At 40.4% G+C, this 144179-nt stretch overlaps 1 protein-coding gene across 1 annotated transcript; it reads right to left on the bottom strand.

The window, feature by feature from the left end:
- Nucleotides 1-23217: 23217 nt before the first annotated feature.
- On the bottom strand, nt 23218-143885 carry LOC102794561 (ephrin type-B receptor 1-like). Its single transcript, XM_006804012.3, has 20 exons — nt 143653-143885; nt 105024-105088; nt 104166-104456; nt 102952-103170; nt 102664-102844; nt 91348-91503; nt 81002-81264; nt 75533-75608; nt 73998-74122; nt 59503-59668; nt 58998-59103; nt 54819-54880; nt 54515-54712; nt 46060-46307; nt 41357-41424; nt 40569-40716; nt 37121-37270; nt 29590-29786; nt 29322-29480; nt 23218-26100 (listed from the first exon to the last, which is right to left on the bottom strand). Exons 1-20 carry the CDS (start codon nt 143744-143746, stop codon nt 25989-25991), a joined length of 3084 nt encoding a protein of 1027 aa, XP_006804075.2. The 5' UTR covers nt 143747-143885; the 3' UTR covers nt 23218-25988.
- Nucleotides 143886-144179: the final 294 nt, after the last annotated feature.

Below are 144179 nucleotides of genomic sequence, written 5' to 3'. Positions count from 1 at the left end.
ACGTGGTGATTAAACTCCATTGTGATGCCGTCAGTTTAAGGGGGTAGTAATGCCATGAGCCACAGGAACGTTCCCAAGTGGAGTGTAGCTGGGAAAATGATTGTCAGACTAAGAGATGCTGAGGCAAAATGTGATTGGTTTAACTGGGGAGAAGAGGGAAACTCCAATGAGCTTCAAAAATCTCAACTGCAGATATCATTTCAGACACATTATGTGCTGATTTGGCAGAAAAGAAGCGTTTCTCATCCCTCCATCGTTTCCTGGTCGCAATTAAAAATGCAATTTGGCTATTTTTGACTGCACAAAAGGGAATCGCTGTGTAATTGTGAATTAATTCTAAAACACTGTAGTGTTGTGATTCACTTAGTTTGTGTTTTCACGTATAAAGGCAAATTATTATTTATTTGTAATTCCTAGTTTTATATCACTTGGAAATATATCTTTTATATTTGTTTAATTTTGGTACGCTGTATACTGTGTATATTGTTTTATTGACAATAAATGAATCTTGAATCTAAAAGGTGACTTTTCTTGTATTCACATAACACCTGGAAGTTTTGATAAAGATTTTGTTCAGCAAAAATAACTTATTTTCAGAAGAGATAATGACTTTACACGAGAACAAAAAAAAAAAACAGGAAAGTTGGAGTGATTGAGACAAACACTGCATTTTGCACAAAGTGATGAATCACATTCATTTGATGGCAGCTGATGGAGATACAAAGTATATCTGCCTCACGCTATACTCAGACTCAAGTGGCTTACACCACAAGAATCACAACCGTTAAGGAGACAAAATCAGTGTGTTTGGTTTTAGTTTTTTTTTTTAACTGGTTTTTGCAGCAAGTCATACCTCTGAATGTGCTTAGCAGCGTTGGTTATGATTCTGCAGCAGCTAAATATTTTGGAGTTTTGTCATGTTGAAAAGTAAAAACGAAAAAAAATGTGCAGAAGACTGCTGAGGGGGTGGGTGGGGGTGAACAACAGGGGACTGCACTGCAACAATCAGTGTGTCTCTAGTCAAACCCTTGGCTTGGCTGGTTAGTATGGAGATTGGGTGCCCGGGGTTAAATGAGGAGATGTCTTTCCTTTCGAGAGAAAAACCAGGAGTCTGCTCTGACTTCCAACCATGTGAAATATTAACAAGGCTGGGGACTGTGCAGCGGCTGCACAGCCCTGGCCTGTGCATAACGTCGAGACACAGAGACAGCATAAGAAGAGATTTTTTTTTCTAAAGAGGAAGAAGATAAAAACAAAAGAAAGAGAAGGCAGCTGATATTTTGTGAAACTCCAAAGGCTGTTATTAGAGTGGGGAGAAGGGGAAAAAAAGGCTCAAAGACAGGGATTCTCTGAATACTTGTTTGATGACTCTCACACATGGCTGAACAGAGCCTTCTAACAGTCTCCTGTGCTGACTGAAGTGTTAAGCACGCAATCAATCAGTAATTAAAAACAGATTATAATTTCAAGTAACCTTCTGCGCCCAGCCGCATGAGTCAGTCTGAGCTCAGCACTTAAATTAACTCTAATATGATGCAACAATCCTGCAACTGAGGAACGCGAAGAGAAAGAGAAAAAGAATCAGAATGCCTCGTTAAAGCGTGCATTTTTTTTCCACCCCTATTTTTAATAACATCCTTAAACCCTGTGCTAGTTGTGTTAGTCTAAGCTTTCACTAAACCAGAGGCAGACGGTGACTCATTGATAGCGCAAAGGCTGCCCCTCGAGAAGTTACAATGCTGCTCATGTCAGCAAAATTGTGAGCTTTTTTTCTGTCCCTGCAAGCAGAAAGCAGAATTCAGATTTACACTACAACATAATTACTTGCTTGAGAGAGGGAGAGAGCGCAAGGGAGTGAAAGAAAAGACGGAGATAAAGGCAGTGGGAGAGAAAGGGAACACGAAACAATAACATGATTTCAAGTTCAACTTTGCCGCGTGTGTCAATGCAGTTTGTTTAAATCGGTGCCTCTTTTTTGTTGTTGTTGTGGTTTCCTGCTGGCCGAGCTGCAACAAAAGCATCGAACCACTTAAATATCTAATTTAGCCCGAGAAGGAAGCCCAGACACCTTCGGGGAGCAGCCTTTGACTTGAGAGCATAAGTATTCTCTGGTACATGAGGAGACGAGGGGGGAGTGGGTGGGTGGTGGGGGGCAAATGAGGCTGGCTGATTGCTATTCTGAAACGTGGCGTTGTGCAGGGAGGAAGACAAGGCCAGCGCCGAGAGAAAATCTATACACTGACAAAAGGGGAAAGAAGTGAAGGGTGTGTGTGTGTGTGAGGGGAAGAAAGTACAAAGAGAGACATGGGTCACAATTACTGCAGAGATTCATTTTCTGCACCCCCCCAACTCGTCACACACTCACAGATATTGTCACCGAGCCATCCCATCTTTTCAAAGATGATTTAAAAAGAGATTACAAGAGAGGACCAGATTTCTCTACAGTCGCCCCGTTGCTATGGTGATACAAAATTGAGTCACTCCCTCCCTCTCCCTCACTCTCCTTCTTATGGTCAAATCATCAAATCAGCACATAGGTGCAGTCCTGAGCACAGTGGCAGGCTAAACGTGCGTCTGCTTGCATTACTTGTGTTGTGGTGACTTAAATGCACTTAAAGAGTCAGATTTATGGGACTCATTCTTCTTCTGGGCAGGTCTCTGTTAACAGATGGTTTAGTTTAAGGATGAAGAAGTAGCTTAAGGTTGGGAATCCAACAAGTAGTGGTAATTGTTTAAGGGTAGTCAGAAAATTAAAGTTATGTAATTTGATGTCCTGAGACGTGATGGGGACAAGTGTGTGTGAGAGAGAGACAGAGAGAGAGACACTTCTGTTACCTTGGTGTCACCACACTGCCTCCCTCTTGCTGTTGTTGTTGCTTTCATGCAGGGACAGGGAGAGAGCCTGAATGAGTCAGACTGGTATCTCATGTTAGGGGCTTTCTCATTGCCATCTGAGAAGACCAGTGTTTCCACAATTCCTTGTTTTTTTTAAAGGACACTAACACATTTAAATAAATACATACAAATAGAGTTTGTGTTTCAGTTTCACCAACCAACTTTGGAGGGATGGCACTTCATGTGAACCAATCCATGGGCTGCAATGGAAATGCTGAATCTTTTCAGAAATAAACACAAAGCCAAACTACCTGAAAATTGACTGAAAACTCTCTGAGTTCTAATTTTACACAGCAAATCCAGCATGTCCAAATTAACACTGTCAGATTTGATTTCAACACTATTAAAGTGTCTATGTGGGTCCACACCAGAGAGTGTTAATTTAACTCTTTTTGGAGAGTTGGTATGTTAACTCTGATTTAGTGTTAAACACCAAATCGATCTGGTGTTGATAATTTAACACTTACTAATGCTAACTAGGTGTTAAGAGTTTATATATTAACTCTCAAAGAGTATTTTAGCTTAACTACATAAGAGTTATCCTCGAATTAATTCTAAAAAGTGGAAATTTTACTGTTCTGAACTTCTAGGAATTCCTTTGAAAATAAACATTTACTAAAAAAAATGCAATGGTTTTTGAAAAACATTTATTCTGAACTGTGCACCACAATTTCAAAACATTTTCTGAAAGATGTAACAGTGTACATGTTCTCACTTTCATTAGAATTTTGTTTATGAAAAGGTCTGACATAGGTGAGCTGGTAAATGCAAATAACAGCATTCTCATCACTTATTTCAATAAATACAATATACAATATGCATGTCCTTCATTCATCACTTTGTGGAACTTCAACGCACTTCTGCTCTCCCCCATATTCCATCTTCACAAGCATATCCTATGTGGAGATTGAATAAAAATTAGTTGACACTAATTAATTGCACAAATAATCCGGTAATCAATTGCAGCACAGTGAAAAAAAGGAATCATTTTTGAGCCATTACTTGTGTAAAGTATTTTCCCAAAAGACAAGGACACAGGCAACAGGTAATACTGAACTAAATTTAAAACCTCAACCTTTTTCATTTTTACCTAAACCGTGTGCACAAAACTCTGGAGGGATCTAAACGCTAACGTAGAACCCAGTCAGGACATCTGCTACTGCTGTTTGCTAGTTGTTGTTTTTTTTTTATGGGAGATCGTTTTCAGGCTTCAAGTAGCACCATTATGCCAACATTTCACATTCTAGACATTATTTTAGGTGTATTTGACCAATGGTTTGACTGAAAATTCACATGCAAGCTTTTTTTCAAGGCTGTGGTATTTGCCCGCAAACAATACCTTTCAGCTAGCTAAAACAGAATATTATGCTATCACCGAGCAACATGGCTAATGCCTTTCACACAGCTTTGTCTCAACTCCAAAGAGCCACAGAAGTAAAAGCTAATAATAATAATTGAAACAATCTTTGAAAAAATGACTTACCAAGCATGGCAAACAACTCAAATATGTAGAGCAAAATGTTCTGAAACGGCTTCACTTCAGCTTTGATTGGAGCCTATGGTGCTGGGGGCGGAGTCTGTGAATTTACTCTATTAGTGTCATAGCCCCTCTAGGAGTTCAGAGTTAAGAGGTCAAGAGTTAATGTTTCCATTTTAACACCTCCAGATTTGACATAGAAACACTCATTTTTAACACTCTGTTTTAACTACTATCATTTTACACCTCAGAATTACATTAAAAGAATGTGACTCTACTTAGAGTAAAATTAACTCTACTTTTGCAAGAAGACTACTAACACCAAAACATTTAACACTTTTGAATTTGCTGTGTACATATGGCAAAGAGAAACCCTAACAATCAAATGAATCCCTATGAGCAGGCACTTGGTGATAATGGGAAGGAAAAACTGCCTTTTAACAGGAAGAAACCTCTGGTAGGACCAGGCTCAGGCAGGGGCAGCTAATTGCTACAACTGAGTCAAGAAAAAGTATTCTGGTAACAACGATAAATATTTTGCTATATGATTCTATTGAGTTGCAGAACTAAACTCATCCTTTGGTTTTAATTCATCTTTGCTAGTCAAGGGAGTCAGACCTCAGTCACACAGGCCTAGAGAGTGGTTCTTAACATCTGCCAACAGCCTGTCCCTAGGGAAAAACAGGTATTCTTCGACCAGGGTAAAATCAGGTACAAAGAGTGCGCTGCATCAAAAAATTTTGAAAGCACCCAGCATACCTCCACTCTTGCCATTAAGTTTGCTTTTACTTTGGGTGCCTCATTGGAGGAAGCAGGAGAAGAGAGTCAGTTTGCTTGGCTTCTTTGGCCTTGGAGAGAAGCAGATCTGAGACTGAGACCGCTCTCTTGAAGGTCTGTAATGATCTTTTAATGGCTTCTGTTGCAGATGATTGTTCTGTAATTATTTTTGCTTGATCTCAGTGCAGACCACTGACCATAAAAGCCTACTTATTAGACTTAAGGTTTTGGCTGGTGTATGTGGCTCTGCCCAAGACTGGTTTTCTTCTTACATACCTGACAGGACTTTGTCAGTTTGAATGAACAAGTTTTAACATTACCTCCCTGACCTGCAGGCTTCGATAACATTAATGTCGATAACATTCTTGCTGCTTTTTGTCCAATGCTAAGCCCAACATTTGAAATCTTGGTGTGATTCGCTTCGACCCGCATGTAAAATCTGTGTCTTGTTCCTGTTTCTTTCATTCGAGGAACATTTCTGAATTGTGACAAACGGTCTCCTCACCTGAACAGGAAAAAATTGTTCATGCATTTGTCATCACGTTTAGATTATTGTAAAGCACTGTTTACCACGTTGGACTAATTGTCTCCGTTCACAGACTCAAAACTTGTGAGCTGTTCCCCATACAGACTGAAGACTAAAGGGGCCTTTCACTGTGTGGAACCAGGGCGTTGAAACAGCCTACCACTACAAATACTTTTCTGCGTAAACAGGCTTTCTGTTGAGAATTATTTTTAATTTGATTATTATTTACTTTTTTAAAACTACCTGTTTATTTTACTGTGCCTTATTTATTTATTTAGGCACTTAATGTTCATGTCGATTTTAGTTTTTTGTACAGCACTTTGTGACTGGTTGTCTGTGAAAAGCTCTTATAAATAAAATTTGCTTACATACTTATCAGAGGTTTTAAAGTGTATTATTTTTTATCAGTAATTTGAAGAATACATCGTATTGAAGCACAAACGGTGCACGGACACTGCACGCCCCCCTTTAGCCACACTCCTGTTAAACAGTAAATCAGTTTTAAAATAAATGAAAGGGAAAAACATTGTGGATCAACTAGTTTACAGCTTAACCTTTACTTTTATCAAACAGGAATAACTACATTACAGCATTCCCACCAAAAAATAGTTTAAAAATAAACTTTCTTTTTAACCAAGAGCTGCATGCGGAGATCAGTGCCACTTTCATGCCTGCATGCAACTTTAGAGCTAAAGTTAGGATACGCATAAAGACTAAAATAACAAGAAACAGCTAACACAGCTAAAGGAAACCATGATTTTCACATTTCTGTTTGTGCATGCTGACTACTGACCTTTAAAAGCAACTTGTAAACAAAGTCTTTTACCTTTGGAAAAAAACAGGGTAACTATTTCTAAAGCTGTGTGCACAGAAGGTGTAGCAGCTCCAGTGTGTTTGTACACTGGAAGTATTCAGACACAGTATCGATCTGTGTGTCAGCCTCACATCTGGAGGCACATGCTGCAATATACAAAAATAAAAAACAGCTCAATCTTCAGGGTTTATTGTTTAGCATTCATGTGCCTTTATAATAATAATAATAATAATAATAATAATAATATTTATTTCATTAAATGTACCTTCTGTGTCACGTCAGACATTTCTATCCCGAGGTGTTTTTTTCCTTTAAGTAAAATAACCGATTGATAAACTGGCAGCCTGTCCAGGGTGTAGCCTGGCCCTCACCCTAGTTAGGTGAGGCTCCAGCTGAATTGTGGCTGGCGTGCTGGATGGATGTAGCTGCACCACGGGCCCCAGTCAGGACTAAACTGGAAATTTTAGTTATATAACTTCCCCATTTTTATTCTGACATATGAGTCAGAAAATATGAAGAAGTTGAGACATGTCTGACATGCAGGGAAGTGTGGATGATATTTTAAATTTAAACCCACCAGCATAGCAGAAAATCAGCCACCTGTACAGGAGTCAGGAGTTGCATTTTTCAAATAAATAAATAAATATCTGTTATAATTAGCCTCTTTTGCATCATCTTTTCTGAACTGGTGTGGAAGTTTTTTTCATTTTCATTCAAGCTGCATTTAGGCTCCAACCACCTCCATCCCCACATTCTAATTTTAAAATCTGCAAATAAACAGATGGAAACTTCTGATGAACTCAGGGGATTATTCTGAGTAAGTGGAACACACCCATGAATAGAATCAGAATGAAACGCTGGAATGTCCCTTTAATAATTTTATGTCTGATAACATACCCGTAACCTGAGATGCTTTTTTTTTAAAAGAAAAATAACCCTGTCCAGGCGATACCCCAGCCCTCATCATCGCTGGGATAGCCTGCAGCTGAAACATAACTCTGACAAGTGGAAGGGGATGGATAGATGGATGGATGGATGAATTACGGCTTTTCAGTGCTTTCATTACTGTAGACAACATTAAAATAAGTGCAAAGGAAAGTTGCGGCGTGTAAGTAACCAATACTGACTGTATGTGGGGAGAGATCTACTTTATATTTAGGTGATGAAACCATTAACATCCTTAAAGGGCAATAAAGACGAACTAAATAAAAATAATAATACAATATTAATTAATTATTTTATTTAATTATTTAAAAAAATAAGATACAAATACTTAAAGGGTTGAATACTGACTTCAGGCTGTTTCAGGCACTAGAAGACGTGATATACTTTGAATGGAAAGCAGAAGTAAATAAACTATTTGCAATTGATTTATTGCTGATCAGATATAAGCTTGCTGACATTTTAAACTTGAGTGGGCTACGTTGTTGTAACTGTACAATATTGATGCACAGAATGGTTTTAAGCAGGGTGTATTTTGTTCTTGCTCATACTTAAAAATAAAATTCCAGCAAAAGTCCCACACCGTAAAAAACAAGATTAGACTGAACTACTTCCTGCAAACACCGAGGGCGTCCTCGGAAAGCAACGCAATCACTGATCCCTGCAGAAGAATCCTCAGCTAAATTTAGCCTTCACAGGATTCAGGGCAGAAAAACAATGGGATGTAGGAAGCAGAGGTGGAAGAGGAAGGTATAAACGGAGAATAAGGTGGGAGGAAGAGGAGTTGGAGAGAGAAAGAGGAAGAAAAGCCAGGAGGAAGTGAGAAGAGGTGGCATTTTTGACCTGTGAACTGCGGGAAAATGCAAAAATGTACTTTCTGTGAGCATACATATTCACATTTGTCGATCTCAAGCTTTTTATATTACAAAGACACACACTCATGTATAGCTTAAATTGCAGATGTTCGTATTGTGGATAAAAAGTTTAAATGTTAGATAAGGTTTTAATTTTAGACATACCTCCGAACAATAACTTAGATAAAGCTGCTAGGCAATTTGTATGGATCCAACACAAAGCTGTTTATCTTACCTTTGAATCCACTCCAGGGATGACTTATGGAGGGGATATTAGGTTCAGATGAAGTTGAAAGAGTTGAGCATCAAAGTTGCATTTGACCCAAATACCTCAAATTAGAATGCTCAGAGAAAAGTGCTGCAAAAACGTGCTCATCTCAACCAGATTGGAAAACAAGGTAAATCTGTTCAAAATGCAAGACGGTGCTTCCCAAACTCATCAAGGTGCTGATCTTAATAAAAAGAAAAGTCTACAGCAAGCAAATTTCTCTGAACACTTTTTAAGTTAATGGTTCGGTTACGCTCTTGAATATTAATTCTTTATCACAAGACTGAGTTTGTTCACCGTGAACGACTGACTTTTTCTGAATTTCAGAGATGTTATGGTTTCTGTTTTGGACTATAACAACATCACATACCTGCACAGGTTATATGTTAATTATTATCAGCCTTCACCCTCACATATCTCTTCTGTAAAGTTCAGTGAGTTGAACTGAAGCTCTTCCTGTGCAGCTGTGACGTGGGGTCAGGAGTGTTTCAAGTCACATGTCACTGCAGCGGTTCAGAGATCAAAGTGTCGGTGTCATCAATCTCGGCGTCTTAGCCGAGGTGTCTGCTCCCCGCTGGGATCGAGCAGAAATTTACAGCCCTGTTGTTGTTACTGTGGAATTTCCGTCACTTTTTTCCATTTCTTTTTTCTTTTTGCTGTGCCTTCTCCTCTGTGAGGTTCACTCTGGAGCTCGCGTGCATAACTTTGAATGGGCTGCCGCTGCTAAAGCTAAACTGGCTGTGCAGGGCTTGCCCACAATGAGATCTAAAAGGCTGCCAGCTGGTTTGAGTTCAATGGAAGCTGAAGGGGTGAAGCTTCCTTTTACAAACAAGTTCCAGTGTGTAGAAAATCATGAATTGCCCTTATGGGGTGCTCATTATGTAGCTGTTTTTCTAGCAACAGTGCCAGTACAGAGGCTTCATCTGCCAATCATTTGGCACTGGCACTATTCTCTTCTATTTTCTTATGTATTTAGCAGGTTCTGTGCTTTACACTGGCACCACATCATTAGGAAATAGGTTTCAGATGGCCAAAAACACTGCAGTCTGGTTGATCTTCTATATGCTGCACCATCCTGCCTTCATCAGAAATTAAAGTGGTTAGCATAATGGAGTGCAATAATTAAAGGTCAAAATCTTCACGTCACACATGAACGTCTCATGGTCCATTTGCCATCTTGTTCATCAATCTTTAAAAAGAGTTCATCTGCACTTTAAAGTCACCGATCTATAGCATCAGCCTGATACACATGGTCCTGACTCTGTCTGTGTGTGACTTTAAGGGATTTTGTGTTTATTGGTGGATATAAAAGAAAATATTCTCATTTCCCTTCACTGGCATGCAAAACACAATTTCATGCATATATTTTTAAGAATTTGTCTCCAGGACTGAGCACCTCCACCAGAGTGCCAAAACCACTGCTGAGTATTTTCTTGAACATATCGTTACCAAGCCTGAGAAAGAAAAATATGATTCTGGAGTAAGTTGCATGAAGTGGTAGAGACCGTCCCCAGTGGGTGGTGATTGGAGCTTTAATAGACATGTAGGTAAAGGAACATGAGGAGGTGTTGGATAGGTGTGGTGTCAGGGAGAGAAATGCAGGAGATGAAAAGGCTGGAAATGGCTGTGATGAACACATATGTCAAGAAAAGGGAAGAACATAGGTTGATGTTTAAGAGTGAAGGAAAGTACACACATGGGGACTACTTCTTATGCAGAAGTTGCAATCTGAAAGAGACTGGAGACTGCAAGGTGGTGTCAGGAGATAATGTAGCTAATCAGCATTGGATGGAAGTGTTTAGGATCACCTTGGAAAGCGAGAAGAGGAAGCGAGTGACAGCAGAGACAAGGAAGCTGAGCTGAGCTGCCTCACAAAGAGATTTGCGACACAAGGATCGGCGTAAGAGTGAAAGACCTTCTATGATGTTTGTTTTGGTAGCATTGACAAAAAGACGTGCAGGTGGCAGAGTTGAAACTTTCATTAGAAATGAGCACATCAGAGGGACAGCTCAGGTGGAGTGGTTTGGAGACAAAGTTAGAGAGGCAAGGCTGAGATGGTTTGGTAATGTGCAGAGGAGGGACAGTGGATATACTGGACGACTGCCAGGCAGGATAAAAAGGAGACCACAGAGAAGATTCATGTAGTAGTGAAGGAGGACATGCAGAGGGTTGGTGTGACAGTAGAGGATGCCAGAAATATGGTGAAATGGAGCTAAAGCTGCTGTGGTGACTTCTAAAGGGAGCAGCCAAGAGAGGAAGAAGAAGATTATTACTGTGCTTGACTGGCCAGCCAACTTGTCCGACCTGAACTTCTGAGAGAATTAATAGGCTATTGTCAAGAGGAAGATAAGAAACAACCGACTCAAAACACAGACGAGCTGAAGGCCGCTATCAAAGAAACTGGACTTCAATAACACTTCAGCAGTGCCACAATCTTGTGGCTTCAGCCTCCTGCTGATATGATGTAGTCATTTCTGGTAAAGATCCCACAGCCAAGTATAAATGAACATGCCTTTCAGAAGTTGGACATCTCTCTACGGTAAATCTTTGATCTGAGTCTTTTGAGATCCTGGATTTCTAATTTTCATAAGATATAAGCCATAATCATCAAAACCAAAAACTACAAATATATGCTGCAGTAGCTAAATGACTAATGAAGAGCAGGTGTTCATGCGAAAGCAAGGCTACTCACTAGGGCAACTAGCGGGCTCCCGGGGAGAGGGTTTATTCTCCCAGTTTGTGATGTTACTACACAACAAAACATTTTACTACTTTCTTTTGAGCAGCTGGCTTTGCTCGGGTTTTTGACATTTCTTTGCTGGTAAATGCAGAACTCGGAAAGCTCCGAGCCCGAGAGGGGGCTTAGTTCAGATCTGTGAAAATCTCTCTGGTGCTGTGTCATATTTATTTTAGAAGCCTAGTAGATAGAGATAGCTGCTGCTGCTGTCTGCTGTTCAATAATAGATAACTGCTCATTCCTTTAAAGAAAAAAAAAAAAGAAAAGCTCACTAGTCATTGTTTCCTGCTGAGAGTTCGGCAAGAGGAAGATATACGAGAATGAAAGCAAGGCCGAGATGGACAGAAGAAGAAAGGATCACGCCGTCGCGCCTCTGAAGTCAAAGTCCGGAGAACAAAATGCCTCACACCAGTGGGCCACTGTCAGAAAGGAGTCAATTAGTTATCCTTTGGTGGGGGTGGGGGAAGACAAATTTATGTTGGTGAGGTTGTGTGAAGATGACTCACTGGGCCTGACACACACACACTCCCTCCTATAGAAGCGCTTTCATCGCTTCATCTCTCTCATGTCCTCCCTCTTCCATCCCCTCTCTCTATCTCTTAACCTCTTTCTGTCACTCACTCTTTCTGCCGGTGATGAAGTCATGCCACCACGCCCGGCTCTCCCCCTGTGCTCCCCACGCTCGCACGCCTGTTACTACCAAAAGCCATTAACCCTTGGAACCAAGGAGCTGAGGCGGCACGCGGCATCATTCATAAGAAATGAGCTCAGTTTAACACTCGTGGCCAGAGGTGACTTGCTGCTTTCCCTTCGATGGCATGAAAAACAGGGCAGCGGCGGTGGCCAAGCATTAACTTTCCTGCACAATTCACTTTTTTTTCCTTTGAGATTCTCGGTCAGTGGGATTCTGCAATTGAAAGGATGTTAAATCCTTGATAGCAAAGTTCATCTTGTGCAGCTGTTAAACACACTATAGACATCTAGGCTTGGCTGGTTCTCACTTGAGGTTGCGCTGATTGATCAGTCTTGTAGGCGCTGCCACAAGTTCCATGACAACCTGTGGAGAGCTTGTTTTAAAGAGTATGCATTTAATTTTTAAAAAATCTCTATTCATCTAAAGGGTATAAAAAGAGTAAAGAAAACAACATTTTTTGCTTGATTTAATGAATAAAAAGTGAGCTAGTGACAAAGATACTTGGGCAGGTTATCATATTATAGAACTAAAGACAATAGAGACGCACCAGGTGGAAGCTGTGGCTGAATATAGTACTCAAGAAATAGGAATGTAATATCTAAAAGGTCTGTGCTCATCTGAGCTTCACAGCTAACTGAATTAAACGTACAGTCGAGGCACGCAGTGTGCTCACCACTTTTGTGTGTTTAGTATGTGGGTTGGATTGAATGTGGATAGAAAAAACATACTATGAGTTGTGAAGGAATAACGAGATACATTTAAGTTAAGCACCAAAGACAAATGATCAGGCATGACATTCCCATAATAAATCAGATAAAATACTGCAAATAGTTATTTCTGCATTTGTGCAGTTGAAATGAATTGAAATGAATTGCAATGACACGGTTTTAAAGATTTGGCCTAAATAATTTTGGAGTGAATGAGCCTTAACATGATGACACCGTGTCACCTGTGAAACCCCTGTTTTTTAAAAAGGGAACATTATCAGTGATGTGCTATTTTGCAAAACTTGCCGTGAGAGAAAACTTGACGTGCTGAAACAATATTGCCTGCATCTACCAGCCATCTGCGGCTCCATATTATCCTTATTGTCTGTTCATAATAGAACCCCACAAAGCATTGGTGCCTCTTTTTGTCAGAACCGAAGATGCTTTTTTTTTCTTCTTTCCTTCGAGGGGAAAACTGTCACTGGACACGTCTCCGTTTGCATTTGCAGTGAGATCTGCAGCAATCGATCCATAAACTGTGAGCAGCTAATGTGCAGCTTCTTGGCCGTGCAGTAAGGCTAATTAAAACATGGAGTGTAAGTTAAGATCAATAACAGGCTGTCGAGCTTTATTTTGGAGGCTGGATGGTGTGAAGCTTGGGATTTCTTCATCTCTGATGCAACACGTCTTGAAGTTGATATTCATTTTTGGTTTAAAACTGGCTCGTATATTTATTTGAAGTTCCAGGATGCAGACACAGGTTTGCTGTGTTCTTAAAAAGATGTAAATTGCTCATTTGGCCATAAATTAATGCATAATGAGTGTGAGTGTAGTTTTTTTTTAAAGGCTCACTGATGTTTGTTTATTTTGATTATGGTTAGAGCCACACCCAGGGGCAGGGATAGGCTCAATGTCTTGTGCACCTAATTAAAAATTCCATCCATCCGCTGTCTTGACAACTTGTCCAAATGAGGGTCTCGAAAGAATGAAGATGCACCCTTTGGTCAGTTCACCAGTCTATCACAGTTCCATCCAAAAGTTAAGAAAAATCATTTTAAGCCTAGTTTTTGTTCAGCAACTTGAAAAAGTGTCACAAAAAGAAGAAAACTGATGTTGTGTCACTCAGAGTGGTTTCAGCTCAGAGCAAGTACAGTACATATATACTATATTACCAAAAGTGTTACTTTACACAGTAATTATTTTTATGTCTCTGATTTGGTACAGATCTCCATCCTATCCTGGTGCCTCAGATCCTCTTCTTTCTGTTCCTTCATTTTGTCTTCTTACCATGGGGGGCAGGGCTTTTAGTCGCTCCGCCCCTCGACTTTGGAATTCCCTACCCGCTGACCTCAGAAACATCACTTCATTCACCCTTTTTAAGTCCACCCTGAAAACCCACCTTTTCAAGATAGCATATTCTATATAACTTCTCCATGCTCTTAAACCTTCTTTTATTATTGGGTTTATTTCCTGTTTTTATGCTTGTCTTATTTGCTCTGTACAATGTCCTTTTAAATAAAATGTATTAATATTATTATTATTATCTGACTGCTATAAGGGTATTAATTAGAGCAATGTTTGTAGCCAATATTTTGACAGACAAAAAGCTGGACGACTTTGGTTCTGGGGCAGGGACCATTCATTTTCCCAAAGAGTCCCACGAGAAACTGAGGTTGTTGTGGAGGACAAGACAAGGAACCTCAGTCGAAGTAAATTCTGTTCAGTGTTGATTTTTATCTCTTTAGAAGCTTATTGGTGCTAACTCACCAAAACAATCCCAGTTTTTCATGTGGCTCTTTGGGAAAATGAACTGCCCACCATGGATCTGGAGACTAGGAGCAAATCTGCCTCAGAGTTACTATGCTAACTACTATGTTAACTATAGTGTTGGGAAGGTTATTTTAATCTGTATTCCACTACAGATTACAGATTACATGCCCCAAAATGTATTTTGTAATGTATTCTGTTACATTACTCAATGAGAGTAACATATTCGGAATACTTTGGATTACTTAATATATTATCAAGCTTTTTGCAACTACATGAATGTACTATTGCTATTTATACTCTATAAATATGCACTATATATATGCACTTGGCAACATTGGGAGGGAAAAACTCCTTCCTTTGTAGGAATCATAGTTTCCAGGTTGTCTAAGTGATTAAAATGACAAAGTGATCTTGAAGACCTTGGTGGGTTTAACCTAAATGTATTATCATTATTGTTAACATGACCACACTCTACACTGCTACAAACGCGAGCAATCGTGTTTACAGACAGAAAGATATGCACAAAGATGATACCAAGGGGAGGTTTGCAGAGTCCTGTATGTGTTGGTACAGTCCAGCTGCTGTGATGGGATTTACGTTATCCCTTAACTGTAGAGGCCGTTTTACAGAGCATACCGATACATAGAAGCTGATTAGCTGTAGGGAAATTTGACTTTAATATTTAGGCGGGGGTTATATGTATGGAGTTGTTTTAATTATACTTTACTTGCAGGCCACCTTTTATTGTAATCAAATTTCATTCTCTGTCACTTAGCTACGGTTAAAAGGGTTTATGTCAATTACGCTCCTGGTGTGTATTCACGGCACTCATTAGCAATTTGCCATAGCACCTGTGCTGTTAATGTGTTTCGTATGAATTGACGGGGCTCTCACTGCTCTGAATAATAGACTGCAGCAGACTCTGTCAGGTAATAGGTTTCTTTTACATGTGACTCTAGCTTTAAATGTCTTTCAATTTACCCCACATTGTGGGTTTTGAGATTTTTGTGAATTTTTTTGTCAGCTCAGCCCGTTTAAATACCTCCAGTGCTCTGAGGGAAAGTGCTCTGCATCATTCAGACTCACAGGTTATAAACTTCCCCGTGAATCAACAAAGAGTCAAAGTCAAAAACATGAATCACTCACATTTTTAAAGTAAAATAAAATAAAATTCACTTAGTCTGCTGGTATAAAAAGAAAAACTCATTATAGACTTTTATTATCTTTTTTTTATTATGTCTTGTCTTCTGTAATCTCCTGAGAAATGCATCTTACACTACAACAGGTACAATTTAGGCCTAATGTTGCCTCCAGCAGTAAACATTTAACCAAGAATATCAAGCACTTTGATTACCATTACTGCAGCCTGAGTAGACTTAATTTAAACATTATGCAACTGTTCAACTGTTATCTTCTTATATTGAGTATGGACTTCCACAAAGTCCTCTGAACTATGTATAAAACTATGAAAAACAGTGAACTCAACCATATCCTTAAAAAAATCTCCTCATTAAAACTAAATATACAGCAAACTGGTGAAGTGGCGATGAAGGTGACAACATATGTAAATGACTATGTTATATTGTTATCCCACTATTAAAGTGTGAGAAGGTTACACTGCTTAAAAAAGTCCTTCCAGCACAAACTGTTTATACAGAGCAGAAGCTGTATAATACATTTATGTATGGATCACCCCCCCCCACACACACACACACACACACACTGGACGCCCCCAATACACTCAGTTCAGATAAATGGCATCAAGAGTTTTAATAAAAGTGGGAGAAATTCATTGATAATCAGGATGTTTAAACGTAAATGTTGTTAGCATAGCATAGCTCACCTGGCCAAACTTCATAAAAGCTTCTGCTAGCTCTTCTAAAACAATGCAACACTATCCGGTCGTTAAGTCTGACGTCACTAGCCGTGTCTGGGCCTAAACTCCGCTGCTGGTCCATATATCAAACGATCACTATGGCATTACTGAGAGTTGAAAAACTGTCTAAAGTCTTTCATCTTTAATAAAATGATCAGCGTTCTGCTCTACCAGGTGTAACAATTGAGTTTAACATCCAGGCATCCATGAAAAGGGAATTTATGACAGTTAGAAGTTAGCAGGAAGTTAGCTCGCTAGCTTCTATCTAAATACAAAATAGCATGTCCTGACTGCGGGGTTTTAGAAACTAATTAAAACGTACAGCTCTGTTATCACTTCCAACATAAATGAAGACAGAAAACTAAACAGTGGTGACGTTTGTAGGGTTACTGAAGTTTGGCTAGCTGGTATATAATGATGTGCTACGTGACCGTTAGCGACACAGCTATGTTAGCATAATATAAACAAGCTAACTTTTTTTCCTCTCCATAAAAGTTAACGTGAGTGTTCTCGGTGGTCAGGAACAAATGTAATCGCATGGCAGGATGCTGTAAAAGGACCAAACGTCAGCCAGGAGAACAACTGAGGTAATCCATCCACAATACGAGGTTACTGATTTATATACTGCATGGGCTGGGCGGTAGTTACATCCTAAGGTTTTAAAAACTGAGCTTAAATAAATGATTAGCGGTAATAAAAGCCGAGGGAGGTCAACAGTGATCACTGACTGTTTTAGGAGCTTTTTGAGATTAAATAGAAGAAAATATAAAACATTAAACATGTTAACAACACAAAAGCCATATTAAATGCAGACTACTTTAGGCCCGGAAGTAGGATTCGTCACGTCATCACTTAACAACCGGATACAGTGTCTGTGAGCTGTAAATGTAGCCATACATGTAATAACAAATTTCAATCTGTTCTCTGTTTGGATTCAGAAAACAAATTATTTCTATTATTATTATTATGAGGTGCTCGAGATGGGTTTGTAAGCTAACAGAGCCTAAGTTGTGGGCTTTATGTCATGGTAGGCTAACCTACTGATAATCCATATACAGTATAAAATATAGTTGAAGTCACAGCGAAAGACACACTGTGGAAAACAGTCAGAGATGAATAATAACTAAAGATTTATACTTTCATTGTAATGTCAACAAGTACACATACATTCACTGGCTAACGGCTAGTCGATCACAAATGGTTAACTAATGACTATACCCGGGATAATACCCTTTTTAAATCTACACATCATTTACAAAATGCATTTTATTTTGTATTCAACATGAAAAGAAACTAGTGACTGAACCTATAAAATCATTAGAAACTATATACCGAGGTCCCACTTTTACACCCACACCCACCCTGGTCATTAAAAAGCATATAATCAGAGCATTTCCACATCCATCTTTTGTAATATGTGCCGATGCAATGGATACGTATGCTTCCTTACATGATGTGCTCATCAAAATCTCTGCATGGCAGATCGAAAATATCCTTTTAAGTCCCACAAAGAACTGTATATTAACCCAGCCTGTGACGAACTGTCCAGCTTGTGTTCCACCTCTCACCCTGCGTCACCTGTGATATGCTCCAGCAACCCGAGTCCCAACCTGATAAACTTTAAATTTCCTCTTCATCACAAAACAGAACTGACTTCCTGAAGTCATGGGTTTGAATTGTCTTCTTTATTGACAAACAGTGCATTGTAAATGTAAGAGTCAGAAAGTTTACAGCTACAAACTCACGCACAAAATACAAACATTTTACTGTACACTGAACAGCACTCACACGCACACACACATCCACACGCACATTATATTACACCCACACACGCACACAAACACACAAAGATGCACAGGCTTGCGCATATTCACATTATTTTACAGTATTATAATACATGACAGTGGGATGCTCTGACTATATGAGCAGTAACACCTAGAACGTTATTGTTGGTAAACAGAGAAAGGCAGATGCAGCTGATTATTGAGCTGCTTTTTCTTTTTTCAAGAGAAATAGTACATTACATACATACTAAAAGGTATGGCAAGCAGTTCGAAGGAAAATAAATTACCATGAGAAAAACAACAAAGTGGAAATTTCTGCAGAGGGAGTGTGCACAGCCAGCCTGCGGTTTAAAGAAACACTTTGTGTAAAATGAGATTACAAAGCTCAACGCAAATATTTATACATTCGGGCAGAAGACATATATTGTCACAGTTTGGGGAAATATGCTCATCAGAATTCTTTGTATTTATTTATTTTTTTCCATTTTTCTTTGTTTTTTTTTTGCAAAAGACATTCCCCGCACAAGTTCTTCATTATTTTCTCCTGTATTTGTGAAGTTACACAAATATTTTTGTAATTGAAATACTTGTGCCTTTTGTTGTAGCTTCATCCCCGTCATTTCATAACTGCGCCAAATGATGTGGCATCCTTTTGGTGCCTAAGCCAGACAACTTGAAAGTCACAAAAAGAACTCAGTAAAGAAAGGGTCACACATGGGAGTCGAACCCTCGACTCCTGGATGAAAGTCTTGTGGATTGCAGACTTCATCAATCATTTAAATAAGAACGTCTCTTCCCGGAGAGCTTGAAATGCAACTGAAAAGAACTTGCAGTTGTAAGGGAATATATTTTTCCGAGTGAAAGCAAACTCAAATGTGTTTTCAGCTAAGCGCTAACGTTAGCGATTTAATAACGACCCCAAATTATGAGGCTAACTTGCTCATCAGGTATGATAGATGTTCACGGTTTAGCTTAGGTAGCACGCAGCAACGAAGTACAGCTGAGGCTGATGTGAATTACTGCTGTTTCTCACTTATTTGGTTATGAACCAAAGTATCGGACACATTAATCTAATGATGATGCTTTAAATGTAGCAATATCACCACACAAATTACAACTCATCCCGAGGGGAACGTGAACCAAATTTCATTGTGATCCACCCAATTTACGTAAATAGCAGTTTCTGGTAACCCACAGTTTTGAATATGTCACAGGGGGGCAAGAGGGAAAAATCAGAGGACCACCAAAGTCAGCAGACTTTATCTGTTTGGGCCTATTAATTTCTGCTGAGCATCCCAGAAAACCCCTTTCTGCCCTTGCAGTGTGCACAGCCACAGCGAGGTCAGCCTGATGAATCGCTGTGAACGACTGGGCGCGAGGAGCAAAGCAGGTGGAAAAGAGGAAAAGCCCATTACTTCCACAGCTTCGGCATAAATAGTTTGCTGAAAGCCCACAACAAAACAGTGCGGGGGTCTTTTATGTAAAGAATAGGCGCCAATATATCCTTAAGAGATGCAAGTTCAAAACTGCTGGAGAGAGGAGTGCTTCTAACGCAGAACGATTGCTTGCCTTCAAACTCTGAGTGAAAAAGAGACGGTGGAAATGCGGACTGGAAGCAGAGCGAGCAGTTCAGAGAGGCTGTGGGCATTAGGAGAAGGAGGACAGCTGGGTAGAGCAGAGAGGGAGAGAGAGAGACAAAAAGAGAACGAGTAATCTCTCCACACCCAGCCTCATTTTTATTCAAACACAAGTCGAGCTTTGCCTTTGCTCCTCCACCCCTCTTCTCTCTTCTTCTGCTAATCCTTCCCCTTCCCTTCTTTCCCCTTCTATTACCTATTCCCTTTTACTTTTTCCTCCCCTCTCTTCATAACTCTCACGCGCTCATCTGGTGCCTCACCTACAGTATCTATTACACCAGAGAAAAAGCAGAGGAGAAAGAAAAGCAGTCCAGTCTGACCAGCTTTCAAAAGAAAAAAGAAAATCTGCAATTAAAAGATAAATCCACCCTAAAGCACTTAGAGAAGACTCACCCTGCATTTCTGGGCCTACTTTGTTGTTTAGGTGTCTACTTTTCTCATTTTTGTGCGTAAGTGGCTAAATATAGTGTGACGGCTACAGTGGAGTCTGAAAGGCAATTTTATCTTAAAGATCTTGCGGTAAATGTCGGGTTTTGATGAGAGTTCTGCAGAATAACTGAATGAGGGCTTTTGTCACGTGTGCCTTACAGCAGCACTTACAGCGAGCAGAGCACAATGCATTGCAGCTGCATCAGACGTGGAGTTTTCGCAAACGAGATGGGCTGTGGTCACGGATACGTTCACGTGCTCCAAAAAACGATCAGGTGCCGCTTTATGTGCAGGCGTGCAAATGTCAACACGACACAAAAGCCATGTGAAAAATGTATAAATGACAAGTGGCATATCACGTTAAAACAAAAGCAGTTCCAGGTCTGTGTTTTCGTACTTGGTATGCAAAAAAACTGAAGAAGAAGAAAAGAATCAAAAAGAGAGTGGGGGTCTGTATTTTCACCAGAGACTTCCTGTCTCTCTGCACACACAAACACAAACACATATGGGCATGCACAGTGGTTTACCATCATCTCAGGTGCCAGTAGCATGAAAAGAAGCGCTGCTGTGCAAGAGCGAAGACAGGGAGTAGTGCTAAGCAGTGTTAACATTGCCTCTGTGCACTCGAGCCAACTGATATGATGAACACTTATTAGACTACTGTGATAATAAATTATTAGGCATTGAAAAGTAGTCTGAATACGAGGCTGCAGCATGACTGCAGCAGCCAGCATCAGCAAACTCTGCATGCAGAAGGAAAACTAGTCACAAGATAACAGGATAACAAGCACTGAGTTTGCTGACTGACTCTGATACAAGTCTTACAGCAGTCCTAAAGTTTCCAATTGGTGTCTTTGGCAATCTTCTGCACATAGGAAGCATCTCAGGCAGTAAGGAAAGGAAAGGAAATTGAAAACTGGACTGCGTTTGTAAAAAAAAATGGGGAAAATAATGGGCGAATGTTGCATACACCACTTATACACTGCTCCAAAAATTAAAGGAACGCTTTAAAACACAGCAGATGTCAATAGGAGAAATATCATGCTGCATATCTAGACTGATACGGACTGGGTAATGTGTTAGAAATGAAAGGATGCCACATTATTTCATGGGAATGAAAATGATCAACCTGCAGAGGGCTGGATTGAAGAATACAACTGACATGAAATTATGATGTTGAAAGCTGGTCTGCTTTGCAAAACTGTCATTTTGCTGACCCAAAATGGTACTCAGCAGTTTGTTTGGCCCCGTCTGCTTTGTATGCTTGCCTGAAATTGTTGCCGCATGCTGCTAATGAGAAGACGGATGCTGTACTGAAGAGACCTCCTCCCAGACCTGGACCAGGGCATAGCTGAGCTCCTGGACAGTCTGAAGTGTAACCTTGTAGCATCAGCTGAACTGAAAAATTATGTCCCAGAATTTGTCTGTTGGATTTAGGTCAGGTTGTCATGCCGGCAGCAGTGACACTGACCCCAGCCAAATGCAAAACTAGTAAAAAAAAATCCAGAGGGACAAAATATCAGTCCACCTGTAAAACTATTCCTGTTTTGGGGGTTGTCTCACCGGTGCCCCTCTAGTCCACCTGTTAGTCTGAAGTAGCTGAAACTGATTAAGAACCCCGTCTACTACTTAACTGGCCAGATTAATAGCCCAGAAGTTTAATGGTCTTGATGCTACACTCTGATTAAAAAGTAGTCCTTCAATTTTTTTGAGCAGTGTACGGCAGTGACAATGTAGCCACACAAAAAAGCATACCCAACTTGATGATCTATTTAGCTCCAAATGGGACTATAATTTAGTAAATGAACATAGCATTATATTAAAGAAGACAGTTAAAGGTACTTTGGCACTGCCTCCAGTTTTTATACCCAGTGCCTACCTCTATGTTGTATACACAGTCTGTGGTTTGTAGTAATGACCAGCAAAGTCACACATACAGCTATGGCGAGCATAGAGGGGAAAACAAGTCACCATCTGCTCTGCTTCAAACAAGCCATCACACAGGACTCAACAGAGTTCAAAACACTGTTTAAGGTTATTCTTCCATTTTTAACACTGGCTAGATTCTCAGCACATAAAATGCTGAGTGGGAGAAGTGTGTGACCCAATGTGCAAGCGTATGACTTGCCAGTGAAGCGTGGTTGGTCCTGGTACGAATCAAACTCGGAGCACAAGATGAGTTCATTTAGTTTCTGCCAGCAGTGTCCCCGGATAGGGCACCTTTAACTGGTTCACACTGACAAGAAATGATCCCATCCGCAGAGCGACGGACGCCAACCAGACTGGGTCTTCTAAATGTCAGCGCTAATTAAACTTCACACGAACACGTATAAAATATCTCCCTCGTCCTGTCTTACACTTATTTTCTGCCGTGCTTTCAGAGCTACTTTGCCACCATCCACGATTAGTTTTCATTTTTAGCAAGCTGTCACTATGCTTCTTCGCTTCTTTGTGCGGGCATGCCGATTTTCTTTTTTTGTTGACTATACTCTCTCTTGTTGCTTTTCCAGCAGGCGCACACTCTTCAGACTAGAATTAGTTTCTAATGTGGAACTGGGACACAGTGAGTGTCTTAGGCAAACTTTTCATCTTCAAACTTTTAAAAAGTTGACAGTGAGTGGGAGATATTTTTTTTCATCATTTTATTTTACCATCACATTTCATTGTCTTTGTTTAGTTTAGCTCGGCTCACTTTTGTGTGTGTGTGTGTGTGTGTGTGTGTGTAAAAATAGCAAAAAATGTCAATGATGGACTGTTTCTTTCGAAATAAAAACTTTTCTATAGGAGAGAAAATGAGAAAAATCTAAAACTTAACACAGTTTAGCCTCAAGCTAGAATTACACATACATTACAGACAGCATAGCTACATATCTGGCTCCTGACTTGTTTACATGCTCTCCTTTCTTTTTTATTATTATGATTTGTTTTTAGGCAACAGATTCAGGGTGGATTAGCTTTTAACTCAGAAACCCGCTTTCACAAACTCCATCATTAATACTCAAATCATCCTCCTGACGTTTCTCCCGGCACCCACTTGTGCTTGAACCAAGACACGCAACGGTATAAACACAAGACGTGTCATAGATCACTTATGCCTTCATTGGGGTTTTGTTTTGTTTTATCACAAACACTGACACAGCAACATGTGAAATGGTTCCCAAAACTAACATTTACACTTGCTGAGAAGAAAGAAAAACATGAATCGGAAGAGCAGACACACTCGACTACAGATGTTACATAACGCAGCAAGATGCCTGTCTGTGTTGATAGTTTTCATTTCCTCTGCATGAATTTTGTTTCTTTTTCGTCTATTCTTTTCTTAGGTGGCATTCAATATGAGCTTTTAGGGCGCACTAGTTGTCTCGCTCTTTATTAAACCCCGGAGCCAGGGCTGAAACCGTTTTCTTTCTTTTTTTTTCCACAGGCATCTATTCACAACGAATTATGCCTCTGAACTACTGACACGCTCCCAGTTGATCTCAATACTTCCTGATAAAATGCTCAATAAGCTGCTGTTGCCAGGCAACAAATGCAATTGCGGGCCGCGCCGTTGGAGTGGAGTTTCGGGGAAACAAGTGCAAACTGAAATGTTTGGAGGTTTTGTTTTGTTTTTTTTTTCTTCTTGGGTTTAAAAAAAAGAAATGAAAAGCCACAGACCCCTTCAATGTCACAGTGTTCATAAATAAAAAGACTTTGGGGCATCCCAGCAGTGGCGAGCGGTGGTGCGAGACAAACACAAACACAGCATTTTTTTATTTATTTTTTTTTGTAGGAGCCATGCAGCAGTGAAAGCGTGTTAAAAGCAAACAACTGTCACTTCTGTCATCATGAGCCCGAGCTCACAGCGGATGACAAATAAAATCATAACATCCAATCAGAGGTGCTGATGGGTAATCCGTGCACGCGTGTGACCAGAGGGGCTTTTTTTGGCGGGGTGGTGGTGGTTGGAGGCAGAGCGAGCCTGCTGTTGTTTCACAGCTGGTAATCCGCTCAGCGCTGAGATAAAAGAGATCTCCCAGTGCTTCTCCACCAGTGTGCCCTGTAGTGAGATCAGGCCTTCTTTATATCATATTTTGTTAGGACGAGCTTCAGTATTTAGAAAAAAAGTCACCAGTTTTGCCTCTTCACTGAAAACGTGGTATTTCACTTTATCTCTTCTTGTTTGATCTCTTTATCTCTTCTCTGACACTGAAAAGGTTGCCGTCTGCAGATGAGGAACACGGATAGGTCATTTCCTGTCATTTCATCTGCAAACTGACGCGGCGGTATTAATCGGAGATGTCAATCGGGAAATGAGACTGTCAAAACGGGCTCTGACGGCAACGTGTCCGACGAATAAGAAAAATGAATGAAAACAGAGTCCTGCATGGCTGCCTGCTGCTGAGCGATGAATGCCACCTGGACGGCGGCCATGACAAAGTTTAGACGGGGAGATCTGTTTCCACGCGTGGACAGAACATGAGCGTTGGATTTCTGATTGGTTTTGTGCTTGGCTGGCAGGCGGCTTTAGGATTTGCAGCCAAATCACAAGAACACTGGATACCTTTGGTGTCTTTTAAAGATTCTCTGGACACCGCAGCGCTTTCACAACAGGTGCAATCTCGATAGCTGGTAATGACACAGTACCCACAGTCTTAAGCTGCTTTATTCTTCTGCGCCACCAAGCATGCATGCGCTTTGATTCCTGGCTCAGAAAAGAGAGACATACCACTATGGTTTGAATATTTCTAATTGGCTTTACTCAGTGGGCATTTGTGCTGATTGTGAAACATCATCCATTATGAGTTCTCTGTGAATTAAGTACTTTAAGTAGGCCAGGCCCTGGTAGCACTTTCACTGAAAGAGTTTATCTTTTCATGGCTGCATGGAAAGTACAAAAAAAAAGAAGGAGAAGAAAAAAACCAGAACACTGAAACCTATTTTCTTTCTTTTTTTGTCTGCAGTCCACAGCACTTCAGAGTTTGCTCCAGTGATGATTCAGGCGGGGAAGAGAATCGTTGAGAAGTCACAAATACTCCAGCGACACTGAACTGTCTGTTGCTGTTAGCGAACGCAAACGCTAATGAGCAAATAGGAAAGAAATATCCCGTATCACAAATATGTACAAACTCTTCAATATGAAGATAGCTTTTTTTTATTAAAAAATGTCCCCTTTAAACGGTTGGCTCTTGTCAGGATTCAGATGGTAGCAATTTTTCAGGAACACGCTGAAGTAGTCTCTGGATTTAACAAGCCTGCTCGCGCGTCTCGTCTCTTAAAACCCTTTTTGTCAGTCTTTTGGTCCGGTTTGTGCCCCTTCATATAAACGTCTGCTCAGCCACTTTCTTCTTCAAAGCAGAGTGTTTTGTATCCTCATGTAAAAAAAACAAAAACAAAACAAACTTCCTTTAATTCAAGATGGTTTAAATGGTCTGTAGATTTCAGTGATAGCATTCACAGTTACGCTGGCATGTGGAAAAAGGGGGGTAATGATTTTAGAGCCTCATGCTCTGTAAGTTTTCCTTTTTTCCCACTTATTTTTGTTTTTATTCTTTGTGAGAATAATGCATCTACACTGAATTTCTCCCAGGAGCCATTTTCGTTTTGGAAGCTAAATGGCGTGAGAGAAGTCCGTCCTGTCACTGGGGGACGGATCTGTCCATGCAGACACACAAATGGCTAACAATGATTTTTTTGAAAGCGCGTGAAGTGATTGAGATCTTCAAAAGCAGCAAACTTAATTGTATGAGCTTAAAAACAGAAGTATAGGACAGCCTGCTCGCTCACAGACTGCACCCAGGTCGAGTATTTCCCCCGTGTGGCTACACGGATTCGGTGGGAGACTGATCATCGGCTTGGTGCCTCATCAGCTGCACGCTGGTCAGGATCTTCTTCTGGTGTCCGGCTAGAGACACTCCGATCCTCTGCAGATCTCTGGGAAGACAGAAAGACGGATATGAGGTTTTGTCTTCATAACAACAATCAAATATAAATTAATCACTCCATGTAGTACACCATGTAGAAAATCAGTGTTGTGTGTGAATGTGTGTGTGAATGGGTGGATGACTGGATGTGTAAAGCGCTTTGGGGTCCTTAGGGACTAGTAAAGCACTATACAAATACAGGCCATTTACCATTTTACCATCCTAGGCCCTCTGCTACACCTGACCCACCTCCCGCTTCCTGTGTTTACTGTCACTACCCAAAAAAGGCACAAAAAATCAATTTTTATATGGTTATCATTGGAACTGCTGTCTGTAGGATTGTAAACCAGGAAATCAACACTACAGTAAACATGAGCAGCGCTTTAACTGGCGAAGAAAAGGTGCCAGTGCTCACAACAGCTTGAACAGGTAGTAGAGTCTGTTTGTAACTGCTACAGATTAGTAGCTTGTGTTTAACTAACAGGGAAGATACAGGAGAGGCCATCACTGAGTTATAAAGTGGGTGTGACTAAGGTGTAAGGTGCACCCATCCTTGTTGGCACTATTGTCATAGCAACAACAACCCCTCACTGACAAGCTTCAATAAACTGCTAGCATCAACTAAGCTAGCTCTAGCTCAGTTAATGCTAATGGCTCACCCACAACTATCAACTTCTGCTACACTTTGATATTGAAATGGACCTCGCTCTCTCGGGATTTGGAAAGCGGTTTGAATGGCTGGAGGATCTGAATAAATGTGACTGGACTGGAAAAACATTTTTTTTTTCAGGATTTCAGCATGAACACCACAAATAATAGCAAAGCAATGAATTCACAATTCAGTTCTGTAACGCATGACGTCACCCCATTGAAAGTGAATGACAGGCCAGAGTGTTGAAGCCTAAACCTCAATACACAAATCCTGCCTCAGTGCAGTGCCGAGTTGTTTAGATGAGCAGCTCTTATATTTTTGCTAAAAGTGGTTGTCAGTCAAGAGTTGTTGCTGCCTGCTCCAGTCTGTGCGTGGGTGCAGGGGCACACATACACAAACACGGGCATGTTTGTGGGTTATCTTTGAAAGGACATTTATTGACATTAATGCATTCTCATGTCTCTTGCTTCTAAGTTTAACTACCGCAACTGAGTGGCACACTATTATCCGAACTGTAACCTAAACCGGCTTTAACCTTAAAACTAAAACCTTTAACCTAAAAAAAATGAACAAACTTTGAAGAGGTGCTGATCCGAGCCAAACTGGTTTTCACAAAGATGAGTGGACAAGTCCAAACTATATTTTTGACTAAGTTCTTATGTAAGGATGGCTTTGGTTTTCTGTAACAAATAACAGATTGTGGGTTGCATAAAGCTGCAACCCACAATCTGCCCGTTCTGTGCAGCCACAGTTTGAACTGGCACAATCACACACAACATTCAGTGAGTGCATCCTTAGAGCTGTCCTCCTTTCGGTACAGTAGCTTTGTGATTGCTTTCATGTTTGGCGATATTGGTAAGTGTTAGCTGTTAAGAAAAAAAACAGCCCTGGTTTAGACACACTCTGAATGTTTACTGCATTAGCATATACTGTGTAATAACTTCCTTTCTTAATTCGGTAAATAGGTACACCATCCATTGCAGAAAGATTTATGTAGACTGAAAATTTGAGGCATCTTGAAGCCCTTCCAGTTACTGTTCGCCTAAGCCTCATCAGAAATGGTCTCAGTGGAAAGGTGGCTGTCAAGACGCTGTGCCTTAGGGACTGAAACAGGGAAAAAAGGCTAAATCATACAAAACTACACAAGAACTGGATTGAAAATCAGTGACAACAGGTCAACTACAACAGTGAGTGTCTAAAACCATCTGCAGAGCAAAGTGTCCTAATTTGGGGGTTTGGGGATCCTGTCTAAACTGATGGAAATCAGATTTTTGGTCCACCATGCAATACCATCTGGAAAGTGCCTGACTGGCAACAGCTTCATTTTTCAGCATGACAGTGATCCCAAACACACTGCCAATGCAGTAAAATCATACTTGGACAGACAAAAATACACAATGGAACACCATCAGTCATGGATTGACCTCCACAGAGCCCAGATGAAGCAGCGTGGGATTATCGTGACAGAAAACAGAACAAAAGGCAGCACAAATGCAAAGAAGAGCTGTGAATGACCTTTGAGAAGCCTGGAGAACTATTGCTGAAGACTACTTAAAGAAAGCACAAAAAGCTTACCTAAGAAAGTTGAGGCTGTTTTGAAGAATAAACGTGGTCATTCCAAATACTGATGTTTATGAAGAAAGTCAATATTTATAACTATGTATTGGGCTTATATTCTATAATTTCTACTCATGTTTCAAAAACTACTGCTGCAGCTACTCTCCATTTTACCAGCAAAATATAAAGAAATGATGGGTGGTCAAAGACATTTGCACTGTACTGTACATTACTACATATTAGCTATGTAATAGCAAGATAGCATGGGCAGAAATTTGAAATCAGTACTATTTTAGAGACTGAATACCTAATTAAAAACTCCTAAAAAGTGACTTCAGGTAGGTATTCCCTCCATTTTTCTCATATTAGTGATTCATTTTGCATGAAAAGTATTTTAAAGTTCACTCAGTATTCCAACTCTGGCTTTATTACACCGTAACTGTGTTAAAATACACTTAATTAATCCCGTTGGTGAAATTTACCCTCTGCTTTTGACCTATTTTAGGAGTGGTAGACAGCCACAGTGTAACCAATGGGGACCAGCTCCAGGTAAGGGCGGCAACCACGGGTGGACTATTCACAGATAGAAAATTAAGGACAGGCCCAGCAGCTGTCTAAATGAATTAAAGAGACACCTCACACACATATATGCAATCTTTGCAGGGTAATTCAGACAGGATAAAAGTGATCAACCCATTTCTTCTAATGACAAAACTCATGACATTCATTGATTAAACCCTGCTAAACTGTGCAAATTTCTTTCATGGACGCATTGCTTTTTATTTGTCTGTGATATAATGGCAATTGGAGCATTTTATACCATGAGGCACAGAAAAAATAAGGATGGCAGTAAGCAAGCCAGATACAGAGAGACAGACAAGTGTTCACACAGTCAGCCAACCAGCTGCCCCACCAGTCTTCCAACAAAAAAGATGCCGACTTGGCAGGATTAGCTAAGTGTGAGACTCAGGCAAAGAGAAGCAGACAGACAAAAATAGAGGCAATTTAATGGCTAAACCTACTCAGCTGTGATTTGCGTGACGAGCGGCAAAGAGGTGAAGCCCGAGCCCAGAAAGGAGTCTCTGTACTGGGTCATCTTCAGTGCAGCCAGCCAGTCTTCTACTGAGCTCACCCTGCTTAGGTCTGGAGCTCCACGGTCTAACAAGGGATGATGGGGAGGACTGCAGAGAGTAGATACAAGAGAACGTGGAGTTTAAAACAGAGGGAAACAGAGGGATAAGATAGGGAGAGTGTGTTTGTGTATGTAAATGAGTTTGTATCTCTGCTCACCCAGGGACCATGTTGTTGGTGCCGGCTTTGAGAGATGCAGGGTTGCGTATCATTTTGTCCAACATGCTGACAATATCAGGGAACTTTGGCCGGGCGTTTCTGTCTTTCTGCCAGCAGTCCAGCATCAGTTGGTGCAGCACTACTGGACAGTCCATGGGAGCTGGAAGTCTGAAGTCCTGCTCTATGGCATTTATCACCTAGGGCACAGCAGAAATGTCACACAGGAAAAAGAGAAGAGCCAAATGACCACAAAAGGTTATAGAAGAAAACTGCAGCATGATGTATATTTAAGGCTCACTGGGGAAAGCTTATATAATCAGTATCTTTATAATAAAGCTTTGGCAAGGTTTAATGAGAAAGATGTAGCTTATTAAATCCGTGCTATTCCTGGTCTTCTATTTTCCCCCTTCTAATTTGTACTTCCTTTGGACCTACTATTGTACAGCTTTCCTTCTCTCCATCATTAACTTATGGTACTTTTGTGTTCAGGAAGTTTTCAAAACCAATCACATCACAAGGGTCACGCTCCAAAGAGTCCAGCTCTATCTCCTACCTGTTTGGGTTCTGACTAGTCCAACTGCCAAATTTTATTTTATAAACAATGTACATTCAATTCAATTTTATTCACATAGCGCCAAATCACAACAACAGTCACCTCAGTGTGATTTATATTGTAAGGTAAAGATCCTACACTAATATAGAGAAACCCACAACAATCAGATGACACCCCATGAGCAAGCAATTGATGAGAGTGGGAAGGAAAAAGGAAGAAATCTCCAGCAGAACCAGGCTCAGGGGGTGACAGGAGGAAGATGGGACAAAAGACATACAGTGCAAAAGAAACAGAGTGAAGAAGAAACACTCAGTGCCCCCAATACCAAACCAGGCTAACTGATCCAGCCCTGACTATAGGCTTTATCAAAAAGGAAAGTTTTAATCCTTATATTAAAAGTAGAGACGGTGTCTGTCTCCCGAATCCAAACTGGGAGCTGCCTTCACAGAAGCCTGAAAGCTGAAGGCTCTGCCTCCCCTTCTACTTTTAAAAAAGTAGAATGGGAGGCGGAAGCCAGCACCCTTAGAGCAAAGTTCTCTATTGGGGTGATATGGTAGCAGTCATCTCTAAATGATCTATAGACTTTTAAACTTGAAGAAATTAATTAGATAATGATATAATCATAGATAATGATATAGCTCTATAGACCATTTGGGCATCTTAATTTGCTACTTTAGTTTTATAATTGCAATTTATAACAGTCACTGGCAATACAGACAGTAAAAAACATACATGTAGTTTCTTGGTCAACAAAAAGAAATCAACATGGAAGTAGCATAAACCTGCATTCTATCTAAAGGCCACCAGATGGCGATAGTTGTGGTTGGAAAAACTCTTCCGGTCCTCCAGAAATTTGGAAAAAGGGCTTTTTGCCTTGACCTCTGTTAAAGTTTTTCCCACAGAATTTATGGTCTCAGCCACTTTTGGGATTTGGGTCATACTGAAAATATTGTATCCGTGTTTTTAATGTCGGTTATACTATATTTCAAATGGGATTATCTATGGTATGAAACCTGAATGTTCATTGGCTAATGACTTGTCAGTCACAAGCCAGTTTCACAGTCAGACCAGACACTCTTTGTCACCAACCAAGATGCTAATGTTGCATCTAATCATTGGTGCTTGATGAAACATAAAAGACGGAATTCAGACACCAATGAGTGACGTCACGTTAGCTACGTCCATGATGATCGCCATGGCTAATATCAGCCGATATGGTGATATTTGACTGACATATCAGCACATATCTAGTATCTACAGCACCCAGTTGTAGGCCAAGGGATTTAACAATATATAAAAGAGTTAGCCAATTAGCCCAAATCAAAGCCTAAAGTCTTGATATATAGTATTGCACTGTATTTAGTCGCTTTTGATATACATTTGACAAAAGTAGGTTTTCATAAATATGAAGGTTTGTGATGTGCAACATATTAAAGGGCTAAAAAGATCATCCCCTTGAGTGAATCTCTCTTGCTGCTATTTGTCACTTGCTTCAGGCAGACCGCCATACGGCAAAGAGTGGAACGTCTTCTGTGTTATGGCTCCTTTGTGATTTCAGTCGATAAAAACAGGCATATTTTTATAGAACAATCTTACCTCGTTCAGCTTTATTTAAAACCACATAAAAATGAAAACTCGGATTAGTTAAGAGGATCCAATTTCCATTTAAGAACTTCATCCTGACACAGCGTGCAGTCGCACAGTATATCCAGATATTCATCTCTAAGCAGCAGTAACTTCTGCTGCAGTCTCAGATGTCAAGGCAGGTAGTTTTACACAGAGGAGCTTTTGATTTCATCACGCCAGTGCAGGTACTGAGAATGATAAAGCTCTTTTAAAGTTTTGATTTTTTTTCTCCCTGTGAAAACTTTTAGGCAGGAATTTTGTAAAGCAAAGAGGTTGTGCTAGAAGTGTCAGGATACCTTTGAGTGCAGAATGTAATTATCCAGAACATCATGGAATTTAAAACTACCTGCCTCGCCACTCTAAAAATAATCAAAGAAAGGAAATATCACGTTTAGTAACCATTATCTGAAATTATTCTGCCCCCTGTGTCAGATTTGTGAAATTATTATTTTTTATTTCTCCCCAGCTGTAATTACAATCGTTGTAATGTTTAAAACTCCCATTGTGGTGTGCCCCGAAGGTTTAAAAAGTGCCTTCTATCATCTTTTATACATGTTCTGTCTAGCAGATTTTTTCTTGTTTCAGACATCCAATTACTATCATCTTTCTTGTCATCTTTCACACTCTTTAGACACATACAATCAGTCTCTTTTTCTGCCTTATAAATTAAAGGTGGATTAATATATACTCAAGAGCCATAAAAAGAGAATAAATGGCAGAACTGTACTGATGACACATCTGAGGTAAAACTTGATTTGGCTTAGTTATGAAGACTTGTCAGAGCTTTTCTGTTTATTTCTAACAAAGGAAAATGCAGAAATTGAATTGAAACGTAAGTATCAATACAACAATACTGAGGAAACTCGATGTTATTCTCGTGCTTTATGAAAACTACATTTCTTTACATTAGCTGCCGAATGTAAAGGAAAATAGACAAATCCAAGTTAGACAACACTGGAGGATTTCTTCAAACGTATTGGGTCCTAGAAACTGCAGCTGCACACTGCTGTATAGGTGAAACACAACATTTTCAGAACCCACAACATTCTGACCTGCATCCATACAACTGCTGACAACTCTCTGCAATAGGTAATATTCTGCCATCATGTCTGTGGCTAATGCACTCTTTCCTGCAAACCTGGCAGGAAAGTTGCTAGGTTTGCAAGGTCATCTACTGGACCTGTTATATATCTTGTCCACAGAATTTTCTAATATCTACATGTCAACATGCACTGCTGGTGGATACTAGCTGAGTTTGCCGAAGTGATCAGACGCTTCATTATATACTCCCCCATGTCTGCTAAGCTGTCTTCTTGTCTTTGATGGGCAAGGCTGAAACAACAGAACACAGCCCGTGAAAGCATGAAAGAAGAGAATCCCTTTGCTGTTCTCTAGTCTCAGAAATAGGCAAAGGTCATGCACAAGGATCCACTTCAGATTCTGTCCGTAGCCAAAGGCAATCAACAACTGCTGCACACAAATTTCCTTAAGGGCTAGTCGAACGCTGACGGCTCTTAGAAGAATATCTGACCCTGAAATGCTGAAAGATTTTTGTGTCTGCCTTGTCCTGACTGCGAGGAGCTATCTCATGAAGCTGTGTGCTTAGAGCATCTTTTTCTTTGGTCACAGTGACCAAAGAAACGTCCCAACATTTTGGAGTTGCCTGTGCAATTGTGTCAGAAAGGAGGAGTTCGGTTTTTCCATGAGCTTGGTCTAAAATTTGCCCTTGCTGGTCACCTTTCATGTGATTCCACATTCTTGGTCTGGCCTCAATCTTCAAGCTCAATGCCAGGTAGGTATCAAAGACGATGCATGTTCCCTTGGCTACAGAGGAATATTCTTCTATCGTGGGAAGATAGAAGAATATACACACTTAAGAGCTACCTGGTTGCAGACTTTATACCAATGAGGAACCGTCAGTGATGGTTACTACCTATGGCTGGTTGTCAGAGAATGCAAAAATCACCCAAGAAAGGCAGTACTGGGATTTGTGACAGCTGTGCTTCTTCTGCCATCACTCAGTGCTCCAGGGAGTGGGTGGTTCTTCTGACATAAGAACCACGCACTCCGAGATGGGTTGAACAGCCTGGAGATGAGCTGTTTAGAAGTTGTTGTTCCATTTAGTTGAGGTAACTTCTGTCAGCGTCAGGGTTTGTTTCAACAGTCAATCCAAGACAGCAGATTTTTTTATTAAACAAACTACTTTTACTACTAAACTATCTCTATACCTCTATACCTCTGCCATCTCGACCACCACATCCCCACCCAGTGTACTGGCAACAGATTATTCAGAAAAAATGGTTGTCCAAATTCAAAAACTAAGACCCTTTGTCTACAAATTACTGCCTCAACAGTTATTTCAGCTCACTGTTTATTGGTTCACAATCCCTGGTGTGTACCCACCCTTCACCATCAATTGACCTCCACATCCACCGGCACACCTGCTCGTGTTTTTCTGCCCTGTAACCACAGTACTGCCAGATTTTCTGTTTTGCATTCCTGCCAGAGTGGTCCAGCTTTTTGTCATGTTATCCTGCCTACCTACATTTATGTATGACCTCTGCCTGTATCTGGACTTACTCCTGCCAGCTTTCGCCCCCTCGGACTCCTCTGCCTCTCCTTGCTTTGATCATTGACCTACTAAACTTTGTTTTCGCTCCACCTTTTGTCTGGCTGTGATTTGCACGTCTGCGTCCAAACTTCTAAACTTCTACCTCTACAGTAGTGCGAGAATGAAATAATACTTTAGTGTGTGTGTGTGTGTTTTTCTTCTTTTTGTCACAATTCCCTGTAAATGTAAAGTAACAAGTCTGTCTCAGTGTAGTTGGAAGTCTAGCTCGCGGTAAGCTGAGGTAATGCGGTGCTTCTCCTACTGTAAATGCAGCACGGGGGATTAGTCTGTTCGCTGAGTGAACTCTACTTGACCCCGGCACACTTCTCGGGCTTTGTGCTGCATAAATTCACTTTAAGCACCACTGTCAATCAAAATAGCAGCGAATGTAGTGAAACATCACAGGTCTCTTTCATGATTAATTCATGTTGAACACAGCACCTGCAGTGGCTCCGCTGACAATTTCCCCGCTTCGTGTTCTTTGAAATTGCATGTGTGTGTGTGTGTGTGTGTGTGTGTGCATGCCTTTACACATGTATGATTGCATGTGTGTGTGTGGATTAGCAGGGTGTGTGTCATATGTGTGAGTTTAGGGTGTGAGATTCATGCATAGTTAATGCCCCGGCAGACCTTCGTTAGTGGTAACACACACTTTCATCATTATACGCAGTCTCTGCCATTATAAATCTGTCTCTGTCATTATACTGACTGTGTCATTACTGCTGCATAGGCTGCTTCTGTTGCTTGCGAGCAAGCATGGGGGAGAAGACTGGGGGAGCTGCAAGGGAGGAGGGGAGAAAAATGTGAATGTGTGAAAGAAGGGGAAAGAGGTGTTTAAGGTGATATAGAAGCTACATGGGGAAAATGGTGCTCCACAGAGATAAATAAAGAAATGAATTAGTTTTATGATTTAAATAAAGACTTATGTCTCAGTCTTATAGTTAGGATGGGGATCTTGCCACTGATTAACTTCTCGGCAGTTCATCCTACAAAGAAAACTTTATATATAAAGTTAACAAGGTCTAAAGCCAAGTAAATGCTGCTGGAGCGGGGCTGTGGGTTTCTTGAAATAGAGTTAAGAAGGTGCTGATTGAAGATATTTACCTGGGGTAATAAACACACTAGAAGCTGCTTGGCAGATTTTCTGCTGCAATAAAATGTATTTTAAAGTTTTGACTCGAGCGAAACTGGAAGCTTGTAAAATCCCCAGCCTCCTTTGTGTCAAAGTCATTAGATATATCATTTGAGAGAGCTAGAATTTGGATTTAAAGCTTCAGTGATTTGAAGTGGGTTTTAGTGCTGTAACTATAATCTGCGCATCATGTTTCTTCTCAGAACAGAAACTTAAAAATAAAAATGTCAGCAGTCCAGTGTTGTGGAACCTTCATTTTCATGGACTGCACTGCATCCCCTTTAGGGTTTTACAGTTAAAACTCATGCTGCACAATAATGTTTAATATTTAGTATTTACTGTTACATTCCCATAGATCATCGTGATGCTGTTTATTATGTTGCTCTTTTTTTTCTTCTTCTGCTTGTTCTCTCTTTTTTCTTTCTCAACAGGTGATCCAGGCGATTGATATTTGTATTTTTTGTCTGCTTATTTTGTTGTTTTTTGTTGTTTTTGCCCTTTATCCCCGTCCCTCTTCCCCGCTGTTTTTCTTTCCCTTTCTTTCTCCCCTTTCTTTTCCCCAGTCAAGTCTGTCCCGTATTTAACAAGTGAAAATAAAATAAAATAAACAATAAAAGGTGAATCAAATAGACCATTGCGGCAAGGCAGGGATGGTCCATTTGGTAAAGTAAATCCGTTGGGCATCTTTCTTTGCCTTTAGACAATAATTCTGATGGCAAAAGAGCCAAACGGGACAGGCAAGAAAAAAAATAAATACAAATTGTAAAAAAATTAATTGAATTGTCACCCTAAAGAAAGTACAAGTGTTTCTGGCACCACTTTATAATAACTATTAAATATATAACAGGACTCCTTTACAGTTTAAAAAAACAACAATAAAATGAGGTGAAATGATATTTCCTAATTGGCTAACTGGTCTGTTATCTGAATGGTTACTGTAAAGTTATAAATGGTTAACGAATACTGAATCCAGAGTCATTATTCTGACAGCTGTGATGACGGTAAAACAGATTTTAAAACATCCTGCATCACTTATGGTTGTCATTGCAGTTTGCTTTATGCACAACTACTCACAAGCTCCACTGTTATGTTATGGTGTGAATATAACTGTTATCTCAGCTATTAACTAAAGTTCAACTACAGTAAATGTGAACTGACTACGGCAGGATGAATGTGATCTCAGAACACTTAATAAACATCAGTGTGATATGACGAGACACAAGGAGAGCGCAAGGTAAAGAAATGCCGCGGCAAATTGCTCACACTGTGAAGGTAATTGGAATAAAGCTGTCACTACCATGAAATATTCCCAGAAGAAAATCCCAGGAAAGAAAAAAAAAAATCCTTTGCCTTTTGGTTTGATTTTCATGGAACAAACATTTCTGTGACACTTAAATTGATGTCCTCATTTTCCATGTGTGTTTCCTAGACATGCAGACGCCCTGCTGTGACGGAGGAAACAAACAAGCACTTCCCCCGAACACCACACACACACGTGCTGGAACAGACGTACACGGTATTTTACAGCCGCAGACATCAGTGAGAACTCAAACTAAGAGTCTCTTTCTCTCTCTTTCGCCCTCTCTCAGGCAAGCAGGTGGTGACTTACATCTTGGTTGCTCATGTCCCAGTAAGGTCTCTCCCCATATGACATCACCTCCCAGGTGACGATCCCGTAACTCCAGACATCTGAAGCTGACGTGAATTTCCTGTAGGCGATCGCCTCTGGTGCCGTCCACCTCACAGGGATTTTACCTCCCTGAGAGAAAAAAAAAAAGGGGAAAAAGAAAAGAAGTAAATAAATAACTAAGGGCAGTAGGGAAGGAAAAAAGGATTTGTAGCTTTATACCTGATAGTTCTGCTTACGTATTCGTCACATAGTTCTTAGCTGAAGTCTCTTATCAGACACGGTGGTGAAAACTGTGCATTATGCACACGTGTGTTAAAAAAAAAAAAGAAAAATGGCAAATTTTGAGGTGAAATTTAAGGGCAGGCAACATGAAATTTCCTACTTTTTTTTTTGTTCTCGAGTGTGGAAGTGTAGACAAAGCAGATGCTTGATAGCATCCACCTGCTTCACGTAGACAAATCCACATCTGCCTGCTGTTGTCTTTTCTAATGAAGACAAAGTAGTGCGTAAACAAAAACGTCTTCCTTCTGACTGCTGAGTGAAATCCAGGATAAAAGGATGCATTGCCATATGCTGGTTTGGCTGGTGTATCAAATTTAATATATTAAAGGAAATGCTTAAGACAAACATTTCTTTTTAATAGACTCATTTTTAAGTCAGGCAAGCGACATGAGTTTAAGGCAGTGTGTATTTAATCCATCAGGCAAAAACTTTTCTTTAACCCGACCCTGGTCCTAGATCTCTGTATTTACTTTAGTCTTTAATTCTGGTTAGTTTTGTGCTCTGGGTTTTGTTTGCATTTTGAATATTGGTTTGGATTTATTTATTTGCGTGTTTCAGTTTAATCTAGTTTTCTTGTTGTTTCTTGTCAAATCTCAAATCTTCCTCTCTGTGTTATCCTAGTAAGGAGGTACCACCGTGTTTCACGACAGATAGATGCGAGCAAACACAATTGAGCACACTGAGTCACGTTGTTTTTGTTTAAGGAGATTCAAAAATATTCCCAGGCTGTACCCTTCCCTTGGAAAGGCTAAAACAGAATTTGTATTTGGAAAAATAATGTGAATAGTTTTTGATGTATCAAAATGAATCGTTCCCTGATTAACAAGACCTGGGAAAGCAATGAAATAAAAACAAAACGTACATATTTTTGATTCACAGGAGCTAAAGTTAAAGTCAGTGACATCACTGATGAAGATTTAAAACTAATTTAGACTTCTGTGGCGAATCTTGGTCCAGTCAACGATGCAACCAACAACAACCTACAACCAAAGTGCTAGTGTTCATGTCCCATGGCCCACTCTTGACTTGTGAGTCAGGTTGTGAGTTTGAGGCTCTGATTATTAGTTTTCTCACTAATAAACTCAAAAACTGCAGAGAAAACGTAGCTGAATGCACAGGATGAATCAACGGTACTGAACAGGCCAATCACAATAGTCCTTACATTTACGTGCAAGTACATTACACGTCTGTGGAGGGTTTTCACAAAAGCATAAATCTGTTTTTAGACCTCAGAGGGTTAAATTATGAATTATATTTGTTTCCCAATAGGATAGCCTGAATCTTTATTCTTCCCATGGAGTACAGTACTCTGATTTTTCATTGCGAGTTCAAAATATCGCTTAAATTTATGATCTCTTAAGCTTATAATTGAATTTTTATCGGCCTCAGGGTTAACATGCTGTGTGAACAATATGAACAGCCAGGTCTATGCCTATAGGTCTATAGGATAATGGCCAATGCAGGACTGGCGGGATATTAAAAAAAAAAAGACTCACTGAACGTTTTTGTGTGCAAAGGCATCTAAACTGTAAAAGGAACATCGTGAGTGGCTCAACACAGTTTTTATTAGCGAGCAAGCTTGTGAGTACAGTCACAACCACAGGGACGAGTGAGAAGCGGCAGAAACAAATAACACAAATTGTTACCTTCAAGCAGTGTGTGACAACATGTTTAATGTAATCAGTCAAGCACATTTTAATTTAAAGTATTAACATTCAGCTCAAAGCACAGATGAGCTGAGGTACAGCAGCGGGCCCGTGAAGTCCGGCTTAGATTGATGAAAAATCGGTGTGACAATGCACCGGCGATCTGACAAGCTGAGTCTTTCTAAAATGTCGAACTCACCACCCGCAGGACAAACTTCAATCCGGCCTTTATCAGTTTAGTCTTAATTAAGATTCCAGACTGGCTGCACCACACAGATAAGTGTGTAGAAACAACACATATCACAGTCAAATTGTTAAAAGTATGTATATATAAAAATACATTTCAATCATTTTAAATAAAAGCCTCTATAAGGTAGATGAGTAATGACAAAGAAAGTTCTGACTGTCAAATATAATTGGTCGACAGTACTTGGACTACAAATGGACTACAAATTGAAACCACTATGGTTTGGATAGTCTTATCCCTTTCCTACATATTCTATATACATTCACTTGCCACTTTGTTAGGTACACCTCTTCAACGGCTCATCAACACAACCTAATGCCTAATCAGCCAATTACACAGCAGCAGTGCAATGCATTAAGGCATTAGAAGACATGGTCAAGTAAACCTGCATTTAAAGGTGATTTAGGTGACTCTGAACGTGGTAGGCTACAATTCACAAAGGCTTGCCAAAATTGGACAACGCACAAGATTAGAAAAATGGCAACTGGTCTGATGAATCCTAAATTCTGCTGCAACATTCGGATAGTACGGTCAGAATTTGGCGCTAACAACATGATCTGTGCCACGAAGAATGACTGCAGTTGTGAAGGGAAAAGAGGTACTAGGTAGGTGTACCTAATAATGTGTATATTGAGCATATAAATATAATGAAATCTATTTAAAGGGAAGAAATGTTGGGTAGTTCTTAATGACAGAACTGAAAACTTTATTTTAAATGGTAATGGACTGGTTCTTATATAGCACTTTTCTACTCATCTGAGCACTCAAAGCGCTTTACACAACTTGTGCATTCACCCATTCAGACAAGCACATCTTTCTAAGTGCTTTATAGCTAACATTCACACTCCGATGGATGCATCAGAGAGCAATTTGGTGTTAGTATCTTGCCCAAGGATATTTGGCATGCAGACTAGGGGAAGCCAGGAATCGAACCACCAACCTTCCAATCAGTAGATGACCTGCTCTACCACCTGAGCTACAATCATCCCGTAATTTTAAAATGATTGACCTACTTGTAAAATAGTTAAAATTTGCATTTGCACCAATCCAGAGACTTTTCATTTTCTGTGTGTTAAACTGTGGCAGACCAAAGTTCTTAAGTGGTGCATCTTTTTATCTTTTAATAAATGTGAGTAACAGGCCAGAATCCTGGTAAAGAAAAGCTACCACTTCAACAAACATTTTGCCCACCTTTGGTCTGCAGAATGAAGGAATGCAGAAGGAAGCGTTAGTGTGTTTTTAGCTTACGTACCAGCGAGCTGGTGTAGGTGGGGTCGGAGGTGTCCTCCTCCAGATAACGTGATAAGCCGAAGTCAGACACCTTACACACGAGGTTGCTGTTAACCAAGATATTTCGAGCTGCCAGGTCCCGGTGAACATAACTCATCTCCGCCAGGTACCTGTAACATCAACAGGAGTTATTGTATGAATTTGTGTTATCTGTAGCCAGCTACCTAGGCTACTATAAAAAGGTAATGGGATTTAGAGTTATGTGTACGTGTGTGTGTGTGTGTGTGTGTGTGTGTGTGTGTGTGTGTGTTTGCCTGTGAGTGCATGTTATCACTGCCAGCTACCTCGATAAAACAGGAATAGGATTTAATGTATGTGTATACAGTAACATGTTTTTGTGCTATCACAGCCTGCATTTAACACAGATAGGCTCTAGTGTGCGTGAGTTTGTGTGTGTGTCTGCCAAGCTGAAAATTTGCAGTTTTACCAGTGGATTCAAATGCAGCGTATAGCGGAGGTTGCATGTGTTTATGTGCGTGCTCATATCAATGTATGTGTCCATGCAAGGAGTCGTCAGGATGTGGAGACAGTGCATCTCAAGCTGCTGATGCACATGTCCAGACAGCATCGAATATCACCACATGAAATCTCAACATCTGAAAGAACTGATATCACCAGAACGAAATCTAAATCCTCATACCCATGTCTGAAAGATTAGAAAAAGTTTCTTCTCCATCTTTATAGTAAAATGGATTTCTGTAGTGGGATATGTGTGTGTGTGTGTGCGCGTCTGGGTGTGAGTGTCAGTACCTCATTCCAGATGCGATGCCCCTCAGCATACCAACCAGCTGGATCACTGGGAACTGCCCATCATTTTGCTGTGAAACCATGAACCGACAGGATTATTCTTATTTTCCATTATCAGACTTTTTCACTTTAGTGCTTTAGAAAGAATCTTGCAGGTAAGAAGATTTATTACCACTTCACTGAAAATGTCATAAAAGAAAAACATTTTTTACCCCCCCCCCCCCCCTTCCCTATTTGGTGATGATGGTGTGTACATGTGGTACGTTGTGTTAAAGTTGCATAAAAAGAATTTGATCAAGATGATGCAAGTAAGAAGATTCCATTTTCTGCTTTCACTTCTTTGCTCATACTGTGTTCGTGTTGGCAGAGGCTGGCACAGGCTTAAAATACAGCATGTGAAACCCAACTATTGCTTCTTACTTCTGACTGCTTTAATAACTTTGCATACACCGACACACTAAAATCTTCAAGCACACGTCCTGCTGCGTGTTGGCCAGAAGGTTACAGAAACAGGTTTATGACCGGAAGGCTGAAATCTAGGTGGAAGAGTGAAAATGAATCCCTTTGACCTTTCCTCCTTACAACCACTGTGGTGCCCTTAGGAAAAGCCTTTAACCCCCTAGAGCCCAGCAAGTCAGACTGTGGTTAAAATTTGCAGCTTCCAGGTGTGTAAATGTGATATACTCAAAGGACGACTATCCTTCAATAAATAACGGTAATTAAAAAAAACTGAAAAGGGACCAAGAAATTGCAAACTGTGTCAACGCTAATATAACAAATGCTTTTACTACTAAGCTATTTTTCACACGTGAACTCTGAGCAGTGATCTGCAGTTGACCTTCCGCACATGCGGCACACAGCCGTAGAGAGTTCCCTTCAAACGCTTTTTTAAGCTTCAGATGCCCCGTTCGGTTTAGATAGTTGTGCGTCCTGGAAAGGGTGTGCAAGAGGCAGGAAACAAGATAACCACTCCACATTATTACCTGCACTCTTCTCTTGAACATCACATAGACTTTGTACAAAGGATCTGCAGGGTTCAAGACTGTTTACTGTGACCATGTGGGATATTTGCTTTTTTCCCCACACGGAGCTTACAGTCGGGTGACGAACAGAAAAGTTCAGGGCAGCAGTGCGTGTGTGAAAAACACCCTGAAAAGAGTTAATTGAAACGCTGTGATAAAAGTGTTACAGCAGGCATTTTGGACCAATACAAAGTAGACAGCTGGAAATTCTACAAAGCCTTTTTGCCGTCAGATGTAGCTGGATGTCAGCTAGTTTAAAATAAGTTTAAGCAAACAAGGTGCATGACCACCTTTATTGTTTATCACAGCCTGAAATGCAGTTTATGCTGACGTTCAATAAGGAAAAGCTTTTCACATTCATCTGTCTGCATTCCTGGGTGTTCAGGCTGCTAGTCTATTCTTTACATCACTTCGGCTTTTCCACGCTTTCAAACTTAATTCTGTCATCATCGCTCTGAGCATTTTCTTTTTGCACGTCTTCTGCTAGCCAATCAGCCTTTAACTCAATGCTTCTCTGCCATAGTGCCTTTCAGACTCTCATTCATGTGACAAGTCTCCTCAGAAGCTCAAAATCTCCATCTGCTTCCTCTCTGCCACCACCTGTATGTAAATTCCAGGAGGTCCTGTGCTATTAGCAACATTGGGCCCTGCTCTATTTTGTAGCTTCAGCTGAGATCTAATAGCCAAATACTCAAACTCTATAAAAACCTTCTTGTAATTTCTTCAAGTCATCTTCAGAAATACTTCTCCAGGCTTCTTTTAGGACATTCAAAGCTCCTCTTTGGATGTTGGCTGCATTTTGTTCTAATCTCTGTAAAGATGATCCCACACTACTTCAATAATGTTGAGGTCCGGGCTCTCGGGAGGCTAATCCATGACTGATAGTGTTTATTGTGTGTTTTTCTATCCAGTTATGCTTTTACTGCATTGACAATGTGTTTGAGGTCATTGTCATAGTCAAAAACGAAGCTGTTGCCAATCAGACAGTGTATAAATAGTATGGTATGGTGGCTGCCTTTCACTGACTGAAGTGCAGCCCCAAATCGTGTCAAAGTCACAGATGGCTGTAGACACTCACTGCTGTACCTCATTCCTGACCTCCTTGGTACATACTGATGAGGATCTCAATTCATTCTCAGTTCAGGTTTACTTACATAGCACCAAATGACAACAGTTGCCACAAAGCATTTCATACTGTAAGATAATGACCCCAAAGGATTTGAACTAAACCTTCAAATTTGGATTCATCATCATCCGTAAGACCTGTTGTCACTGATTTTCAGTCCAATTCCGGTGTAATTTAGCAGAACCTTTTCTCCCCGTTTCCCATCCTTAACAATGGCTTCTTGACAGCCACCCTTCCACCGAGACTATTTCTGATGAGGCTTCATTAAACAGCAGATGGATCAGCAGATGCATCTCTCAGGTCCTGTATCAGGTCTTTGCTGGATTTTTTCCTTATCATTTCTTGGCATTCTTCCAACATGTTCTCATCCCAAAATGTAACATATTGTGTGTGTGACAAATCCTCGGCATGTTACGCTCTCGGCCACCCAGCCCCTCTGCGTGTTACACGTTCGGAAATGTCAGGAAACATGACAACCGCTTGGGAATGAATCTACACATGTACCTTTATTTTACTTTCTCATCACTAATTGCTTTAGAAAACACTATCTGATACAATTAAGACTTTAGTTAAGGTTAGAGATAAGGTTATGGTTAGAGTTAGGATTAAGGTTGGGTTTGGGCTGGAATACACGGCTGGAGCGTGTGTTACCGCCAGGAGTGTCATTCTATTGAATTCCACCCACAATCCGGTGCATATCAAAGGGACACAGGAGAGTACCTTTTGCGTTTCTATGGGATGCCTCGGGACGTAACAAATCGTCAGGAATGAGAACGGTCTGCATTCTTCGCAGACTCAAATAAAGAAATTGGAACAAATGATGTGTTTTTGTGACAAGCTGATAATAATAAATTGCCCATAGACATAATTTAAAGTTGGTTATTTGCCCAGCTGCATGTCATGTGTGGACAAAACAGTGCTTTATTCCTTGAGGTAGATTCATTTTTATTCCTAATGATTGTTAATTCAGAGTTACAACAAACATTCATGTGAAAATGGGCAGGTGGAAGGACTGGATTGAAAATGAATGAAAAAGCAGCCAATGTCCAAAGAAGAAAAACTTTGGAAGACCTTCAGAAAGTCTGGAAAGCCGTTGCTCAAGACCGCTTGGAAACATTTAAAGAAAGTCAGTCTCCTTGGAATAAAAAAATATGAAGAAATGAAGGGTCGCTCCAGACTTTTGCATAGTACTGAATAAGAAAAAGAAGTACAAAAAAAAGAAAGAGAGAAGGAAAGAACGAAAGCAAGTTGACCAAGACTATACAAAGGTGGCTTGGAAAGTTAAGAACGTTCCTGTTTAGAGCTGCTGGAGGCTTTGTTGGATTTTTTGATAAAACTCAAAATATTTGCCTTTTTGCTACCTCACCTCTGGGCCAGGCTGTCTCTGTTTCTTATAAACATCACTGACATCCCCCACTGACATCTCTGCAGTCGAAGGTGTGTGTGTGTGTCTTTTAATTCACTTTGCGCATCAAACCTCACCTTTGATGCTCCTCTAGCCTAATCCTCTGCAGGCAAAGACCTTCTTCTAGGCACACTCACACACACACACGGCATTGATCTTTTGGGTCTTGTGCCTCCAAGATGGTCACGCTAGGACAGCAACACCAGTAAGATCGATCATTGTGTTTGTGAATGTGTGTGTCTGTGTGTGTGCATGAGTCATCGGGTGATTTCTGAGTCAAAAGGGGTCATGCTGTGAGAACCAAACATCAAAGAGTTTCTCTTTCTGTTTTTAGAAGCGCCTCAAAAGGAGGGCAGGATCAAAGAGACGGACAGACTGACAGACAGCCAGGCTGGCAGGATGAGGCGGAAAGAGCACAGGAAGGAAGAGAGGAGAAAGGGAAGCGCAGGAGGCTATTTCTGTCTTTGTGTCTATTTCTTCAAAAACTTACAGTCCTCGTCTCTCCAACTGTTGCTCTGTTTGGTTATTTAGTTTGAACCGAAGGTGAAGGTGCCTATACTCAGTTACCGGTTTATTAGGTATGCCTAATAAATGAACAGATCCAGATCTGGTAGAGGTATTAAATATCCCAAAAGCATGTGATATAACACTGTACCATGTCAATGTGTGATGCTCAATCGTAATTTTTATCATTTGTATTTCAGAGTGTAAATCGTGTGTTTCTTCCTGTCAGGCTGAAGGTGATGTTATCTTCATTTTTCTTAAGCCTCATGTTGCGTTCTAGATGATAAATGGTTGGGAACTGAACCTGACCAACCACACCATTAGCACCTTGAGCTGCTGAGCAGTGCTGTCCAGACAAGTGATGGTTGTTCTTAGAGTTGCTAGGCAAAAACTTGCTGTAAATGTGGAAAGCCTTTTTTCCCTCTGTTTACGTTGGAGAAAAGTGTAGTAAGCCTTAATTATTAAACTTTAGTAAGCTTGGCTATGTTGGGGTTGACGCAGTTTATATTAATGGTTAAATACATCGACCCTCTCTGGACAGTAGCTGTGCGGTCGCACTCCTTATTCCTTGGGAATTTCCCCTCATAGGAACCTTAAGCAAACATTTAGATAACCCGATCCTGAAAGTGGTCTAAAGTGTAGCAGTTACCCTGAGAAATGAGTCCAGTGCTCCATTCTCCATGAACTCTGTGATTATCATCGTAGGCCTGCTCTTGGTGACCACGCCCTCCAGTCTGATGATATTTGGTTGGTCAAACTGGCCCATGATTGAGGCCTCTGACAGGAAGTCCCTCCTCTGCCTCTCAGAGTAGCCCACCTTCAGGGTCTTGATGGCCACAGGGATTTCTTTTTTCCCCACAGGTTTCAGGCGACCTTTGTATACCTCACCGAACTCGCCTGAAAATATAAAAGGAGTCAAATTAAAGCAAATTCCGTTTTTTTCCCCAACAGGACAAAAAATGTGCACTAAAGTATTCCTTAACTTTGAACTCTTAAATAAACAATTTACCAATAAAATGGTATACTAAATGATTGCATTTTAATCCCATTAATAGTGTAAAACGGGACTCAAATAAAAAAAAAAAGAGGCTCGAGTTCATACTGAGCACATTCTTCTTTTCAATTGGATGACTTAGAGAGCCGTGTGTGTGACGGAGTGCAAGTTAAACATTCAAACACTAAAAGTCTAAAAGCTGCCATCTGCACCCTCGCTGTCATACTGATGGCCACTGAGCAGCTTCACCGGATTAGATTGAGGTCAAGGGGTTTTGCTCAAGGGCACTTTTTATTTTTTATTTTATTTATTTTTCAGAATGAAAGAACAACAAAAATTGGATCCCCTCAATAACGGCTCAAGGGTGAGGAAAGGTTGTGTAGCAGAGGTGGCAAACAAGATAAAAGGGACAGTGCCACTGTTGTTGCTTGGATACTTGGTTTTGCACATATTCCTCAAATATAATCTCTCAGTTAAATAAAGTCGGCCCGGGTTAAAGTGCTGGATGGAAATAGTGCGCTGCTAGGTTTGCCTTTTCATTAGAGTCTAAAAGAAATGTAAAAAAAAGGGTCAAAATGAGCAGAGACATTTTGACCCCATCATCAGTCACGTGTCGTAATTCAACTATAAACTATAACAACGTTAACAATGCGCCTTTTTTCTTTTTTTTGTTTTACATTTCCTTATTGTGACTTTTGAAACAACCAGGTTTCACAAGTCACATGATTATTCTTTCTGCTAATCCCATCAGCATTTTTAGTTTTTGCATTGCTTTATTGAAGATATACTGCGTAGCACCTCCATAACAGAGCGGACCGATGGCCGAAACACTACGATTTTCCTTCCTCTGTATACTCACTACAGCAGAAATAAATACAATACACAATATGGACAATACAGCATGCAAAATACCACAATTTATGTGCTAATGCAGTTGAAGTGCATGCTACTATCTACCTTCTTATAGAGTCCCACCCTCAGTAAGTGACCTGCCCAAAGGCTGTGCTTCCAAAGTGTTTGGAACAAAGGAAAATAATTCATGTTCTTTTTTTAACATAACATCAGTTCACAACAAGTCACCAAGGTGGAATAAGAAAATACAAGCAAATGCAACTTCTCCAAATAATAACAAAATACGCGAAGGAGATTCATTTTACCTTTAATAAAACTTTTAATAACAGAGTGTTTACTTCATGCTTTTTGTGCATGAGTATGTGCTGCACATTAACATTATAACAATATATCTGATTTTTTTTTTTTACTGTAAAATGAGATCCTTTTAGTCCGTTATGTCATTTCCTGTTTTATTTTGATGACCTCTTGTCTCTTGTGCTTTGTATTCATATCTACTTCCCCCGTCTTGTCATTTGTAATTAGTTTCAGGTGATTTCTGCCTGCTGGCTGTTCCCTCGTTATCGTCTGTGTGTACATGTTAGCTGTGTCCCAAAAGAGGCCGCATTTGAAGGCCGATTACGTCACAGCCAGGCGACGAAGGCTGTCCCAATTCGTCGACTCCTTCAAATGCGGCCAACAAATGCGTCCTTCATTTCCCCAAATTTGAAGGATGGGTCGGGTGTGTCCTTCGTGGCCTACCATATCCCAGAATTCATAGCGCGGCCCAGCCAAATTTCAGCTGCCAACAATGGCGGCCGCTTCTAAGTTTTAAAATGACTCTTATTAATCTTTCTGGGCCACAAAATAAACTTTTAACATATTTTCAGGCGAGAAAGTAGCCGTGTAAATTACAAATATCTGCTTGGTTTATCAAGACATCGCATATTTGCAAAAGTGTGCCGACGTTTTCGGAGACATCTGTTACCCACCAGCTCGATAGCAAGCCGGGGGGTTCAATAGTCACTCCAGCCGGCGAGAGCAGCGGACTCCCGGCTTCATCGTTTTCAGACCCCCGCTCTTTCGCTACTCAGGTTAAACATGATATATATAAGTCACTCAGATAACTTAAAAATGTAATTGTTTGCCTTTTTTAGGTGTTTTATTTGTTCTGGAGTAAATCGGTTTGGCTGAGAAGTTATTAGATTATTAGATTAAATAAAACTTTATTAATCCATCGGGTGGGTTCCTCCGGGATTTTCACACAGCTGAATAAACGTTAAACAGAAAACTGATTAAACAGAAGTGTGAGACGGTCGAGAATTTACGCCAGTGTCCTGTTATATTTTAGATAGAAAGGAGCAGACGGCCAAGTTTATTAAACTCAAATCTGCAAACGCAAATCTGAAGGCTAGACCGTCCCATTTCACAGCCTCGCACTTCCAGCCTTCTCGGTCTTTGAAGGACCCGGCCCACGTAGACCGCGAAGGCCGGGTCCTCCAAAGGATGCAGCCGACGTTTTGGGACACAGCTATAGTCTCAGTCTTGCCCTTTGTTGTGTTCTCCCTCATGCTCTATTCCTCGTATAGTTTTGTTTTGTTTTTAATTTTAGTTTTTCGATTAAAATTAAACTACCATAAAAATTAGAGACTGTTTATTTCTTTGGAAGCGAGTAAACTTACAAATTCAGTAGGAGATCAAGCGTAACCTATAGATTTGAGGTTCAATAGTTCACGTGTCTCTCATTATGGTTTTCTTTGTGTTTTGCTGTGAAGGTTGTAACTTCAATGAACTCATTCCTTGCACAAAAAATTCCCTTTCTGTGACACAGATGTCTTTTGTCAAAATAAATGCAGCTTTATGCTGATTGGGGACATGAAAATTGAATGTCACTTCAAAATAAAAGTCCTCATCCCAGAGATAAAAATCGGCGCGTGAATAATGGATGAGTAATGGGAATTGGATGCCAGGCTGTGCCGTCCTGTCTCACTGTGATCTCTGCTCCACATCTTACTGCTCATTAAAAACTATCTACTGTCACCACCGTAAACCAGCCGACGCACAGACGGAGAGGGAGAGAAAAAATGAACGGGAAGGGGATGACAGAGAGAGGGCTGTTATGAAAAGCGCGAGGGGTGGTTATGAGCAGGCAATGATAATAAGGACGAGGCAGGGATGGAAGGATGGGGTTTTTTCTCCAAGAGAGGCCATGTCAGATGACATGTCACCGCTCTTTGGAAAACAGACGAGGTCAAAGAGATGATGGGAAAATCAAAGGAAAGATTTAGGCTGTATTATAAACATTCTTGAGTCTACATTATATCTAAGTATGCTGCTTAGTAAAGAACTGTCAGATGAGATATGGTTGCTACTTCCTTTTATAAATTTAAGTGTTTCATGATTTGTCTTCAGTCAAATAAAGTGCTTTTTGTGAAGGACAATTCCTACAGTGTCAGTGATAGTAATACAAAAGGAGGAAAGGAGAGGGTGTTATCGCAGAGGGAGAGGATGAGGGAGTAAGGTGAGATATTTTTATTATCTCCTCGGGGTGCTTTCTTCTTTTATCTTCGCTGCTCAATCTGTTGTTCTGCTTCCTCCCCGCCCCCCAGCCCACCCCCCTTTCGGTTCTTTGTTTAGCATTTCGCTATACACAAACAAAGTGAAACTCCAGAGGGGGCTGAATCACAGAGGGAGCTCGACATAGGAGGAAGTATCAAAGAAATACACAGATTAAAAACAAAAGGCAAACAGCTATGGATAAACGTTCACTATCACTTAGAAAGGTAGAGATCCGTCTGTTTAAGGGTTCAAGGTCCCCATCTCATATTACTCGGGCTCATATTTTCTCCTCCATCCTTGCAGTTTTCAGCCCTCCTCTGTCACCTCTGGCTTAGGTGAGAAACCCTTTTGCTGAGGGAAATAAACCGAGAAACGGGGGAGGGATTACCAAAAGCCTCTCAGAGTACCTCAACGGACCAAAGCCCACAGCAGTTCTAATTCACAACCTTTAACACCGTGAGCTCAATCGCTTTGAGTGTGATTGGTTTTGGTCAAAAGAAGAATAAGTAATGAGTTATCAAAGTGTAAGATCTGAAGAATAACGTTTTACTCCTGTTTCTTGTTGACCATAAATTATGACCAATAAGAAACAGACTTAGGTCTATAAGAAATTTTGCATTTTTGCCTCCATATACCACTACTGTTGAATCCAAAAAATATAGAAAGATTAAAGTGCAGACATTTAGCTTTAATTCCAGGACTTCAACAAATGTGTTGCATTGATTAACACACCCTCAGTGTCAAAGGTTAAAAAGTAATTGGGCAATTGATAAGTGTGTCAGTTGTCATGGCCAACAAACTAGAAGAAGCTGACGGTGGCTACAGTTAAGGTTTAGCAGAACATCTCAAGGGAGATGAAAAAAATGTCTCTCGATTAATTTTCAATAAAATGCTTAACATCACATATTGGCTGTAAAGATATAAATTTGTGGATGAAATGCACACAGTCAATGTTTAGATTTATAGAACCTGATCAACTCTCGGTGGTCACTTTCTAGGATATGGGAATGCTACAAATTAAATGTACCTTTTATACTTTTTAACAAAATGTATTCACAGAATCAAATTGCATTATCGCAGGATAGCTATTCAACTTACCAAAGTGCCGAAAGAAAACTGAACTACTCAGTAAAATTCTTCTTCAGTAAAAGTCTTGGTTACTTGCTGGCTACACAGTTTTTGCCCATCACTTGTGACGGCAACTGGCTGAAATGAACTGTTCCATTTAAAGAGGTTGGTTACATAGTAACAACATTAACAATGACAGGGGCATCACAGCTAAAATTCATGGTGGAGGTGATCCTTTCTTTTCCATCTCACACTTGACCAGCAAAGAGACAGCGCCATGGTCCAGACAGGGAACCCAGGTCAGATAAAAAAATAACGCTTTATTTGAGTTGACAGCAGCTACGCTTGCAGTTCCAGTGGGTAAAAAGCCAAAAAGAGCTGAAATGTGAGAGTAACAGCAACCATCTGCCTCTGGCAGTTATTTTTTTTTTATATATTATTAAACAGTAATAAGTTTCACGAAATTTGACCAGAAAGATTTTATGCAATCTTGCTCTAAAACAAAGGACAAACAGGAGCAGTCATATACCCATTCACACCTTGACTAATGTGAAAAATAATTCATATCAGCTTAATATATATTCAAATCTGAATCCACTTTGCCAAAATAACCATCTTCAAGAAAGCACCATACTGAACTATCACCTTACTTGCAATATTGAAGAATCCATATTCGCTTCCCTCCCATTAACCAAATGATAGTTTAAAGTGAACCTCCAACCTTTGTGGGCCTAATGCTGTGATATAAGATCTAAAACAATAATGCAAATATGATCAACATATAAATCTTTGAAAAAACTAAATCAATGAGCATTAATATTACCTTTCAAAATCTACTTGTAGCAAACAACAGTCCTGAACATCTGGTAGAGAATACATACAGGCTTAATTCTATTATTCCTGTGAGGCAGAGGTATGGCTTCAGTGCTTCGGCTTTATTTGTCGCTCAGTAATACTGTTCAAACACGAGTAACCAAATTTCAGAAAACCTGGCAGAGCATGAGTGAAGAAAGATCCTATTAAATTTAGCTGCAGCTCCAGATCGCTTTCTTTAAAACTGTCACACAGACACTGGTCGTGTCTGAGAGTGTGAGTCCCCTTTTCTGACGTCCTGATAACAAACAATAAATATATGCAAATTTTTTCTGGGGGGGATAGAACCATAGTAAACATAAATACATAGCTCTAATATCGTTATATAATCAGTTCTTATTGGCTATGTATGTGCAAAGGTCTTGGGCTACAATTCATTTCTTTATATTTTGATTCTAAGCTGTCATATTTGATTTTTTAATGTAGTCTTGAGCACTAATTTTCTCAGCTTTCTGTGGATTTGTCTTTGGACACTGGATGTTTTTTTTTTGGCTCATTTTCAGTCTAGTCCTGAACATTTTTGGAGGAAATCTTTTTTTCTTTGACCTATCCAGCATAAGTAACTCAAGGATGAACCAGTAACAGACAACTTAGCAAAGCATTTTAAGTTGTATCTTTAGGCACTTTGTAGTAGCAAACTGTCATGGAAACACATATGTTACCATTTTAGGTGACTCCATGGAAAACATGAAAGAGAAAACAGTTTGTTCTGGCACCAACAAAGTGATTCCCAAAGAGCAAAGACCTGAAAACTAATGTCTCAACACGGTGTGCCAAGTTTGCAGAAGGGACAAAAGAAGAAGAAGGAGTTAGGTCCATAAATATTTGTACAGAGGCAATTAACTTTAAATGAAACAACTGCAGCTGAAGTGAAGACTTTCAGCTTTAATTTAATGGGTTGAACAAAAAGATTGCATATAAATGTAAGGCTCTTAACACAATCGCTTCATTTCAAATGCAGGTCAAAAGCAACTGAACTAATTAAATAACTGAAAATAAATTGTTAGTTTCTAATACTTGTTTTAAAAGCCTTTGCTGGTAATAACAGCCTGAAGTCTTGACCCCATGGACATCAGTAGATGCTGCGTTTTCTTCTTTTTAATACTCTGCCAGGCCTTTACTGCACCAGCTTTCAGTGCTTTAGCAGGCTGGTCCAATCTAGCCTTTCTATTCTTGAGGCTTATGAGTGGCTCGCACCTTGCAGTGAATCCTCTGTATTTACTTTCATGCAGTCTTCTTATTATGGTAGACTTGGATATCGATACGCCTATTTCCTGGAGAGTGTTGTTCACTTGGTTGGCTGTTGTGAAGGGGTTTCCTCTTCACCATGGAAATGATTAGAAAAATCCTGTAATTATCCCACAAGGGGAAATTTGGTGGATGATTCTGCAATCATCCACCACTGTTATCTTCCAGGTCACTCACTCCTAATATTGTAGCACTTTCTCAGATGGTTTTTTTCTGGATGGCTTGTTTCACCTGCATGGTGCGCTCCTTTCATGTTGTCTGTTTATAGCAAAATCTTCCAAATCAAACCTCAAATCAACTTCAGGCCTTTTATCTGCTTAAGGGATAATGACATAACGAAGGAATTGCCCACACCTACCTGAAATAGCTTTTGACTCAACTGTCCAACTACCTTTTGTGCCTTTAAAAAGAGAGTGGCACATATTTAGGACCTGAAACTCCCAAACCCTTCATCCAATCTGAATGTGGATGCCCTGAAAGATGCATCAGGCCCCCAATTAATTCATCCACTGTTTCCCAAAGCCACGTCAAAAATGGTAAAGAAGCCATTCTTGAAAGCTGTATGTCATTATTATGAAGTGGATGAGAATAGAGGTACAACAATGAGTGTGTACAGCCACCATATAAAACACAATGGAGGCTTAGTCATGGTTTTGGAGTTGCATTTCACTCAGCGGTGTAAGGAAGAAAAAAAGAAAGTTTAGTCTGTGCTGAAGAATGAAGTTGGTCATACAAAATATTGACTTTCAAGCTTGTTTGAATTGTACAAACTGTGTTCACACTTCAATAAAACTGCCGCATTTATTTTCCAGTGAAATGAGGGGTGGCTTAAGACCTTTGCACGATACTGAAGCCCAACGACTGATAACTGAAGTGGATGATAACTCACACTCAGCTTTATACTTTAAAGGTGTTCCTTGTTTTTCTTTCCTTCCTCTTTTACTTTCTCCTTTTCTCATCCAATAGCCAACCCCCCCCCCCAGCAGCCCTGGGACTCTCAGCGTTCTCTGTTTGCCAAACATCATAGAGCATTTTTACAGTGAGAGTGCAGATAGCCAAAGAGAATGCATGAAGACCGTTTTAATTTATTCCTGTGAAAGTTTTCAACATGAATAAAACATCTCTCCTGACTTCAAAGGAAAAATAAAGCAAAATAATAAACTGGCATTGTGTGATTCCAGATCTTCCTCATTCACACTAAACCCTGGCACAGTTGAGGAATTTGATTAATTTGCTGTAGAGGATCTGCTCCTTCACATGGCGGTTGGTTTCATTAAATAAACCAAGGTTTGCTTTTCTAGCTTGTGTTTTGAGGCACTTTGTAGAGGATAGCAGTGCTGTGATTGTGGTTATTTTTTCATCTCAACCTTCAACTGATTTTGCTTGAATTGAATGAATGCAGTGGTTATTCAACACATCTGAAAATAAATACAGACTTTCCCTTGCTGAGATTTTCTTTCAGCAGCTTATAGAAACAACATGACGAAAGCGAAAGGGTCACCAAACACATGAAGGCACTTAAAATATCTACCTGATCCGATGACTTCCTCTATTTTGACACAGGAGGGATCGATTTCCTTGGCAAACTCCCGCACAGCCTCATTGGGGTCCTCGTAGGTGAAAGGGTCAATGTAGATCTTGACCCCTGGTGAACTGTGACCCTCAGACAGGCTGGGAAAGGTCACAGTGGGTGTGGGTCCACTGAACATGTCTGGCCTCAGAGTCACCTCTGAGGAGAAAGTCAGAAAGCTCGAATACACACACTGTTTTAACACATCATATTTTATGTATCGCGATAAAGAAATAAAGAGTGCAGTGTTAGGAGGGGGTCGTACCTCCTCCTGTGTTGTACTGCTGCAGCTTGTCACCATATACGCTCTCCTTCAGCTGCCTTCTCCTGCAGACAGAAACACGGACACAGAGATTTACGGGGAAGAAAAAGTGGCGAGTAGGTAAAAAAAAAATAACACAACTCAAAGATAGAAATGTTGCAGAAAGATCATGCTAATTGGTTGTCCTCTCGCTGTTTCTCTTTTGAGGTGAAATAAATTGTTTTCCAGAAGTGTGCTTAAGAGAGTCTGTCAGGAAATCATTAGTATTGGGTGACTTGCTCGTGCTCTTTGTCATCAGCTCTTGTTTCCCGCTTCTCTCCGAGGCTGAAACTAAAGGAATGCACGCGGTAATATTTTAATATGTGGACTGATCTCCACAGCAGACACCTAATACTGAGCGCAGGAGAGACAGCTTGCCGCTCGCTATTTCTGGGAGTTCATGGGGTCACTGAGACTTTGGACATTTCTCATTTCACAGCTAGTTTAAAACTCTTGTCGTATTAAATATTATAATTTAATACTTTTTTTTGCATCACTTGTGCGTGATTTTTTGGTCTACAACTTTATTTCTACTAGGAGTCATTTCAAATCTTTTTTTAAAAAAATATAAGTGAAGTACATTTAGAAATGCTCCCTTCGCGTACACAATCAATGTTATTTCATAAGAATCTTTTGTTCGTGGTCTTGCACTCTAATTTTGATATTTCTACTTCACATAGCCCACCTCTCCCTTAATGTCAGCTAGGACAGGCTCCAGTTCATCTGTGACCCCGTAACAGGATAAGAAAACAAATATTTTATAGTCCAATGCATCCAAAATCTCAAGTTAGATTAACTTGTAGGTCTCCTTGCTGTCAGTGGCTGTGGCCATGAATGACCATTATTCGGAAAATGCCACACTCGGTTTTTGTAGTACCATACGCAGATAAAAAAGTATTGGAAATAGCTAACAATAATAGCAATAGCAGCAGCAAGTGTAGTTTGAGCTTGAATCAGTTGATCAGCGAAAGGTTAAAGACTACAGTGTACAGAGAGGATTTGACTTAAATGCACACACGCGACTGCAAGCAGACATACTGGTAAACATACCGATTCTACATTTAAGGTGAGAGAGTTGCAGCTGTCAGTGGTGGAAACTACACTATATTGGCAAAAGTCAAAACGCAGCCATCCAAATCATTGAATTCAGGTGTTGCAATCACTTCCATGACCACAGGTGTATAAAATGAAGCAGCTAGGCATGCAGACTGCTTCCACAAACATTTGTAAAAGAATGGGTCGCTCTCAAGAGCTCGGTAAATTCCAGAATGTTACTGTGATAGTGGAACAAGTCCAGCTGTGAAATTTTCTCACTACTAAATATTCCACAATCAACTGTTAGTGATATTATAACAAAGATGAAATGATTGGGAACAACAGCAACTTGGCCATGTAGTGGTAGGCTATGTAAAATCACAGAGCTGAGGTGCATCGTGCGCAGAGGTCACCAACTTTCTACAAAGTCAATCTCTACAGACCTCCAAAATTCATGTGGCCTTCAGGAACAGTGAACAATGGTCGAACAACAGCTTTATGTCACCAAGTGCCATGCAAAGTGATGAATAAAGTGGTATAAAGCACGCCACAGACTACAGCAGTGCAGAAGTGTTGTCTGGAGCAACGAATCACACTTCTCCATCTGGATGACTGTGGGTTTGGTGGTTGCCAGGAGAACGGTACTTGTTGGGGCTGTCCCTCATAGTTTCCAGTGAGAGGAACTTGTAATTCTTTCATTTCATGCTCCCAACTGTATGGGAACAGTTTGGGGACCTTTCCTGATCTAACATAAATGTGCATCAGTGCACAAAGTAAGGTCCATAAACGCATGGATGAGTGCGTTTGGTGTGGGAGAACTTGACTGGCTTGCACAGAGTCCTGACCTCAACCTGACCGTACACTTCTGGGACCAATTAGAGCACAAATGCACTTCTGGAAGAATGGTCAAAAATTCCCATAAACACTCCTAAACCTTGTGGAAAGCCTTCCCAGAAGAGTTGAAGCTGTTATAGCTGCAAACCCTATGGATTAAGAATGGGATGTCACTCAAGTTCATATAAGTGTGAAGGCAGACGAGCAAATACTTTTGGCAATATAGTGTATATATAGTAAGGTACCATTTAATGTAACTTCAACTGTACTTTGTTTTAAAAGTATTATTTTACTTCCTAAGACATTTATTTAACAGCTCCAGAAAATAGTTTAAGATGAACATTTTACACAGTTGATAATGTTTTAAAATAGAGCACATTATTAAAGCCGACACCAGTGGTTCCTAACCTTCAAGCTCGCTGAATTACAAAAAGCAGAATGTAATCAGTCAAACGTTTTGTTTTTTAACAGCTGCAACAAATAGGGATTTTTTTGGTTCCAAATTTCTCACATGGTTTAATATCAATCGAAATTCAAATAATATGACACCAAAAAAACCCCATCAAAGATGAAAAACAAACAACAGATTAGTCTATCACATCTTTTTCTTCTTCTTCTCTACCACCAATCATGTCCTCAACCCCTTTATTACCCCTATATATAAAGTAATTCAGCTGCTCATGCACTGATGCCTGTAATTTAATAATACGACACCTAGAAGTGCCAAAGCGGTACTTTTGCAACATTGCTTTAACTTCATTTTAGTGGTCAAGCAGGAGGTGGTGGACTGCCAGAGTTCCTCTCGTCTCCAACTGGAAAAATGATGAAATGCTGCCTCCTGGTTGGGGTTTAGAAGCTAGTATCAAATATGATGGCCTCTTATTCCCAAGTAACAGGAAGTGCAGTGTGACTTGAACCAACAGATTGGCAGAAGATCAGCAGTGATGTTGGTGCTGTACCAGACTGTCATGGTAATGAGATTACCACTCCACCAACAGTCCAACTTTCATAAGACTGCAACAAATAGTGCAAATAGTGATCATGAGATCTAGTAATGACCAAACGACTAAGACCAATGAAATCAGTTTCCTCTGTAGAGGGAATGGGCTCAGCTTTGGAGATAAGGAGAACAGCTCAGACATCCAAAGGGATCTCCTGCGCCTCCCGGTCTCAAGGGAGCCTTCCATTGGAGGTCGTTGGGTATATCCAAACATGAGGTGATCCTAGAATAGACTCAGGGCTCACTCGAGAGATTGGGAGCAACTGGGAACACTTCAGATCCTCCAGGATCAACTGGAAAGTGTTGCTGGGGAAAAGACCCTACTTGGCTTAGTGCCATTGTGACCTGACTGTGTATAAGTGGAAGATGACGAATAGAAGGATGGATGGTGTTTTGTATGGACTGACGGATGGACATTTTAGTACAATTATTCATGCAGAACTTTCACTTGTCATTTATTTTTTGTCACATCAACAACATATAAAAATGTTCATCAGTTAAAGGAGGTACATCAGCTGTGGCTACGCTCCACACAACACACTCCCAGAGGCTTCCATTATCTGGTTTACGCTTAAGTAGCGATAGCTTGCACGGTGAGCTAGGTGCTGCTCATATGGTTGATAAACTTCCATTTTTTTCTTTTTTTCACCATTTTAGCTGAAATAGAAGAATGCATGTGCAGCAGCTCTTTTATTCATTTAAAGGAGTTTTGTTAAAATACATTTATTTGATTGATATTTGTGGGTGTCAGATTTGTTTTACTGGATAATTATATTTGAAACAGATGGCAAATGTCAGGAAAGAGAGCAGGGGATTAGTAAAATGGGTGAGGGATTCTGTTGCTAGGGGCATTTTTATTCATGTGGTATGCTCCATGGCCAATCGGCCCTGAACATTTATCCTGGAAAAAAATATGTTGTTCAGAGTCCACTTACAGCTTTTAAAAGAGCATCTACCAGTCTCTCTCAGCTAATCGATTTCCTCAGCGGTCATTAAATAATGTGATCTAAAGACGTGATGTGTGGAAGCTGCAACTGTGCTACTGAAATGCCGCTTTGTCCACATAATTACAAACACCTTTGCATTTCGTTCAAAGCTCAAAAAAGAGGGGAACTGTTGTTTTAACTATCAGTTCATGTTCATAGTCTGACAAGTGAAAAGTATGTTATTTAATAGGACACGTGTCTAGCATCTCTACCTCTTTGGATTTTGCAGTGACAGACACTTAAGTGCACTTTCGTGTGAAGTGAGCAGGTGTGTCAGCTGTGCATTACCTGGTACAGATGATGGCGATAGCTACTAGTGATACAATACACACTCCACCAACTAGAGAGCCAGCAATCAGAGAGAGCTGCTGTCCGAGCTCTGACTTATATTCATCTGCAGAACACACACACAAACAAATTAAGGAAAAAATATTATATTTCATACTCCTCATATGTTTCAGTCTTGCATACACACAGCTGAGCATTTCTGGAAGGGAAAATATATAACTGACACTTTTTTCTCTCTCTAATATACAGAAAATATAATTTACAAGGCTCATTTTACATGACTGCAAGCACTCTTCACAAACACACACACACAGACACAGACACACACACACACACACACACAGAAAGTGAGGGAGAATTTAATCACTTCACAGCCAGAATTTCACTCTTGCGCAACCCTCTCACATTCCCTCTCTCAGCCCTACACTCGCTTTCCTCTCCACCACGAAAACCCACACCCACACAAACACCTCCACACACTCCAGATAACCACCCACACACTTACCGTCGGTGAGGGTTTGGAAGAGCATGTCTTTGCTGTAGGCTCCGTAGCCCGCTACAGTGCGGGCCCTCACCTGGACCACGTAGCCCGTCCCGGGTCTCAGACCCTCCAGAACCACATTAGGTGTTTCGCTTAGGACCATCGAACTGTTCAGCACAGATGACTGCAACTGCGTGTGAGGTACAGAGACAATTAGGAGATATATTTAAGAAGCACCCCAAACAGTCTGTCTGTAACCAAAATATTCTTTTAGTCTAACTTCAGCACTTGGATTTGGCCAGTATAAACAAAAATACATCCAAAGTAAAACGAAAACAAAAGAAATTGGTAAAAGCACCCTTTGCCAGGCTTCATCACATTGCCCTGTTCCAAATAACAAAAATATTACAGTTACATGTAGTGGCACAATATGTAGTCATGGAGATAGTTTGGGTTTATTAATCCATATTTGGATATCTGTGTTTTCATGTAATGTGGAGCTGAAACAGGAAAAAAAGTAATCCACAGGCCTCACTGTGTATAGCTTTTAGTTTATTAAAACTTCACACAGAGAAGTCACTGGATTGTTGTTTTAGGGAAGAGTGTGCTGTGATACACAGTGGCCAAAGCACGATTGTGTTTAGTCATTTTCATGGTAAATGGTAAATGGACTGGTTCTTATATAGCGCTTTTCTACTCTTTCTGAGCACTCAAAGCGCTGTACACAACTTGTACATTCACCCATTCACACCCATTCGCACAAGCACATTTTTCTAAGTGCTTTTCTAAGTAACATTCACACACACATTCATACTCCGATGGATGCATCGGAGAGCAATTTGGGGTTAGTATCTTGCCCAAGGATATTTGGCATGCAGACTGGGGAAGCCAGGGATCGAACCACCAACCTTCCGATCAGTAGATGACCTGCTCCACCACCTGAGCTACAGCCACCTTGTGGCTATTAAAAAGCAAGGCAACACTTCACATCGGTAGGTTTGGAATACTGGTGTCCCAAACTTAGGCTACGTCCACACGTACACGGGTATTTTTGAAAAAGGAGATTTTCCATTTTCCTTTTAAAAAATAATCCCGTCCACACGTAAAGGCAGAAATGAAGGAAAACGCTGCTAGGAACATGCCAAAGCAACAGGCGGCGATATATTCCTAACCGTGCAGAAATGTTGGCCAATCAGAAGTCTAGAAGCCTCGGTGGGAAAAAGTAAACAAAGCTGGGGCATAGAAGCAGAACCGAGTCGTATGTGTGGAGAGACAGTAACTGTGTATGTATATGTAAGCATTTAAACACTGCAGAGAGTACAATTAACAGTAACAGTATTGTAGAAATTCATTTCACCGAAGCAATAACGTGGCGCACAGTGTGACGTCAAAAAAGGCGCACACCTTTGACGCTGTGTTTTCTGCGTTTTCTCCGTTTTTCTCGTCCACATGTAAATGCAAAAACTGAGTTTTCAAAAATATCCACCCTGGCCGGAGTTTTTAAAAATCTCCGTTTTCAGTGACCGAAAGCGCCGTTTACGTGTGGACGAAAGGTGCAAACGCGTAGAAAAATCTGCGTTTTCAAAAATACCCGGGTACGTGTGGATGTAGCCTAAATAATATCATCATTTCAAAATGCATTTTGTATTTAATCAGTTTATCATTGTCAAAAATGAAAATTTGTTTGATGAATTTGTAACTGTTACAAATTTGCAAAAAACTAAGAAATCGAGAAGGTGGCAAATACTTTTTAGCAGCACTGTGTGTGGGTCACTATCTAACCTAATCCACCTCGAGAATACAAGAAGTCTACGTGTGCCGCCTTTCTTTTTGTTGTAATGATCTCCAGAGCTGAGAGTTGTACACAGACACAAGAGACTCGTCAGTATTACACCCCATGATTCAACAGCTAGAACAACCTTAAGAAGGAATAACTTAATATTTCCTTAATGACTTTCTAAGCCACTGTACGAGGATTTATAGAGGCGCTCACACTTTCTGCTCTTCAGTTAATCAAGTGTGTTTGATTAGCAGCACCTGGCTGCCACTTACCCTCTCAGTTCCTATGGAGGCAGCGACTGATGTCAAATAAATAATGACACAGTGCACATGTTTTGTAGTCCATCTGAGTTTGTATTTACCTCATTCAAAGACCGGATGTATGCACCAGATGTGTAAAACTTTCTTTTTACCCTGACTGTGCACATCAGCAGTTGCTTGTAGATGGATCGATGGTCGCCAGTTTGAAAATATGAACATATTATCCAACCCCTCTGGTCAGCTCTATTGCATCTGTAACCATAACCAGCGCTCACATCACGGCTACACTAACATCCTGGATAAAACGATCTACACCATGGAAAAGTGAGTGATGAATAAAGAAACACTACTTAACTTACACCTCTGTGTCGTAACTAAACACTAAGATTGGGAGACTGCCATTTTTTGCAGCACATAAAGATTCAATAAGTCAGGTTCCTCTTTAAAACAGAAAAGGTCAGAAACAAGCATTTTCCGAGGTGTGAAGCCCTATTAAGATAAGACAAGATAACTCTTTATTGTCATTGCACAGTCATACATAGTACAGTAGTACAATGAAATTGGAAAACTGTCCTACGTCGGCACTACATATAACACAACACGACACGATATGACACATCACAACGCAACACAAACAACACAACACAGTATAATAACTTTGTAATAAAAAAGAAGAATAAGTGTATGTGTATTGCACACTGTTATTATTGCACATTAATTATTATTGCACCTTGTTATAAATATAAATATTATTATTGTTATTGTTTTAAACATTGTTACCTCCCCCTAAAAAAGTCCAGGGAGGTAGCCAATCAGGTCAGCTATTTGCATTGATCAGGGCTATTGCCCTGTTGTAAAAGCTGTCCTTGAGTCTGTTTGTCCGGGACCTCAGCAGCCTGAACCTCCTGCCGGACGACAGCAGCTTAAAACACTGTCCTGGGATTCAAAACTAAAGAACTCCTAAAGCTGCTGCTTTTGCAGACTTGATATTGGTATTCTTAAACAGATTACACCATATGATTTGTGAGGCTTAATTGGATTCAAAATGGGCAGAAGGCATTCAAAATACAGCGGCAGACTGAGTGTTTGCTGAATGAATATAATGATATAGGAAACAGATTCCACACAGCAGAAAACAGCATGTGAGCTTAACCTTCCCTTCCACATCAGTCTCTTATACTAAACTGTAACCAGAGTAAAGGGCAAAGTTGTCCTGTTCTCTCTGGAAACCTAAATCCTCACAGGATCCTCTCAGACATCAAAGGTTCCTCTGGTACAGTTGCAGTCACTGTCAGAAGGCAAGAAGTCAGAAATCTTTAGCTGGCACTTGTGCGATTTCCAACATTTACCCCGTTAGCACCACTTTGTAGCCAACCCTACAAAAACAATAAATAGTCTTTAGCGATCCTTTGTCATTATTTCTGGAAAGATACAGAAACATGATATGTTTTTCCAGTTTTCTTGGTGTGGTAACACAGAATATTGCCACATGAGAACAAATGTTGTTCAGGCTTTTTCAAGCTTACTATCGTTAACATTTCTAAACCCCCAGTTTTTGCCTCATATGATGCTCCTTCCCCTCATATATCTTCCAGTTACGTTTTCACCCCTTTTAACCCCACCCCCCTTCATTCCCTGCATATATAGGTATTTCTGTCACAATGCAGTTAATTAGCTATTACCCTCAGAGACAGGTGAGTATTTGGTCTTCACTCCTTCCATTTCTTCTTCTGGACTGAATTAGGTAGGAGACCTATCAGGCCACTCCAATAAACCAAAGACCACCACCTTGCACTGCTATCTTTCTCTGTCTGCCTTCTAGACTTCCTGTCTTCAGTCAATTTCTTTCAGATAAAAAAAAAAAAAAGCTTCACTGCAGTTAATTTGAAATGGAGTCTGGAGAGAATGGCAGGTATAATGTGGTGATGGCATGAAAGTAGAGGAAGGGAAGCATGCAGTGAGGATGAAGGGTGGTAGGGTGGAGGGGGTCAAAAGCATAGCAAAGATGAGAGGAAGAGAGATGACGGTGGTGATGAACAGGACAGGTCAGGAGGGAAAAGAGTAGGAAGAAATTGAGGGAAAAGCAGATGAAAAAGCAGGGACGGCTACCAGAAGATGGAACGGATGAAAGAGGGTTAAAGATGATTGTTTTTATTATCGTAATCTTTCATAACCAACACTCATCCCCCGATCATCAGCCCCCTTTGTTGCTGTAGGGCCTGTTTACTTTTCCGATATGCGATATCATATAGTACTTATTACCTTCATTCATGTCATCTTATATACTGATTTCTCTTATTAACATATATAAAGGCGGACGCCGCTAATTGCTTTCTCGTAATTAGGACATAACGCAAGGACAAGTGTTAAAGGCTTGAAAAGAATGCGTTATATTTGCAAGTGGACAGAGAAATGGGGTATTGTGTTGGGGGTGAAGTTTGAATTTGAAGGTGTGTGTGTGGGTGGGGGGGAGGGAGGATGAGGGTGGCTCTATGTTTCCCAGAATGAAGAGGTTAGGGGGCAGCCCATCTGGGAAGGCCTGGTAGCCAGAGATAAGTAATGGGGAAAAATCCAGCCTTCTTGCACCATATCAAATCTACTACATTAAAACCTCATTATCTATAGAGTGGGAGTGGAAAAGGAAGGTGCGGGTGGGGAGGATGGGGGGGGCGAGAGAAGGTGGAGAAATGACAATAAACTGCCAGAGCAGGAGGTAGAGTACAGCTGTCTGGTAAGAAAAACCTGTCCTCTCTCTGCAGGCTTATCAAACTACTCCCCGGGGACATCTTCACTTTCAAATATGTGCTAAAATTAGTCTTTATGTGGCCGACTGCTCCGTGGTGTGAAACGCAGCGACTGAATTGGCTTCTGCGTTAAATGATATTGAAGTAAAAGCAGCAGCAAATAAGGCTGACTTAGAGTAAAGTCACTGTCATGATTTTGACTAAGGGTTTTATCTGTGGCTGTCAGACCACAGCTGCAGTACATCTCTCAGTGAGAGCCCTACTTCTCACCGTGTCCTCAGCTCACTTTAATTGCCCTGCGAGAGGCAGAATCTCGACCTCCTCTTCTCTCCCTGCTCTCCATCTTTCCTGGAACTTTGCTGATACCAAAACTGTGAGAATAAGAGGAGCGGTGAGTGCTCCATATGGAGATAGGGCTACTGTGCTCTTCCTGTTATTTATTTATTTTTTGATGATGCCTCAGTGACAACGCTGTGTATGTAGAGTAAAAGACTGTGAAAGAAACAGCCAATGCACAGCTTTGCAGACTCTTGTCTACATGTAGTAGCTGTCTGCTGACAACAGGAGGCAGTGTCAAAAATATGCTGAGCAACAGGTCTGTAGAGTGTACTTTATTGATCCCCAAGTTGAGAAACCCCTGCATTCAACCTATTCACCTAAGCAGTCGGCAGCGGTGTGTGGGGACGGTACCTTGCTCAGGGGTACCTCATGGTAGCCGTTCAGTGGATTCGAACCCCCGACCTTCCACTCGACCTACTGAGCCCTTCCTGCCCATACCTGTAGACCAATGTTCCCTCTAAGCTGCGTGCGTGCGCAATTGCGCACTGGTGGCACGGTCTCTGCGCACAGAAAATCTGCGTTGCGCACAAATTAAAAAAAAAAAAAAAAAAAATCTAACCTGAATTGAAAATAAAACTTTAACAATTCTGTTTTGCAGTGTTAGTCAGTAAGTGACTGGCTGCTCGCACATCGGATTAGAACAAAGCCACCTTATGCGATTCATATTCGTATATAGGCAGTTAATCAGCGTCGTTGACAGGCTACGGCAGCATCCTTATGTGCCGACACCGGTGTTTTAGCTAGCAAAGCGGCGAGGCTGATGTGGAGTTAATGGCAACGTGTACAACCACTGGAGATGTGAGCAGGACAGACGGAAGTTGACGGAAAAAATGTGGACTTTCTACCAGTTTTTAAATTGTGTTGATCGGCCACGTAAAACCAGAGTTATGATAAAAAAATATATTCAATGTTTGTTTTTCCTGAATACTATCGTTGTTTATATTTACTTTGGTAAGAAACGGTAAAAAACAGCATTTTATAAGGAAAACACCGTGAGCAAAAACAAAACCAAAAACCCCCCACCCTTTCCTATTCATCCAAAAAAATACCATGTCGACCAATCAAAAAAAATGACATGGCAACATGGCATTTAGTTGTTTAGGAAGGGGGGAAGTTTTAGGAGTGACGGCGGTGTTTTGAGATGAGAGATTTGCGACATTTAGCGCAAATCTTGTGTAGTTAGTGTGTAGTGTAGTCAATAGTTTTGTTGTGTGTGTCAGAACAATGAGGCAACTACTGAATGTTACAGGTGTTACAGCAGTGATACATCTCCTGTTGTCAGGCCTGCAGGGAACCGGGTTTTGATGTTCTCCTTTATCTCATAGTGGACAGAAATTATTTTTTGGAGTGGCACAAATAATTTGTGTGGCATCAGATTTGATGCAGAACAGCTGATTGTTCTGTAAATAGTTTGAAATGTTTATTTAAAAAAAACTTTGTTGTTTGCATAACTCAGTTACTTTTTTGAAGAAGTAACTATATAATTAATTGCCCAACATTGGTCATTATATACTGTATTTTGCAGAGAGAGAGTTACAGGACTCTCTCCCAGACCACAGACTCATAATACAAGTCAGAGCTTTATTGGAGTTCAAGTTATTTTTACTTCCAACAGTGTTAACATACTACACAGGTCATGAACAAGATTTTTTATAATTTTCATTGTAAGTGGGCTAAAGCACTTAATTAAAAGTAGTCAAACATAAATGTAAATGCTGTAATTTGATTATTTTAATAAACCATGTAACTTGGATGGATTCGATGCTGGCGTGACCACAGTACACGTCTGATGTTGCTCACAGTGGTCTAAGGGGCCGCTCAGGGAGTTTGTGTGTTCGCTCAGACACATGAAAAATTAGAGGGAACATTGCTGTAGACTGTTCTTGAAATTCTAACACATTTGTTTACTACAGTCTTTGTCTGTGCTTTATTGATCTTTTCATGACTTTGTGGGCCCCCTTTACTGTTCAGGCCAGCGTTTGAATCCAGCATTCAACCGATGCATAGCATCAGCAACATCTACATACTGTTGGTTATTTTCTTGCTGTATGTAAGCAAGCCCACGTAGACTGCATAGCATAATCCTGTACTCTGCGTAGCCAAACACCTACGCAAACAGATGACAGACGCAGTACCATGAATCCCACTTGAAACAACTATTATCCGGTTCTGTGCTTCCGGATAATGTTTGAAATACAGCCAGTCCTACCCTGGAGAAACATGAAACATTTTACATTTGAACGACAGATGAAATGAAAATGATATAAATGGTTTTCGTTTATCAGAGATGAGTCACCCTCACCGAGCTTACGGAATCTCTCCTTTATTCCTAAAAGAAAAATCAGCGTGTCGTCTAATGCCCATTATAGATAAGAGACACTGAATCGGCAGGAGTCTAAATGAAAGTTTTGTATAAGAATTAGTGAGGTTTAAGAGACAGTAGTGAGACCTGCTATGGTGTATGGTTTAGAAAAGGCGAGTGGTGGAGCAGGAGGTGGCAGAGTTGAAGATGTTGAGATTTTAATTGGGAGTGAGCAGGAGGGACAACATTAGAAATGGAGGAGGGATAGTGGATGTACTGGGAAAAGGATGTTGAAGATGGAGCTGCAAGATTCACAGGTGTAGTGAACGAGAACATGCAGAGGGTTGGTGTGACAGAAGACAAGGTAGGAACAGGGTGAGAGCTAATGCTAACAGTTAACCAGCTAGAAAAAGACAAGATAAAAATAAAGGTACATGCTGCTGAAAAATACCTGTCTTTAAAACTGTTAATAAGGCATCACAAATGATTACACTAATTAATTCAAAACTAACAATACAATTAAGTGCAATTATAAAAAGCATTAATTCCACATATGTTGGAAAGCAAACCTTGAAGTAATAGGTACTGATTTTTAGTTATGTAATGACAAATGGTTGCATTAGTGCCACATTAAGACTTAAAAAGCAGCAGCAGTATCCATAAAAATAAAAAGGAAAGATTCAAACACACGTTTTCAGTTGTCCTTGTGCAGCCCTGCGAAGTTGACAGCCCTGGAAAATTGGAATCTCTGAGCAAGTTCTCTGAAGCCACGGACTTTAGGGCTGCGCATGAGTGTTTTCATCAAAGAGAATAGATAAGAAAAACAGTTGACAAGAGTACTGGGCATTTAAAGTTTGTACTTGCGCTCACAGTTGAGAGTTTCAATGAGTTATGGAAGTACCAACTCGCTGACAGTGTGTATTAAAAAGAAAAAAATGAGCACAGGGAGAAGCAGTGGTATTCCAAAAAATGCCAAAAACAATTTTCTTCAGATCTTGTGCGAAGGAATGGAGGATGGTGGGGAATGAAATGTGATCCGTGGCCGAGGAGGCACGCGCTCTGTTTGGTGTATGTTACACAATCCCTTGTAGGTGCTTCACTCTTTGTTTTTAATCTGTCCGCAGCAAAAGTCTGTCTGTTTTTGCAGCTGTTGGCTCTGCTTCAAAAAAAGATGAGGACATTCTTATATTTACCTTTGGGTGATAGATATGGGAGTAGTTTAACTCGGAGTCTCGAAATGCATTGCTTCCTATTTGCAGAATTACAAAGACGAGATATGCTGTCGCAATTTCCCTTTCTCTTCGCAATTTTCTTTCCTAGAGCAACTTCTTTGATAGGAAAGCAATCAGAACCTGCATGTTTTACCACTGAATCAGAGGCTTACATTGGTGCCTCTGCTCTGACATTCGCTATTCAAACTAGACTATGAAGTCTTTTGTTCCATAGTCTCCTGGTTCATACAAATTAGGACCTCGTCCACTACAGGCAGCTGACGGCTTGATTGCTTCAGTAAGACAGCCTCACAGAAGACTGGTAGGAGCTTTGAAAAACACCCACTGAGGGGATAAATTGGTGGTTTAGTGTTTCTGCTTTTGAGTGAATCGGTTAACAAGATTAAATGATCTTCCACTATTCTACATTACAAAAGCTGGAGTAACGCTGTTATCAACGCTGCAGCAAGGCATTCATATTGTGATCTCTTTTGCAAAACACTGACTCCAGAAGGGTAAATAATATTCTGTCTGCACAAGAAACTGCTTCATATCTGGAGTGCATCCACAGAATGGAAATCTGATCACAAAGCTAGAAGTATCTACGCTGCTCGAAAAAATTAAACTAATCAGAATGTAGATCTGATCTCAATGGGGGAAAAAATCATGCTGCCTGCATATCTATACTGATTGGGTAATGTGTTAGGAATGAAGGGATGTTACATTGTTTGATGGAAATGAAAATTACAAACATACAGAGGGCCTAATTCAAAGACACCTTTGTAAATCCAAGTGAAGAAAAGTATGTGGCAGACCAGCCCATTTTACAAAATTCATCCCAGCCACTCAACATGGCACTCAATGGTTTGTATGTTCTTATGTACATGCCTGACAGCATCGGGGCATGCTCCTAATGAGACCACAGATGGTGTCCTGGGGCATCTCCTCCTAGATCTGGACCAGGGCATCACTGAGGTCCTGGACAGTCTGTGGTGCAACCTGGCAGTGTCTGATGAACTGAAACATAACGTCCCAGACGTGTCCAGACGTGTCCTATTGGATTTAGGTCAGGCGAGCATGGGAGTCGGTCAGTATGAACTCCTTTATCTTCCACAAACTGTCTGCAAACTTCTGCCACATGAGGTCAGGCATTATTGTGCAACAGGAGGAAACCAGGACCCACTGCACCAGTGTAGGGTCTGACAGTGGATTTCACAGTGTGCCAGTGTATTGTTGCCGATCCTGTAGAGGTCTCTGCGCCCCTCTGTGGATATGCCTCACCCCACAATCACTGACTCACCGCCAAACCTGTCATGCTGAGCGAACGGTCTTCATTTGTTCTCCAGACCCCTTCACGTCTGTCACATGTGCTCAGGGTAAACCGGCTCTTATCTGTCAAAGGCATATTCTGGTGTTCTGGCAGATGCCACAGTGTCGGGCAGTGAGCACAGAGCCCACTAGAGGACATCAGGCTAGCCTCATGTAGTTTGTTTCTGATATTTGGTCAGAGACATTCACACCAGTGTCCTGCTGGAGGTTTATTTTGTAGCTCTGGCAGTGCTCATCCTGTTCCTCCTTGCACAAAGGAGCAGATATCGGCCCTACTGATGGGTTAAGAATCTATTACAGTCCTGTCCATTTCTCCTGGAGTAGCTGTCTGTGTCCTGGAATCTCCTCCATGCTCTTGAGACTGTGTTGAGAGACAGAGCAAACCTCTTGGCGATGCCATGTATTGATGTCCAATCCTAGAGGAATTGAACTACCTTTGGAACCTCTGTGGGGTCCAGGTGTCACCTCATGCCACCGGTGACTGACCCTAACCAAACTAGTGCAAAAGATTGTCAGAAAAGACGGGGAGAGAAAAAATGTCAGTGGCCTCCACCTTTAAAACCATTCCTGTTTTGGGTTTTTTAAAAAGGTTTTCCTTTTTGTGAAGCAGTATATATATACATGGAAGTTCACATGATCAGCATGGCAAGGTCCAAATCCTAAAAATGAATCCAACTCCAGGACATGTCTCTACAGTGGTGAGATAGGCACTGGTGAGTCTCCTGCTCTTCTGGACTCTACATGCCAAAGCACTACTTTGGTTGTGGAGGTTCCCCTCCAAGGTTTTGTTACAGGTGGCAGCAATGACCTTGTTTTGTTCACCTCCTTTGGATTAATAACCCCTCCACCACAACAACCTTCATATTCCTAAAGGGAGAAGCAGGTTTCTGGTTGCTTTTATCTGAAAAATTACTCACAATAATAAACTTTATTCCAGAAACAAAAATACAGTTATAACCAACTAAAAATAATTTCTTCTATAGGGTGGTTGAGCTTAAACTTTAGAAATAGTTCAATCAATCCTGAGGGAGAACAGAATAGAGCTGGTGCTCCTTTATATCTAAAAAGCTAAAGTGGTTCAGGCATTTCATAAGGTTGACTTCAGGGTGCCTCCCTTTGGAGATGTTCAGGGCATGTGTATCATGTAGAAGACCCTAGGGTAGACTCTGACTTTGTGAAAGGATTTTATGTATATCTGATGTGGTACTGGAATGCCTCTGGATCCCTCAGGATGTGCTAGGAGACATTGCTAAGGAGAAGAATGTCTGGACTAACTTGACCTGGCCTAAAGAAATGATAGATGGAGAGTGTGGGCATCCCTCTTGTGCAGGAGATCAAGTACTGAGACTAGGAGTTTCCTTTTATTCTCAGTATAACTCAGAGGGTCAGGGTAGGGAAGAATAAAGAAAACTTCCAAAGAGTTCAGCTAACGGACACAAGTGGTTCTTCTCTCCGAGCACATTTCTGGCCTTTGCGAAACAGGAACAATAGGAGTAAAAGAAAGCTACAAAGGATCATTTTGAATATCGATCATTTTCCTTCAGCCTTGCCTGCCTGGAACAGAAATCCTCAACACTCTGGCCTGGAAGAACGGACGCTTCTTGTTCTCTTTTCTGTGGTAGACTCTATCTCTCTGGGGTGAAAGGCTTTGCCCTTTTAAGATAAAGGTAACTATGTAATATCAGTGCTCTGTGCTGACTTCGGGCATGTACTGAGGTCCACGGAGAGACCTGAAGCCCACAGCAACAGAGAATGCTGAGGGGATGAATCTAGGACACCATCTTACTCAGCAAACAATAGAGAAATATTAGCGGCTGCAGTCTACAAACACTATGATATCCCGCCTCGCAGACTTTGGAACAGACAAAACAACATGAGCAGTAAATTGAATAAATGCATCAGAGCTGTATACATGACTGCCAATGAATATTTTCCTGTAAAACAGCAACAAAAGATATCGTCGTCTTGTGTGGCTACCTAGATATTTAATATTTCAGCTAGGATCGGAATAGCTGGAAAGGTTTTGGGGAAATTTGTCTAAATTACTGTCCATTTGTCTTCTAAAGTTTTCAGTAAAGACTAAAGAATTAGCTGCTTGAGACTCCCAAGATCAGCATGAGCTCTTACTGTTTCTGATTAGCCTAATGGTTGATTTAATTTTCATCTTCACAAATCCTAATTTGATCTTATATTGCATGTTACCGATAACAAAGCTGCAGCAGCCCAAACTACTCCCTTTGTTCGTGTTCGATTCAGTGAAACGCTGAGTTGGAGTGAGGCCTCATTGTCTGAAAACAGCTTTTTAAAGCCAGTTGTTAATGAATGGACACTCATCCTTCCTGCACAAATACGATCAACAATTTATGTGTGGTTGAAAAAAGAAAGGCTCTACATCACTGTAAAACCCTGTCAGTATGGCTGCAGGCCCCATTAAATATGCATCGTAGCTCTAAGATCAATCCTGACTTATTAGGAAATAATATTGCATAAAAGATGATACATGAATAGGCATTCAGCACGAGTGCGAGACAAAAATACATCATTTATAAGAGCTATAAATTGTAGAAATATGCTGACAGGTTTCTGCCTTCAGCTGTCCTGAAATAATTGCCATGTTGATCAGCCACCAAACCCAGTGATGATGATTTTTATCAAGCTGTAGTTTTCATACTAAATGACAAGAAATATTTAATAACAACGGTATTACAAAAACGGCAGTACTGAGTGATTATTATTTCTTGAACGATATGATGGAGAACAGACACGTTCAGAAACATTTGTCACCGTGTCTGCTGCTGTTTTTGCGTATTTGGAGGATAGGGGAACATGGATGGATGTTCTCAAGGAGTCTATGAAACTACCCGACAGCCCGTAGTCTTCTGTCAAGTATTAAAAACATAACATCATGCCTGTATAAATTATCGCCATACCCAATACACGTTTGAAGCTTCTCTTTGATGGATGAAAAAAATTCAATTATTAAATTTTAAAAACTGGTTCTCTTCCCTCCGCTGCCTGGAGTTATCCTACCCCCTTATTTTCTTAAACTCCTGGATAGTCTGGGATTTTTATATTGATGATGTAGTACCTAACTATTCTTTTTTTGATGAATATTTTAAGATTGCTATCAGCCTCTCCTCCTTATTAATATTAAACACATCTAATTTCTTTCAGTAACATGTTTTTTTTTGTTTTTTGTTTGCTGTTTTTTGTGTTTTCCAAGGGACTGAATCTGGAAACATAAGGTAGCACATACGATATCTACCTAGCAACAACACTTCTGTGAGCTCCTGATGTGTGTTTATAATGAATGCTTAATTGTTGATGAAGATGGGAACTTGAACTCTACATCACCACAGTGAGCTGAGGAAGATAAATCTAGGAAATGATCTCACACCCAGCAAACAATAGAACACTATTAGTGACAGCGGACACTGTAACATATGTGAAACCATTAAGAGCCCCTAGTAAAAAAGCAGAAAGTGCAGTGCTGTGTGTAAGTCTATATTTTGCTAGGAAACATCTAAAACATCGGATATGTATCGGATTCAGTACCACATACGAAAGTGACCCAGATCGGATTTGAAAATATCGGATTTGTGCCGTTCACACTGTCATACCATGATCGGATATGGGTCGCATAGGGTCAAAAAAAATCGGATTTGGTGCGCTTTCGCCTGCAGTGTGAACGTAGCCTAAGACACAGCTCATGTCTTACAGATGGCAGCATCCTCAATTTTGGATAATTGAAAGCCACTCTTCCACCGACACCATTTCTGATGAGGCTTCAGTGAACTGCTAATGGATCAGCTGAAGAGGAAGAAGCATTTCTCTGATTAGATCTTTGCTGGATTTTTTCCTGTTTCTTAAGATCTGACACTCCTTCTGTCTTCTGTTTGTCCAGTTTCCTCAAATGTTTCAACGACACACTGCACACGTGTTGTCACATGCCAAGTTTTTAGCTAATATCTCTTTGACAATCACCTTGTTAGTACAAAAATATTATTTTATGCCTATCAAAGTGTCTGTTTTGTGACAGGTTGCTGGTAACACAGTGCCTAAAGATAAAATTAAAAATGGTTTTTTTGATAAGTTGTCTGTTATGTGTAGACACAACACTGGTTAATGCCTTTAATTAGGTGCTATTCATTTCTCTAAAAATGGTCAGGTATAAGGACTGGACTAAAAATGAGTGAAAAAACAGTGTTCAGAGAAAAAGGAAAGCATCTGAGGACCATTTTTAAAAATTACAAGAACTTTTGGGTTTCTTGGAAGCAAAATATAAAGTACGCAGTAGTGGCTCATAATTTTTTGCACAGAACTATACGTGTAGTTTTACCAAAAAGGTTGGTGTTACTTTTATTCAAGTTGTTAATGGCTGAGGTGTTTGTGCAGAAGTGAGAATCCTGCTGGTCTTCAGTAGCAGTAATGGATGACTCTGATGAAGTTGATATTGATTTGCCTGCTTTATTGACTAATGAGTTACTGCCAGCGACTATAGCACCAAAAAGCACAGACACAGAGACAAACACAGACATTTATCATCCCACCTACCTTGTCATAGTATCGTATCTCGTAGTCGAGGATAATTCCATTGGGCTGTTCGGGCGGTGGCCATGACAACGAGAAACTGCGACTTGTTGAGCTCACTTGGTGCATTATGGGAACTACTGAGGGAGCTGATAAAAAGCGCACACACATACATACGCACACAAGAATACACAATCAATTAGGCAGTTAAAAGACTTGCTAGCATGTTTAAACACCATAAATATGGAAATACAGAGTTTAATGACATATTGCCAAAGATTATTTGCACTCAATGGAGAAAAATGTTTCCCCTTCCAAGCTCATGAAAACAAATTACTGCACTTGTCACTGATGGGGAAACAAGAGCTATGTCTGCGATGCATTTTTAACCCATAATTTTAGGAACGAGAAGCTGTTGGCTGTAATGTATTTCATGGTTCAGCTTCTGGATCGTTTTATGTGATAGCTTTCATCACTTTTGTGCTTTGATAGTCTACAGTGGAAACATGAGGCGAGAAGAAGACTAATATCACACAGCATCTGGAGATGTACAACACTGTTTTAAATTTAATTAAATTACTGTTTTAAAGGACAAAAAACCCCAAGAGAATTTGTCTTCTTGGTTTTATGGGGATTCTGCTGAAAGCCATTATATCCTAAATAGACTGTATGCATCTTACACAGCTGAGTCACCATAATTTCATAGAGCAGCTATAACGCACAGTAAATGCTGTGATGCCTCAAGAGGTGTATACTTCTGCTGGAGAAATAATTTGACAGCATGAGCGATCTGTCACCTGAAAACCCCACAGTCTTTTTTTTTCCTCACATAGCCACAATTGAGCCCCCCCCCCCCCCCCCCCCCCACACACACACACACACACACATACACAGTGTTGAGTTTTACATCCTAAAGTCAAATGAAATACACTCAAAAGCTATTGCATAATTTAAAAATCTCCCCCAGTGCAGTCAACCTGAAAAATAAATCAGTTTTTGTTGAGTCCTAAAAGATTTCAGGGATAAGAAAGCCTCGCATCCGACAGCGGTAACAAATGCGCTCAGAAAACGGCAGGGTGACAATGGATCATGTTTCGATTAGGAATGAGCCAGGGGTGCTGTAGATGAGGTAAATGATGTGTTTTTCCATAGCAAAGCGGCTTTTAAATCTAAATTTGGGTAGCAGTGGAAATATCACTTGTGTCTGTCTCCATAAAGTATTGATGGAGTAATAACTCACTCACTTTATGGCCTCTAAGAATTATACTGAGGGAGACCTAGGGTGAGGAAAGCAGGGAAAGGGGGGAGAAAGCTGAGAAAAGCAGAATTGAGAGAGAAAGAAAGGAAAGAAAGAGAGAGAAGGGGGAAGGAGAGCGAGAACAGGCAGAGCGATGACAAGCACATAACATGTTTTATGAATTAAAAGGCTGTAGCTCAATTTCCTTTATCTCCCCGGCCATCCCTCCCTCACATAATCCACGGTGCCCCGGGGTATGCTAGCACACACACAGATGCTTACACACACACACACGCAAAGAGCCATTTCTCTCCCAACTTACCAGCCTGATTGGTTGTAATGTTGATTGACAGTTGTTGGGCGGGGTAAGGGCTCTTGTTGGAGACTCCGTTGACTGCCTATAGAAAAGTAATGGTTATTCCACCCTCAGACATTAAAGTTAATAGTTATTTGAACTGAGTTCTCCACCCCCATCTCTTCATAGCTCTTGGTGCCTTTCCATTCAAGCAATGCATCTGTTTAACAATAATAATGGTGGCTGATAGCTTGAACAACTAGCACACGATTTACCTTTCTCAATTTTAGCTAGCAACCGCTGTTGTTTTTTGCCTGAAATGACAAATGGTGCTAGTAACATTTGTCAAGCTAAGAGTAGCTAAGTTTAATGCCACAGAATGATATGAAAATAGCAAAGCTAACAAGTTCAACTGTCACAAGCATTAACTATATTACATGTTGAGTATTATAAGGGAAACCTCAGATTCATGCATTTCTTTGAGACCTAGGAAGTATGGCTGCCTGATTCTGATAGATAGAGTCACACATTTTTCTTTGCAGCGAAATTGTATGTTTCACTTATAATATTAAAACAGTTAAGCCTTGTCAGGTGAGTATGAAAAACATGATAGTACTGCTGCAGTGTAGCCAGAACTCGGTTAGACTGAGTGCAGAGTAGGAGAAATCGTAGTGTGATCTGTAGTGAAATGCTATACAGTAGATGAGCTAATCTACAAGGGTATGATAACCTGCAACTGGAAATACACTACTGTGCAACAACCTTAAACCATCCCTCATTTCTCTCTCTCTCCATATATATATATATATATATATATATATATATGAAACTTGTAAATAACTCATGAAAGAATAAAGTTACGTTGAAACCAAGCACACCATTGTTTTTCTTGTGACATTACTAATATGTTTGATGTGTCACATGGCCCTCTCCTATTGAAAAAACAAAAGTTGTATCCAAGATGGCCGACTTCTAAATGGCCACCATGGTCACCACCCATCTTGAGGAGTTTGCCCCCTCACATATACTAATGTGCCACAAACAGGACTTTAATATCACCAACCATTCCCATGTTATTATGGCGTATCCATATAAATGGCCCACCCTGTAGATCTAAGGAGCCAGACTCTCTCGTGATATTCACAGTGGTACTTTCACGTTTTTCTTTAGATAGAATATTTGACAGTCATGTCTTTAAGAAATGGGGAGAAAAAAATTCTGCAACAATATCCAAAGAAAGGCTGTGTAATGTTCTTCAAGAAGCCTGAAGAACTATTCCTGATGACCACTTAAAGAAAGCGTGGTTAAGAGAGTTCAGGCTATATTGGCCCCATCCTCTCACCCTGTGACAGCTGGGATAGGCTCCGGCCCATCCACCCCAACGACTCAGAATTAGATAAGCGGAAGAAAAATAGATGGATGTAAATTATTTAGAGGCTTAAAAAACATCTGACACACTCTTTTCTTGTGTATGCAGTATCTGCGTCATTTCAACCTTAACATGCACAAAAATGCAGAGACCCAGCTCTCCCAGTTACAGCTGTTAATCTGTTATTGGGCTTGCTGTGGTTTAGCAGTCAGTTAGGTATCAGAAACAAGAAGCTAGTTTAATATCAGGGAATAAAAATTCTGCTAGTCCCTTTGTGAAGCTTCAAGATCTCCAAATGTGTCTCATCTCACCAACACTGAGACACAATTAACAGGTTGGGAGTGCTTTTTAAAGACCATCTAATTAGCTGCCACGTATTATATTTGTCATGAGCTCAACTAATCATTTTGATGGTTGAACAATGTCTTCAGTCATAGCAAATAAAGGCTGGCAATTACTAATGACTTACTCCAAGCCCTATTTATTCTGTGTCCCTTAATCAAATAATACCTCCTATCAAGACTATAAAAGGCACATCTAACTTTGCCTCAAAAACTTTGTGTTATTAGAGTAGTTAGTACATTTTCATGCATGGTTGAATTGTGGTAAAACCAGTGTTAATTTACGTCATAGTTTTCGTCAACAACCTTTTTTCTTTGCTTAAAACAAGACAATATCAAATAACAAACTAATGCACGAGGACAAAAACTATGATTATATGAGCCAACACTTTCGTCAACAAAAGAACATAATATGAAAATATTCAGGAGAGACGAGATCCAATCAGAACTAATTAAGTTGTGTAGAAAGGCAAATTTGGAAGTGAGCAAATTAGAAGTAATTACCGTGTGTAGTTTGGGTAAATGTGCACATTTGACCTGGCCCTGGAAAATGGTAGCTAGCACTCATTAGTAACACTACACATCTTTTGAACTTCAGAGGTTCAATGCCTGACCAGGGCGCCTGTATCCAGTAAGCCTCCCTAGACTGTCACCACTCGCTTGAACGGGAATACCAGAGAGATGGAAATCAGGAGAGTAAACCAAGGGAACACTGCGACACTGCCCCACCTCCAGTCTTGGTATGGCTATGTAAGAATAGCCCCACGAAGACTGAAGACAGAGCAATACTGGAAGAGCATATGGGAGAAGAACGCAACCCACAGCACAACCAGAGCAATCTCCCTGAATAGGATCCAGTAATCATCACAGTGGCAGACATCAAAGAAAGGGTCTCCAGTATGAAGTATTGGACAACACCAGGCCCCAACATAATTCAAGCTTACTGGCTGAAAAAGCCGACTTCACTCCATGAGCGTCTGGCAGCACAAATGAACCAACTGCTAATTGACAAGAGATACCCAATATGACTAAATGAAGGCCAGGCAGTCCTGATCCCCAAGGATCCCCAGAAAGAACCGTGCCTATCCAACCAATAACCTGCCTCAGTACCACATGATGTCAGGAATCATAGCGGCTAACATGAACAGGGACATTGCTCAACACATGAGCGGGGCACAGAATGGAATTGGCAGAGACCGAGGAATACCAGAGACCGAGACTGAAAGACCAGCTGACCAAACTGTGAACTGGCTGGATTGACTACAAGAAAGACTATGACTCAATGCTCCACGCATGGATCCTGGAATATCTAGAACTACACAAGATCAACAGGACCCATAGCACCTTCAACAGGAACTTAATGGGGATGTGGCGAATAACACTATCCAACTGGACATGTCACCATCAAGTGCAGGGTTTACCAAGGAGATGGCCTTTCCCTACAGTTGTTCTGGATAGGCCTGATCCCCCACATTAGGATCATTAACAAGACTGGCTACAGATCCAGACTAAGGAATAAAGCAATTGTTAGCTGCCTCCTCTACATGGATGACATCAAGCTGTATGCCAAGAGTGAAGAAGACATCGATTCACTGCAACGACATTGGAATGTCAATCGGACTGGAGAAGTGTAGTTCGATGGTAACAAAGAGAGGGAAGATAGTCAGAACTGTGAGGATTGCACTACCCACAGGCAAACGGGAACCATGAAGAGGTTGCTAAAAAGCGGCAAACACCAAATACCTGCAGAGGGTAGGGCAAGTCCTGGGGAGTCAGATGAATGGAAAAAACAATACCTGGGCAATCAGCACCTACGCCCTGCCCATGATCAAGAACCCTTCTGGCCAAAGGAGAACACAGAAGCCACTGACATCGAAACAAGAAAGCTCCTGACTATGCATGGTTTTCACCCAAAATCCTGCACCCTGAGACTGCATGCTAAGTGAAAGGAAGAAGGGCCGAGGACTGGTTATTGTCAGAACCACTGTCCAGAATGAGACAACAAACATCCATGAGTAAATCAGAAAGATGTCCACAACCGACTGCGTGCTTAGTGAATACCTCAGGTAAACAAAACCCAAGAAAGGAGAGGAGGAGCCATGGAAGGACGGGACCATGCACGGTATGTACCACTGGCAGATAGAGGAAGTAGCTAACATTCAGAAATCCTACTAGTGGCTGGACAAAGCTGGTCTGAAAGACTGGGCTGGGGTCTATCACGCCAGGCAAGACGCCAGGTGCAGGCTGTGTAAAGATGCCTGAGACAGATAGAATTAGCTATACCAAGTGATAACAACATCAGGAAAAAGGAACATGAGAAGCTCGAGACGTATCAAGGGCTAAGAAAAGAACTCAAGAAGATGTAGAGTGTGAAAGTAACAGTGGTCCCAGGGGTAATCAGAGCACTCGGTGTAGTGACCCACAAGCTAGGTGAGTGATTCCAGCAGATCCCAGAAACAAAATCCAAGAAGAGAATTTCTAATTAATTTGTATTTAAAACAATTCACTGGACTACATATTAAACTTAGAGGACAGATACAAAATATCAATCCTATCGTGTTGTATTGATCCGGTTGGTACCTAATGGATTAGTATCGATAGTACCGATGCTTGCCCACCTCTAGCAGTAGGTGCTCCCACCAAACAGTACAGCTTTTTTCCCCCCCGTATGCTCCCTGTTTCTCATGATAACGGGGTAAAATTTCAATGCATGGGAGGAAAAGACGAGTAGACATATGGGCACATTGATTTAATGACTAAATTTATCGTTCATCAATATTGACATATTCATCCCGCAACAGATGGGCCACACTATTCATATAGTCAGGGATTGGATTCTATTTTTAAAAAATAGCCACCTCTAGTTAGTAGAGTCATTGGACTCATTGAACTGAATTCTAATACCACTGGCCTTGATTTTAGACTTACACGTGTATGGGAAATGAGGCAGATGGCAGAAGATTGAAGGGACGCAATTGTACTGGTTTTATAGACTTCAGGGTGACCCTGTAAGTTGAGAGTTATAACTGCAGATTGTGCATAAAAGCCTGCATGTCAGCAAGCATCTATGTAGCCTCAGTAACCTTGAGCATTATGGTTACTATTTGCATTTCAAAAAATAGCTGACAGCAAGGTTGTTTTTAAAGTGGGTAATAAGCATAACTACTTTTTTTAAGTACTAACTTTTGCTGTTCTTGACAGTGGACAAAAAATACAACTAAAATACAGTAAATATCAACATCACATTTGCTGTGAAATGTCTGTGTAGGTTCTCAGTCATCCATGTCATGGTATTCTAAGGAGCTTGGAAAGAAAGCGACTGGATTCTTTAAGTTTCTTGAAGATGTTTAATCTCTTATCCCAGAAGCTTCTTGAGTTCTGAAACGAAATGGTGGACAATCCCACGTATTTAAATCTAGTGGGAGTGTCCCTTAATAAACAGAGTCAACTCCTTTTTTGACACAATGGCTCGTGTGATGAGGCGCATGAGTCATGTGGCCAATAAATTGCTAAATAGTGGCATTTTGGGGAGAGTGTTGGAAATATGCATGAAAATTTATTTAATGTGTTTTTTGCTGTTTTTAGTACACCTCTGGAGTCCAATGCTACTGCTGCAAATCCAGCATGACTGCAACTCCCACTAACTGACAATGAGTCTAGGCCTACACGAAGTGCCTGTTTGATATACACAAAATGGATTTTTCACTGCTGTAAACACTCAACAAATCTCTTCACAGCACAAACAAAGCATGAAAAAGGGAGGCAGCCCTCCGTCTGTGGACAAACCTGTATGTCAAAGGTGTACGACGTGTGGGCCCGCAGCTTGCTGATCTCAACCCTTGTTTCCTTTAATGCCTGTTTGCCTGGAACAAACACCACGCTGTCATCACATGGCTGACAAGCCCGCCGCTCATTGCTGTGGCATCGGCGACACAACAAATTATACGACAAGTCGTCGCGGTGGCCAGTGTCACGTGGTGAGTGCCACTCCAACATCACCGATGTCTGGTTGACCACTGAGACCACATTGCGAGGAGCTGAAGGGACACCTGGAAAGAAGAATAATGAGTGAGAGGGAATGTCACCTGTTTACATGGAAGAATTTGTCTATGTGTGTGTGTGTAACAGTTGATAACCATACTAAATAAATAACTGAAATTTGTTTTTTGTTGATATGGGATATTAGATTTAACATTATGTGTTTTCCTTAGCTTTACACAATATTGTCTCATGAGGAATGATTTCAGTAAAGTGAACCAATAGTAAAGTTTGTGCCTTTTTAGGTAAAATAAGGAAATAAAAATGCAAGGGCCCTACCATTCTTAAAATTAAGGGTGGGTGATTTATCATATATACTCATTGCATTGTGAGTTTTTCCTTGGTTAAAATGGTTTTATCGTAACCACTGAGTATACGTTGCCATGGAAATAATCCACTGTGAGTTTTTTTCTCCCACATGCTATGAATGCATAATTAATCCCACTCCCCCACCGGAAAATTTTCTACCCGCCACACTGCACCGAGCATGCGTGTTTATATACTACCAGTATGTATACAAACTATGAAACTAATTGTGAACCAAATAATGTTACCATTTGTCACGTACGTGATAGAATATCTGCCTGTTGTAAACTATAATTAGTGGATGGATATCAGATAAACAAATAAGATCGTAGAACAGGTATGCTTTCACATTTTCCTGGTTCTTTATTGCACATGTAAACTTTGTGGTTTTGTTTTAAAGCTTTTGTTATGTATAAAATGGTGAAAAACATAATAAGATATATTTACTAACCTAACAGCTGAGGTTTTTAAAAACATTGGGGTTGGTCCTGGAAATTAATAATTAATTGATGATAAATATATCTCCCCATCCAGCTCGGGGGAACAGGTACTAATAACTAATTTAGCCAAGGCCACCAAAAAAAGCTAAATCCCATTTATCAGACATTGATCAGTGAAAGAAAGAAAGTAGGAAAGAAAGAGAGCAGCATATGTTCACAATGATTACGGAAATAAAACTGGGGACTCAGATAGGGTCTGAGTTTGGTGGTGTTCCAATTAAAAAAAAAAAATGCTGACATTTTTTTTCTTTTTGATGTCAAAAACAAGGCTGAGTGCGAAAACACCATTAATGTAAGACTAAAGAGCTGCAGACATGTTAAGCTTGAGCACCTTCAGTTGTTAACTGTGGTGAATTTAACTTAACATGTTTGAATCAGCTCTAAAATCAGTACTTTGGTTCATTTATAATATTATTACTGTTTTTAATGAACACATTTAATCAAATATAGTTCTGCACTGAAATGTTTTTCTTCTCTACAATATTTAAATTCAGAAGCCCTTCACTTTTTATGTCTCGTTAAATCAGACCTTCCCAAAGTGTGGGGCCCGCCCGCAGAGCCATGGCAGGGGGATGAAAAGGGGGGAAAAAAAACAAAACGCTTGGACACTGCTAGCACGGGCGCCTACAGAAACGCAAAGCAGGAGATGAAGCATCGCTGAATATGTTTCCAAACCAACTTCATTCTAAGCCAAAGACTAGAAAATATGGTGAAGCATATCTTCCCTTTGATTTCACCTGCACAAGTGCTGAGGTAGGTCTCCCCTGCAGAATTAGTTTTCCCTTTGTCGGGAGCAGCACTGGGCTGTTTAAATCATGGACAAACAGCATCCCACATTCGTGATTTTTAGTTCACAAACACTTGTTGTAATGACTAACTACTCCTGACATTTTGGAGATGTTAGCTCTTTATACAGTAAAGTTACAGGGGGATACAAATAATATCAGGCTGATCCTGCCACAATTTGTTCCCCCGGTTCAAATCACGGACAAACAGCATCCCACAGCTGTTTATGTTTTTAAACCTATTTTACACAGAGAGGCATTTTTTGAAAAATGTATTGATAGCAATGTTGAATATTATTACACAGAAAAAAAACAACTACACGTAAAATAATCACATCGTGACGCCTCTGCCTTTGTAAATGGAGGGACAGTAACTGCGTGTTTATGTAAGCGTGTAAAACCTGCAGATAGAGACAAAATACTGTTAATCTGACTATCTGCCATTCTGCAATTCATCTCATGTAAACAATAACGTGGCGCAGAGCGTGACGTGAAAAAAGGCACATACCTTTGACACTGCGTGACGAACTCTGTATTCCTCGTCCACACGTAAACGCAAAAAAGCCGTTTTTAAAAAATCTCCGTTTTCGGTGATTCGAAACGCCGTTTACGTGTGGACGAAACAGCTGCGTTTTCAAAAATACCCGTGTAGGTGTGGATGTAGCGTAAAAGAGTTAGTAGTTTACTTTCTTACTACCTGCAGATTACTTGTATTTGCTTAATTGTTTACTAAATGTTTGAGGTGTGAAATAAACTGCAATGGAGCAAAATATGGGTGTGTGTGGTTGGAGGATGTGTGCGCGGTGGTGGTGGTGGGGGGGCAAACATTCTTCTTGTAAAACAAAGGGGGGCCCAGCAAAAACAGTTTGGGAACCACTGCGTTAAATCAATCTCAGTTGTAAGCTTTATTCATCATCTTAATCTATTCAGAGCCTGGACTTGTGATGTTTTAAACTAATGAAATGTAGAACTTTCTCAGGATGCCAGAATAGTTTTACCACAACGTTCACGTTTCAGTACTGAAAGCTGAACACACCTGTTTCTCTGAACTGCTTTACTTTTTATTCCACCAAGTTAGTTTTTAAAGCGCTGTTCTCATCCACTCTTATTGTTTATTATGCAAGGAATGAAGAATTTGACAATGTTATATCACTTGTTGAAATCTATGACCTAAACTTCTAAAATGTGATGTTAGTCAGCCATCACCAAGACCTTTACAGATTCAAAGTCACTGACTTTGGGCTCTCTCAGCTGCCAGGCCAAAGGCCCATCCACAATCGTAAGTAGATGAAACGTACTGGATATTTGCACAGTCACACAAACCTCCAAAGTTTCTGAAGGGTTTCTCAGCAGTATGATAAATCATAGTTATCCAAACTGTCAATATCAATAGCAATTGTGACAATTACAATCACCTCCATCATGTCCCTGGAGTTTATTCTGGGACTTCAGTTTGCAGAGGCCACAGATGGGTTGCACTGCTGCTACTCTGTGCTTACCCCGACAACAATGAATAATGATATAGTAAATACAATAACATGATTAAAGTCTGCTCCTCATTTAGTCTGAAGAACTTGACTCCCAATTTGCAGATGAGACTCACAGTGGAGACCCTGGACCAGCTGCCAGACGAAATTGCTAAACTGTGGGCCAGAGACTGCCCATTTCTTCCACAGAGAGTTCAATTCCACCAGCACTTCACCATTGCTCTGCTTAATTTCAATAGTCCTTAAACTTGTGTTTGAATTACACTTCTTTTTTTTTTAAGTTAACATCTTATTTTTTTGTATTAACACTTAAAGGTATACACATTTACAAAGCACATGGTCTCTGTAGACCAACCAGAACCCCATCACACAAACTCAGAAATGCTTTGTTGGAATATGTAAACCACTGCACTACTAAGCCACTACTTTTAGTAGTTTCACTGATCACAAGGATTCGCTGCAAAGGGAAACATTGCTTATTTGATTTGTCAGATTTTGTATGCCAGATGCACTTCCTGTTGCAACTCCAAATGGATTTGTGCACCTTATCACCTTACCATGTAATAACCATAATGAGATGGTGATTCTTTCACCAGATCCCAGTGACAGAAATACCAAGGGACCTGAGGCAACGCTAACTCAGAACCCTACAGGTCCTTATCTTTTAAGTACCTGTTAGCTAACTGTGCTTGGCTTATTGCTGAACACTCAGCACATCAGGAAACACTGCTTCATTTGCTCCACACTGTTTCACTGCTTCATTTGGGACATGCACAACACTAACAGGTGTAAGAACAACAGCCCATACTTGGCTTCCAGAGAGAACCTTCAGCCCTACACTCAATGCAGATATATATGCACACACAAATGTCTCACCCAATGGCGGCAACACTGATGCCAAAACAAAGTAAATAAAAGGAGTCAAAGACACCTGTGTTATGATGATATCTTGATGCCTACTTTCTCGCCACGCTTGTGAGAAATGCTTGGAAGACTTTTATTTACCATTTATCACCCATAGGTGATAAATGGTAAATAAAAGTCCAGCTCACATTTTGAGACCTGAGATTTCATCTCACAATCCAAGATGTTCAACGTTTCAGAAGCTCGCCCCCGTACACACTTCCTCCTTCCTACTTCCCACAACTCTGAAGGCTAAAACTGTCAGTCTTCCAATGGCCTCGCCTTTGACAAAATTTACAAAACTTACCAGAATTACGCACAATCACTGCCACCAAATCCCATGAGTGCAGCAAGCGAGAGAAAAATGCAAATCATCAATATGGGATCCACCAATCCAACAACATTATACTCAAATTATCTTATCTTAAGAACACAGAATAATGCTACCAACTGAATAAATCAAATCAAATCAAATCACTTTTATTGTCACATCACATGTGCAGGTACACTGGTACAGTACATGTGAGTGAAATTCTTGTGTGCGAGCTTCACAAGCAACAGAGGTGTGCAAAGTACAATAACATAAGAACAAGCAAATATAATTATGGCTAAATCTGAGAATTATATGAATAAATATATGTACAATATAAGAGTGTATGCATATTACTGAATGTGTATACTAAATATGTATGTCTACGTGTGTGTATATATATATGTGTGTGTGTGTGTGTATACGTGTGTGTGTGTGTGTGTGTGTGTATACATATTTTACAAATTAAATAGAGTAAAAATAAAATAAATATATAAAATATACAGAGGTTGGTAGGAATGAATAAGGATGAGCAATGACTGATTAAACTATTTATCCACATCAGTGACATAAAGCAATCCATGGATGCATTGACAAATGCATGACACGTGTTGTATGTGCAAAACCAAACCACAAAAACATAACTCAAACAAAAAGATAACAAGAAATGGAGATAGACACAGTTTCATAATCAGGTCTTTGTTTTGATCATTGAATAAATAATTATCATTGATCTGCTCATCAAATGGGTTCATGGGCTCTAATATTCATGTGAATAATCATCAAGGAAGTATTCTTAAACTCAGTGACAATTAAAATAAAAATTAGGTGCCTTTCTTACCCATTCTGGGCATCCGATGTTCTCACGTACTGCATCTGCAGTGCAGTCGAATACTTGATCTTAATTGGCATCCACTTGTATAATACTGAGAGGGTTGTAGAAACTGTCAAGGCTGCTTGCTGACATGGAAAGTTGACAAGTGCAGTTCCCAGTCGGAAGTTTGCACTTCAGCCAACAGTGTCTACAATGTTCAAAAAGTGACCCGATAGCTCAGCGCCAGTAGGGAATCTGCATCTCTTTTCTCTCTTGCCGGTTCGCTCTCTTTTCTCTTCTCTGTGATCTGAGGAACAGCTAAGGGCTTTTAGGGTACACAACCAGGGTTTTCACAAGGTTAAACCTACTGGGTGCACGTCTCTTTGATTGCTCGCACACATCACAGACACTGCAGTGCACACGCCAAACAAGAGCAGTTGAGATGAAATGGATATTCAACCTTGGCATATGGTAAATCACAGAGTCATTAGAAACAGCCGAGATGGCCCTGTGGAATATGTGCATGTGCGCTTTTCTCAAAGAGACACTCAGAGGCAGAAATCAAAGTGCTAACAATCAGTAGGGGGGCTGAAAATCTAAGAAGCACCATCTTATAAACATTTCTACTGAGAGAGCGGGAAAGAGAAAACCCGTCTGGGCTTTGACTATTAGAGACAAACACAGTGTGTTGGCACAGGCGTTCACTCCATTTTACTTTTTTATCTAAATAGCACAAATACAAATTATTTTAAAGTGTCTGACACTCAGAGTTCACAGCAAGCACACATTCAAATGCAGAAAAGTAAGAAGCGAGGCGATAATCACATTATAAATTTTCCAGTTCCAGTTTTACTGTTGCAACAAGAGACAGCGTTCCAAAAGACTTAGAGACACAATCTGTGCTGCTGTTTACAGCCGCGTTCTTTTTCACAGTTGTGTAAATGGCTTACACAATATTGCTCTGACCTGTACACAAAAATACCACAAACAGAAAACCTCTACATATGCACACAGGGTAAAGACACACACACACTCCTCCATACCTTTGCAGCCCATGAGGCGTGCTGAAGAAATGATTTTCTGTCAGGCAACTATCCACACAGCACACATTCACTCTTCCATCTCACTGGTCAGATTTTATATCTGATTGAGTTCATGCCAAATACAAATAAACTGCAGCTCTTTCCTATATTAAACTTCCATCCCACTGTTTTTGAACTTTTTTCACTCCTTGTTCTCGTGGCTCTTGTGCTTGAAAGAAAACAAACAAACTTGTAACTCGGTTTGTTTTTGCCCTTGAATTGAAAGTACTCAGGTAATTCACAGAGCTGTGTAGGCTGACTAGGTTGACATCTGACACCTTTTCACATAAAAAGTCGACTTTTTTTCTCTTCTGTCTGCATCAGTTTGAGTTTGCTGCCACTGTTGTGATGGCTTTCATGTGGTTCCTCTGTTGTCAGAATAGGTTAACCACATCAGCTGCTCCACATTTATTGTGACAAAGTCATTTTTGAACATTTTCTCTGTCATTTTATTTCAGTAAACTTTCAATGCAATTACTAAATCGACTTTAAAACACCCAACCTGTGTAAATAGTGTTAAATAAACAATGACTATTTGCTTTGCTGTGCACAACGTTCAGGCTAGGGCTGGGCGATATATCGAGTTTTTAAATATATCGATATATTTTTATACGAGATATGAGATGTGACAATATCGCTTATATCAATATAGTCTATGTTACGTTATAATTATTCTTGTGGAGCCAATAATTTGCCTCTCTTTCGTCCACTTTTGTCTCTACGCAAACGTTACTCTGCCTCGCCTCGCTCCTTCACTGAACACAACTCCCCCTCCGCCATCGCTTCACCTGCAGGCGACGACAAGATGGACACGGCTATCGAAGAGGAGCTGGTCGGTAAAAAGAAAACATTGGGAGATTACTATTGTAGTGCTGTCGGGCTTAATCTCGTTAAAATGACGTTAACGCCATAACTGCATTAACGCAGCAAATCTCCGTTAACGAATTAGCGCGGATCGCCTCGTGCGTGGGACTGCACGGCGTCAATGCGTTAACGAGTTTTATTAACGCTGTATGTTAATAAATGTGCCTGTGTGAGATCTGGGACACAGCTTTGACTAAGAGCTCTGTTTTTGTTCTTTATGGCTTAAAAAAATATCGAGATATATATCGTATATCGCCATCCAGCTAAAGAATATCAAGATATGAATTTTGGGCCATATCGCCCAGCCCTTGTTCAGGCATTACATTTTGAACACTGACATATGAAGTGAATAACACAGGTTATCTCTTCATCCTGGCACCTGTTTGTGGGTGGGGTATATTAAGGAGCAAGTAAACATTTTGTCCTCAAAGTCCATGTGTTAGAAGCTGGAAAAATTAGCAAGCATAAGGATTTGAGTGAGTTTGACAAACGGTGGCAAAATGATGGAGTCTAGCTGATGGTGTCAGAGCATTTCCAAAAAGGTTTGTGTCTGGGGCTGCATAGGCACAGACCAGTCAAGGTCCACCATCAAAGACACCAACAATGGGGGTGTGAGCATTGAAAGACACCAACAATGGGGGTGTGAGCATCAGACGTGGTCTGATGAATCACATTTTCTTTCTGTTGTGGGTGTCTGTGGAGCTTACCTGGGGAACACATGGAACTAGGATTCACTATGGGGAGGAGACAGTGTGATTTGGCCAATGTTTTCCTGGGAAACCTCAGGTTCTATCATCAGGAACCAGGAATGGTTTGAGGAGCACAACAATGAGTTTGAGGTGTTGACTGAACCCACAACTGGTTTCAATTTCAAGGTTTTCAATGCAAGTAAATCAGGTAATCCTAAAAAAAAAAAAAAAAAAACGTAATAGGGAAGTTGAACTCTAAGAGTAGACAAATCAACAGCACAGAATATTTTGCAGAAATGAAAGAACATACTGGTGTGGATGGAAACATAAGACAGATTGGATTAATACAGAAGGCAATGGTGTGGATGATCACAGAAGGATTTCCAGCATAAATGAAGAAGCTGTAAAAAGAGCATTCTCCATGAGGTAGACATATAAATATCCAGGTCAGCAATGAAAACAAGATGCCATGAGAACAAACCGATAAACAGGGTTTATACTAGGTATACATACCAGTGTTCAGTCTCAAGGATAGAAAGATCAGAGCAGCACTCATTCAGCATTCTTAACGGCGTTTAGACAAAATGATCGACCTGTACCAGAATAACAGGAAAAGCAGGCCTGGAGCCCCTAACCCTGCTAATCTGAAGTTTACTGTATCCTCTGTGAATCAGCTGAGACAAGCCTGTTTTTATTACTCATAAAGAAGAGTAAAGAATTGCGACATGAAATCTTGAGTGTACTGAGCCACGCTGTCTGATCAGCCCGAAGCTGACTGGATTTTGCGGGACAACAACCATAAGCTCGCTTCACTACAGTTCAGGATGTTCAACAAATTTTCTCTTTGCTGTCTCAGGACTTGCAGTGGAACTCAGACTTAACAGTCTGACCCCGGTCAATGAATTCAGAGTATGTACCTGATGTGACATGTGGAGGTTAGGATGAGGTGTGGATACTGTGGGTCCATTCACTGAAAAACTATTGAGTGCCTGCCTGGGATCCACAAACCAAGCTTTCATCAGCAAATTGATGTTTGCTGTCTGTGTAAGATCCATGGTGGAAACCACAAAATAGTCTGAGTGTTCGTCGTGGGACTTTTTCTATAAATGACAACTGTGCTGGGAGAATCCCAGAGGTGAGCAAAGAGACAGCCATTATTATACAGCTGTTTATTTTCAGTCCAGAAAACCCGCTCTTAGCACTTTGTAAGAGGGTCTCACTAATTGCCGACCTTATGCACCGCCACTGTTGTGTATCTATGTAAAAGAACCTCATTTAAAAAGAAAAGATTGACTCATACCTGGCAAACATTTATTCTTCCACACATGAAGTTATAAGACTGATGGTTTTTTGTATTGCTTGCCTGCTGTTATGTCGCTAACATATGAGGCTTAGTTGCAGACTCAACTAAAGCTTGTGTTCAGCATTTTTTTAGTGAACTCCACTGACTGCAGAGGATTAAAAAAAAAGGACAAGAAATTCTGTCAGTCACAAGAATTTGATTTGGGTTTCGTGTAACACTGTTGATGCAGGACGGCGACTGAAAAGATGCCCAGTTTTTGAGTTTGATTTGATTAGTGTAAACCAGAGCAAAGCGCCAATTCCTCAAATATATGAAATGACGAACATGCAAAAGGAATGCAGATGTGACAGCCAGTGCACAAGAAAATAACGCAAAATGTGGGTCCGATCAGCAATATTCACCGTCAACATTCGTTCTGCTTTTCTGACGCAGCATTGCAAATTCATTCATGACTCTGTGACAGCAAAATATGGCCAGACTATGAATGAACCAGTGCTTTTTAACCCCCCCGCCCCAAAACATAAAGCTGTATTCAGGTCACCTGGACATGTACAAGCACACAGGTACACACTCACACACACACAGACTAACTGCATGCAGTCCAAAATGATTCATGTCTCAACCTACTTACACCATCTCTCTGAGGAATTGAGAGCTCCATTTTTCAAACTCTGTGCTTCATCTTGCATAGCAATATAGCCTCTTCAACACACTAAACACATATTCACTTCAATGGAAAGCCCGAGGAATGTGGCAGCATTATTACTTACCGCTCCCCAAATCCCCTAATGAGGACAGGGATGCTACAGCGCTCTGAACGAGGCACAGAGAATTAGGGGCGCAATGATAAATCAAAGCAGATGTTGGCCTTTAACTTAATGATGAAATATTGGACTGTCGATGGTGTCAACCACTGATACGCTCGAGTATGTCAGCTATTGGTTGCTTCATCCAAAATCCTGCCTTTCGCAAACATGTGTTGGTCATCTTGAAGCTCATATTGAAAGATTTATCTATTGTGTCTGATGGGGAGAAAAAAAGGCTGACTCACTGGTACACAGGTCCTCCGGTTTGTCCATGTCTCCTCGGTAATAGCCATTCCGACAACCACAGAGGGTGGCAGCTTCGATAGTGGAGCGGCTATTGGGCGGACATTGCTGACACAGTCCTGGCCCCTGGAATGACTTAAAGGTGCCCTGAGGACAAGCTGCGGGGAAAAAGAAGCGGGAAAAACACATAAAAACCAACGTGTGACTCAGAGTAAAGAACAACAAACTCTAAGTTGGTTTGCATCGCGCTTCTGTGCATTTTTGTTTGCCTTGATCGTGACACATTTGGTAAACTTTGTATTAGAAAGCAGGCGTGCCAGCAGAGTTATTATTGGTACTATGAGGTTGACACAGCACAGAAGGGGATTTTCTGGGAATAGCTGCAAAATAGTTTGTTCTGACAAGATACACAAAAACATTTTGTGCACAGAATCATGTTGTGCTGATTAACTGAAAACTGGATTATCGTTTTCTTCTCGAGCTCTTTTTAATATGGGTCAGACATGACATGAAACACGGAGAGTGGGAATTTTTAAGGATGATACCCTACTTTATCCAATTTTTATGTATCCAGAGTTGGCTCTTGCTGACCAGATAATAATTATTCTTATTCAGCTTGGATACGTGCTGTGGATATTTTGCAGTCCACCTTGGCAACGCACTCTCATCTCAAGGTTTCAAATACTGCTGGAGGCAGCATAGAGATACGGACACGGGACTTCAGAGTCAGTGCCAGTTTAATATTGGCTGCAGAGTTAGTGGCCTTGTTTAACAGAACTAGAAAGTATGCACGAGGAAGCAAGAAGGCTTAAAAGTATCTGGGGATGGAGGGGTTGTTGGTTTTTTAGCTACTGTTTGGAATTATGTTTTCTTACTTTTACTCTTACCAGGATTCTGGTAGCAAATAACAAAGAATCATCTTATTGGTGCAAAAATACAGTTTTATCTCAGTGAAATTATTCTATTTTCATAGCTTGAATAAAGAAAATGGGAAAAATTGTGTGTTTTTGTGACAGAATACTAGTAACAAAGATACTGAAGATACAATTTAAAATAATTTCTTTGGTTCTTTTCTGTTAACAGTTAGTCGCTTTATGTTCAAATGATTCATAGGTTAATGTTACGTGTCCAAACCAACCAACAAACAAACAAACGAAAAGCATTCTTCTGAAAATAGCCAGGTACAAGGACTGGACTGGAGATGAAAGAAAAAGCAGCCAATGCTTAAACAAAAATTCCACTGCAGTTACAAACTTTTGTGATCATTAAGTCCCGTACGTGTGGTGTACACTGAACGTGACACTTGAAACAAAACCATGAACATGGTGAACATAACGACATTTGCAGGTGGGTGAATACGAAAATCAAAAGAATTGTGGTTAATAATAAATCTGTTCTGGTTTTTTTTACATATAGATATTAACAATCGCTGGATGTGTGCTGCTGTTTGTGCAAAATTTAATTCAATTTGGCCCGCCCATTAAGGAGGAGGTAGGGTACATACAGACAATCATTACAGTAAGGTTACAAGTGTGGCTCCTTTTACACTTTTAAGCAGTTCTTTGTGTGACTTCTGCCACAATTAAACTAATCACAATCTTTTGTGCAGAAACGGCTTGCAGGTTGATAAATTCCAACACGTATCTGATGTGACACGGCAGGTAAAGCTGGACCTTTTTGTACAAATTACACGTCTTAGCTTTTATACGTACACAGCGCCATTTGCATTTCCCAAGTGTTAATACACACATCTGACACAATTTAACATTGTTCAGTTCAGCAGGAAGGCTTAAAGCACTGCCGTCCTACATGTCTTTATACATTCTCAATCAAGCCACACAAACTCACGCTGGATAAATGACCAAACAGCACCTTTCTGATGTCATAGATGCATGCACCCCCCCCCCCCTTTTTTTTTTTTTAACCAATGCATTTTTAATTATTGACATGCATTTTTAATTTCAACAAAGCTCAACAACAGCCTGAACATGATGTCATCGACCAGAAGCATTGCTGTACAATCACATCACTGGCTCTCTGAAGCAAATGCACACGTTTATGAATTTAAATTCATAAATACGTATTTAAAAAAATACGTAAAGAAAAGAAAATGTGAAAAAGCCATGAGAACTGAACTTGCTGTCTGAGGATAAAGTAGCATGTTAATATGTTAGCATGTAACATTGCATGTTACGTCAGAGTACTCTGTTCTAGAAGGATTACTGTTTTTAATTTGCACGTGAGATGTCACAGGTGTCCCTTTGTGAATGCAAATGCCTTCTGAAGTATGACTTTAAGTAAAAGCTGAAACAGAGAGGTGTGAAATGAAGAATAAGACTGAAATGAGAACTCTGCCAAAAGGCTTAGGCAAACCAAATGAATTTTTTTAGTCTTCCTTTCTCTTTTTTTAGTCTTGATTTATCTTTAGCATTTTGTTTTCCTTCTTTCTCTGTAATGAATGTTTACTTTATCCCTGAGCTGCTTTAGGCGCTGTAAGACTAAAATGCAAATGTTTCATAGATTTATGGTGGAAGACAGAGGAGTGTGCAAGGAGGCATTTAGTAAAGTCCAAATGATAAAATGAACCGAGTGACAGAAGTAAGTGAGACAAAGTAGAAAGCAAGTGAAAATCCTTAGGGTTTCACTTCATCAAATGTCAGTAGGTGAAAGGGTCAGGAATGAAAAGGAATGTCTGAAGAGACAAAAATAAAAAGCATTGGGGAAAAAGTGGAACAAAGGGGGAAAATGTAGATTGGGAGTATAAGGTGAAGAGAAACACACTGATCCTGCTTTTATTCTTTCATTTCAATGCTTCTACAGTACTGCTCTACTGAATTGCTGCCACAGACGTGTTATATTATTGTTTCTTGGTTTTGCTTTTGCTCTAACATGATTTACAATAAAGGAAAGTGTTTTTGTCTCCCTAATTTACTATAAATTACTTTCTACATGAGCAACATACCGTTGTGAAACTACAGAAAGAATACTTCATATCATGTTATAAAGGCCATAGCTGGTCCAAGTGTATATAAGAGATGGATGCAGTTTACATCTGGAACTTACAGAGGCATTAGATAGCATTTCTGCTATTTAATGCCATTATTAATATGAAATCCATTGTGTTTGTTATTTGTAACAAGCAAAGAAAAATGACACTTGATTGAATCTTTCTATTATTGCTGCCAACAGCTTTCCAACATTTAAATTTTATGGCAGAGATTTAGAGAAAAGGAAGTATGTCACCAACTAGGGCTGTGCGACATGACCAAAATCTCATATCCCAATATAAGAATTCTATCATAACGAAATAAATCACAAAAATGTAACATTTTCTGTAAATTCTGTGAATCTCGGGCAGCTCGTCTTGCGGGAAGTGTTTCCAGCTGCGCGTCATGTAGCTGGAGTGTTTTAACCGATGCATGAAACTATACATTTTTAGACATAAGTTGTAAAGTTTCTTTGTGAGTATTTATTACAGCCTGTTCTAACGTTTGAGTCTAAGGTTTATTTTTTAGCACCTGGCGGCTCTTTTTTAATTCTCATTCGTAAATAATCTGCCCTTTCACGTGATTCCGTTTATTTTGAAAAGTCTCAACAGGATCTTGAGCTTTATTGTGAAAGGTTTATGTGGAACATAAACAAGCGGACACGTGATGCTGTTACCGTCGTTGTTGCTAACCACAATGCATAAAAACAGGCGCTTGTCCGTCGGTAGTGTGGTTATATTAAATATAAGTTTAATAACAGTTTATTTTGCGACACCACGAAACAAACGATAGCGTAAAATGAAACGATAGACGTTTTTATATTATCATCCGATATATATCGTTATATCGAACAGCCCTATCACCAACTGCCCAAACAAACCCAGAAGTGCTTAGCAGCTAGCTAGCACTGAACAGCTTAGAGGCTAGCAGCATTGCTGTTACATAAAGCAATATGAAATCCCAAAAATTCCCAGTTAAACTCCAAAAACACATTTTAGTAAACAGTGCAAACATACTAAAATACTAAGGCCTATACCAGGGAGGCTAACAAGCCCATAGCAGGATCTAAGAGTACTCCTTAACTTTAATCTGTACTGCTTGCTAGCCACTAACCAATAATCAGTATACATTACTTAGTGTTGTTATGCTATCTGGGATAGGTAATCGTAAGGGTTATTCAAGGTATTACACAAAAGAATTTTATAGTTTTTTTATTATAATGCATCCTTATCATGTCTAAGTAGAGCAAGAAAATGTGATCGCATATTAAGATAGTATAAACTGATTAAAACAGGAATGGTAAGGTTCTTAATTTTATGTTGGTCAAAACATTTAAGTTTTGACCAACATTTAGGTTTTGACCAACATTTCTCATAATCAAAGTAGTCGTTAGCTATGTCCATAATCAAGACAAGCTAAATGGTTGTCAGATCACATACCATAATCAAAACAGGCATGCAAAGGATGTTCTTTATTAGTACCCTTATTTACCACCGTTTCCCTTGGTTAAGCTGCAGTTTAGTCAGCGGACCATTGAAGTTTGTTGACCACCCTCAGCAAGAATGAAATACTTCTAGGAATGTAGCAAGCGTAATTAATCCTTGTAGTATCAGATGGCAAAGTGCATATAGCTGCCCTATACTGCCTTACACAAAGCTGGAAAGAAAAGCTGGCTTTCATAGTAAGTGTATGACTCTACTAATGTAGATAATGTAACGGACTATTGGACAGTCTTTTCTGGGAGACTATCATAGTTCTCATATGAAGAAAAGAAAGCCTGAAAGAACTTCCGATCCTGCTTACTTTCTCACCTGTAAAAACATTATACATCTCCCACATTCAGTTTCTAATAATGATGTCTGCCTCGTTTGTCTGTTTTCTTTACACCCAGACATTTACCTTTCTTTAAAGCCATCTCATCAGGAGTGTCAGCGTCTCTTTATGTGTGTGTGTGTGTGTGTGTGTGTGTGTGTGTTGTTCTGAGTTGAATAAGCAGATAGACATCTGGCTTGTCAAGGTCATTTATTCAAAAACCTTGCTCATACACATGGGGCGTGTCACCATGGCAACAAGTCTTGCTACCTCTCTCCATTACTTATCTCTGGATACCCCTGTGTAGAGTTATCCTTTTCTGTCTCTCTCTCTGTCAAAGGATTTTAAACTGGTAACCCGGCATATGTCAGTGAATTCTGTTTGTGTGTTTTTGCGCAGGCTGAAAAGAACAAAATACTGACTCAAGTAGGATAAACAACAATCCATTATTCTGTCATTTCTGTTGTTTCTATTGTATTCAACAGCATCCAACTCACATTTCAAGTAGTATGATAAAGTTGGTCATGGCTGCTGCATGTATCGCAAAGGTCAGTATGCTATACAAATCTTTTGTGGACATAACTGATTTAAAACATCATAGAGTAGGGCTATGCGATATGCCGAAATATATCGGATGGTAAACTTATTATACTCTATCATTTATTTCGGGCTGTGACAAAATACACTGTTTACAGCACTATTTTCCCATCGCACTGGATAACGTTTGCAATAGAGTATATCAACATTTCCTGTGAAGTTGAGACAAAACCGGGCAGCTCCAAACTGAATGACCAGCCGAAACAAACTGAGGAGTTACGGCTATCTCTCTAGCTTGGACATGATTTGGTTATGAAAAGTCTGACACAGACCAGGAAACCGTACTGTGCAAATTATGCCACAAATCAGGTACACAAGTCGAGCTGCCTCGTTTATATTATATATATATTTAGGAGTCTCGGGCCAAAGTATTGCAGGATATCTGCAATGTAGCATACTGAACTTCAACAACAATGATACACAATGTATTGCTGTATGAACTAAACAGTGCACTGGACACTCTGCAGTCGCTGTTTGCAGACAGGCTATTCTACTGGCAACGATTTAGAACGTACACAGATATTTAGAGAAACTGTGTGTAGATTCTCAGACATGCAGGTCATTGAAGTTTATGGAGATTGGAAAGAAAGCAAACTGTAGAAGCTTCTTGGTTGAGAGTTAAAAGTCTTCGTGAAACCTAAAGAAGTCTAGAAGTACTTTCTTTCCAAACTTCTTAGAATACAGGAGAAATTATAGTTCTTGAGTCAAGGGAAATTATATATTGTTCCTACAGTTTACATTTAATTGATATATTACATAGCAGTATTTTATCCTAGGACTTTAGTAATTGGTTATTGATTTATATATTGATATATTTATGTTTACATTCTTAGGCAAACATGCCCAGATTTGTTGTAAATATATAAAAATATTCACATATGAATGACTACATTTTATTTTTGATTATTTAATTTAATTGTAAAAAAAGTACTTTCCATTTATTACATAAACTATGTGATGTGTGTGATTACTAGAATATGAGATTTAGAGCAAAAAAATGGATTCAAATCGTGCAGAAAATTCTTCCTACATAAGGAAGAAATCTGAAATAAAGTGGACTAGGAAAACGGAACATTCTAGAGACAGGAGTAAAGGTCGGAGCAACACAGAGATGAAGTGTTAAAAGCGGACAAAGAGCAAGAGATTGCTCCTCTCTTTTTTCCACCTGTGCCCTTTGCCAGCTGTGTGGAGTCACACAGTGACCACGCGGATGGCAATTGTCTAAAGCTGGCAAACAGGCTCACTGATCAATTATTAAAAACTTGCATGAGTATGTGTGTGCTTGCGCGAGTGTTTTAAAAGCCCCTGGGTTTGAAAAACTCAGGGCATTGTTAAAGTTCACAGCAGGGGATGTTTGTGTGTATTCATTGGTAGTGCATACATCTGTAGTGTGGTGAATTTCAAGCATGGCTCTTGAATATTGACTTAAAAGAGACACGCGCACTTTGATGTACTTTGATGCTGAGCCAATTTTGCCTTATGGTTTGCACAATATGCTGATTTGGTGCAAAATAAACACAGTCTCTGTGGCCTTACACACACGCACAAAAGCACACACAAAAAGATGACCATCTGTTCTAATAGTGAGTCCAGCTTCCTGCCAAGTTGTTATCAGCTGATTGGCAGAAAAGCACACCAAAAAGATGCCAGCCTGAGGAAGACAGACAGGACATGCTCTGTCCCACGACACTCTAAATCACTGCTTAAGCTCAAAAAGCCTTCACAGAGAGTGTTAAGCCACGTCCCTCAAGTCTGCCTTTGGTTTGTGTACTCAAACCATCATTATACAATAAGAATTACAAATGACTTGGTCCTTCGAATGAGGACTGTCTCAGAACAACAACTAACCAATGACTCCGGGAACATCCAGTCACCCTGTCTAGTGAGGATGTGTGATATACTGTGTATTACATCTCAGTCAACAAAAACAAAAGCTCAAATAGACTGCTTATGAAAAAGCAATTTATTTTCCCGTGTTCACGGACATAAACTGCAACATTTTTTCGTGTCAGCGAGCACGAATTTGTAAATGTATTTTGGTAGGAAGTATATTTTGTCACAGCAGCTTATATTTTGCTATGAGAAAGCAGGGAGGCATCATTGTGGCAAAGAAGAAAACAAAGCTTTAGAAGAAATGGCACATGTTGTATTTTGAACCAAACCCTGATCTTTTTCTTAACCTAACCCCGAACCCTAGAAAAATCCATTTCAGTGCCTACACCTGACTGAGATAAATGCCTACACTTAACCAACATATTCTTGTGTATTTATAAGTGATGTGTCTCAAACTTGGGTGTTATTTTCAAGCTCCAAATGCAGACTTTTTGTTGCGCTTTACAAGTTGACAGCATTCACTTTGTATACATGAATAAGAACATATGAGAGCAGACTGATCACGTCATGCTCAGGAAATCATGTTAATGTTCAGGAACACAAATGAGTAGACTAAAGGTTGTGACTCCTCCCTCCCAACCGGTCACGACCTCACTGAGCCTGGTTCTGCCGCAGGTTTCTTCCTGTCATAAGGGAGTTTTTTCTTCCCAATGATTCCAAGTGATTGCGCACAAGGGGATCATTTGGCTGTTGGCGTTTTCTTATTTCGATTATTCGGGGGTCTTTACAAGTGCCATAGGGTGACTGCTGCTGTAATTTGGTGCTATATAAATAAAACCGAATCAAACTGAATTGACTATTTCACGAACTGCTATAAGAACATACTGTATAGTCACACTACTCACAATGAAAGCTTAAAAAGTTTACATTTCAAATCCATATACGACAAACATTGATAAGTGTTAATAATCAAACTTATAGAAGCAACTTCTAATCGGTAAAACAGCAGTGTCTTAGGAACAGATAGCCCATGTTCAAAAATAGAAACAGAAGTTTTTTGAAATAGCTAAAACCACTACGAGCTCGTGTTTTGGAGCATTCCTGTTTTCTAAACTTTTTTTGTCTGGCCTATGTTATCTTAACAGTCATAGGGCTATATGGAGGTCACCAGAACTGATACTTACCAAACCTTTCAAAATCAAAATTCTGAAAATGTCAGAATGTTTTGTTTTAGTTTTTTAAGGTAGAGTTTGCAAAAAAAAGATACTTGGATGCTAATTGATGCTAAACAATTTTATCAGATGCATCATAAATACGGACAGCTTTGTCTATATAAAGACTTAAACAACATTCAAATATCAAACAGTTACCATGAACACTAATCTGGCTGGTGCACATGGTAACATGAGCTGTTTAACTATTACTTATTCAAATTAGCTGTCTGATAAGTTAGTCTTAATGTATCAGGTAGCTGCTACTAACACGATAACCTTAATGTTGAAGCTGGGCAACAAAACTTATCAGTCTATAAGTCTGTACCATTGTTAGAGACTTTTAATTTAACAGGAAAACACAATTATCTGTGGAAGCCCGTTTCCGCCACTAAAAAAAAAAAAAAAGTATAACTTAAAATTTTGACGTACTTTCAAAAAAATTTAAACTTATTAACTCGAAATTTCGACGTATTTTCTTGAAAATTTGACTTATTAACTCGAAATTTTGAGAAAAATAACTTGAAATTTCTAGTTAGCTCTACCAATCAGTAATCTACGTGGAATGCACACTCAAAACAGGGTTGCAACAAATCGGCGCTTTCGAGAGTACGTTTGCTGATAGTAACATCATGTGATTCAGCTAATAACACAAGGATTTCATCATTTGTGAAACCACACTGAAAATAATCAGCAATTTGTGCATTCATGACTGGCTGTAATACTGGTAGCTTAGCTGTAGCATTTGTAGCTGAGGGCTTCAGCTTCCAGGTAACTAGGAAATGACGTCATTCACGTAGATTACTGATTGGCAGCGCCAACTCTAAATTTTGAATTATTAACTAAATATTTTGAGAAAAGTAAGTCAACATTTTGAGCTACTTTTCTCGAAATTTAGACTTTAGACACAGATAATTATGGAAGCCCGTTTCTGCCACAAAAAAAGAAAAAAAGTATCCATAACTCGAAATGTTGAGCCATTTTCTCGAAATTTTGACGTATTAACTCAAAATTTCGAGAAAATGGCTCAACATTTCGAGTTATGGATACTTTTTTTCTTTTTTTGTGGCAGAAACGGGCTTCCATAATTATCTGTGTCCAAAAATATGAAAGGTCTCTCTTAGAAGCAACAAGACAGAAACAGTGACAGCCTACCTTACCAATAAGTGATCAGCATTGTAAATAAGCCAAGCCACAAGAAGCACAGAAACAGTTGTAGCTGAATACAGTATTATTATTATTATTATTCAAAAGTAAATAAATGAGCCTTATAATTTAGTCTTTTTACTTTCATTGAATTGAAAAATTATTATTTTCCTGGGTATTGGGCTCAAGGTTGAATTTCTATTATCACGATTACTCTAAAAAGACACAGATAAAGGAGTAATAAGAACTCATGAGAACATTCTTTGGTTATAGCAAGCGTACGCTGCAATAGGGCGAGGCTAATATTATTGTAAGGCTAAACACCGTAGGATTTTTTTTATATTTAGCCAACATCTTGTAAACCTGATAATTTAGTCCTTTAGCAGTGGTTTTTCTATAGAGCTGTAACACTGTCAGACGTATTCACTATCTCCTTTGAATCAGGACGAGTTTACCCCTTTCAAAAGCTGCAAGTTTTTCTGTTAAAAAGAGAGAGTGACAACAAAGGCTAAGCTGACATTTCAGTCCATGTACTTGCATGCATTTCACCAGAGGCAGGAAGAAAAACTATTCAGTCTTTAGGCTCTCTGTCTGTTTTATCTCACAGTTTTAACCTTTATGTCCTTGGTTTGTTCTCTTTAAAAAAAAAAAAAAAACTTACTTTGCAGTTCATCTCTCCAGAGGTTTTTCCCTAATTTTCTTTATCTTTGCTTCTTCTTTTCCTTTCACTTGTTCCTTCTCGTCATTCTTCCTCACGCCCTTCTATCTCTCCAACACTGCGTGACAGTTCGCCACCAATTTGCGCTCGACTAATCTGACTAGAACACGCTAAACTAATTAACATTGGCTGAAGCGGCCTCACTTATCATTTCACCATATGTACATACATCACACGCTCACACGCCCACCACACACTCACTAAGTCACCACATATACACGCACATGCACGCACAAACGCACACATAAAATGAATGAGACTCTCCAGGGAGAAGAAGAAATGATGGGTACTACTTCGGAGAGGAAATGGGGAACAAGGCCAGATATAAAAAGGATGGAAAGGAGGGAGAGATATTTGGAACACGGAGGAAAGAGGAGCTATTTCTGCACCACGTTCACCCGAGTCTGCCTCTAGAAGCATTAACATATGGAACATCGTGCGCTGCCCGGTTGGGCATAAAATATATACACGCATGAAATTATTCAGTTAACTCTGCCAAAACTGACACACTTTTTTTCCCTCCTGGAGCTAATAAAGCACTTGCATGTCCTCCAGAATTTACTCAGCAAATATACAGTTCCATTCATTAAAAAATATATATATTTGGGACATATAAACAAAGACAGTTGACATGTTTTTGATTAAAATAGTATTTCCTCTGTTTAAATAATTTCCATGTTGGGGGTCGACGTATGCTATGAGATATTGATTGCCGCAGTAGCATGTTTGCTGGGGCTCAATATTAGACGCGTGTTTGTTGGTTATTGATTTGCTGTCATACTGGATTGTTAGCTTTTGCTACAAAACAACAAGAAAGTCATGTGCAGCGTGTTTAGGGGTTTGCTGTAGCAAGGTCATCAGCAGAGATCTGAGAACAGATTATCAGTTCGGTCCACACAGCAGCACCTCTGATATGCACTGATGCGGTGCAGTATTTGCTGATGTTCTCATTTCATCTTCATTTTTTACGAGCTCAGTTTGAACTAGCACGGCCTCGTTAATGTACAGATTTACCTCGGCACACATTGCCATTGTCAGGTTCATAACCCGCCTTGCAGCTGCAGCTGCCTATGGGTACCATCCACTCTCCGTCTCCATTACAGTAGAGCTTTATGGGCACGTCTACTTCCTCGGCGTTGGGGATGCAGCTTCCTCTGGCGATGACTAATGAGGTGGACTCTGCTCCGGTCAGCGTCTGCACAAAATAAGAATCATTAAAAAATCCTATTTAAATATCCATCCGATGGCTGTGCCAAGCTCTCGTAAAAATCACCACCGATTTCAATTAGCTCTGTTTCATACCTCTGGGAAGAAAGCAAAGTTCTGCACGATGCTGGGGCATTTCTTGTAGAATACCCTGACGGCCAGAAGCGACATGCAAGCGCCTAAGTCCTGGAAAGCCAAATGGAAACCTCTGCCTTTGGACAGAGGCCCAAAACTTCTCACTTCTGTGTTCACTTTCATCAGCCGGCCCCCGAAATCAACCTGGGAGAAACTCTCATCTGCTGCAATGGTGTCCACCTGACAGAGAGAAAAAGAAGGAAAAAAGGATACATTTTTAACAAAGGTTTTCTTTATTGATTTAGATTTGCTACCTATCAGGTAAACACGCTAATGCCCAAATGCTATGAAATGCTGTTATTGTATCTTTCCCCCCCGATAAACCTCCACAGTGGCCAGGCAAAATTAAATGTCTCTGTGAAATTGCAAATGCATGAGAGCATGACATTTAAGTAGAGAGGTGACTTATGAATCTCAACAAGCACAAACACATTCAGTCAATACGGGTTAAATTCTAATAGCGAGTGGAGGTTAAGGCTTCCGGCTACAAAACGATTTGTGAATACTTTTAGCCTTTGTTGCAGTTTTACTTACTTACTGATCAATTTTGGACTGGTTCAATGTTTGGATTTCATTCTTTTGAACTGACATATAAGGAAGGTGTAATTTAACACTTTCTGGAATCTGCTTATAAAAATAAAAACCATTGCTGACTTAATCTCGTTGCAAAATCTCTTCTCGTCTTCCACTTAAGCTTCCAGCAAAAATGCTATTTTCAGATCATACCCTGGAAGTCCCATAATGACCGCTTGCACTTTACCCTCTGTTATACCACCACAGGCCTTAAACATCAACTTGTCGAGTCGAGGATTGGAACTGGTGATGAGAGCTTGGTCTCCAGCTAGGAACCAGCAGTTTTAGTTGATAAGACCACAACGTTCAAGACCCAAGGTGTTGGGTATGCCGTCTTTGCGTTGTGTGACAGCACATAGCAACATCCCTGTCAGTTTGTTGACTTCCTCAAAACGAAAATGATGTCCAGTGGTCACCATTTTGACACGCAAGAGAATTTCCACTTGGATGGGTGCAAGTGGACACAATGGAACTTCCACAGTGAGAAGCTTTCCAGATATGCAAGAGGCAATGATATGATAGGGTTTTTATTGCTTTTTAAAAATCTGTAAATAACACTATATCTTTACTCCCTTTCCCCTCTTTTTACCTAAAGTGTTTACCTTTAGGAAGGGTGCGTTGGCCCAGTACTCCACCCCTTTGATGCCGTCTGAAACAGTCCTGTCGGTCTCTAGGTAGTAGAGGTTGAACGTCTCTTTGCAGGAGCCCAGGACACTCGGTATGGAGGCGCAGTCGCGCACAGTGAAGCGGATCTCCACGTAGATGCGTTGCGCCGCGCGCCGGTCGATGTAAGTGGTGAGGAGCCAGTTGTTCTGGCTGGGCTCAAACACGTTACACACCTGGTACGTCCTGATGGTGTTCAGGTTCTCGTCGTAACCGCTCACCTCCTCCCACTGGGCGATGTGTGCGTGTGAGAAGAAGGGCCAAGTAGTAGGAGAGGGGAGGAAGCAGAGGGAGAGGGGAGAGGAGAGGCTAAAATGATGAATGGGTTTACCAAAACCTGACACAAATTAAACTTTATCCCTCCCTCCCATTTTGTCTCCCTCTCTTTTTTCTCTCCTCTACCTTGTTCTGTGCTACATGGGTAAACCATTCATCACAATTAGAGCCACTCACCTCAAACGCACACAGCAGACCACTGTGACCGGCCAGTCGCCAAGCCAGAATTTAAACAGCCAAGGAGCTCAATTTAGATGGAAAAACCCATTCTATTCTACTCTATTCTATTCTATTCTATTCTATTCTGCTGCTGCGGACCGTGTGATGCACCTCACTGATCTTTTGGAATGCATTCTATTTACATCAGTAGTGGTTAATTGGTGTCACCTTGCTACTGTAATTAGGAATTTGACAGACTCATTAATGGACCACTGTAAAGTGTACTCAAACAGTTTTTTCCCAAGGGCGCACGCACACACACACACACACACACACAGTACACCTTTGCACATTGTTCTTACTCCGTTGGCAGGGAACGATATCCAGCCAAGCTCAGCTGTCGCCGTCCTTGTATCCATCACTGTCTCTGTCAGACAAAAAGAGACACAGAGAGAGAGAGAAAGAGCTGAAAAGAGGAGGCTGCACCAGAAGGACAGGTATGGATTTAATTAATAGTCCGCTCAGATGCCAACTTTCAGCACTGCTTTGTGATATGTGCCATTCATATTCATAAAGCCCTACTTCTGACCATTTCTGCAATGCTCTGTCTGTTCTGTGCACCTGTGATAAAGAGATAAAGAGGCGCAAAAAGCAACAACAACAAAAAACAAACGACCCCTGGGTATGTTAATCTGGTTTGAACACAAGCCACAATGACATGACATAATGATGAAGGTAATCCGGTTAATCCAGGTTTTATTCGAACCTCTGCGTAACAGAAAACAGTTATGTTCAAAGCAGATAGCCTGCCTAATCACATTAGGCAGTGCCAAGGAAGAACACACCCTCATTACTCAGTGTTCATTATGTACACAAATGACTTTATCCCATATTGCATTATTTAGCTTTGACAGTATGTGGAAATGTAATTCTATCATGGAAAAGGTAGCATATCTAATATTTCACATTTATGATTACAACGACAGTCGCTGTCTGAAGCTTTATTAAGTCACGAATGACAGAAGAAAGATTTGATTGATGTAGCAGCTGGATAACATATAATATAACTGTCACTGAAAATGAAACCATTCCCAAGTCCCGAATAGGAAATTAGACTTTTGTGTTTTCTTTGATTTTCTAGTTCTAGATTGAAATTCAGAGTTAACCACTGAATGAGGCAAATGCACCAGAACTAGAACTGTTAGTAGAATATAATTAAGGACACAATGGAGGTAGCAGATATAGTCAACTCAATTCACTTGTATTTGTAAGGCACCAAATCACAACAACCGTCGCCTCAATACCAGTAAATAACAAATAAACCCCCAAAATCAGATGACACCCTATGAGCAAGCACTCGGTGAAGGAAAAATCCCCTTTTAACCCTTTAAGACCTACCATAGAACCAAGTCCACCAGAGCTTATATTATATTTTTACATGCTGTGGAGCCATTTTTGGGAGCATTTCAAGTTGCTATACATCAATACAACCATTACAGCCTAAATTTTAATAATATGTCTGCATTAAGTGCATAGTCATTACATAAATTGCAAAAAAGTGCAATAAACTACAAAAAAATTGAAAATAGTTTTTGTTTTTTTAACATATATTTCTAGTTAGAGAAATTTAAGAGGCTTATCCCTCAAAACTGTAAATACAAAAGAGTTGCACAAAATAGTTTCCCACCACAGGAAATTTATTTTGAGTGTCTTCATAGTTTTGTTTTTGAAATACACCAATTTTTATATACTGCAGGAAAAACGAAAATAAATATTATAATGCAAATTTGCAAAAAAGCAGCATATGCATCAAAATAAACTATTTCCAGCAGTGCAATATGAGTCCTCAGCATCCCAGAAACGACACAGAAAGTCATAAAGTCAAACATAACTTTTAAAAACACCAGTATAGGCTCATGAGGCCCTGATGGTAAAAAACTACATTTCCGCGAAAATGAAGTCACTTCCGGTTTCGGGCAGGTCATGGCGGACATGCGATGGTTCGCGCTGACATCTATTCCAACGTAGGAAGTGTTACAAACAGCTGATCGGATCGGCAAAGCATGTTTCTGGAATATTATGTTTTTGTTGCTGCAAGTGCTTTTTATGCAGTTTTTGCAAAGCTATATGTGGAAGGAAACTGTGACCGAGGACAAGCTGATGGCATAAGATGTAAGTACAACTCCTATGCAAAAAAAATTATTGCGCTAGCTCACGTGGTTGCAGTGCTACCAGGATTTTAAAATAGTTACGCAGAACAGAGCGTGCCCGCTCCAACCGGTTTTAAAGGGTTAACAGGAAGTAACCTACAGCAGAACAAGGCTCAGGGAGTGGTAACCATCTGCTGCAACTAGCTGGATGCGATGGAGGAATCAGGACTAAAGACACACTAAGAGAAAGAACCAGAGATTAATAATAACTAATGATTAAATACAGAGTGGTGTGTACACAGGTAGAAAGTATAAAAAGAAGTAAGTGAAGAAGAAACACTCTGTGGATCATGGGAAGCCAAAGCAGCCTAGGCCTATTTCAGCATCATGACTAAGGGAGGGATCAGGGTCACCAGATCAAGCCCTAACTATAAGCTTTATTAAAAAGGAATGTTTTAAACCTAACCTTAATCCTGAATCCAAACTGAAAGCTGTTTCCACAGGAGAGGCCCTGAAAGCCAAAGGCTCTGCCTCCCATTCTACTTGTAAATACTCTAGAAAACAAGTAATCCAGCAGCCCAAGACCAAAGTGCTCTACTGGTGAGATGTGACATTACAAGGTCTTTAAGATAAGATGGGGCCTGACTATTCAAGAAAATAAAAGAAAACAAAATTTTAAAATATAACCAGAAAGACTTGTCATTGAAAGAATCCTGAGGGGGAAATCTTTGGGTAACACCAAACACATCCCAGGACTAGTCTAAAAAAATCTGCTGGTCCTCTTTATAAGAGCAAACTGGGAAACATGTCCAGTTGTGTTCTTGCTCTGACGCAACTACATGCTTGGCAGAAAAAATAATGGCCTGACAGAAGAGCCCAGAGCTGTTGCCAAGACGGAAAAGTGGCAAGATTTGCCTCGAAGGATTTTGCATTTGAAAACCTTAAAATCTAATAAATAGTAATAATAATAATTTTTAGAAAGGCAGATTTGTAAGAGCTCTTTTTGAATTAGAGGTAAAAAAAAAAAAATTCACTAACAGCATTAGAAGATATCCAGGAAGCCATGGAAGCTATTTATTTCACTTTTGTGGGTGTGCTATGCAATCATTAAGAGCATTGGTGTAAATCAATGAGCAGGACTTCTTTCTGCTTCTCTCTGACAATACCACACTTTCATAGGACTTTTGCATCCCTGTAATCATGTTCTTTGATTCACCAATGATTTAATTTCCTGCTAAAAAAAGAAAATGCAAAGAAACGCACGCACACACACACACTGTTGTATGCATATCTGGTGATTTTATGCGCATTTTTAAAAACTGTAATTCCTTTTCAGAAATAAATGATTGCATCAATTTAACATGTTGCTGCCTCAAATTGGCAGTTAGCATATATTAAAGAATAATTGCATACAGGTGTAATAAGTCAGCAGCGGCAACAGCAATCAAATAAACGACTTCATTAGGCGAATGTATGGAAGTAGCGTTCAGCTGATCTGGATGTTACTAATGACTTCATGCGTCCCACTGAAACTACACCATCAGCTCTAACCTCCATGTTTTTTTTTTCCTGGCACACCGATTAAATCACTGCTGGGCGACACAGCGACACAGTAACACACTTCACAACGCTGACCGTACCTTCTCACGTCGCAACAAAGGAAACCCAAGAATTACAGCGCGAGAGTCGCCGTAAGCAAAGCTACACGACAGCAAAGCCCAGATGGCAACGCTCGCTGTTAAACAGGTCATAATACGTCTTCATGCTATAGATCCCACTGTGTTAATGGTGAAAAATGGCTATGTGAGCAGCTCTAAGAATCAGTTTTATGTATTGCCCTGTCGCACAAATGCAAAGCCTGGCGAGCTGTGAAATTGGAGAATGACAGATATATTTCATTAAATATTTAGCATGTCAACAAATAATGTTACTGCAATACTGTAAATAGAAAGCAACATAAAGAACGAAGGAAAAATAGTATTTAAAATAAAGGATCTTAAAGCTGATGACAAACTGACCCTCGTGTAAAGTCTGCAGCAAATCAGTGTAATGGAAAGCATGCCTGAAATTTTTATGCCACTCCACTTTCCTGGTAACTAACGCTTGTTACTGGAAATACACTTGACCATAACCGCAGCAAACTGGGGGGTAGACTTATTCAAATCATTAAAGGTGCTCTGTGTTGCTCTCAGAGGAAGTGGAACAAGAGAAACCGCCGAGCCCCACCCCCGCCGTTATGTAGGTAAGTTGGGTTCCTTCTTATCTCCTGTGTCACTCGTGGCATGAACTCAGCCACTGCATGCAAAAATGAACGTTGACACGGTGCGAGCGGACACGCCGAGACGCACGAGCCAACATAAGTTAGCTGGCACGCTGACAACACCGACCCCAACACCGAGCCCCTTGTAATGAAACACGGTGAGAAGATTCAGCGACATCACACCATGAGGCGGCCGCAGGCAAACAACCCCCCCTTGATTCTTGACACGCTCTCTTCCTCTTGCACTCTTTCATACTGTCACCCTGCCTCTCATTATCTGCTCTCCTCCTCCTCCTCACACTTTCCGCACCTTCATCCTCTCCTGCATTCTACCTCTCCATCTTTCATCCCTCCCCTACTCTACTCTTTTTCTTCTTCTTTTTTTATTTTTTGCGAGCGAGCTAGCCTAATTAAAGCAGAACCCCCTTTTTTCAGCTCTCTCCCTTGGGAGAGAAGGTCGTTTTGGGAAATGAAACGCTTGTCACGCGAAAAATGTAGCCGACTATCAAATTCTTGGACCAAAGCTCATTTAAACGACGACAAGTGTCACTGTCTAATTTGTAGCTTCGGTGCGTTTAGTGGCACGCTGTCAACAAAGATGTTCAAAGAGTGATCTACAGCGGTTTATTTCTACCATGCATATTTTTACCTGCAAGAAACTTTGAAGTTTAGGGAAAAAACTGAAAAGAAGAAGAAAAAAAAAGACACAATGAGACAAATCTACAATAATGACAGAAGAGATGTTGGAACGGCTCATGCAGCCTTACCTTCCAGCAAAGTCTTGCAACAAGGGACCTTATTCAAGGCTTTGCTTTAAGAATTGAATACGGTGGCACTGCATTGGCGCCACACTACCACCAACCTGCTTTAAAAGAAGGTTTTAGTGGCACACTCAGAGGAAATGTTAGCATTCTACCCACAGACTTCATTGGCAAATGCATTTATTGAAAAATTGATTGTACTTTTGCACCCAGAAACACCTGTGGGTCCCCGCGATTCATCATTTTATGCCATTTCGTCTTGCTCACTGCAAAATGATTACAAAGCAGTGCTTGAAGATAAGCGTGCATGTAAATATAGAGCGAATCATTTTATATTGGTGCAACATTCAAATTAAATCCCATGATGACTCGTTTTGTCAGTCAACAGGTGAAAAACCAAAACATATTTAACATCCTGTTAACTCTGACAAGGAACAGCAAGGAAGCTATAATTATATGGCCTTTTACGGTGTGATGGCCTCTATTAACTATCAAATACCGCAATATTTGCCTATTCAACTTCTTTCAACAGACCGATCAATACTTCACTAATCATTCATATATTTGCACAAAACCACTTAATAAACTGCAGTGCATTAGCAAACATGCTTTGCAAATTCCCAGTTTCAATGAGAAAAGAAGTCTAATCAGAACAAAACGAGACATGTGTTTGATGGTCTATGCTGGGCTTATTAGAGAATCTCCTCATCAGTCTAATTAACAGCACACACCTCTCTGCACATAATAGGGTATACTCGCCGAACAGCCTAATTACTTTTGACATATTGGAGGTTGTGATCGCAGTGTGCCTTCCTCCCCCGCAGTGGTGCAGCTCTTCAACCAGCCCCGTACACCGCTGAACGAAAGCAAAAGCCATTTTACAGCAGAGGAAACAGCAGGTAAATCTGTGCGATATAGTAGCAGTCAAAGAGGTTGTTAAATCCTTGTTGTGGCCCACGAGGGAGAAGTTAAAAGTATTTTCATCACAGGCCCCCGGATTAGAAGTAATTTCCCTGTTTTGCAACCTTTTCTTTCCCTCTCTTTCTTTATGTGTGCGTACCAGTGGTCAAATGGGAAGTGTGGTTAGTTCATCTTCTGCTAATTGGCACAGTGTGTCCTACTGCCCAAAGACTGCAGTTAGTCCCGATTCACATGGCAGTGTGCGCACATATATGTGCCGTTTGTGAGGACACGTGGCACCTCCCGATAGCACTGATGGCACACATGTCTCAACTTCAAAGGGCAGTTTTGAGAGTTGGTAATTGTTTTGGTAAGGGGCCAAGGGGGTTGTATCATTGTGTTTACCTCTCTAGGGTCTAGATTTACAAGACTGCATGTAAAAGGTGGAGATGCTTGAAATTTAGGCAGCTGCCCCAGTTACATATGTATTTCTGGGAGCTCCTTTCTCAAAGCCCAAAATAGGGAGGGGACTATTTAAATCAAGCGCACAAACTGATTTACTAACATTCACGTCACACAATTTAATATCAACTGCGCTGATATTTAATGCCAAAAAAGAGGAAGTTTTTTTGCGCTTGATTTTGAAATGAATCAACTGCACCAGGCAACTTCTGTAAATCGCACATGAAACTAACCACACCTTTGAGCGCCATTTGGGGACTGGGCTCACACACCATCAGCACAGCTGCACAATCACGTTGTTCTGATTTCGTGGACTTGGAAATCTCCTTAAAGACTGTTGTGGTCGTACTGGATGAATGACTCAGATGGTATAAAACAGTGGTCCCCAACCCCCGGGCCTCGGACCGGTACCGGTCCGTGAGTCGTTTGGTACCGGGCCGCGAGAGTTGAGGCTCAGGTGTGTAAATGTATGGTTTTCAGGGGTGTTTTTTCGGTTTTCAGCGTTATTTTGTTATCATTTTTATCGTTTACTCGGTTTTCCTTGGTCTTTTCACGTGTGTTATGATTAAATTTTCTTTTTTTCTGTACCGGTACTAGTTTTATTTTGTTGTATTTATCCGTGACACCTTAAAGGCCGGTCCGTGAAAATATTGTCGGGCATAAACCGGTCCGTGGCGCAAAAAAGGTTGGGGACCGCTGGTATAAAAGATGGAGGTAGCTACAATGACGTCGCCCATATGTGAAGTCCAGTTATGAAACCTCAAGAGTACCATCTTAGTGAAGTGCAGCGCTTTCTGTGAAACTAACAACTTACTGTCACAAGTTGTTAGCTTATGAGCATACCCTGAATAATCCTCCTTTCTGAAACGCAGAACGACCCAAATGTTTGACAAAACTCATCAACAAAAGTGTTTTGTCTGAGGCAAACTACAGGCATTGCCCCCAGTGGTCATTAAAAAGAAGTCAGACATAATGCGCATCTATGTTGGCTTCATTTGTATATTATTCTGTACCATCAATGGGTCAAAGACAGGATTTTAGCCATACGACAGGTTTTTATTCTGTGCTGAATAATAAATGTAGAATTATTCTTGTAGATTTATATTTTGGACTTAGTAGAGTTTTTTTTTTTTCCAGTTGTTCTTTGGTTTAGATCAGTGGTCCCCAACTTCTGGGCCATGGATCGGTACCAGTCCATGAGTCGTTTGGTACTGGGTCGCGCGAGTTGAGGGTTCAGGGTTTTTATCAGTTTTTATCATTTTTATCGTTAACTCAGTTTTTTCCCGTGTGTTAGGAATAAATCTTCTTTTTTTTGGTACTGGTACTTGTTTTATTTTGTTGTATTTGTCCGTGACACCTTAAAGGCCGGTGTGTGAAAATATTATCATACATTAACCGCTCTGTGGCGCAAAAAAGGCTTGGGGACTGCTGGTTTAGACAAAAAATAAATAAATCTGTTCTTTTAAGGCAAACCCATAAGTTAAATCTATACTAGAAATAGAATAGGTCAGTCAAAAGGATACTTGTCTGTCTACATCCACAAGGTGTAACCTATGAAATAAAAATAAATATTAACATCAGACCAATAAAAATGATAAAACTGAAAGTAATAAAACAAAGAAACTTTAGAATCTAAATTGAAGTATTAATGAAGACCAGGAAGAGTACTGGAAGGTTTAACAGGAATGGTTTTTTTTTAATTTTTAAAACACTAATGCTTTTTTTTTTTTAATCAACCAGGAAGCTATTACGTCACAAAAACAGCTCCAGTGAAAAACACGGTGATACCAGGTTCTAAGAGTCCTCACGAAGACACACAAGTGTGTTCCTATGTGCATCTCAAAGAAAGCCAGAAGATACAGCTGGGTGTGTCATACTCATGGTTAAGGAAGCACAGCAAAATAACACGCCGACGCGCACGCGCACACACACGACAAACGCTCGCTAAAAGCCCTCCTGGGGAGGAAGACGTCATACCGCCTGGAGAGATGGACCGATCAGGCGTTCAAGTGAAACGACACAGTGTCACAGAAGGACAACTCCGTCGGTAGAGCACACTTTGTGAAGATGATGTGCACTAACTCAAATATAAATAGATATATAGGCACATGTGAGCACTCAAAAGTACACAGCCTGCGCAGGAGTCACGCAGAGCAGCTTTTCTTTTGCTTTAATTGAACCTCATATGCCCCCAAAATCAATTACAAAGACAATTATAAGACAGTGAACAGTGCTCTGAAAATCTGAAAAACTCCACACACAAAACCAGGGCAAACATTTGCCTCTCCACAGGAAATGTTATAATTAAATTTAAGCACTCAATGAACAGCTAAACAAAAAGCCAGGCTTGACTCATAACAACAACAACAAAAAAGAAAGAAAGAACAAAACTAAGTACATTTTAGTGTTATCAAGATTTAGCCCCTGCCAAACACGATTTTCTCTATTAAGCCCACAGGAGCTTATTATTATACTCTGGTGTATAAAAGCTGCTCTTATCTGCATGGAGTCCCCTTCAGCTAAACTCACCTCGCAGCGAGTGTACACAGCCTGCAAAGTCTCACCCAATAATCCCCACATTCGACACATTCAACATCACTCTGAAGCACTGGCTAATGGGCTGACCTTGTTGTCTTAAAAGAGTCTGCTCAGCAGCTCAAAAGCACAATCTATCAGCAAAAACAGGCAGAACGGTGCAACAACAGTAAGGCTACAGGAGGAGACGCAGATGTGGGAGACAAAATTGAAATGCTGCAACAACAGCATAACGCCGTCATGTCACATGGATATTGTTTCAGATGCAGTTTTAAGAGATACTAACTGGTTAGATGAGCACTGAGCACTCCATAAGATCAAATCTAAGCCATGATTTTTGAAGCACAGGTAAGAAAATGTACAATTTGTATTTATTTGTGTTCACAGTCACATCTGGCACAGCAGTGTTTTCATTTTTTGAGCATACATCGCGCAGGCTGGCATTATGCTAGTGATGAATATCAACCTAATGGCCATTAGCTGAACTTTTATGCTTATTAAGATGTTATTCATATTATAAATCTATTTAAAAATATCGGAATATTTGTATCCAGCCGAGCATCTCTCTTTGTGCGTAATGAATTCACTTCAAAACCTGAGACGACAGACCTCATGACTTCCTTGGCTCACTTCCCCATTTCCTTTAGTGACGCTTTATTACTGAAGGTGTGTTTGTGTCAAGAGCTGCCTCGATGATAAAATATCACCGTGTCAAAGTTCCGCTCGAGGTTGCTGGATTCCTCTTTATGGATTTTAGCTTTTGCTCTCCAGTTTCTTAGTTGCTAAATTAGGTGCTTCGCCCCTTAGAGTATTTTTGGTGTCTGCTACTGTCAGCTCCGCGCTTATTTATGCACACCGAAACCTCCATTCAAAGGAAGGTAATTGAAGAACCTACATTCCTCTTCATAAAAGTAATTTATTGCACAAAGATTCTGAGCGAACAATGTGCAATATATTTGAAGAGAAAGTCATTAACCTAAAGTGAGGAAAGCGTCACAGAGCAGAGTGTTGAGAGTGTCCTGCGTCTACTTAATGTTTTATTGTAAAGCATTGGCCGGATGTTGCTGACCTGGTCTGTTATAATGTTTTGAAGTGCACCTGCTGCTCATTTATTATAAATAAGGATTATCTGTGATCTGCTATTAAAGAGAAAAAACCCCAAATCCTTTCTCACGTGTAACACCTTAGCTTTGAGGCTTTATGTCTCAATAATAAAAACAATCAGTATCAGATATTTTTTTTTAGGACTAGTAATGTTAGCGAGCTTTGATCGCATGTTTCCAGCAGTGACACTGGAAAAAGGACAGGCTTGCAATTTACTACCAACCTCAATGAAATCTACTGGTCACTTCTTTTTCCACTAGCTTCTATTTTAAATGCCTACTTTAAAGCAAAAATAAAAACTGATCTCTATAGTTAATTCTCTCATTTTTGATTGGTGTCAAAAATGGGCTATGTGGACAGGATTTTATTTTTTAAATAACTCATCATTTACACTTTGTTATGGCTTAAAATTATGTATTATTAGAGGCTTGGGTGCTTTGAGTGACAGATTTGTGCCCACTGTGGTTCTGGCTTTCTGCTACGTGTCACCTCAGCTAATTTATAATACTATGCAATACGTTAACTCTTATGGAAGGATAAAACTTGAGGTCATACCCAAATATTGATTTTGAATCTCATTAAGATACGAGACTTTGGGAAACTTGCATAAATTTACCTGCATAGTGAAACAATGAGTTAGTAGCATTAGCTAAGGTAGGTGAAGCTACATTAGCCAATTTAGCTAATGCTACACTAGCTATGGGATAAGGCAGTAGCTATGCAATTATTAAGCTGGGAGGTGCTTATGGCATTAGTAGGGTTGACATCGTTGCTATTCACAACCTTCCGTTGCCGGTTCGAGCCCCGGCTCCGACAGTCTCGGTCATTGTGTCCTTGGACAAGACACTTCACCCGTTGCGTACTGGTGGTGGTCAGAGGGCCCGGTGGCGCCAGTGTCCGGCAGCCTTGCCTCTGTCAGTGCGCCCCAAGCCAGCTGTGGTTACAATGTAGATTGCCATCACCAGTGTGTAAATGTGTGTGTGAATGGGTGAATGACTGAATGTGTAAAGCGCTTTGGGGTCCTTAGGGACTAAGTAAAGCGCTATACAAATACAGGCCATTTACCATTTACAATATAACGCTACACATAGTTGTCATAGCATGGTTTTAAATAAAGACGTTGTTGACCTTCAATAAACCTCGTTTTGATCTTCCCCTCACCATAGAAAGGACACGTTGTACCAGCTGGCTACAAGATGCTTCACTTGCGATTTGATGAAAAGCATAGTTAAACTAGCCAAAGCCATATTAAAATTTATGTTGCTATGTGGACAGAAATACATTTGAAAGCAGTAACTGCTCCTCCAAGTGGCTGGAAATCCAACAGCAGCTACAGAGAACAGAAGACTGCTCAACCACAGGTAGTGAACCAGTAATCTGATAATAAAAGAAAAGCAGAGAGAAATACAAGGTGGACATTTTGAGGCCAAGTGAGTCCACAAAGCCGTGGGGCCTCACAGGAGCAGATATTTGGGATTAGATGTGTGCACAAGTGTAACCAATGCCTCGGCGGTATCAGGCTGCTTTTTTTCTCCTGTTGTTTTCTTTTTTTTGTTGCTGACACGTTGTTGTCGTGAATGGAAGCACGGGGCCGCTGTGTTAAAAGGAACAACGGAGCTTTTGCACATGAAAACACACACACACGTAGTCAATCTCAGTCTCAGACTTTGGTCTTCATGTCTTCCTCTCGCTTTTCCCTTTACGTCTCTTCCTCACCCTTTGATTTCACCTCTCCTCTCTTTTCCCACTCACATTGTCAACAGCCTTGACCTAGAAAATTTGTGGTGTCATGATTTGCCTTGATGAAAGAGAGCACGTTCGTCACTGCTGCAAAACTACAGCATTATCACTGTCCAAGAGAAACCTTCAGTCGCAGCCTTGTAGAAGCTGAAAAAAGGCCCCTAAATCCCCATTTATACTTGCATATTTTGACAACTTACAGCTCTGACGGTGATGCTGCCACAAAGAGTTGGGAAATGCTGCCGCCACCACTTCTATAATGTTGGATTTCTTTAGTTTGATGGCTTGTCACCGCGACATATTATATGTTGGATAATTCAATACAACACAGTCAAACGGGGGCCCTTTAAAACGCAAAAAATTTATTGTGCTTTGCCAAAACATGATGGCTTGTCAAAGCAGACGAATGGCACTATAAATATAAGTGCAACATATTGAGTTTTTAGACACCGGGCTCTGCTAGTCACTGTAAAATAAATAAATAAATAACTTATTGTCTTTAGAAAATAGGAATGGCACAGTACAAAGACATACTGGGGTATTATTTTTAGAACTGAGCCCCAATGATGGCTGTCTTTCCCTCTTTCTCTGGAAGAAACTTAACATGAAACTGCCACCGCCACAAAAAGAGCCGCGCGCACGCAAATAAGCACGCTCGCTCGCTCAGAGGCACAAGCGCCGTGTGAAGCATCCAGTCTGTCACTGTGGCAGACTCCTTTGTGCCTTTGTGACTAACACAAGGGGAGCAGGCCTCTTGCTGACACGCTGCGATTTTAAGGAGAGCGAGTGTGGATGCCACATCATGGATCGCTGTTCGGTGCGTTGATGGGATGGATAATTCAGAGGGCTACACGAGGGGGCTCAAGTGAGGATAATATATTACAAATTAAAGGTTATGTATTCACTGTGGGACATATGGTGAACAGGCAGCGCTTCAGAAGGATGATTGTGTCTACACTTTGTTAGCGTGTATGATTGCTGGTTGTTGAAGACTTAACGGAATATTTTAAATCTTTATGAATTATGGATGAAGCTAGAAGAAAGGAGACTGTTAGAGGCATTTCATGAAAGTATAGATACATAAAGGGCAGAGGTAGTCATTGTGAACTCCAGTTCTGAAGGCTCAGTTTTAGCATTATGGCTGTTACCACCTTGGTTTGTCCAGACAGAAGAGCCCATTTTTGGAGAGTGGAGTGCTATTTCCAGCCAAATAGGAGCTAGCTTTGTCAGCACGGGGCTGTACACCCAGTACCAGACTGACTAAATGGGGCAAAGTTGCAAGTGAGCATAAGTCCAAAATAGGTGATCTAACAGGTGTTAGTTTTACAAAGGTTTCACTGTTTTTTTGAACACAGTTCAGTTTAATACGAAGCACAAAAACCTTTTAAATCACTTAGCATTAAAGTGCATCAAATCGTCTCCTTCCTATATTTTTTGAGTTCCCACATTTTATCACGCAATTTTCTCACTGAGTTTGAATATACTAACGCCTAAACCCAGTTTGCAGTTGCCCAATCTGGCCCCTAAAGACTCTTTTTAACCAAACAGCAAGCCATATAATCCAGTCTTTAAGTCTGACGTCATTAGCCGTGTCTGAGCCCAAACTACACTGCAGGTACCAAAGTCAAACGATCACTGTGGCATTACTGAAAGTTGAAAAACTTTCCAAATTCTTTTCTCTTTAATAAAATGATCAGTCTTGCTGCTCTACCAAAAAAAATTAAGACTCTGCTATCACTTCCGACATAAATGAAGACAGAAAACTAAACAGCAGTGACGTTTGTAGGGTTACTGAAGTTGGACTAGCTGGTATATAATGATGTGCTACACGATCACTAGCGACACAGCTATGTTAGCATAAACAGTAACAGTAAAGCTGGAGGACGAACACTAAAAAAAAATTTCCACTCGATAAAAGTTAACGTGAGGGACAGATCTGATCGGGGGTGAAGTTGGTCCTGTCTTCCAAGGAGCTGTCTTCCATCTACCATCTTTCTGTCTACCATCCTTGCACCTCTTGTGGGGAACACCCCACACCACATCAAAAACTCCACCGACTTCACCGAAAAGGTCCAGAAACTTACCCTGGATCCAGATGAAACCATGGTGTCCTTTGATGTAGTCTCTCTCTTGACTTGCATACCCACCACGGAGGCCGTGGAGACTGTCAGAAAACGACTACAAGAAGACAACTCCTTGGAGGACAGGACCAACTTCACACCCGATCAGATTTGCACACTGTTAGACCTCTGCCTCACCACTACATACTTCAAATACAACGAAGGCTTCTACAGACAAAAACATGGCTGTGCCATGGGCTCCCCCGTGTCACCTATTGTAGCCAACCTTTACATGGAGGAAGTGGAAAGGAAGGCTCTTGGCTCTTTCAAAGGAAGAGTACCCAGCCACTGGTACAGATATGTAGACGACACCAGGGTCAAAATCAAAAGACGAGAAGTGGAATCTTTCACTGCGCACATTAACGCTGTGGATAAAAACATCAAGTTCACCAGGGAAGACACAAAGGATAACTGTTTGATTTTCCTGGACTGCGCTGTGCACATTGAAGAGAATGGCAACCTCAACATCGAAGTTTACCGGAAGCCCACACACACAGACCAGTACCTCCTCTTTGACTCCCATCACCCTCTGGAACACAAACTTGGAGTAATCCGGACCCTACACCACCGGGCAGAACATGTTCCCTCTAAGCCTGAAGGAAAAAAGAAGGAACACACACATGTAAAGGAAGAACTCAAAACATGCGGTTATCCTAATTGGGCGTTCTTAAAGTCAGCAAAGAGGCACAGAAAAGAAGATCAGACACCAGCGAGGGAGGATAAGAAAGACAGACGCAACAACATTGTCATCCCCTCCAGAAAAACTCAGGAGAGTTTTCTCCAAGCATGACATCCCGGTGCATTTCAGACCCAGCAACACACTCAGACAAAAACTGGTTCACCCGAAAGACAAAACTCCTAAACACAGACTTAACAATGTGGTGTATGCCGTACAGTGCAGCGAGGAATGCCCAGACCTCTACATTGGAGAGACCAAACAGCCACTTCACAAGCGCATGGCACAACATAGAAGAGACACCTCCACAGGACAAGACTCAGCAGTTCATCTGCATCTTAAGGATAAAGGACACTCTTTTGAGGATGCCAACATTCACATTTTGGGCAGAGAGGACAGATGGTTTGAAAGAGGAGTGAAAGAAGCCATCTATGTCCACTGCGAGCGACCATCTTTAAACAGAGGCGGTGGTTTACGACACCAGCTCTCTGCCATCTATAATCCAGTTTTGAGTTCCCTCCCCAGACGCCTTAACGCCCACTCACACCCTGGGCCATCTGACCTCAGGAATTCACATGATAAGGTGGGGCCAGGTTTCACAATGAGCTCACCCGAAACCCTGGCTGATTGTGACCCACACCCAGTTTCACAGCTTGGCTCAGGCGATTAGAGGATCATCAGGGGGTCCTTTTGTCCCTCTTTGGGGGGATACTCCCACTAGGTTTAAATCTGGGACTCTCCACCATTTGACCTTAGAACTGAAGAAGCTTCTCGGATGAGAGGTGAAACGTCTTCAAGCAACTTAAAGAAGTCCAGACGCTTTTCTTTCCAAGCTCCTTTGACAACTGAGATAATCCAACCACAATACGAGGTTAGTCATTAATATACTGCTGCATGGGCTGGGCTGTAGTTAAAAGTTTTTAAAAACTGAGCTTTAAAATGAATAGTGGTAATAAAAACCGAGAGAGGCCGACAGTGATCACTGACTGTTTTTAGGGGCTTGTTGAGATTAAATAGAACAAGATACAAAGCATTAAAACATGTTAAAAACACAACAGTCTTATTAAACGCAGAGTAGTTTGGGCCCGGAAGCAGGATTCATCACGTCATCACTTAAAGACCGGATAGGTTAGGTGCAAAAAAGCCATAAAAGATGGTTGAGAGAAAGCCTCAAGTGGTCATGTAAGGAACTGTAGTTTTGGCAGTTTTTAAACTTCCAGAGAAAACTTTAAATACATGACAAAGATGTTCATTTATGTGAGTTTTTTTCTTTCAGTTTTAATGTTGTTTTGCTTCTGCACAGTATGAGCTGTTGATTTTATTCTTTATTTTATTGTTTTACTCATGTTTAATTGTCTTTGATGCTTTGTTACTGTAATGCATATTTATTCCTGAGTTTGGCACTTTGGTCAGTGGTTGGTGTTGGCTTGGCTTCATTTGTACTGAGTGTGCTCTACAAAACCAAGATGTACCAATCTAGGGATAAAAGTCCGGACAGGTCAGGAGTCTATCTGGAGTGGTAAAGGACAGGAGCTGGAGTTCTTGAAAGCCACGCACTCACATTAAATCCTACATGTTAGGTTAACTCAGTTTTTCAACCAAAGCATGCAGATGAAACCGATGCAGGAACAATAAGAACGTGCAAACTCCACACAGAAAGGCTCCAGCTGACAAGTGGTTTTAAACAGAGAGGCTTCTTGCTGTGAGGTGATATCAATGAACAAGCTCAGCAGTGCAATTAATATTCATTTATTTAGAGAATCAGTTTCTCCTTCTTAGCCTACTGTTTCATTTTAATGAGTAATACGGTCTTTTATATGCCTGACGTTCAAACCTAAGCCCCTGAGATAAAAACTTTAGAGAGAATTTTAGTCTCTCATAAAAATCTTGCTCATCCATAATGCATACAAGAGCCTAGGCTTCCTGGTATAAATGCACTTCTGCAAGCCCAGACACTGTACATGATGACATGCTCAGGGTTATTTTTTCAAAGCTGACAAATCTTCTCCAGAGCCACAAAACACACAATGCTACTGTTCAAGGGCTGGTTAACAAAATTATAAAGAAATAATAAAATGAGAGTCTCCCTTTCAGAAAATAACACAATAAAGCTATTAGCATATTCTATTTGTATTATTTTGATTTAATAAGGAAAATAAAAAACACTGTCACTAAATCTGGAACCATGAATCAAATAGCTGTCAGAAAATCGATTAGCAACCATTACGATAATTGATTCATGCAAATGACTTGTGATGCAAAATGTGAAGTGTCTAGCAGCAATAAGAAATCAGGTAGCTTTGAAAATTTCACCTTGTGCTTTGTGGTAGTGTGACATATCTTTTAAAGGGAATTTTAAGACCCGTTTATTAATCAAATCAGCACATCCAAAAATAATACAAGCTGGCAGATTGTATGAAAAATATGTTAGCAGTATCCAATCTTCAGCTAAAGGAAATGCTTTTACATCGCTAATCCAAACTCTAAATCATGTAACGTACTTCAAGTAAGCTCATATTTAAGTTTAGTTTGAGTCTCTAAATCTGCCATTCTACACTTCTAATATGACACCAGTTTAATGTAAATGTGTCAGCTACATCAACAGTTACAAAAGCTCACAAACTCCCCAAAACTATGAGACAAACTCCAGCAGGGCTTTGAGAGCACCGAGAGGGTTCCACGGTTTTTCAATGTGTGTCTTTGAGCAGTCAGTCACAAATGAAAGATGAGTGGGACACAAAATCAAACGAGGCAGAATTGCGAGCTACGCTCTGAAGAATTGGCAGTTTCAGACGCCGACGTGTCATCTCCAAGCCCTAACATCAAAGCCCTAATCCCCTCACATTTTTATGAAATCATTCTTAAACAAATGTATGTCTACTTAATATTTTCTTTTGCCTTTTTACATGTCAACTGATAATTTAAAACACACACAGGAATCTGTCAGATGTGACTTGTGACCCGAAGGAACCTGAAAGAAAAGAGCTCTGTGGCTGTGTGGAAACAGGCTGAAAGGAAATAGGCCACAGTGTGAATTGTGTCTGCAGTGCATCTACACTGCGTCGCACACAAGCTCATCTCCTTCAAACAAGAAAGCACCCGCTGCATTACAGCTTCTTAAGTTTACGTAAGTAAGTGCGCTGAGAAGGCAATGTAGAGAGCGACAATATGTACTGAAAAATGCACATAAGCACCATGAAGGCAACAGGCAGCCAAACCGTTCAGCCAAGTCTACAGTCACAGATCTTTGTGTGAAGAATCACAGCATTAAATGGATTCTTCAAACAACCTAAAACCAGCCTTAGCCCGATCAGGCATTTTAGAGCTGAATGGTGAAATGCACATAAAAACAAAATGATTTGCAAATCATTAAAACTCCAACACCGATTACACATCAAATGCTGAAACTCGGAAATGTTGTTTTTTAGTCAAAAATGTATCATTTTGAATTTGATGCCAGCAGCACATTTTGAAAAGAGGGCATGTTTAACACGGTGTTGCATCAACTACTCATTAAACACAGCACTGGAAATCTGAGGACACCCAACAGCTAAACTGAGTGTTTTCCCTATTTTTCACTCTGTCTTCAGGTTAAGTTTGCAGCTGATTACCAGGTCTGACAGGCTGATAGCTCTGGACAAAAACAGGCCAGTTTAACCAGACTATTACTACAGATTCATGTTGTTGTAATAAGTGCAGAATGTTGCCTCTTTGGCCCCATGTGGCACTCCAATACGTGTAAATATCATTTGCGGCAGGTGCACTAATGTAACCCAGAGTGATCTCAATGAGTGTTTTGTGAAGTGCGATAACGAGCCCGATAACAAGCATAAATAAACATTTTGATAAATATCGACCACTCAGACCACAGGACATTTTCCCACTTCACCTCGGTCCACCTTTGATAAGCTTGTTCCCGGAGAAGGAAGTGGCATTTCTAGATGAAAGCACTGATGAACTATGTTCGCTGTCTGTTCCTGTGCCAGTACAGTAATAGCTGTCAGCAGGTTTTTGGTTGTTTGTTTGTTTGTTTGTTGACATGTTTTAAAGAAAATTGGTTGTGAATATTTCCTGTTCAAATAGACTGCAATCTATCTTTTTTTTTTATATGGAGTCCAGACTTTTTACAATTGTATATACAAGACAAAACGAAACACATTTGAGGACGTCAGTCTGAAAGAAGATAACTGCAGAGCTGACCAAAGATTACTCAGTGGATTAACAGTAGTACGTCTACTGCTTCGGGGAAAACGTTTATTTCGAGTCAGGTGAACAACAAGTTCTCGAGCCTCTACTGATGTGAGAACGGAGAAACAATGAACATTTCTTTATTATTGTTATTGATATTATTATTATTACTTTCAGCAGTAGTAGTAGTATTTTGAGTGACAAATGTTGCTTCTTTATGTGTGGGTGGGGGAGGTACACTGATGTTATTGCTGAAACATCAGTGTACAGAGTAATCCCTGTAAATATGCAGAATCTGATGGGAAGTCCTGAGGTTTCTGGCCTACTAGTTTCAGTTTGTAGTCCACTTATAGCCCGAGCTACATCAACCTGTCTGAGCAAGCTTTGGTTGCATGCATGCACACTTCTGTGTGGAGAACAAAAGAGGTTTTGCATTTGCCGCAAACCAGTTTTGAAGACTATAGCTATGGTCTGAAAATGTTAGTATTTTTAAATGTATCTGTACACTGAAAGCCCAGAAACATTGCCCATTGCCACAGAGACGAAGGCCAGGGATAAAATCACCTGCTGACGCACAGTTTTTTTTTTCCCACCAATCTAATTAGAGTGTGCCTGCCACGTGTTGTTAGGATGCCTGGGTCGTTGACCCAGGGTTTTTGAGTTTATTATATTATTTATTATTTCTATTATCTAGCTGTATGCTCTGTCAGTCTTCCGGTGTAAGTTTATTTTGATATTTCCAGTTATGTTATATTTGAGTTTAACATTAAAGCTGTTTTGAGTTCAAGTTTTGCCTCCGAGTGTCTGCACCTTGGGTCCTATTCCTGTCTGCACACAGCCGTTCCATAACACGTGTAGTGTGTACGAGCAGAGTGAAAAAGTAAAATAAGAGCAGACTACTGGATCGGTGTGTCCGCGAGCAAGTGTAATTCCAGCCTCAGTCAACAGATAAGCCCATTTGTCCTCCAATCGTGTGATAAGTAGAGGGGACACGTTCTGCTGTTGTTTTAGCCAGAGAAATAATTACGAATATCCAATGCATAATTATGTCGCAGTGGTGCAATCATGTAGTGAAATGCAACAGCTGTCTCCACTTGTTTACTAGTTAGTGTAGCAAATACTATATATTGGATAATTAGAACACAGCTGTAGTCTAGGTAGGTTTTTCAGAAGAAACAACAGGACAAAAACAAACAAAAAGAACTTTGGAATTTGAAGAATTATTAGGAAAAATGTGACTGACAAGGTAACTTAAACATAAACTTGTAATTAATTTTAGTAAATGGTAAGTGGCCTGCATTTGTATAGCACTTTTCTAGTCCTTAAGGACCCCAAAGCGCTTTACACTACTACTAATTAATTTTAGTAAGAGCGTGTCCTGATCATAACTTTGCAAAAACAAAACTTGCTCATTTCTCTTATTGATATGCCATCGCTCATTATACAGACGGAATATGATTATATAAAGAAAAACCAACAGAATCCAGCTTCACGCATTATTTCGTCAGCGGAGTTTATTTCCTTGGCATAAAAGAGGTTTTTTAATCATCTCATTTGTATTCTATTAAAGCAAACCATTAGTCACAGATCTGTTTATCACATGTCAGCATGTGTCTCCGCTTGTCTCCCCAGAGACAGCTAGAGAAAGACGGAAATGAACAAAGAGAGAAAAAGATATCAGCTGACCGCATGCCTCCAGGCCTGTGCTGTATCTCCCCCGACAGTCTTAATCTATCAGCAGGTCAATCTGTCGACAGGTTTTCCATAGAAAGCCAGCCTGAGAGACATCCGCTGGCTCGGGCACACACCTTATGCTAACGCAGAATGTGCACAGTGGCTAAGAGACACATGCTCGCACAGCGTGAAGTCCGCTCATGTCAGTGTGCAACAACATGCTATCAAATACACTAGACCACAATGTGATAGTGGAGTGACTGCAGGCTTAAATCCTAAAAGAGGTAAAAACCTTTCCAAGGAATGATATAGTGCTATGTTGAAAGACAGATTCTCAAAGTCTTGAGGAAACTGATCACTGAAAAATGACAAAAATAACTGTTTTTTTTTTAAAGGCTACAACCAATGAAGACAAATCATTTTCTATAGGCAAGTAACATTTAGCTTACTACACTTCTCACAATTCAGACTATCCTCTGTCCACTACTTGCTGTAATTCAGCCTCTCATTTAGCATCATCCTTTAGAGAAAATAAAGCATGTGCCATGGGTATTCGGCCCATAATCTGTTTTAAATTTGGCATCCATTAAAGCTGTTGCTGCTATAAGATTAAAAACTGTTAATATAGGCAGAGTGTGATTTTCCAGAGGGGATGGTGGGGATAAAAATTTATCCCTCTGATTTTTAGTGCTGCATTTTGAAATGATCTACAGAAACAAACAGAAAACAAATCCGAAACTGACTTTCACATTCAGCACTCGCGATCCCGTGACGGTCGAGATAACACTGCACATAAAAGGATGATCCAGATCCCGTCCCATTCCGAGTTTCCATTAAACCTGCTTCGATGTGAAAACTACCACTAACTAAATAAAGGGGAAATGAAAAAGATTCAAAGAGCCAAAACCTCACAGAAAAATCTAGAAATATTCCTACTGAGTGTCAACCACATAAATGATCATCATCAGAATTCCCTAAAAGGTCAGCAGCTTATTATTTTAACTCGTTAAACTGCAGCTATGCATCGGAGCTGCTGTCTGCACGGTTTGCTGGTTTTGCAAGTGATGGCGCAGCGGCTGTGATGGACCGACAGAGAAGAACAATCACACTCCTGTGTGTAAAGATCAGCCTCAACCTCACCATCATTCACTGCATTATTCAGCCATGACTTTTGGTCTTTGGTCAGCCAGCGATTCCTTATTTTCAGACGTTTATTGACTTTTAAACGGCCAAAGTCTTTTAAAATTACAGCATTTTTGCTGTTTCACTTTGAAATATTTCATATTAAATATTAAAGTTAATGGTAGAGTTGGGAAAGTTGAAAGGGATTTAATTCTGGCATCTTAAACTGTTTTGTTTGACCCAGTGTCTAAAGAAGAATACGTGAGCCGGGGAATATTATGCATATTCATTTATTTTTTTTAAAGATTACAATATTATAGGAAATGTTCTGGTTATATTTTTAAGCTCTAAACTCAGTTGAAATTAATAAACATTGCATTACAGCGGTAATAAATACTCCAGCAGACTTCAGAGTTTATATCGAACTGCTATAGTTCCTGAAAGGTTTTTGTAGGGAGGGGAAAAAAGCAATTTTGTCATCCTGAACATAGACTGAACATAACACAGCTAATCAATGACGTTAAACCTGGGAGGTTGAGACAAATGGTCATGTTAAAACAGAAGCAGTGAATATTAATGTAGTAAAAAACTATGATATTATTGTTGTTGAAGGTGATTTTCTCAGGCTAGTTAAAGACTTTTCTTTGATTCGGTTTACCAGAATGTGTGAGACCTCACTTTGATCTATAATATTAATGATGTGTGATTTTTGCCACACATTTGAAAGGAATGACCATTTGGGAGCACAGAGCAAGAGACAACTCAAACTGCCACTTCTAGCTAAACTAGCAGTTTATCAATAAACTCGTAATTTAAATTGAACAAGTTAAATGAGATTAAATTTGAGCATTCCTCTTTCACACGGTGCAGTACACTTTTTTTTTCCCCTCACAGCGCTACAAAGTGCTTGTACATGTACCATTTTAGATCCCCCCCCCGCTATTTAATGAAATGCTGAGAGGTCCCTTTTACACATTTTTAGAGTGGTACTGCAAAATCAAGTGCAAGCACGGAATAGCCATGAAAAACTCTTCAAAAACCCGTTTCTCTGTTCAGAAAGCCATTAGATTAGAGTCACAGAGGTGAGGAGATCAGATTGAGATGAGGGGTGTAACCTCAGCAGCACAGTTCATTAAAGGTCGCCTGTATCGTGAGCTGTCACAGCTATTTTCTGAGTCAGTGAGGATGACTGAGTATATTTTGCACGCAAGCTAAGGTAAAGCACGCATGTCTAAACAATTTCTACTATGTGAGATGTGTTTAGCCTAGGGATAGGGAGGTTTAAGTTTGCTGACCGCTTTGCTTCTCCGGGGAGAAACCCAAGGAGTTGCTGACGGGGTATGAGGAAGGACGGAGATGGACGCAAAGAGCCCAAGTGTGAAGTTTGTGCTACTGTGTTTGTGGCGCGAGGGTTGTCAAAGTCAAGTGCTGGTGTCTAGTCAACCCGCGCGCGCGCATACACGCACGGTTTGACCTGCCGTCACAGAAATATGCTTCTGCCTCTTCCTGAATTGACCCTGAGGACTTCACCACAGCAGGTGCATCCAGCTCCACTTCCCTCGCCACTCATCACTTGCTATCTTTTATTGTGCGAGTCTTGAAGAACAGCCTGTCAGTGGCGAGGTGTAAATCAGGTCTCCAACTGACTGTTACTTTTTCCTGTGCCTTTCTGACTTTATTTGAGCAATGTAGAGTGAATTATGTATGAGGTTTACTCCATCACCGATTCTCATCCAACTCACATTTTTGACTACTAAGAAATGTTTTATTACACTGTCACCAGTCATTACAAGAGTCTATTTGTCAGCTGAGTTTCTTGAAGCTTATATGACCTGAAGTAGTTTATTGTAGATTTTTACAGACTTTTGATGTAGCAATTGTGTTTTTTTAGCGACTCCACCGACCAAAGTGTGAAAAATGACACATTCTCCTGTTTGTTGCACAGGCACTTTCATGCAGCAAACATTTCCACGGCTGTAAAGAAAATTTGATTAGGGGTTTCTATCACAATGCAGTTTATGGATTTTGCGAGTGGCAAACATTTCCAAACTTTCAAATTAACATGCATAATTTCAAATTAACATTTCAGAAAAGATTAAACTTCTGATAAAAACTCCGCTAGGTTTACGAGACACCATCAATCGAACTCACTCACTCAAGATGGAAAAGTAAGACATGACTAAAGAACACTAAAGTCCACTATGAGAACTCTGCTTCACAACCCTCCCTGACCACTTCCTTCCTTTTGAGCAACCCTTTTGAGCAAAACAGTTTGTGCTCAACGTAATCCACGTGCCACCACACTGTAGCTAGGAAAAGTTAAATAATTGCATTCCAGAGTCTACACAATTCAATTTACTTCAAAACCAATAATGTTTAGAATATTAGATGATACTAATAAACCAGAAAGGTATTGTACAGTAAACAATGTATGATAATAGCTCTGTAAAGCTGAATTTAATATGGAGTCCCTTAATGGAATCAGTCTACAATGTGATTGCATACCGGATTGAATTTTTTCAGCGATTAATTTTTGCAAAACAATTTTTTGTGTGCTGTTTGTTAATTTGGTTGTACCTGAAAAAAAGAAAAGAAAAACATAAGAAAAATAGCAAAATAAGAGCCACATATGAAGATATTAGTTTAAAATTTTGATAGAACAGTAGCAGTGTAATGTCCTCCTAAGTGGATATCAGGCCCTTATAGAGCAAAATTGAGTATTTTCGTCTAAATTACCCAAAATGTGATGTCCACATATCTGGACGCCAGGTCCTAGGAGGTTAAAACTCTAATTTTCTCATTTCCATTCATCTAAAAGACTAAATCTTGAAGAATCACGATCTAAAGTTTGCTACTTTAGGACTATGGAACAATAGGCCTACACCCTAAGCTGATAAAAGAGGTTTTTGTACTCCAGTTACTGTTTGCACACACGCATGCTTCACAGCTTTATAATACAACTTCTACAGCAGTAATAAATTGTCTGGCTGGATTACAAGCCTGATACCGACCACTCAGATACAAAGAACCTGTTAAAATGGGCCCCAGAGGGACGGACCTGACACTTACTGGCTCTCTGCAACAAATAGTCAACTGCCTAGGACTAAATGCTGGGTTCGTTGTCTTTTTATGTCTCTTTCTTGCTTTAACTCTTTTTCTGTCCTTTTCCATCCTCTCTCCACCTCTCAGGAGACTCGCTATCATAACCGCAGACAAGTAAAACTGTCTCTGGTGCTCCCCCTCAGCTGTCCCCCCCTCTGCCATGGTATTTGCTTTGCCCCAGCTATTTAACATTTTTGGCGAGGAGAACAAGAGGAAAATACAAACCCACCAAAAGCATAGTCTGTAGGGTCACAATACATGCGTGTGACATTTTGCCAGACAAAAGTTGACACCGAGACTACACGTGTCCGACCTGAATAATCTATCTTTTTCCTGCGGTCACTTTCCTTCTGTCGAAGTAGAAGCACTGAATGGCCCACTGCTCCAACAGAGCAGCTTAGCAGCCAACAGAACAGAAGCCTTTGGCTGTAAAAGACAGGTGCGAATGAAACCGAGCGAGTGTCAAGCCGAGTAACTCTATAAAAGAGCACAGACGCTTGGTCAACCTACCGTGAGCTGATAAGGTTTAAACTGAAATAGGAACAGAAGACTGTGCAGGTGGAATGCTAGAAGAGTAAAATGACAGTTTTTCAAATGAATGCAAAAGCCAGAAAGTGATTTTTAAACACAACAAAAAAAGTCTTGTTAATGCAAAGGTGACAGAAAAAAACAGTTCCTACCATGCCGACTTTTGGTGAGTAAAAAGCAAGTAGAAGAGGAACGATAGATCAATACATCGACACTGATGCTGATAATAGTATCAGATGAACACTAGCACAATACTTTGTTTCTAGCCCTCTGAATTGTGTTAAATAAATTACACTCTTCCAGCTCAAGCATATAGGTGTGTCAAACATAAGGCCCAGGCGCCAGAATCAGCCCAGCAAAGATTCCAACCTGGCCCACTGGCCAACTGTGGAAATGTGGAGTAGTGCATACATTTTGGACTTGACCTCTTTCATCCCCCTTCATATACACCAGAGAAATCAAGTAGATAAACTATTAAATGACAGAAAAGTTCCTGTTTTGTCCACTTGCTACTAAACTTGTTTTTACAATATGTCCACAGTAAAGAAAGTTTGTGAATTAACAAAAATGTTTTATAATGACAAGACAGTCAGGGACAATGAGCTGCCAATTTCCGAAACTTCATTTTTCTTTCATTAAAAGGAATTACATGTGTGGTTGAACTTCCTTGCAGTGACAGAACGTGGAGTTTCTTTAGTCCAGCCCACGTAGAATCAAAGTGGGCTGTGTTTACGTGATGTAGAGTGGCCCCTTGTAACACCTGAAAACAACTTTCTACTTTTTCAGGCTAAAGACTGAAAGAGAGATATCTGGAATGGAAATGTGAGACTCCTGTACTCTCTTGATGTTATTTTGGATCTCTAACAGCAACCACAATGCTTAACATCGACATTAAATAAAAAAAAAAAAAACATTCAATTGTTTTTATTACACATTTCTCTCATTCAAGGTGAGGCAAAATAACCGATGTGTGTCATCTCGCCCATTATGTCCTCTCCCTCTTTTCTTTTTTGCTCCAATGGTGACACAGTCCTTAATATCCAGCACGGCTATCTGTGAGACCATATGCCCACGGCAGGAACCCTGAAGAGGCTGGCAGAGGGCCCACTCACAACCAGCAAATAAATAATGGGCCATTATGTTCAATCATATGCTGAGCTATAAAGGTCTAAAGCTCAGAGCTGCAGTATGCAACACGCGGCGGTAAAAAGACAGAACAAAAAAAAATACAGTGAATCCTTCTGTATAGTCGGTGCCTGATGTATATTCCTGCGATGTACAAGAGTGCTCCATTGTTTGAAACCTTTTTAAAAGCAGACATATTCTTTCACTGGGTGACAAGCTTCTTTATTACCTCTAACACGAGCATTGTGTTTAAATCTACACAAATCCCGCACACCCTCCCTTACTGCTGTAAATGCTCCAGTTTCAATAATGTTTACTGAAAGCTATAGTACACAGCTGTTTTGGGAAGACATGTAGACTGTCAAACAAATTTGTATATTTGTGTTGAAGTATGAATCAGTATTCCATCGGTGTTGATAGATTGTCTAACAGGTCTTTTTCTTTTCATTTGATTTGTAGAAAATAAGAAAACTGTGGCAGATTGTCAGCCTTTTCCTTAAAGTGGATTGCCATTTATTAATTTGTAAAGTGCTAATGGATACAATTTTCCCTGCCGGGAGTAGTTTGAGGGTTCTGCGTAGTATCTTAGTTGTTGGTAGGACTGCACTCTGTTGGACAGAGAGCTCAGATTTTTGCACCTGGATTTTGGATTTCACCTTCTACATCTGCTCCGGTTGTTACCCGGGGACCCTGGTTCTTTTCAGTGCTTCCTCTGCCTTATGTTAGTGTCACCTGGGATTAGCACATCTATCACAACTGCTCTCTTCTGCTCATTGTCAAACACCAACATGTCTGACTGGTTGGCTGGGAGCTCTTTGTCTGTCGCAGGAGCTTAGCCCTTTTGTCCTCAGCCACTTTCGGACACATCACCCATCACCTGGGGACTTCAAATCCATCCGTGACACAGATGCTGCTGTACATTATCCCACTTTGTTATGCCTCTTAATGTAGACTGTCCCAGCTTCCATTTTATATCCTGCCACCATGTGCTGAGGTCTCGGGGGCATCTTTGGAAAGCCTCCAGCCTGGGCACTGTCTGCTGTGGTAAAAACCTGCATCTATGGATCTAGTGTTTAAGGCCAATTTTTAAACTGCCATGAGCTGAGCTGTCCACTTGTAGAATTTCTTACTGTCAGCATTTCACTTTTTCTATTTGGACATGTGCAGAGGAGGGATAGTGGCTGCACTGGACAAAGGATGTTGAAGATGGAGCTGAGGAGGAAAAGAGAAAAAACCCACAGATGGTCCATGGATGTAGTAAAGGAGGACATGCAGAGGGTTAGTGTAACAGGGGAGGATGCCAAATGACCAACTGCAAGCTCTAAAGGGAGCAGTCAAAAGAACAAGTCACTGTTTCTATCTGGTATTGACTGGTAGGAAAGTCGGGTCGTAGTCCTACAGGTGAGGAATTTGGCTGGGCTGACCTTGATATGGATGTGCTTAGCTTTCCTTTATATCTGCTTTTGTCTTGTGGTAGTTCCACCCTTTCAATCCTCTGGATCACCTTTCCTCTCTACACGTATGCAATGTGTACACAAACACACACACACAAACACACACTTGTGAAGTGAAAACCATTTCAGGTGACTAGATCATGAAGCTTATTGAGAGAAGGCCAAAGGTTTGCAGTGCTGTCAACAAAGCAAATTGGCTACTTTCAGGGATCTACAATATAAGACATATTTAGAGTTATTTATCATTTTTTCTTTGCTACGTTTGAGTGGTAGTATACGCGTGTGTGTAAGGAGGACTTTTACAATCATTTTGTTAAATACAGATTAGATATAACCAAAAATACTGTGGTGTTTTTTCTTTCTTCAGCTCTGCTGGTTGGTTTAACAGTTGGTGGGGGGCCTGAGGCCAAAGTAAATTAAGGGTTTTTTTGTTGTTGTTTTTTAACCAGAAGAGTGAAGAGAATTTATTTTGCCTTTGTCTGAAACAAAGGGTAATTGATGCTATCGCTTACCTTGCACGCTGAAAAAAAAAAAAATCAATACAGAAGACAGCACAACTCAAAGAGCATGCCATTGCCGTCTGTCTAACATAGCGGTGTATTGATGTGACTCTTTGAGCTGCAAATTAGTTGAAGTGACAGTATAATGGACCCTGGTGAAAAGAAAGGGAGAATTTTAGGTGAAAACAAAGGATTCTTTCATTCCTTTATTCTCACCAGTGCTCTGTTCCCCATAACGGTATCAATTATAGTTTCATATCTGAGAAATATAATCTATTTAGACTGGTTTGTTATGCAAATAACCTGTGGAAGTTATCTAGTGAAGCATTTTGTAATGTGCTCTCTTTCCATCTCTACCACTAAAATCAATTTACGCTTCTTTAAACGTGTCAGCAATGGCAGCTGGAGAAGAGAAAGGGTGGGTTTAATTAAGTGTCTGTAACGACTGTGGTTTAGATGCTAAATGGTTCTTGTGGATTTTATACTGAGTAATTAGGCTATACAGAGCAGTGCTTATTCATCCTGTATTCTTATTCAGACCACTTTTTATACAGTTAAAGAAAAGTCTGACTTTCCCGTGCCAAGCTTTAAAACGTTCCACGATGAATGCACTCTATCAAGATGACCTTTAAGTCATTTTCTTATAATAATCTTAATAATAATCAGTAATCTGACCATTTTAATGAGTCACGAACTATTGAGTCTATGCAACATCAAATGTCATGTGACACTTGGTCATAGTTTATAATGATATGATTAAAGAAAGCAATTTCTTTAATTTTACTTAAAGGCACAGTGTGGAGAATGTCACCACTAGATGTCAGGAGATTGCACATTTCCAATTCAAATGCATTATTCTTGCTATGGTGGCCACTGTAGGACAAACACTGCTTTTAGGAGTTTTATGCTGTTACTTTTTGTTCTGAAAATTATATTTGCAATTTTGAATATTAGGAGGTGAAATAGTTTTTTGACTTATCTATTGTAAGAGTACTGATACAACTACTTGTAGCATCATGCCCTTGACCATGCTTTAGTAAGCCAAGAGAGATCAAAAGGCTTAAATTTAAACTTTTAAATTCATTACCTGTCTAGCAGAAAGCAGGGACTTTGGCTTTCCTTTTAAAACCCTCTCTCTGCAACTCATTCCGTGTGGGAAAGGCGACTGTGCCAATATTTACGGGCATCCCTTCTCAGATGATAAACCATAGCTTTGAACCTTGATATCTTAAACCTAAATGTGCAACCAAGTATTAAAATTTTTCTCATCGATATGTTGGAAGACACAACTACACACTTATCTATGAGTACATTCTTTTTTTCTATCAAATAACCTAAAAAACTGACTGAAAGCTGTCAAATCAAATTTGGCTGACTGATAAATGGTTTAACTGATGACATTTTCCAAACGAGATCCTTTGTATATACAAGGGATGCCATGATTTCAGAAATGTAGTAGTTGGCTAGTGTCAAGATCAAGTCTTAGGCTACGTTCACACTGCAGGCGAAAGCGCATCAAATCCGACCCTATGCGACCCATATCCGATCATGGTATGACAGTGTGAACGGCACAAATCCGATATTTTTAAATCCGATCTGGGTCACTTTCGTATGTGGTACTGAATCCGATACATATCCGATGTTTTAGAAAGCGACTGCTGTTTGAACGGTCATGTCGCATTAAATCTGTCTTTTACGTCACTGACACAAGACAGACGCCAATTATCAGAGCCGGAGAAGCGCCGGAGAAGACATCGTGAACGCTTCCTGGACATCCAGTGTAGATGTCAGTGAAACTGTTGGGAAGACAATGTTGGAGAATAGTGAACATTTTATTTGTACTGTATAATCTGCAGATTCTGACAGAAATCTGCAACTATCCTTTGAAGCACCGCTCCTCTAAAACAGCAATAAGGATCATTATTAGGTTATTTACATTATTATGTAAATAACAAAATAACTTAAAGCAAAAATTGGGAAACGTAAAGTCCGAAGTCTTTATATTAAGGGCCATCAGTCAAACAATATTGTTTGGTCTGGGTCTAAACAGAGCGCGTTGTGTGTGACGTCTTCTTTCGCACATGCGGGCCACTTTGAGCGTTCACACTAGAGCGCGTTTGCTGTCACATTTTATTTGTAGTGTGAACGAGCAGACAAAAAAATTGGATTTGATCAAAAAATCAGAATTGAGCATTAAGACCTGCAGTGTGAACGTAGCCTTTGTCTCCCTCTCAATGTTTAGGCTACCTTTTTTCATTTTGAGTCTCTTGTCCTGTGTGCACTATGTTCAGTTTCGTTTCCTCTGTCATTAGTTTGACTTACTTCACCTGTGTCTTGTTTCATCTCCCTAATTACCTTCTGTGTATTTATGGCCTCTGTTTCCCTTTGTTCTTTGTCATGTCATTGTCGTAAGCTGTGTGTCGGGCTGTCTGTGCGGCTCCCTGCAAGGAAGCATTTTCTTGTTTGGTTAATTGTAAATTCGGTTTGTTTCCAGCAATAAAGCTGGGCCTCAAGTTTGACGTTGGGAAAAAACAGAAGTGTTATTTAGTTTTCATAGTTCTGGAACATATAATGAATATCATCAGTTTGAATGGCATCCATAGTATTTACAGAACATAGGGTCAAGGCACCAACCATGATCTGGATGGATTTTGCTTTACAATTGATGAGGAGCCTTTGCTGTGCTTCATTCACATCTCCATTTTGAATTGGCAAATAACACTCAAATTAGGGCTGTGAATAACTATTGGAATTTGAATATACAGTATATTAAAATAGACATTCAGCTGGGGAATGAGATCCTGCAGCTCTTTGTTTTCCAAACAGCACAGAAAGCAAAGCTTGATTTCCTCCACAAAAGTTGTTATACAACAGTATCTCACATTTGTATTCACTATGTGGGGCTTTTTCAATGACACATGTGTGAAATGTTATCAATTCCTGAAATGTGTTTCATGAGGTCACAGTGTGGTGATCTCACACCACAAAAACCTAAGCGGTTTATCTTTTAAGTCTGTGTAAAAGTTTGTGGCAGAAGCAAAAACAACAACAAAAAAAACAGACACACATTGATCCATGGTGTTCATATCTGTCTACATGTTCGTCTGCTAGTGAGAGTAACGTTACACTTAGAGATAGGGTGTCAAGTTCAGACATCTGGGGAGATGTGAGTCGAGTCACCGTTCCATTGAAAGGACCCAGCTGAGCTTCAGGCATCTGGTCAGAGTGCCTCCTGGGCACCTTCTTTTGGAGGTTTTCCAGGCATGCCTTGCTAGGAGGAGGCCCAGAGCTTTGATGTAGGGATTATATATTTCATTTGGCCTCAGAGCATCTAATATACCCCAGGAAGAACTAGAAAATGTTTAGGAAGGATGTCTGGAATACTTTGCATTGCCTACTATTGATTCCACTCAAGTTAGCTTTAACTTTCCACAACATCCAGGTACGGAGCGAACATCTCAAACCCAAAAGTCAACGTGAAAAGTAACATGAACAAAAAGCCACAAAGCTGCAGTACACCTGGTTTGAGCGTATTAATCTCAGTCATTGCAGAACAGGGAGCATGAGACTCGAACCCACTGGCTGCATATCAATAAAACATATGTGCAAAATTAAGACTTGTGGCCATTTCACTGTCAATGACATGATGAACTGCAGTTTCACCGACTGACTCACATCAGCAGAGCTCCAAACAGCTGTCTTTTAGCAAGACCATTACACATGGCTGTGGCTATTTATAGCCCCGGTAACATTAATTTATCACACATATCTGTAAACCAACTCAGCAGTGATATCGCAGTCATTATTATTAAATGTCAGAAACAAAAGACAGGAAGCTGACTATAAAATGAAAGCATCACAGACAGGAACATAACTGGAATGCAAACAAGATGAACGATCAAGCTGCCTCTAGAAAAATGTCTGTATGCCAGATTTGAAGGATGCATAAGGTGCCACATTCTTACCATGCATATTCATGCACATCTACGGGTTGCATGTTTGGCCCATTTTAATTGGAGATCTATGAAATGGCTTTCATAAGTGGGAGAAATTTGCAGCATTTAAAGGCTTTGTAAGTGTTGGATTTTACTTACAAATTGCTCGTGCAGACTCGTAACTTTGCCAAGCAGTGCTCTCAGGGATTTAAAATTTCACTTAAGACCCAACCTGGACTCGTCAAGCCCAGAACAAGCTGTACAGACTGCATCTGTAACCATCAGACAGGGATGTGACCCAAACATTTGGTATGAAAATGCAGCCAAAAGCACACATTAGGAAAAAATATATATATATATATATATATATATATATATATATATATATATATATATATATATATATATATATATATATATATATATATATATATATATATATATATATATATCCCCTGTAACTGATGTGACTCATTATGGATGCAGAGAACCAGCAACTTTTTCCTGAAAAAAAGGACAAAACTGTTGAGTTGTGTGAAAATTTGCAGCCAAGGTGTGAAGATTCATGGTTAAGGATATATTTTCGCACTAATATAATATTAATCACAGCTCAGTAAACACTGAGCTTGTTTTGTTAGAAAGGACTTCCTGAACCAGTCTGACAGCCTTTGGCTACAGAGGAGCGCAGTGTCTAATACCAGACTGACTGATCTAAAATTGCCTCTTAATGCCCAGCTCGCCGTGGGAAATACAGCACCAAAGCCCGGGGCTCTGAGTCTCTCTGCAAAAGGTAAATAATCCCACAGGTTCCAAGGAAGGAAGAAAAAGCAAATTTATTCTGAAACAATTTGAATGCTGTGAGGAAATAAATATTTAATACTGAAAGCAGGCCCTGAGGAAAAGTAGACCGCAGAACACTGGAGTAAAAGTCTCAGGACTGGTGCAAAGGATCTGCTTCCAAGCTTCTACTTTTTCCCCAGTTCAACTGTCTGTCTGTCACATTGCTAACCTGTCACCAGAAGAATATAGAAACAGCATCTTTAAAACATGAGCAGACAAAGCATGGTGCAGGCTACAGTATATATATACATATGTGTGTGTGTATGTGTGTGAGTTTGCCTGATTGAGAGTGTGTGTGGTAGCAGCACGGTCATCTGCATATCTATTTCCAATAAAGACATGATAGCTTTACCCAAGGAGATCATTTGTTCATTTGTCATGTTAACAACACCATTCAAGACAACATCTACCATGTTTAACCTTTAGCATTCACAAAAGGTGGCAGATGGGCACAGGATGGCTGTGTTTGGGCTTCAGGGGAAAGGATAGTTTATGAAAAGAAAGGACATGCGGTGCTATTTCTAATTAGACACAGCAGCTCTTTCAAAGGCAAAGGAAATTAACTCGACACTCAACACTGACACAAATCAGCAACTTCACTGAGAGAATCTGCTGCTGACTGGGCACTGGGTTCAGACACAGATGACTTTGCCACCCCTCCCAAGGCTTGTGGGTGGGTGTTTGTGGGATATGTAGCACTTATACCCAACAATATCCGCTGGGTCAGGGTTTGCACTGACTTTCAAAATAACAGGGTCAAACGCTGTGTTTACTGCACTGCGTTCTAGGCTCGCTGAATAGGTGAAAACCCTGAGACTCCAAGGTCAGTGAACAGCACTTTCAGACGACATAAATGGCAGGTAGTAACAAAATAATGTACTCACATTTGTGTGTCTAATGCAGACTTTTTCAGGCATGCTGGCATATTTTCCTGCATCTCTGATATTTATCAAGTCTGCAAAAAGCTGCCCGGCTTCACACTTCTAAAAAGCTGCTCATGGCTACCTTTGTAAACAGCAGATCACGATTAAAAAAAAAAAAACAACCTTTCTCAAGAATATCAAAAGCAGCTTGGGGCAAAAAAGAAATTGTTGCAGCTATCTGTAGTATAGATCAATAAGTGTGTAATGACGCATTGTCTGGTATTTCTTGTAAAAATATTAACACATCTGACAAATACAACGCCGATGAAGTGATTGCATTAGAGATTTCCTATTTTAGTTATTTTTCAAGCAAAAAAAAGAAAGAAAAGAGCAAACCATATTTTGGTTCTGTTTATGCAATGCAGAGTTGTGCCTATTTACTTAACTGTGATATGTTATAGTTAGGTTTCTGCCAGAAATGCTGTTAGACTTAATGGATGCTTCAGGGGGAGGAGAGAGTTTATAATTCAGTTCAATTTAATGCTGTATTTGCTATTCATATAATGCTATCCTCCCACTATAATGCTAATTGTTAATTGTGTGGTGGCACTGATAGAAGAGGAGCAGAGGGAAGGGGAACCGAGAGAGGCACTGGGAAAATATAAAGTCATTTGTATTTATACCAGCGGGATAGCACAGAATCATAACCTGGTACAGCTTTGAATGATTTAGTCTACCCTAATTAGTAGATAGATAGATATATGGATGGATATCAGCTGAACCGGTGAGGAAGATATTTAATTGTGAGATCCAGCTGGTCCTTTAATTTGTCTTTTTAAAAAAAAAAAAAAAAAAAATTGCGTAAAAACAACAGAAACAGTAAAGTAATACACATTAGCAAACAAAATGGCTGTAGCTCTTTAGCTAGGCTAGATGTCTGCTAGCTAGGCCTCAACTCAGCTAAGCTAAGCTGAACTGGACCATTTTATGGTGCTGGTGCCATCTGCAGCAGTTTGAAATAATTAAGCCATGACACAACTGTTCAATAATTCAGAGTTTGGTTTTGGCAGATTAAATTGTAGCATTCCAATTAGCACTAAGGACAACGCTTGGTACAATATGGGTTAGCGCTGCACTCACAAACAGTATAAAGTGCTGGTTTCTGCATGCCGTTCTGAAGTCTCAAGATAAACCATCCTACCATCACCAAGTTGGTTTCAAAAGACCAGATATGACGTGGAAGGAACAGTGAAACCACTGGCTCATTGGCTAATAACCTGTCAATCACAAGTTGATAACCACTGACCATATCCAGGGTAATCCACGTTTTTTAAAAACGGAGAATAATCAAAGCAAACCTCACACTATATTCAGTTTAACCGCAAGTGAGTGAGTGAACCATAAACTCAGCAAGAACATTTTTACGGAGGCCAAGTCAGAAAGGGGTTTTTCCCACAGGTTTCTATAGCACCAAAAGTCTTTTTTGCAGCAATCACCATCTGTTGGCACTAGCACTGTTGGCAATGTTTCATATTGTTAGGATTCAGCTTGCCAACAGAGCTTTCCAGCCTTAGCAAATAACTTAGTAATCTACACGCAGGTCCAAATATGGTCACTTCTGGCTCCAAAAATTATTTAAAAATTGCTGACACTGAACCTCCAAAACAAGATGTGACAACACAGTTGATCTCCTAAAGAGAGTTCATGTACAGTAGCCCAATACAAAAATAACAAAGATTATGTAGTGTTGTGGATCATAGTCATTCATTTGGATTTTGACTAGAGTCAGCTATTCATTTATACTTTTGTTTGGTACTCAAATGTTTGAGCTTTTGCAATATTTGATTAATCAAGTGACTTATTAATGAGGATACTGACTGATAATAAAAATAAGAGTTAAATACTTTTTAAAGTATACACCAGGGATGGGCAAATCCAGGCCTCGAGTGCCGGTGTCCTGTCCTTCAGACATGTCCTTGATCCACCACAGCTGATTGAAATGCCTAAATTACCTTCTCAACAGGCTGCATTCTCCTGAGGACCCAGCCTTTGCGGTCTACGTGGGCTGGGTCCTCAGAAGGTCGGGTAGACCGGAAGTGAGCGGCTGTGAAATTGGATGGTCTAGCCTTCAGTTTTGCATCACCGCTGTCTCGGTGGAGCTTAATAAACTCAGCCGTCTGCTCCTTGCTATCTAAAATATAACAGGACACTGGTATAAATTCTCGAACATCTCAGACTTCTGTTTGGATGTGGATGTGGATAGCATTCCCAGAATATTTGGAGCTGTTATAGCTTCAATCATTTTAAACCCCATGGATTAAGAATGAGACGTCACTCTCAGCAATACACTGCATCTTTGTCTGCCCTACAGTTTACTGCTATTTAAAGACCAATATATATTCTGCTGATAATGGTAGCACTTTAGAGCATCAACCCAGTGCTGTAAAAAGTCTGATGTATAGGGTGAAATACACACAGAGTGTACACAAAGCACAGATAATAACAGTCACTGCGTCAGCTGTGGTTCTTTTTAACACCAACAAACTCCGACCAGCTTATACATCAGTTCATTAGGCACCTACTTACCATGAAAAGGCCACCATGACCACAAAACAACCCACCACCCACACTGTACCTATCTGTCTCTTCTCTCCAGCTAAACCTCCTACCTCTCCCTCCTCCACACACACACACACACACACACACACACACACACACCAACAGCATTCTGTTTAATCAAAATAGAGCTGCCCTTCAACGCATTTACATGTCTCATAATGGGGAAGAGTCGGTACGAAGCCTGTCATTACGCGCACCATTAAAACACAGCAGTAGACTAATCTAGCACTTCCATAAGCAACAGCAGCAGCAGCAGCAGGAGGAGGAGAAGCAGCAGAGGACGAGGGAGTGGAAGCTGACTGTGGATGGAGAAGGAAAAAAAAGCGAAAGCAGTCATTCGATGCATGGTTGGTTTAGCTGTTTGAAGGTTGGGAAAGCCGCAGTGGTGAGAACATGACAAGAAGGAGGAGGAAGAGGAGCAGCAGCAGCGAGAAGAAGAAGAACCAGGTAGGGATGTCAGAGGAGTGACATGAGCAGTCGGTGAAGTGTGAGAAAGAGCAGCAGGTGAAGGGAGAAGTGTTGCATAAACAGCAGGAGGAGGGACCAGCAAACAGGCTGAAACAGCAGGTGATGCCTGCTGGGAAGGAGACAGAGAAAGGAGCAAGAAGTCATGCTTGAGGAGGAAGGGGAAGGAACAGGAGAAGAAGAGAGGGGGAAAAGCAGGAGAAAAGGGAGGAACAAAGGCAAGGGGTCCATGGGTAGGAAGGGACACCAACAGAAAGAAAGGCTGAAAGACGAGCAGAGGAGGAACTCTTGAGGAGGAACATCAGGACTGTAATGAGAGGTGTGGAGAGGGGTAAAAGAAGTTCATGAAAACAACTAGAAGAGTGATGATGTGCAGTCTAGACGATGCTGGGATCCTTTAGGGCATAGGTGTCAAACTATGGCCCGCGGGCCAAATTTGGCCCGCAGCCTAATTACATTTGGCCCGCGAAGCCATACCAAATTACTATCAGAGCTGGCCTACTGGTATTATACAGCTAATATATATATTGTTTAGTATTAAGCTTTGCTTGTTCTATATTCAGTTTTTCAGCAAAACTTGTTTGAGTCCATAAGAAAAGATTCATTCTTAAATCTGGAGGAAGATATTTTTCAATAAACATTAACGTTAGCCCGCGACTTTGTTCCAGTTTTGAATTTTGGCCCACTGTGTATTTGAGTTTGACACCCCTGCTTTAGGGAAAATAGGTCATGTCTGGAGAGGACAAGCGGGAAAGCAAAGGATGAAGCCGAAGATGTTTTTTTGGGGTGTAGAAGAAATTGGATCTTTGGAAAAAGAAGGGGGAACAGGAGTAGATGGCGGGCGGTACTAAAATTATGCTGTTCAGAGAGGAGCACCAGCAGTGAGAGGTGCTGGAAGGGAAGTAAAAATAAGGAGCAGCGGGTGAGGCTTGTGGAGAAGGAGCAATAACAATGTGATGCCTGGCTTACAGGAGCAACAGGGGTTAGGGATAGAGGAGCAACGGGATGCTTTTGAGACGAGTTGCTAGAGATCGTACTTGGGAGAGGTTCACGGTAACACAAAAGAAGCATGAGGTGATGTTTGGAGGCGAGCGTGGGGAGATGGCGCTTCAGGCGGGGAAGCGGCAGGGAGGAGCAAGAGGTCACTGTAGGGGGGAGCAGCAGAAGTAACAGCGGGGGAGGTGGAAGCAGCTACAAGGAGCACCTGCAAGCTATAATTATGATTCACTTTGCTGCTCACAGGTGAGTGGTGGCCTGTGTGATAAAACAGCTACAACAGTGCACTCAGGAGGGAGAAACATGGTAATGTTTGATACTAAACAACACACATTTTTATAATATGGCAACAGACATTTATGGACCCTGTAAGAAACTTGATACAATTTATGCACGTGTCATGTACATAAAGGCAGTACTAAATGTGATTTATGTCCCTTTTCATTGCCTGGAAAGGCTGGATGTTTAAGGCTGTATAAAAGTAGAACATGGAATATATTAGAAGAGCACAAAGGGACTACTTTCTGTGTCATTTCGTGCATGCGTGCACAGCAATAACTGTCAGTATTCCCAATAAAGCACTAATTGGCCCACTGCTGAAAGGCAATTAGCGTTCATATTAAACCCCAAACACACCCAGCTCACCATGAAGGACCAGAAAACTTACTGTGGTAAAAATCCTCCATCAGTCTCAAGTTTCTTCCAAAAATGCATGGAGCTCTGCATAAAGTTAAATTCCAAATGTCTAAGGATAAGAAAGCTTAGCTGATGCTACATCTTCAGAAGTCTTCTGCTCAACCACTGTGCATAAATTAAATCACCCTGCGCCAGCTGTAGCACTCAAATAGATGCTCCCTGGTTTGCAAACCTACCTTCCACTGCATGCACTGAAGTAACCGTGAAGAGAACCAGAACAGCCCAAGTGGCCGGCATGGCCAGTCTGACTCCCTGTCCGTCCTCTCCCATTATCCTGCTAACAGAGAAGAGAGAAAAAATCCCCACTGGAACACGCTGTATTCCTCTGGTAAGCAGTCACATCGCAGTCTTCAGTCTGTGTGAGTGTGTGCTGAGCCGGCACAGCCAGCGAGTGCTGAAGGGGATACACTTCTTCTCCTCTCTCTCTCTCTCCCCCTATCTATCTCCCTCTCTTCTCACCGTCGCACACCTTTCCGTCCAATCAGGACAGAGAATGTTGCTCGTAAACCAATCACCCATTCTTTTCCACCTGACCCAAGATGAATGCCCAATGGTCAGGTCTCCCCTCCACTGCCTCCATCCCACAGCACGACGAGCTGGCGTGACGGGACAGCGGCACCCAGTGGTCAAGGATCAGCACAGCAACTAACCAAACCTTGCAGTGACTGTGGTCCGGTGACATTGAATTGCTGAAGAGTCATTA

The sequence above is a fragment of the Neolamprologus brichardi genome, chromosome 17 (assembly GCF_056152115.1).
Source record: "Neolamprologus brichardi isolate AB-2024 chromosome 17, ASM5615211v1, whole genome shotgun sequence".
Lineage (NCBI taxonomy): Eukaryota > Metazoa > Chordata > Actinopteri > Cichliformes > Cichlidae > Neolamprologus > Neolamprologus brichardi.
This window is presented reverse-complemented; position numbering and strand designations above follow the sequence as displayed.

Bases quoted from the DNA above. Each gene is read 5' to 3' on its own strand.
- LOC102794561 (XM_006804012.3), bottom strand. From the start codon at position 143,746: ATGGGAGAGGACGGACAGGGAGTCAGACTGGCCATGCCGGCCACTTGG. The intron at 104,457-105,023 runs GTAAGAACAATG...CACATCGCCCAG, and splicing joins TATCGTTCCCTGCCAACGGA to TGGGAGGAGGTGAGCGGTTA. The intron at 29,481-29,589 runs GTGAGCAGAGAT...TACTCTCTGCAG, and splicing joins ACCAACAACATGGTCCCTGG to TCCTCCCCATCATCCCTTGT.